Here is a 144,179-nt window from a genome sequence, read left to right on the forward strand (position 1 = left end):
CCGGCTTCTAATTTAGACCATTGGTTAGTTTTTTTCCCATTGTTTTACGGTTACCCCCCCCCCCGGCCCCACCCCCTCCCCACCTCCTCTCAGAGAATCACTGGCGTACCTATGGGGGGGCAGGGGGGCAGAGTGCCCCCCCCCCCTGACGGGCTCCAGGGGAAAAAAGAAAAAGGGGAAAGAAAAGAAAAGAAAGGAAAGGAAAGAAAAAGAAAAAAAGGAAAAGGGAAGAAAAAAAGGAAAGAAAGAGAAAAAAGGAAAAAAAAGGAAAAGGAAAGAAAAAAGGAGGAAGAAGAGAAAAGGAAGAAAAAGGAAAGAAAAAAAATGGGGAAATTTAAAAAAAAAAAGACCGTACGCACCAGGGGAGGGGGGCAGTTGACCCCAGATATTTTGAAAACGTACAGTTTTTTTCCTGAAAATGTAGTGTAGGCCTATACCAAATCCTTCAATTCTACTTTTGAAAATGCAAAAGTATCATGACCAGTTCGGTCGCTCGAACTCCCTTCACTCCTTTTGCTTTTGAGATTCTTCGAAAAAATTTAACGCATCTTTCCCCCTCCCCCACCAAATAAATATTCCGCATACGGCCCTGAAAAATTAAGACAAATGAAAATAGGAAAATATAAGTGATATAACAAATTCGAAACTCTTCGCTGGCGCGAACTGCTTGCTAGCCTATTTTGTATTAAATGTTTTCACTTGTTCGTCCCCCTGAAAAAAGAAAAGGATTAGCATTGCCTAGAATACAATTGTGCCTGCCCCGACGGGCCCCGACCTGCAACCATGGCAACAATAACACACAATGTATGTACCAAATGTTACTAAAAGAGACTAATTCATTTTTCTCGCTCGCGAATAAAATGAATAGACATTGCTTTGGAAACAATTGTGCCCACCCTTGACCTGCAACAATATCATTACAAATGGAAGAGTTTTTTCGCCCTCTCGCCAAAAAGGAATTGAATCGCGTTAAACGCGATTGCGTCCATCCTGACCTGCACCAATAAAAACAAGTTTATTTATTAATTTCTATTAAAAGAGAATTTTTTTTGCTTGCTTGCTCGCTATGCTCGCTCGCAAAAATGGAATTGACACCGCTAACGTGCCCGCCCCAACCTGCAACAACCAGTTAATAATTATGTACCAAACGTTATTCAAAGAAGTTTTGGTGTGCTCGTGCTCGCCAAAACGGAAGTAACATCACCTTAGACATCATAGGCGCCGGAAGTGGGGGGGGGGGCAGGGGGGGCAGTTCCCCCCCCCCCAATCAAAAAAGTGGGGGGGGGGCAAAACGCATTTTTGCCCCCCCCCCCCCCCCCCAAAAAAAAAAAAAAAAAAAAACGCCCCCCCCCCCCCTCCAAAAAAAAAGGCCCCCCCCCCTCCAAAAACAAAAACAGTAAAGGAGTAAACATGGTTTGTATTTTTAACCCAAAAGAACATAACAATAATAAAAACCTGAATTCAATCATATATACAATTCCATTCAAAGAAATGGAAAGTTCACAGGAATTAAATTTCATAAACATTGCGCGTGCCACCTATACGGTATTTATCAATGGAGGTCTTTATAATAGCGATACGCGCATATCGTGGACATATTGTGCGAGAATGGGAAAGCGTGTATGTTTTTTGTTATAGGGGTGAGAAGACATGAGCCCCTGAACGCTGGCGTACTGATGGGGGGGGGGTGTATTTGTTATTCGATACCAGTGATTTACAAATGTTGCTGTTATGACATGATTTTCCGGTATTTTTTCTCCATTTTTTTGTAAGTCATACCTTTTTATGCGTTTGTTGGAAAATAAGAAATTCCCAAATTACAGTCGGGCGAAAAATACGCTTATTTAGAAGGCCGCCCCTCACTTTTTGAAAAAGTATGTTAGGGAGAAAAAGAAAGAAAGACGGAGAGAAAAAAAAAAGTGACCTGCCAATGTTACAAATATGGTATACAAAAATGCTCATCTGACTGTAATTAAATGCCTAAAACCCCAAAGCTAACGGGGGTTCCGCCCCCGAGCCCCAACAAGGGCCCTAAGGCAGTCCCCTGGATACTCATCTGACCGTAATTAGTCCCTAAAACCCCTGAGCTTCCGGGGGCTCTGCCCCCTGGACCCCACCAAGGGCCCTATCGCGGACCCCTGGATGCTCATCTGACCGTAATAAATTACCCAAAACCCTGAGCTTCCGGGGGCTCTGCCCCCTGGAGCCCACCAAGGGCCCTAAGGCGGGCCCCTAGATGCTCATCTGACCTTAATTAAATACCTAAAACCCCTGAGCTTCCGGGGGCTTTGCCCCCTGGACCCCACCAAGGGCCCTAACGGCGGCCCCTGGATGCTCATCTGACCGTAGTTAGATATTGAAACCTCTGAGCTTCTGGGGGCTCCCCCCTGAAACACGTCAATTGCCTTAAAGAGGGTCCCTGGATGCTCATCTCACCGTACTTAAATACCTAAAACCCCAGAGCTTCCGGGGGCTCAGCTAGTTGAACCCCTGCCGAGGCTCATGCCCTGGACCCCACGCCAATATAAGCTCTACCTGATCGTTAATACTCCACTTTGAAAAACGTTCCGCGGGACCTGCATGTAACGTGTAAGACTGGTGGTGATGCAGATTTTTCGTCTGCCCCCCCCCCCCTTCCGAACGTTTTTTCTCATTACGTCACTGCCCCTGGAAGGTGAGCCCCCTGGAATGATTGCCACTCCAATCCCAAACTGCTTCCGGCGCGCCTGTTAGACATGATTGTGTGAGCCCTGACCTGCAACAAAAAAATCTGAAATTTGTGAACCAATTATCATCACAAAAATTTTGCTCGCTCGCTACGCTCGCTCGCCAAAATAGAAATAACACCGCTTTTAATAATCACGTCCCTGACATGGAACAATGAACGCAAGTTTTATGTACCATATTTTCCCTATAAAAGAGAAGTGATTTTTTTTTTGCTCGCTCGCTACGCTCGCTCGCCAAAATAGAAATAACACCGCTTTTAATAATCACGTCCCTGACATGGAACAATGAACCCAAGTTTTATGTACCATATTTTCCCTATAAAAGAGAAGTGATTTTTTTCGCTCGCTAGCTCGTGGAATTATGTGCCCACCACTAACCTGCTACAATATCATTAAAAAGATAAATGTAGGAGGTTGCCTGCCCGCCTAAATGGGATTGACATTGCCTTAAACACGATTGTGCCCGCCCCCGACCTGCAACAATGAAACAAATTTTATATAGCAATTCATCGAGAGAGATTTTTTTTCGCTCGCTAGCTAAGATGGGTATAAAATCACCCTAAACAAAATATTGTTCCCGCGCCCTGCATGGGACAATTGAACCAAGTTTAAGTGGCAATTATTAAAAAAGAAGTGATTTTTTTTTTCTTGCTCGCTACGCTCGTTTGCAAAAAAATGAAATTAACGTCGCTAACAAGTGAATGTTCCCACCCCAACTTGCAACAATACCAGTTTATATACCAAACGTTACTTAAAGATTTTTTTTGCTCGCTCGCTCGCCAGAAGTGAAAATTAGCATCGCCTTTTTTGTTTGTTTCGGTCGCTTGCCCCCCCCCCCCCCCCCTGACGGAGTACCCCAGGTACGCCACTGCAGAGAATCATGCATGATTCTCTGAGAGGAGAATCATGGATCCGCTACTGGGTGGGACAGATATCGATCATACACGTCATAATAACAAGCTAGGGCCAGCCGTTTTCTCTTTTTATTCGGTTGTTCCGCACACCGATATTCTATTTCGATATGAGGAAATTGAAATCTATATTACAAAATCGGATCAAGTGAGAATTAAACACCACCAGTCCAGTGGGACTCAAGACCACAGTCAGTATTATAGTACGGGGGAGGAGGAGGCAATTCATCCGTTCGACTGAAACCGTGTTCTCGCCGCCTTTCCATCCCGTTATAAGTAAATAAACTGTGGTTTTTCATGTTATTATGTCCTTATTTTTCTTCTCATGAGAGCTATTGTCATGATTGGTAGACGGAGTACAGTTAAATATTGATTCGAGTGAATCATATAATAATATCACATGTCTGGCATACCATCGACATCGAGTCATACCTTTCATACGTCATCAATATCTTTTCAACTGGATTCTGCATGAATAAAAAAACAACAGGAAATTGGAAAGAGGAACACGCTGCCAAGTTGGCGGTCAATTAACTTTTGTGTAATTAAAATATGCCTCTCTCTATTTAGCCCATTTCCACCAATCAAATACGCTGTTAGAACTTCAACGGAGGAAAACATATCAAGTGAACCGCAACCTGCGAAAGCCGCTGTCAGAAAGCCTTGAGATAATCTGAGTAATAACGTTTCTTATCTTTTTGAAGTGACATTGTATTTTTTTTTAAAGTTATGTTATATAAGTATATATATATATATATATATATATATATATATATATATAAGTATAAGGAAAATTGAAGAAAAATAGTTAACCATGCATGTCGCCTTACAATTATTGTTTAGTTGTATGCCATAACAACATCGGTAATTTAAATTGAATGTTATTCACAGAAGGGCTATCACACACTGTACGTACCATTTTTCTTCAAATTTCATTTATAACTAAAACTCAACAAATTGAATGTTTACATTTGAACCACAACAATAAATCAACACAATATAGATACGAATGAGAAGAAGAAAAGGGAAGTACAGAGAAATAAAACATCACACAATCCCCCCCCCCCCCCCCCCCCCCCATTGATCGTCTGGGACTTTTTACCAGTTATGAATTGTTAACGGTTTCAATATTCGTCAATACGTTTTTAACTCTATAATGATAAATCTCAATGTCATTTGAAACCAAACGCGATTAAAATCTGCACCACACCCATTCATGAAATATTTATGACCACATGGCAATTTAAAATTAACATAAGGCACGTTCACATGTACGCGAGAAAGTGAGGTCTGGACCGAGATCCAAACCTTTATTTTTCTCAACGTGTGCATAACCCCACCTATTGCCTTTAGATACGTTTGGAACCGAGCCAATATCCTGGTTAGGAATAATCAAACGCGGGGTGAACCGGTAACATTGTTGGAGGTTGATGACAAAAAAAAATGCAAATATTTTGCATGAAAGGTTAATCGATATGACATGAAAGATATGATTTCTTTGAAGGCGTCAAGGTGTAACTCCCCCTAACAATGTATTCTCCCAACCAATTTTTGAATTATCCCAACCGTTTTTCTATGAAATAATACATAAAACAGGCTTTAAAAAAATATCTTTCAACACCTAAATGTAGGAATGGTATATAGACATACAGCCAATTCATTGCTTTGTGATGATTTACATTTTCACTCAAAATTTCAGATTATCTTTGATTGCACATCTAGCATTGAAGTCACTACGTTAGCATCATTTTCTCTCATCTGCCAAGTCCCTTTAAACTAATAATACTAGTCAATAAGATGTGTTAAGTCTAGCAGAGTCTAGCATATAGTCGACATGTCCATAAAAGTCTATTGCAAATAATCATGTTTGTGGTATATTGCTATAAAATGTTCGTTAAAGGAAACATCACTCCAAAGAATAAGTGTAGGCATTATAAAAATTGAAATGTATTCCTGCCCTTTGATGTACAAAATTCCTTACAAAAATGTACAGGAGATAATATAAAAATGAAGATATTCTTGGCATGATTTTATGCATTTTTAGCATGACATGGCCGCAGCCATTTGCTTGAAAACGTGACGTACCAGTTGAATTTGTAAATGTATCATGCACCAAGCTTTAGTTGGAAAGACTTTTTAAATTAATAACTTTTCAAAAGAGGAAAATCATAGCTGAGAAGATATAAATTATATTTGGTGAAAAATAGATAGCAGGGGAACAATATTGTAACTAATTTATATAGAAATACTAACATATAGCAGTTAACAGATCTATTTCATTTATGAGAAACCTCCACCACAGAAGAGCACCAACTTATTAATGCAATTTTCGTTCTGGCAATTGTAGTACAAAGGATAATAGCAGGTGAATGAAATGCTTCATCACAACACACACCTGGGAAGGAAGCATCCATAAATTTGAATGCATTTATAATTTTTGAATGCAAGAAAATAGATGCCCATGTCGTGCTGAGAAACTGTACATTGTTCTTGCTTTATGCCTCTTTTATACACTTTGGTGGGGAATCTTGTAGATTGATGGCAAGAATGTAATAAATCTCTCAGAATAAATAAAGTTATCTATTGGGGTGAGGTTTCCTGTAAGGTGCTGGGAAAGGGGTTAATAAGGGCCATAAAGTTATTGGGAAGAGACATCCTCACCCCACCCCCTTCTTAGAACTCGAAATTATTACATCAGATTTATAATTTCAAACGTGTTTTCCTTTTCCCTAATTCATGATAATGATTATAATATAGTGATACATACGAAGCATATACTCACAGAAACGTCTTCAGTGTGTTGAATTTAAGTTAGCAATAATGAAAGGCTGATCGACTCGAAAATAAATGACCTATCCCAAATAATGATGATATAGATACGAGTTATCCAAAATTAAATCCGTTGCTTTCCGTTGATGGTGTCACTTTATGACATGTATATATAGGCCTTCAATGTTTATCTAAACATCCGTATATAATATGTGCGGTATGTTTATGTGAATGTTGCATTGCGTATGTGTGGGTGTAGACAGTTGCGGTGTTAGTGTGGGTGTGTGTTTGATGCGGAATATAAGCCTTTCCTTCCCACTTCACGCACATGCCATGGCTGCATAAACTTCTTGCACTATCGTGGCACTAGGAGGGTTAATCTACTTCGATTAATGTTATAACTTCGGTAGAAATGTGCGTGTAGTAACTCGATGCTGGAAGACGTATCTTACTTGTTCAAACCCTATATTAGAATTTATAAATTTACGGAAGGACGTCTTTTGTACATGGTTCCCTGATTCCTCTTTTGGGAGCTACTGTGGCGTTGGCGGGGGTAATTGTGGCGGTAAAACCCCATGATTAAGGTGGATTACACAACAAAGGATATTAATACTAGTTAAGGTTCAAACGTGGGCACACGAAGGATGCATGTGGCCGCGCCTCAAACTTGTAATTAATGTGTTGATATGGAAAACATACAGTTGATGACCGGCCGTACGTGTAGTAGCGATGACGACACAATGACAATGACTAAAGCCTCTCAGTGTAAACATGACGACACAATTAATAATTGAACAAAATATCCATTGTATAATGTTTTGTGCCCCCCCCCCCCCCGTCTTGTATTCGTTCCTCTCTTTCTCTCTCTCTGACCTTTTTTTTCCTTCTTCTTCTCAGGCTTCTCTCTCTCTCTCTCTCCCTCTCTCTCTCCCCCTCTCTCTCTAGCTAACTCGATCTCTCTTCCCCTCACTCTCTCTCTCTCTCTCTCTCTTTAACTATAGCTCTCTCTTTCTCTCACTCTCTCTCTCTCTTTCTCTCACATACACACAATGATGCACGCGTACAGTTTCCCTCTCTTCGTATTTTCTTTTTCTTTGTATGATCACAATAATTTACTATGCTTTATTGAAAATGAAAATATAAAGAAAATGCATGTACGTGTAATCATTGTGTATTCTACCTGATGACTAACTTAGAAGAAATTCAAGAAAAAATATACAATATAAGTATAAAGAAAAAAGGCCCCCCCCCCCCCCCGAAAAGTAAATAAACATTGCATGAGCTAGGATAAATGATTAATAGATAAATAAGTTAAACAAATTAACAACACACACGACTTAATAATTTAAGATTAGAAGTGGAAAGATGATTTAGTAATTTACCAATCAGAACATAATTGTGGGTAGCCTAAGCCTATACGATAATGAGTTATAAATAGGGGGAACTTATCGAGTGAAAAGACCCCCAAATGGAATGGGAGAGAGAGAGAGAGAGAGAGATAGAGAGAGAGAGAGAGAGAAAGAGAGAGATGGGGGGAGAGGGGGTCGAGAGAGAGAGAGAGAGAGAGAGAGAGAGAAAGAGAGAGAAAGAGAGAGATGGGGGAGGGGGTCGAGAGAGAGAGAGAGAGAGAGAGAGGGGGGGGGGGGGGGACAGACATGCATAATAGAGCCAATTTGCATGTACATGTACGTATTTGTGTTCTGAAAAAGGACGACTTTTTTAGAGGTTCATGTGTGGCATTCCTTAAATATGGTTAACAAACATGATTAGGGATTTGTCCCAAGCTCAAGGAAGCCTAGAAAAAAACATAATAATAATCATAGCCATAAAATTGGTGTTAGCCCACTGTTAGGGTTAGGGTTCGGCTAGATAACACTATTCGGGGGGGGGGGGGAGCAGTTTATAAAATGCATAGACTACATAAAAATAAGCTCCACATTTCGCGTTTCATAATCGTTTATACGCACGCAGGATACGTGGATTCTGAAAGAAGCTGCCGGTAAAAAGAGGTTTGCCATCCTGTAGGTCTACCACCAGCATTTACTGATATTGGACCTAGAAAGTCGACAACTAGGAGGAGCAGCTTATTTCAGAAGATCTGGCAATTCGAGGTTAGTATTCAAATCCTCGGCTTTTAAAGCTTCCATCAATTGTGTGATGTACCCGCGGTAGAGCTAGAGTGGGCGTGACGTGGCCTGGGTGCATTTGACCCTCGGACCCGGCCCCGGCCCGACGGCTCGATCCGCTGCTGATGGCTGACGGATGCCTGAGCTGAGTCGACGCACTCCACCCCAGCTCAGCTCAGCTCAGCTCGGCCTAGGGTTATATTTTAGCGCTTTACTATAAAGTAAAGGAGTGACGTTGGGCCAATCACGCTTCAAGATCAGGCAAAGCGCTATTGTCTTATAAGAAAGAAAGAAAGAAAGAAAGGTGAAGTTGGTAGTGAAATAAAATTCCTAACAAAACTCTTTGGATTCATTGATTGTGTCTTTTTTTACCCCCTCCTATAGCGAATGGACGAGTGGGTTGAACTGGATTCCCCCCTGTCTGACCTTGTGTAGTGTTCTGGATATCTTCTTGTCACTCGTCCTCATTTGTCAGTTTGGGAACAAATATATTGGGGGCTGTAGCTTTCTTTCATAATGGAGCTGGGCCTAAGGCTAAATAAAAGAAAGCTACAATGCCAATTTCATTATTAGGACATAACTAATGTATACTTTTGTTCCACCCCCCCCCCCCCCCTTTTTCTTTATCTCTGTCGCTCCATCTCTCTGTCTCTGTCTTTTTGTTAAATTTATGAACACTTTTTCTTCTTTAAATCTGATTCAGGTCTGCATAAAAGGAGCAATTATCTTCTAACCAGAAAACCCAGCTTCACCCAAGGCTGAATGGAACTGGACGGTTGGTGTACTAAGCCTACAGCAATGACTGGTATCAAGAGTCAACAGATCTATGCCGGAAAACCGGGTTGCTGCAGTAGAGGTTCTGTAACCACCAATGGAGGATTCTGATGATCCTGATCTTTGAACATACTTGTTTTTGTGAAGATTTATTACTCGTATTAGGGTTATGTTCCATTCATGCACAACATTTGATTTGGTGTCTGAACAGTTGGATACCATAAAATGGGGAGGTTATCCACTTGCAAGTGTTTTTGCAAGCCGTTCATTTTCTGTGGAACAAAGTCTGCTTCTCTCTGTCGCAGTCAAAAGTGGAGGAAATTTCTCGTTGCCGTGTTTGCCGTCTACTTCCTGACGTTCTGCATTGTCCTGCCAATCCTATGCCGTGACTTGCCGTTGACAAAGTACTACAGCCTCGGGCGGGATACTTCTAAACAACACAGACTATTAAAAGCCATAGATATCAACGGCATCAATGCTGACAATGCCGAGAAACGGTTAGCCAGGATGTCAAAGGTTGCGACGAAGCAGCTGTATGAGGAGTCAATGAGAAAGGGTAAGCTCAGGTTTGTGATCGTTGTTCAAACTATCCCAAGGCTTGCACGGCCGTCTCCTCGTTATCTTACCCAGCTGATGGTTGCCCTACATGATATCCTGCAGGACTCTGGAGGCGTGGAAGAAACGGCTCTGTTCATATGTAACACCAAGAGACCCTCTACCAGTGTACACAAGGAAGCCGTAGCTTTGGCCGAATACTTCCCAATGGTGCAGACGTCGCTCGGTCAAGAGCTTAATCCCTACGAGCGAGAGAAGGAGGACTACCTTTTCTGTCTACGCGAGGCACAGAAACTTTCTTCAGAATACGTCATCCTTCTCCAAGACGATGCTCTTCCTCACACAGATTTCTACACAGTCTTGGATCATGTTCTGAAGCATCGAGTTGAAACGCAGATCCATCAAGGCGAGCTGCATTCAGACCGAGATGAATGGGTGTGGCTTAAACTTAACTTTCCAAACTCCCTTGCCAAGTATGAACGCAACTACTACTTTGCCTTAGAATGGGTTGCCGTTGGCCTTATAGGAGCATCATTTTTTGTATTCATCATGTCATTTATGCTGTCCTTTTGTTGTGTAATGAATACTGACAAACAAAAAATAGAGGTCCTACCGCAGTTCCTTGTGGGATTTGCATACTGCATGTTGTTTACATGGCTTCTAGGTAGACCTTACGTTACCCTTCCACTGACTCTCTCTAAGTCCTTCTACAAGCTTGGCCCAGGGACATCCTGCTGCTTGCCGGCAGTCCTGTACCCGCAAACACAATTGCAAGGCATCATCAGTTTCCTTGAAGCGGTCAAACTAGACAGTAAAAATCCGTTGGACTTTGCTTTGGACGATTATCGGGCCCAAAGCAAACTTCGTCAGTTCTTGATTACTCCAAACCTATTTTCTCATATCGGGGTGGTTTCAGCTCTCCATGGTAGACCCAATTATCGGGTGGCTGAGAATTATTTGTTCATTGTTAAAAACATGAAAACTCCTTTTTCAAATTGGTTCACACAAGACTAAATAGTTTAATTCAACTAAGCTCTTTAACAATTGCTACTTTAGAGGAATAATTCCCATTTTTCTGCCTCTAGCCTGATGTTATGAACCTATGGGGTATTGGATAGCTAATACACTCCATTATACAACTCACTCCCAGATCCTAATCAAATGATTGGTCATGCGCGGTCACGTGTGTGCGTAAATGGGTATAGAGGTAAGTGTTCCTGCTATATTTATGTGTGCGCTAAATTAAGCCTTAAACTTGAGATTTATTTGTCAGCACAATCTTGAATGAATTCCTTTTACAATAACAAGGACTTTGGAGTTTTGATGTATAAAACAAAGAATGCATGTTTTCATTCGTTCATTATACGAACTATCCGTCCTCGTTGATGCTGTGTGTATCTATTGCACTCAGCCTAACTGCTTTGTGCAATAGATACACACAGCCTCAACTCGAGTGTGGATAGATCGTATAATGAACTCATGCGCATGCATCATTTGTATATTGATGTTTTAAAAGGGTAATGTGCAATGTTGTACGTTATAACCCTTACAGCACACATGGGACCTTTGCTGTGCACGGCTTCTGTTTTCACTCCAACTTCCCATTTATTTAGCACATTCATAAAAAAGGGGCACAATTACTACAACAGGGGAATGTTTCACAAAGACTAAGATCAACTTAAAGTTTGACTAAAATAGGGCATGCCACTGGTTGCTCTCACCATTGGTCTCTCAATCTTTAGATAATGCTTTGAACTTCAATAATGAACTATCAGAAAAGGTAAATTCTGTAGATTTGTGACCAAATAGTGGCATGAATGGCCTGCCATACGTAGTTAAGTCCAACTTAAATTTGATCCTAGTCTTTGTGAAACAACCCCCACCCCCTCCCCAGATGTGAACAAGCCATGAGTTTATATCGACATGTACATGTATCATTAGTTCCATCACTCGTATAAACCATGGACTTACAAACATTATTCCTATTTAACCTATTGCAATTCAGAGTTTCTTCTCTTTTAATTTGATCAGTTTTCCCTCATCAAATTGGCAGCATTTAATCTCATAGTGGTTTTGTATTTTATACTGCAACTTAGAGACTAAATAATTAGTTACATTTAAATCACTCTTATTCGAGAATGGAGCAACATCTTGCATTGATTTTTATCTCTTTCTGCTCATATGTAGAAAACATGTAATTCTTAGCACTGAATTCTTGGTCAAATGATGATGCAAAAACGTCACCAAAAGGAGACAATACTGCTATCTTGGGTTAAATATAACATGTACAGTATATGTAGTATTAGGTGTACTATTAGTTTGTTTATACCTCTCTTTAGAAATCTAGCCAACTGATTGGTCGAAATTGGAGTCGTGATTTTAGCCATTCCCGTAAAGACACAATGCCAGCAATGGTTAATAGTTCATGAGTGAGATTCCCTAAAGATTCCGGGTACCGTGAAAATAGTAACACTTTGATGAGATCCCCATTGGTTTACATGTTAAAACTTAGTTTGTGTGAGCGCGAATGCCATAAGTGCTTTTTGTTGGCGATTCCCGAAGGATCGTAACATTCAGTCATCTTTCCAGCGAAGATGAACAGTCAGTTTCTCAGATTTTTTGTGATGTTTTAACCAATCTTTACTCAAGAAAAGGATAAGGTAAGAATTCTTGGTAGATTTTTGTGTCAATTCTGTATATAAAAGATATAGACTGCTTTGATATATGAGGCATATTTGTTTTTACCGGCTCTCGGGGACGTTACATCCTGCTATCACCCCGAGGCGTAACTATTCCTTTCATATCAGTCATTATATCTATATTATGTTAGCTTTGTATTTATAATTTTTTGTTAAATGGGGGAAGGTTCACAACTCGTCACTTTGATTGACCAAAAATTATTGCCATTAACAGGTGCTTATTTTTTTTAAAGGGAGAGAGGAGTAAATAACTTTTTTTACATAGATATAAGGTATTTTGAAATAATTTCCCTCACAACTCTTGTGCATGTCTGTAAAAAATGATTAAATTTAAATTATTCCAATAAAATGTTGAATATTATAATTTACAGTTGTATCGTTATTCTTTGTTAGTAATTTCTTGTAAATCTTGCTCCCTTACACCCATCTTTCAAGTTTTCTCACTTCCTCAGTTTATCTTGTCTACTCTGTTTTTTACAGTTTTCTCTCCTTGTTTTTAATTTCCAGTAAATTTCTTCCTTTTCCTATTGTTCTTGTTATTTTACCCTTCTCTCTTCCTTTTGATTTACTTGGACCTGACCACACACACCAATGTCTACATGTACGTGATAGAATGGATGTGAGAGAGAAAGTGAGAAGGGGGATGATGGAGAGAGAGGGAGTGAGAGATAGAGGAAGGAAAGGAGAGAGAGAGAGAGAGAGAGAGAGGAAGAGAGAGAGAGAGAGAGAGAGAGGGCCCAGGGGGGGGGGGGGGACTAGATGTAACAGGAAAGAAAGGGACTAGGTACAAATGAGAAAAAAGAGGAATAAATGTGAAATGAAGAAAAGCCATTATTAGACCTTGAAAGATTTAAGAAATGTATAACAAGAAAAAAAATAATGTCCATATTTTAACTTTTAATTCTCTCCCTATCTCTGTTCCCATTCTCACTTCTCTCTCCTATCCCTCGCTCATCATCTTTTTTCTTTCTTGCCCTTCTATCTTTTCTTGTTATTTTGGCTCTTCCTTTCTCTCATTTTCTTTCTCTCCTTACCTCTTTGTACCTTTCTTTCTTTTCTATCCTGTCTCCTCTCTTCCAGTAGTTTCCCCATTTCCTTCTCTTCTTTCCCCTCTCTTTCTTTCTCTCATTTATCATCCTCTTTCCCATCTCTTCCTCCCTTTCCTTCTCTCATTCTGGAGAAGGTAGACAAAACGATACTCTTAATTACTGTTCTACATTAATGTCAACTCGCATAAAAACACCCAAATGCATATTTTTGTTATACCAAAAAGTATTTACTACATTTCATACCAATTTGGATGCAACTTGGAAATGGATCATGTAAAACAAACAAAATCAAGCAGTCTTAACACACAATAATTAACTAAAATTAATGTTTGTGGACATGTGAGCTACAACAATAATCATGGGGGGGGGGGGATTATTGGGAGGGATGGGATAAGATCCTCCCCCCTCCCCCATTTAAAAAAACAAACAAAAGAAAATTCAACCTTAACTTACAGTAAATTGCTCTGGAAGAAAGCGGAAAAAAGTAAAAACATAGAAGTCAATTGGTGAAAGTTAGAATAAAATCAAACAAATGGTAAGAAAGTAATGATTTTTTTTGTTTAGTTGTATTTGCAACCAATCTACGAACATGTTACAGAATTTTAAATTGGCTGAATCTCCAATGTCACTGGGATGTAGTGGCGGACAACTCTACCACATGTTCCTACACAAAAATGTAGTAAAATAGCAATTTTTATTAGGTTTTAGAGTTCCCCAAGGTAGTAGGGAGAAGGCCCTTAGGAGAAAACAAAAATTCATGTTTTTGTACACAACATAGGGAGTGTTATCCACGATTACGTCACACAGTCCACCAACCTACATGGTGTACTTGCCAATTTCCGATTCACCTCTAAATTTATTAATTAAATATTTCAAACATTCATAAATCTCTTATCATTTCAAACATTCACAATTCTTTTGATGAAATAAAACCTGAAGCCATCATTGCTGGAAAAAACATTACAAATAAAAGAAAAAGCAATAAAAGAGTATACATTTTGTTAATCCAAACTATGCTTGCATTTACAGGGAATGGTACATTTAAAATAACAAAAAAGGTTAGAAAAAAAAAAAAAATGAAACAACTACAAATCAGAAATTGTAATAAATATAAGAGACTGAATTGATAAGACTGCTCAAAATATACCAGGTCGCTGAATGTAACAGAGACTATGGTCAGGTATCATTTCAAAATAATAAACCACCAACATCTTACTTTACAAAAGGTTATGACTAGTTACGAAGATGCAGTACATAACAATGATACCTGGAGGGGTAATGGTTTATCCGGTATCTCAGAATAAAACATACTTCCGGACTGTTCACACAGCTCTTTTAAAATTAGTGTTGAATACCGGTAAGGGTGATTTAGTCACAATGGTAATAAAGTAGTTCTTTTTGTTTACCACTTTACCAGCGCTCTTTTATCAATGTATCAGAGCTCTTTTCGAGCTTACCAGAGTTAAATCGCTAACTGCTCGTATGGTCCTTTTTGTTTTGCTGCTGTATCTGCTTCTGTGTCCAAACAAGCGTTTTCTATACCTACATGTACTACATTCCATCTGGAGAAAAAAAATGTTGGTTGATTGCTTATGAAGACATGGAACTTGACGATGTGGGAGCGTGTTGCCATTGTTCATTACAAAACAACTGTTTTTGAAACGTTTACCATCAACAGACGAAAAATTGCTGGTTGACTGTTCACACAGCTGCAGCATGAATCAATAGCGATATTTGGTGGAGTAGTCTTTGGGCGAAACCACCAAACCCCGCCCTTTCCTTGCGCCCCTGTAAACCGTCTCCACAATATCAATCACCTCCTGTTCATCGTCTATCGGCCAGTTGATCTTATTGTTGTTACCCGTACCGAGATCAATCATTATATGCTTGTTCCTGAAGAAGTACATCATCGTGCACGGGTCGTACAGCTCATACATCTTATTGAAGTCAGGCACCTCCGTGATGTCCACCAGGTACACCACGGCGTAGTTCTTCACCTTGTCGCAGATCCTGTACAGCGTCTCGTCCATCTTCATGCAGGTCGGGTCCCAGTCGTGACCGAAGCGGATGACGACGACGCGATCCTCCTCACCGAGAATGGCCTGGTCGACCTGCCAGCCGTTGTGGAGATGGCTCAGCATATAAGACATCTTGATTTAGTCGTTGAGTCTTCTGTGATTCTCGGGAATAGAAAGGGAAAGTCGACCCCCTTTGACGCTTTAGTCACCAACACCAAGTGGTCGCTATGTAGATAATTACTACCACTAACGCTTTCTTTTTTTCTCTTGGTACTAATCCTAACTTATGATGAAACTGAGCATTTCCTAAGCATTTATTCCAGATCTCATAGCACACTATCCTTTTAATTTCCTTGTAAGTTGTAGGTCCTGACCTGGAAGTATAAAGAAGAGAGAGCATAAAATGGGTAGTTATTCAAAGAAATGTTGTATTTTTACACTGCAAATAATCTTAGTTTGTAATGAAATGTAATGTAATGTAAGCAACCAAAAGATAAGTAGGGTAGAGTGCCCAGTATTCGGTCACTTAAGGGGAAATCAGTAATATTTTGAATTCTTACCTCTTTTATTTGGCAATCTACCCATCAAAAGAAAAGAAATTTATTCCTCTAACAGGATTTTATAGTCACTTAAAATATAGAATAACGATAAGCAAAATACTTCCGAAAGAAGACGGAGCATTTTTCTGCCCAGAATTCGGTCGCGCCGATAAGAATTCGGTCACGCGATTTGTGCGTGGTATCTCCGTTGCCAAAGAGCGAAGCGTATTTGCGCACTATTTTCACACAATTGCGCGATAAAGCACTGAATGTCAATGCGTTGACCGAATACTGGCCGAGCGATACCGCATGGCAAGGGTATCGTATAAATACCTCTCGCACATCGGCAAATGAGTCATTTGCAAATTCACTGCGATGGAGTGAACACGGAAGTGATTCTCTTCACACACATACTAAATTCATTGCGACAGCACACGCAGTTGTTTCGCAATAGACTTCTACATATGGCTATGCACGTTAGCGCATGTGCTAAGAGAACGCAGAAGTGCAGAAAGTCTTGCGACACCGACCAATTTTGAGCTAAGTTGGAGATCTTTCCGGGGCCCTAAATCTCATTTAATTTTGAGAGTTAAGAAAAGTTGTTCAGCTGCTTGATTTGTGCAAGTTTCGTGGCTCGAAAATTATTTTTAAAATTGTTACAGATGTCGAAACGGCCGTCTGACCCAATACTGGGAATTGACCGAATACTGGGCGCGCTACCCTAGGCATCACTTGATCAATATGGAATGGAAGTCATGGAAGAATACTTTTTCTGAGGCTTTCTTAAACATGTAGGCCTAGCCTTATTTATTGGGCTAAATTAAGCCTTATTTAGCGTTGCCACTCGAGTATTTCTAGTTCTAGGTCTATCTAGACTCTATTTTCCCCATCTAATATTCATCTGTCACCAACTAAATTACAAAATGAAGGCGAGTAAAGGCAAGATTACCAGACGAGGGATGGCCGATGGTAAGGTTATGCCCTCGCTCTGATCGAGCTACGACCGTGCCATATGCCAGCGCAAAAAGACCTCGAATCGAGTCTGTATTATGTCTGTGGCGATTTTGACTATCTACGACTACATGATCATGATGATGTGGGGATGTACACAAGTCACAACACTTCCTTCTTTTCCTTTGCAGACTATTATTGATACGTGGATTTAATGAACGATATCTTAATAATAATCATTCAAACTAGTCATTCATATGCATCACTTCACGTACCGGTATTTACTTACAGTCTCCGTTTCCTGAGAACACTGCAAAATAATAAATTCTGGAAGATTCTGATCCGAAAATCCGTGTGTTTTTTCAGCAATCGAATCTGAAACGTTAGGACGTTGAAATTTGAGATGGCGCTCTTGTTCAGTCTAATGTTTGTTAGGGTGAGATTTGTTTGGTATTGAGTAGCCTATCAATATTATCTATTTTAAATAAAACCTAACCGCAATTCATATAATTGTGCAAATAATTTCCATTTTGGATTCCAGTAAACGTCTCCTCGGTTCCCTTTGTTATTCCTTCTCCCCTTTCAGAAATCCATTAATTGGCATATTGTGCTTCATAACTCTCAGTAGACCCCTTTTCCTATATGAGCAACAGTAATTGTGGTGTATGTAACTGGCTGTATCAAAGAAAAAAACTTATTAATTTGTATATGTTGGGCTTCCCCGCCAAACTATTAGAATAAACTTCAATATGTGGATCTAGTTCTCATCATACCTGAATTTATTTGATTTATGGGGCATATATATTGGATACTCTTCGTTCATTTGTCTCTCCATCTATATCTCTGACTCTATCAAGCCCTCACTGCATTTTGTATTTTCTGTTTACTTCTTAATGCTGTAGCCATGTTAAATTATTTATATTTAATAATAATAATAATAATATTGGATTCTTCTTAATGCACATATAGCCATGTTAAATTATTTATATTTAATAATAATAATATATATAGCGCACGTATCGACCATGCAAAGGTCCTCAAGGCGCTCCGACATTACCCGGCTATAGGTAATTTGTTATTCTCATTTGTGATTCTATCTACACATTTATTTGACACCTTTTATTTTGATGGAAACAACCAACGAATGGTTTTTCATACAAATTGTACTTGTTATGTTTGTGCTTGACAAATAAAGTAAACTGAAACTATAACCAGGTATTTTAATAACTATATGCTACAATGTGGAATTTTAGATATATTTTTAATAAGAAACAAATATTTAAACCATGAAACAACACTGAGATGCAGAGCTAGCAGAAAGAAAGAAAAAGAAAAAAAAAGGAAAAAGGAAGGAGCTAGATCAGAAAAAAACATAAACTGATTTAAATAAATGAAGGAGTGAAAAAAAAGGAGAAAGAGAAAGAATAAAAGAAAGAAAGGGAGAGGCATAAACAACACCAAGTACATGTTTTATGATATTCATCAAATGATTTTTTATTAGTCATTTCTACAGAATTGGTTTTCAGACTGGCATTTATACAATTGGGCACTGTTTCACGAAATAATCACAAGTGTAAGTTCGCCGACACCCTTCAAACACATTTAATGAAATGAAAAGGGAGAAAAAATGCCCTGCATGACTTAAGAACAACAAAATTCAGTTGATGATACAACAGTCTGATAGAAATATGGAAAATTTATAGACAATATCAAGGTGTTTTTAAATTAGAAATCACTCAAAAATGCTGTAGTCCCATATGAATACCGTTCTATTTTTTCATTGCATCTGCCAATATTTTATATATTACAATTCAGCTTACACGTTTTCATCATATTACTATGTTTCAACCGTTATACACATATATCACTATCAAAATTTGAGATTTATGTAAATACAAAATATACAGATTGAAAAAAGAAATACACAGTATATAGCAAATTTTCATCACTTTGTATGCATTGAATACATTTTCATCATTTTTACTACAGATTGGAATAAGAAATACACAGTATCTAGCAAATTTACATCACTTTCATTTTTATCAGCACTAGAATAAAGAGTTCATTGATAAAACAGACCATGAGGAAAACAACTTCAACTATTTCACTACCCACACAGAATCACCTTCACTGAGAAATGATTGATAATATTAAATATTCATTGAGGGGGCGCGATGGCTCAGTGGTTCAGCAGTGGTCTTGTAACAGGAAGGTCCCATGTTCAAAACCATGTCAAAGCGCTCATGCTATTTGATATGGCTTTAATCCTCATTACCAAGTCCCTCTGAGAGGACTTAATGCCTCCGGTCCCCTGATCATTTACTTACAAGCATATATATGCTTTCCTAGCAGTCAGGTCAAATAATCATTGATTATCGAGCATCAAAATTTGGGGTCATCATTGAAAGATGTATATACAGATATAATTGACAAATAAAATGTAAAATTAAATGCCTTTATTCAAAATCATGGGCAAAACTCATGGTCTATTTCTTCACATGCAGGTATAATACATTCTAGTATGCCTAATCTACATATAAAGTACCTCAGTCGCCCCGCCCCTCACCCCCCCCCCCCAAAAAAAAAAAAAATGGAAGAAGAAGAAATGTGTCTGCATGCCTCCCCTCATCCTTTTCTTTCCTGCTTTTCATCACCATATGTTATGCACTGTATAAGTATGGCATATTATTATAATCATCAGTGCTATTGTAATTATTAAAGAAATTACATGCAAGATGATCAAACGTCATCTTTTCTTCTGATGCAGTATGACACATATGAAGCTGTATAAAGGGCGTTTCCGAATATCAGAATGCTACACTCGTACTTTCATAATAACTATTCAATTTGTATCCTCACGTACTGCCCTTTAATGGCAGTTGCTCATATCTAATCAATGAATGTTTGTTTCAAACATTGTCTGTACAATCTATTTAAAAATGCCACTACAATTACCTATTGCAATCCATATATATACATATCATGCATCTTTGCAGTTTTAATATTTTATACAAGATAACGTTTATTACACATTCATCTCATGAAGCTCATATGATACGAAAATACATTGCACAACACTCCTTTCTCATTAAACATTAAGAGCAGTATACAGTCAAACTAGCTGCTTTAGTGACCACCTGTATAGAAAGACCACCTGCCTATAAACACCAACATTTTTTATCTCCCTTGAGCAGAGTTTTTAATTGAAACCTGTTTTAAAAGAACCTGCACATAAAGACCACCTGCACATAAAGACTGCTTTTCTTGTCTTCCTCTAGTGGTCTTTTTAACAGTTTTTACTGTATTTGAAAATTAATTTGGGTGAAGAAATTTGAACCGATAAAAGGGAAGCAAAAAGATGTCTTCTTTAACGCTTCATATGCCACATAAATAATCTTCCTTTGCCACACTGTATTAATCATTGGACACATGTAGGTTATACAATTTTATAAATATCTATAGCATACCTTATCTTAATTTGAACTTCGTATACTATGAAATGTACTGTATCGCCTTTTTATTGCATGTCCGAATTATCTCTCATATTATAATGTGCATTTATTGTTGTTTTGATTGACATTATTATTGAACCATGTATGTTGTAAAGGGCCCTGATGAAAACCAGCTCATGCTGATCGGGCTACCCTTTTTAAAGATGTGAAATAAATAAATAAATAAATAAAATACCAAAGGCTTCAAGATTATTTGACTACTTCCAGTTTATCAGGGTTATCATGGAGCTAATCCAGACCAGACATGGGTAATGTTGCAAAGCCACTGTGTTGCACAAAGCAATCCTTCAGTCGATTGATGCCTATTTTTTGTGTGCAATATGGCCAGAGATTGTGCAGAGAGGTGAGAAAAGCATAAAAACTACTAATACGGCCGTCAAATTTATTGAACTGTTTCTAAATATACATGTATTTATAATAATTCTTCATATTTTACTCAAACTCTAACAAAACTGGGTGGATTCATATTCCTGAAGTAATTGTCTGGAAGCAATAGAGAAAGGCTGTAATAGTACATAGGAATTGAGGTATGCTGTAAAGTTGCATTGTATGTATCACATGACCTCAAATGGTAGTTTGTAATGTTCACAGTAGCGTTTCTAAGGAGCTGAAACAATGAATTTGCCCAGAAAAATCCACTTCTGGAGAAGGACCCCGAATTCCATTACCGCTATCGGTATATATGCAGATTATGGTGGTTCTGGAGAATTGCAAGTGATTTCTTAGACCCAGAAAATAACAATTTAAACAAAAAATCCTGTAGAAACACATTGAAATATAAGTCCATTCCACAGTTTATTGTCGTTTGGTCTACAACAAATTTGTCTATTACCCAATTGGTGTATTCCCATATGGTCTACACCCAGCCTGTGTACTATCCACATGGTTTAGCAATCATTTTGTCTACTTCTCATTCGGTCTAATGACTATTTAGGCTCACCGGTATATTCTTTTGGTCTAATCTCCAATAAGTCTTACTACCTATTTAGTCTACTGCTCATTTAGTGTCATTTCCAGTTTGTCTAATGCCCATTTTGTCTACTATTCATATGGTCTAATAATCATTAAATCATATTTAATAATAATAATAATCTTGCACTAGATGTATCTCTCTGATTCACTTGTCTCCTGGTGCAGGCAGGGCAAGGGCAGGGGGTCCAAACGGGTCCACCTAATCAGGAGAAAAACAATCCAAAAAACACACCATGTTTAATAGATAGTAATACAAATTTCTAAGGCTCACTTTTCTGATACAGTCAAACCTGCTTCAGTGACCACCTGCCTACAAGACCACGGCAAAACTTTTCTTTTGTAGAATCTGTGTGTAGTTTAGAAGGTTGTTTAAAAAGAATATTTAACCATAATTCACAATCACTTCACAACTTTTTATCTTGACACTAAAAACTAAGTGAGTATGTTTAGGACCTTTGTTGTGTGCAACTATTCTTTTTTCCATCCCTAATTACCAATCATTTAGTACACACAAAGAAAACTGTGTGGAAAACGGCCATTGTGGTATATATATATGTGAACAAAATTTCATCATTCATTTTCAATTTTTTTCAATTTTTTTTTTTCAATTTCAATTTCAATTTATATATGTTTCCAAGAAAACGTTACAAATCAATTATAAACATTTACAACAAATTTAGAAATACTTATCGGAAACAGATGGGTCCACTTAAAAAAAGCAATGCTTGCAAGTGTGAACACCTCAAATCCTTACCTCAATGCTGGGATGTGTGTTAGCCGTTATCATGATATCAGTAGCTGACTCTCCATCCCTCTTACGAGCTCTTGACCAATTAGCCTTCACCTCTACTTGATTTCTGCTTCCTGAAAGACAAGAAAAATAGTACAAAGAATAATGAAAACTGAACAATTGTCAAAATTGTACAAATTAATATGATAATATCGAACTATAAATTCAGAATGTTAAGAGTAATGTTAAATTTTACTGACACCGCAGTCCAACCTTGACATATAAACTCACTTGATAGACACCCCTTACATATTCTTGACCTGGTCCAATAATTAGATTGTAATTGTACAGAGGACATTCTCCACACCCTTGGGAAGCATTCCAGCCATTCACCTGTTTCCAAGTACACAAATCAATACTAATGCACTCTTAATCACATTCTAGTGAGTACCCATCTGTCTCCTGGACGGAGAGAGGCAATGTAGATAAAAATACCTTGCTCAAGCCAGGACACCTACCTTTAGCGCCTTTGAAGGATTCCTTGTAGGACACACACAACACCTCGTCCCTCGTCACATCATCCAGGGATGCAACGGTGCCCCCAGTGTTAGTGTAGAGCTGAGTGGCTGTCTTATGTAGGCCTAGTTTAAGGGTAGCCTCTTTGAGGATCTCTTCTACTGACGAACCCCATACATACTGGGCTTTGTCCTCGCTAGTCCCGTTCTTGTACACCATCACTCGTTTCTAGGAGAGCAAGATGAATCATCGCCTATTAGCATCTATAGGCGGTGTCACACAGAGGCCAAAAATTCGAATTTTAGTTATCCGGTTTTTAATTATCCTCTTTTTGGCTGTCTGACATCAATTATCCCTTCAAAAATCCCTTCAAAAAACCTCATATGAAGCAAGATAATTCTCTCTTGAAAGGATTTTTCAAGGGTTTTTTCAAGGGATTTTTCTGTCTGACACCAATGTTGAAATAATCCCCTTTAAGGTCAGTGTAAAGTCAACATGCTATCAATGACCCGCGCATAATTATATTAGCGCGCATTTAATGAGACGTGTTACTTTGTGATGTCACAATGCTTATCTACCTAAACGGCCCGTGCGCAATGGCCCATCAAGAATCCGGATTTTAGTTATCCGGATTATTCGTAGCCTGTCTGTCACCAGTCTGTCACCGACGTAAATGAAAAAACTAGATTTCTCAAATCTGGTTAATTCGAGAAGGGTCAGGATTTTTCTGTGTGACACCGCCTAATATGTACATGTAGAAGGGTTACGTGTATGGTACAGTAGATAAATCACTGCGGCTGTGCATTTATCTAATAATCAAATTTCTTAATTGTGACTGATGCTAGCTCTCTCTGGTATAATGGGGTTTCTACTTTGACAAAGGAAATTTAGCCTGGATTAAACCCAAATTATACATTCTCAACTGCATACTTTTTCTCATTTCCCAAATCTGTCTGCCTGTCTGTATGTCTGTCTGTCTGACTCTCTCTCTGTGTGACTCTCTTTGTAATCATGAATTCATCTTACCTTGGTAGGTTGGCTGTAGAGTTTGCGACTGGAATCGATGATAGGTTTGGTTGACGTGTTAGGATCCCGGGATTTCTGATGGGCTTTCACTTCAGAAAGATGATTCTAAAGAAGAGAAAAATGAAGTGAAAATTACAAAGAGCTCCTGAACGAAACAATACAAAATAATCTGTACTGACTACATCAAAATTATTGTATTCTTAAACTTGCACTGTTAAAGATTTCATCAAACCAATTCACATTTCTTTGTTCCCAAAAAGTTAACAAATTCTACATTTAGAGCACAAGGTTACCGATCCATGTGGATGTACTTTAGTGCCGGGCTGGGATTTGAACCATTAACCCTTCAATTGAGAGTCAAGTCAATGATGCACTACACCACAGCACCTCCAAAAAATTACTGAACCAAAATGTTCAACACAGAAAACTCAGATCTTCCCAAAAATCTCTCCTCACCATTCCACAAATTAATACTAAATTCTACGGGTGTCGCTCTTTTCAGGTTGCATCGGCTGAACTTTGGAATAAACTACTGGAAAATCTAAAAATTGTGGTATTGTTGACAACTTAAAGACGCGTCTTAAAACATTTCTTTTCAAAAATACTTTCCAATGTTTAACGAGAGGAAGTATGTTGAGCATATCTCACTCTTCTTATGTTACTCTATCCACTTTTCCTTCTTACTCTTTCATACAGCGCATAGAGACATACATGTATTGTGATATGCGCTATATAAAAACAGTATATAATTATTATTATCATTGTACTCAGGAAAATGTCTTCCATAAAATATCATTGTTATTATTATCTTTCTTACCTCAAGTTGGTTGACCTGTATGCTCTTTCTGACCTCTGTCATGCTGGGTTTGGTCCAACCTCCTTCAACTAAGACAGGTTCATCTGGGCTCAGGGTCGGTACATACTCAGGTCCACTCTGTTCTGCAGTTCTTCTCCCTATGAAGCAAAACAAATTAACAAACATATAGATTATGACCAACTTTACTTCTCATGATTCCCTAGATTAAAAACATAGATGAATTAAATCACTGATTCAAACATTTCCAATCTATGCGCCTAAGCGCTTTACAGATATATTATTACCCCGGTCATGGGATTCAGGCTTACCCACACAGTGTATGTAAATTCTCCACTCCCTGGGGAGAACTCCAGCCAGTTGCCATTTTACAAGCGCACACTTGCTAATCCAACCACATGAACTTTCGCATCCTACCGGGTACCCATTTAACATCTGGGTGGAGAGTAGCAAGTGCAGGTAAATATCTTGCCAAAGGATATTAGTGCCGTGTCAGGATTCAAACCCTCGACCTTCACATCTCCAGTCAAGCGCCTTAAACCACTCAACCCCGACACTCCTGATCAGATGAGATATTGTTACAAACGAAAATGGATGATAATTTCCCACACCTACATGAACTACAAATACAGCCATTTAAGAAAATTTACCTTGCATCTGCCTGAGAACATGTTTCTCTTTCTCCAGCTCTAGCATGACCTTTGACCTTTCTTCTCTTAGTTCTGCTTTGAGAGCACGTGCGTAGTCTACCTCTGTAGAAGAAATGAGAGAAGAAAGTATTCAAGAATAGTACGTATACAATAATTTACATATAGAAGAAGAGAAACTATTGGTTGGTAAAAGGGGTCAGATAATAGCACAGCCTAACCCCTTAAACAGCTAAACAAAGTATTTTCCCATACATATCATTATTTCTGCAACATACAATTACATTCCAATAGCTTTCCATTTTTTGTAATCCTCCCTTAGGAGGCATGATGGCTCAGTGGTAGAGCAGTGGTTTCATAACAGGGAGATCCAAGGGTTCAAAACCAAGTTGATAGGGCCCTTTAGTAAGGCATCAATTCTCATTACCAAGTCCCTCTGAGAGGACTTAAAGCCGTCTGTTGTCTGATTGCTCATTTACCTGCACACACATGCTTAATCCCCAATCACATGTGCTCACAATCCGTTGCTCTATCCCTTCTTAGAATGATGTTTCTCTCTCTCTCTTTTACTATTCTCTCTGCGTTAAACTAAGTCTTCCACCCCTCCCCTTCCCTTCTCTAGATCCCCTCCCCCAACTTCCCTTCCACCCCTCTCTCTCTATCACTCTCTCTCAATCTCTCTCTCTTGCTCTCTCGCATTCTATTGTCCCATCTGTCTGTCTGTCTGTATCTCTCTCACTCTCTCTCTCTCTCTCTCTCTCTCATACTTACGTTCTGGTGGTTTCAATGGTTCTCCGTTGTCTGTTAACAACTCTCTCAATCTCTCTCTCTCTATCTCTCTCTCTCTCTCTCATACTTACGTTCTGGTGGTTTGAATGGTTCTCCCTGAGACACCCAGACCTCGACCGGTTGTCTGTTGAAGAGCTCATGACGGAGACTCTCGGTGATGGCTCGTTTCATCTTCACCTCATCCTTTGCATCTGTGGTACAAAGACACAAAAGTGATGAGATCTTCATAATATCCCTTATAGCATATTCATTATAGTTTGGTTGTTTGTCCATCTAACTGAAGGGATCCGGTATCTTTGTCTCAGATTCTAAACAAAATCCTGGATTTAGCTCATGCTGCAATCATAATTATAAACCTTTAGATCAGTCAGGAATCCCATGACGTTTTCAAGCTGATCGCCCGTCTAATTATCAAGATATTTATGATTTGAATTCAAAATTTCAAAAACTGCTTTCACAAAGGTTTTTTTTATAACATTACATTCTTTATGTTGGAAAATGAGTAAGGTAAAATTGGTCACTCAAAGATTTTTACTTTTTGAGGCACTTCATGATCATTTTGAAGCCCAATTTTTTAGGGCTTCAATATTACACCATATCACAGACACTGGCAGCACAGTAGGGCCGTGCATCTCAGATTTTGTAATACTTGTTAAACGATGCCTTTAAAGATTTTTTTTTAATTGTAGCTGAGCTATATGAATTAATGTTATTATCATCATTACTATGATGGGGAAATTTAGACTGATCCAAGATCTAAGGAATGAATAGGCCAGAATAAATGAATTAGACTAACCTGCGTCTGGTCCAAGATTCAGGTTTTGCATGCCATAGCTCGTCATCTTCCATGTATGGAGGTCTACTAGCGTGAGGATAGCTGTGCTGTCCTGGGTGTATAGACGTCTCCCTGCCGTGGGCAGCTGTAAGGCATAGGTGCACTGGTCAAGTAGCTTAAGAGAGAGAGGAAGAGTAGAGAGACTTGAGTATAATGTTTCTTTCATAGACACAGAGTAAGTGTCCAGGGCCCATATTCAATTCAATACTTAAGTACAACATTTAAGCTTTTTACTTACGGTAGTATTTGGCTTTGATTAAATACTTAGCCAATTTGGGTATTGTGACGCGCCTGCGTGCGCTTGGAACCAAGACTACTTAATAAAGTGTTCGTTATCGTAGACATCTTGACACATAGACATTGGCCTCCTGACTGATATGTTCTGGGAGTTATTGTGGCGGTTTGGGGATGTGTAATGCTTGTCTTTGGTGGCGATTCAGATTGTCGTGGTTTAGTGTTGCCCATGATCCATGACAGTATTCAATTCAAACTTTTGGCTAAGTATTTTACCGTAAATTTAAGACAGCTCCCTACCAGACTTAAGCCAATTATTTAGAGGCCTTCATTGGAAGGCATAATGGTTTTCTTACGCAGTATCATAACCTGGGCACAATTATATTAGTGCGTATTTATTGCGACACGTTAATTGCGCATTACTTTTGATTGACCGTGTGATGTCACAATGCTTATCAGTAAGTATTTTACTTAGATTTTGTCTCAGGTAAGTAAAAGTCTAAAATATGATTTGAATAAGAGATAAGTAGACTTCTTAGCTTAGCCATTTACTTAGTAAATTCCTTACTTAGTCAAGTGTTGAATTGAATACCGGCCAAGGTGCCTATGTGTACAGAAAAATGTACATGTACGAGTCAAGAAAACTTGGACATTAAATAAGAAAGATATGATTATATAGAGATTAAGATCACTAGTGGTATGGCCCAGCTCCTTTTAGAACCACGATATATTTGATGTCATACATGTACTTTGAGAAGATCCATATTTGTTTAGTTCCTAAATTACTCAAAATATGCATTTTCTTTCCAATAATTTATCATTTTTCACTTTAAAGCCCCACTGCATTACTTATAGCTACTTGCACCCTCTATATAGCAAACAATGCCTAATCGGTGACCATTGGTCCACCCATGATCCTCATTTTCTTATGTTTATTGAGAGCTTATTTGATGTGTCAGTGACCTTGAGGGAGGTCTAATCCCTCCTGGCTACACTAGTGCAGTGGGGCTTTAAAAAATATGTCCAAAGTAATATCTACAGCTAGAAATGTCTGTGATATACCCATCTTAGAGTAGAGCGGCAAACAACGACTCAAAATATGCATATTCTTTCCAATAATTTATCCTTTTTTTCCCTTATACTCTCACTTTAAAAACTATGTCCGAAGTAATATCTACAACTAGAAACGTAGGTGACATTTCAAAACGACAATTTTCACATACCCCTCGGAGCGTAGAGCCGCACACAACGACCCCGGGTTGGTTCCGGCCCTCGCCGTTCTTGTAGGCTACGATACGGACGGTCTGAACAGTCTGGTACGCTGAGATCTCTCTGGCGATCACCCGAGCACTCGTCATCTGCCTCAACCTCTTGAGCTCACCTTCATAGTGGGCCACGGTGGTGGCGGCTTCAAAGGCAGACAGGTCAACCTGAGAATGAACAACAATCCACACATTGATTGACTTTCGTTATGGTAGGTTCAAGTCCCGCCGCAGCACTAATGTCCTTTGGCAAGACATTGATCTGCATTTGCCACTCTCCACCCAGGTGTTAAATGGGTACCCGATAAGATGCCAAAGTTAATGGGGTTAGATGAACTAGTGTGCGCTCGTAAAAATGACGCCTGACAGGAATGCTCCCCAGGGAGTGGAGAAAGTGCATACATCCGATGACCAGGGTAATAATATATATCTGTAAAACGCTCTGAGAGGGCCTGCGGTCCTGAAAGGCGCTATATTAGAACAAAATATTATTATTATTATTATCATGGTTTGACCGACTCTTTTTTCGCTCTGCCTCTAAATCTCTTTCCCATGCTCAGTCTTTCTTATCTGAGCCCTGTCTTATAAAAAGTTGTGATTGATCCGAATCAATGGCAAGTCTTCTAATTCAAGTCGATTCAATTCAATTCTTTTTATTCATCCAAATTCCAAAGAATACATGGAATTTGTTTTGATCACACATTGTACAAATACGTAATATATATATATATGAGAAACTATATCGTTGTGTTTATAATCATAGAAGAACCATCAAAATAAAAGATAGACAAGATAGAAATATTCTTATATTCTAGTATTACACAACAATCTGAAGTATGCAGTACCCTCTCTTTTATGTACATTGTTGTGATTGATATCAAACAAAATGGGATTAACATCAACTCTTTATGCGACGGGGCCCTGATCTAATTATGTTAATTTGATCTCATGTTTGTTTATCTTAATCTTAAAGATAAAATGCACAATCCTTACTGCCAACTGCATGCTCTGAAAAGCATAATCACAAATTGATGTACTAGAGAACATCATTTTAACTGGGTTTGACATGATTTTAATCCCTTAATTTCTGATTGAAAACCTGGGGAATGAATATCTTTTTTCTCCCACAATCCCATTTATTTGCAGTTTATTCCCCATCTTAAGCCCTTCCTGCTTACCTTGCCCCCTAAGAATTGCAGGCATCCCTTGATCTTCTGCCCTTCCTTCTGAGCCACTCCCACGGAGCAGCTGAACGACGTCGGCTGGCTCAGTTTATCTAGCTTGTACTGCGCCCTCAATGTTCGTGAACAGGCCAGGCAGACCGTCATGGATGCCTCGTCGTCTTTGTTATTGCTTTTCATTGTATAACCCTGAGGAGGAAACAAACGGAGAACATGAACATTTTTTAAATATAAAAAAAAAAAAACCTTTTTTTTGAGGCCGTCATCGTAGTCGAGCATCGCTTATGATTGCCGTACGTTTCCTGCACTTATTCAACAGATAGTTTGGATAATACTTTAAATTCATAATAATATGTTATAGAAATATTAAGTTTTGTTATTTAATGTACATATGTAAAAAAAAACATTTTGACATGAAGTTATTATTGTTTGTATATTTTGTATGATACCTTACGTTTATATGTTCTTTGTGGTTCAGTTATTAAATTTGGAAAAATGCAGAAATCAAATCAAATCAACATGAAAAACACAAGCTAAATGCTTCACTCGATGGAGCATGATTTATAACCAAAACTAGATGGATCACAAGTAGAATTCAATTCAATTCGCATTTATTTCATTCTTTAAAAATTACATTGATACAAAAGATACAAACTAATTCATGAACAAATTTAGATAACGAAAAAGGGGACCACATATAAAGCCCTTAGGCCTTGTACAAGCGTAGTTCCCAATTGAAAGCTTTCATAGCATAATGTAAAGTAAAGATAAAAAATATTTAAAAAGTTTTAATAAAAAAGAAACAAAAAACATATAACACAAATATAAACAAAAGATATGGGGTTCGCATGACATTCAAGGTTCCACCGGAGATTGTAATATAGAATGATATTTGAAATATATCTGTAGGTTTATTTATAATCATGCTTATTCTACATGAATATATTGACATAAAGAACCTTTCATACCACTTGCATTCTGCTTTCATTTATTGAGAAATTGTAAAGGAACCTACAAAAGAACAAACAGGTATAATAATAAGTGGTATTTTGCCGCTTTTGTATTATTTAACATTGCTCCACGTACTCCTATGGAATATCAATTTCTAAAGGATAGTAGAAAGTTAGTAGACAACATTCAATCATCGCAAATATTTATCAAAATGTTTTTCTCTTACCGGCTGCTCTATTGCTTCTGAGTCTGCAATTGCAAATGTACAGACATTGGCTCTATTGGCTGCTGTGATTTCTGTAAAGGAAAAGAGACAAAATGAAATCAGTAAAAGACATCGATGAGAGTGAATGTGCAAACAGAGAAAAGGACCCTGTTGCATAAAACTTACCATTGATGGTAACTTTGCCATCAATGGTAACTACCATGGTAACAGGGCTCAACAGCCAATCAAAATCAAGCTTTCCATGGTAGTTACCATTGACGGCAAACTTACCACCAATGGTAAGTTTTGTGCAACGAGGCCAAGATCTAAAATCAATTATTTCTGGTGTGCAGCAATATAGACTGCGGCCACATTTGCCACCCACATCCAAAAATTATGTAATTAACAAGACCAAATCATCAGTTTTGATAGGATGAAGTATCTACCTGTATAAGGATGAGGCATGTACTACAAAGCATTGATTTGAAGACAAAGACAAATAAATCATCAAAGTTTGTAAACTTGCTAGGGAGAAGAAGGATCTTTTTTTTTGTTTGGGGGGGGGGGGGGGTGTTTCACAAAGATCCTAAGTCGAATTTATCTCTAAATTGGACTAAACAATAATGGAAAGCCGTTAACATCTATGAAAATATTTTGTTAAAAGTTATTTTAAAAGGCATAAAATGCTGATACAAATCATTCATATTTTCTGTTATCAAGGAGATTTCATTTTTTTTATGTCAAATTTATAAAAAGTCTAAAATACTTGAATTTTCGTTTTTTGAATATATTTTATTTTAAGGCTACAAATGGCTCTCCATAATTTTTAAGTCCAACTTATGAGTTAAGTTTAACTTAGCATCTTTGTGAAACACCCCCCAGGCAAATGCCACAAAGTTTCTTACCCCTGTCTCTGAACTCTGCTGCCAAGCCAAATATGAATCCTGTCTCCTTCTCCGCGGCCCAGATCTGATTAGCCCGACCATTCTTCTCCGGCTTGACCGGTTGGAGGACCACCGATTGACCCAAGAGGTCAGGTGGGGGTGACCCATCACCGGGAGTTGCGTTAGGAAGCGTGCAGGTCAAGACAAGGTCATCAGCGGCCTTGCATCGGATTAGGCTGTGCCAGAGAACAATGACATGATGATAAAAGATGATCATGGCTACTGACACAAAATCTATTCAAGTGTTAAAAGGTCTGGTTCTATTTGACCAATAATGATAAGGTATATATAGTAAGGTATATCACACAAATACTTAAATGATGATCAACATTTTCTGATCGATTCCACAACGTTTCTTTCACAATACAATCGCATGACCAGAACCCAACTTTATCTTTACATGAAATTAAACAAATTTTGAAGAAATACCTATTCATGGACCTTAAAATAACAGAGGAAAACTATGGATAACTTTTTTGTCAAACTGGTAACATTATCCATTAGTTTCCCATCCATCAAACTCTAAAACAGCAGAGTATACATAAAATAGTATTTTTCTTCTTCTTTTCTTTACAAACCCAATCTTTGTATATTTGAAGACTTGTCTTTTAACCAGACCACTATTTTATCTGTCATGGTTTCATTATATGATTGTGTGGATATGTTTTGTGTATGGATATTTTTTTTCTATTTATATGTATCCTCTATACTTGTAAACATATGCATTTCAGCTTTTGAGCTGCAGCATGTGCATCATTGTATTGCTTCTGAGTCTGCAATTGAAAATGTACAGACATTGGCTCTATTGGCTGCTGTTATTTCTGTTTAAAAAAAAAGACAAAAGGAAACCAATAAAACACAGGGATGAGGAAAACTATGGATAGCATTTAGCTGCAGCATGTACATCATTGTATTCTATGTTTTTCAAAATAAACCTTGAATAAATATATTTTAAACAAAAAGAAAGAAGATTGCAGTCTCACCCATCCTCCCCGATGGTCCACCTCTGATAGGCGTTGTCCACATCTTTCTTGCAGAGTACGATTGGAGAGCTGTCCGTACTGGGATCCAGAGGGCCCAGGACCAGGTAAGGCGTGGTCTTACATGCGATGTAACCATCCAGGTAGATGAACCTCTGGTGGGACTGACGAGAGTTAGAGCCAGGGCGGGGCGACTTTGCTTTGGGTCTGTCATGGACAAACAAAGATTGATTGATTGAAAAGGTTTTATTATAATTGTGGAGAACAGGAGAGAGTTTGAAAGTGGATCAACGATGATTACAGCAATACTGTAATACATTTTAAACAATGTGTTTACATAATAAAAGAGAATCTATGGGTTGAAAAAAAAGAAAGATAATTATGGAGAAAAGGAGAGAGTTTGAAAGTGGATCAATTGACTTGCAAACAATCAAACACTGTGAATAATGACTCACTTGAGTTTATGATAGAGATCTGGGTTGGTGTATCCATCGGCCTCGCCTCCTGATTGGTTGTTTGCATCTGAGACTTCGTCCAGACCGATGTTCAGCACCTTCTCCCACGGCCACTTCAGACCCTCCTGCTTCTGATCTGCTATCATGTGTGCTTTCTGGTGGGCACTGCATGTCAAAGAACACAACACAACACTCAATTCATGGGACATCTTCGTACGTAAAAGACTACATATGCATATAACAGATCTGCTATCATTTGTGCTTTCTGGTGGGCACTGCATGCATGTGAAAGAACACAAAACACCATTCAATACATGGGACATCTTCGTACGTAAAAAGATTACATATACAGTAGACTTGTGGTTGCACCATGTGGGAGAGGGGGGAGGATTGGGGAGACCAGAATATATTTTATTTAAAGGCTCTCCATAAGTTTTAAGTTCAACTTAGGATCTTTGTGAAACACCCCCCAGGACATGCCGGCTGGCCAGCTATACTCACCTCATGTTCTCATAGGGATCACCCGGTGCCGGCGGTTCATCCTGGGGCTGGTCTGGGGTAGGTCCTCGAGCTAACTTCTCTCTATCCTCATCGCTAAGGCAACATGAATTGACGATGAGAGGACTTCCAGCACCCAGGGCTCCAGATACCTCCAGGCAGAGGGCTGGTTGAATGAGAGGCAAGGAGATCAAAAGACAGAGGTAATTGCATGTGGAAACACACCTCAATAGATTGATGAGCTACCTGACCCTAAGAGTCTCCTAAAGACTCCTATGGGGCATTGCAAGACAGTTGCAATCAGTTGCAAATCCCCAAAATCAAGCGTAAGTCTTGCAATTAATTGCAAATTTGCAATCGAGACAGAAAGAGGGGAGAATAAAAGCTAGATCCAGTAAACTTAATTTAATTGTGAAAACTTTAATCCTAACAAAATTTTCTGAAATTCAGGAGACTAGTGGGGCGTCGCAAAAAGTTGAGTTGCAATCGATTGCAAATATCAGTTGCAAATTTTGCAACTTGCAATCAATAGCAACTTACAAAAATTTCTTGCAAGAGTGCATCTTGATTGCCTCAATGTTCACACATTGACTGCTGATGTCTATCAATGCCATAGGCTTTCATACAGAATGTCATCATTAAACACGTAACCAAACCAAGTGTGAACTCACGACCAGGGTCTCTCAGTGCACAGTACATCTTGATTGCATCTATGTCCCCAGCCAGAGAGGCCAGAAGCATCCGTCTCTGCTGCTGCTGAGTGGTAAGCTTGGGGTTAAGCCATGCCTCGCCGCTGCTCACATACACCAGCTGATCTCTGTCTACGTCCTCCAGTGTGTGCAGCTCCTTGCCGTTCTCATTGAAGAGACGTCGCGCTGCGAATGGCAGATTGAGCTGAGGAGTGCACTTGTCCAAGAACTGTGGGGAGATGCAGCAAGTATGATTAATTTTTGTAACAATTATGCATGGAGGTTGACTTATTGTACTATAAATTGTATGGTAACATTGTCATCGTTATTTTATTTATTTATTTATTTATTTCGTTTTATTTCAACATGGGTAGCCCCATCAGTAGATATGATTATTGTTATTGTTATGATTGTTGTTATCATTATCAACATCATAATAATAACCTCCAACATCATCATCATCATTAATTCAGCATCATTATCGTCATTACTATTAAAATTACTATTAAAATTAAAATTAAATTAAAATCATCATCATCATCATCATCATCATCATCATCATCAACATCATCAACATTTTCATCAACATCATCCAGGGATGCCAGTTAGAATTGATCAGAGGGCCTAAAAATCACCTAGAATGAGCTATTTTGTACACAGAAAAAGCCTTAACTATAATCCCTGATCATCCTTATCATCATCAACATTATCCTCAATTCTCCATCATCATTATAAATTAAGCATCATTATCATTATCATCATCATCCTCCTCATTATTATCTTATGTGTCAATCCTACTGACCAGTTGAAACTCTAGTTGTTTGAGATTCACTTTCTTGGACTTCAGCTTGGCCGCCATATCCTCCTTGTTCAGAGACCCTGACCGACGATGCCTGTGAGGGCGCTTTCCATTCTGAGCTGTTCGATTTAAATCCTTCATCATCTGGAGACAATGTAAATGATATGAAAGTCAGAGCACTGAGGAATTACTCACTTGTAATTCACTTGATCCAGGATTATTCAGTCTTTAGACTGTTGTTCCTATCTATGGTTTCCTTTGGTTGGGGTTGTCATCATATTTATCTGGGGCATCTTTCCACCACTTCTCAAGTCCAGATTTGAAGCGATTCATAGTGGTACTCTCCACAACATCGCCTGGAAGACCATTCCACACATTGATTATTCTCTGGCTGAATGAGTTTTTCCTTAGTGTCTTCCAGCATTTTAGCTAAGACACCCACGTAGTTCTGTATTGCCCAAATTTTTCACAGTGTAGCTCTGTCTTGAAGTCCTGTGCAATGAATGAGTTTTTCCTTAGTGTCTTCCAGCATTTTAGCTAAGACACCCACGTAGTTCTTACTGACAAAGGACTAACTAATACTTTGCCATGGAATTAGTTATTCATAAGTCATGACAATGATTCTTATTGCTCGTAATACTTAAGTAATGTCGAAAATTCAGATTCCAAACAGATTCCAAAGTGGCCAATCTTTTAGCTATTTGTCATAATATAATGTAAATATAATGTAAATATCTGTTTGGTGTGCTTTTGGTCTGTCGTCGGTTTTACTTGCGTAGAAGGCAAAGGTTCCAATTAATTGCATTTCTTTTATTCATCATTCAATAAAAATAAAGACTAGAAAGCCACGAATAATAGCTTCCTCCGAAGGGTAGTTGGAGGAATAAATAATTCTGTGTCTCCAAAACCAAAGGCTACTTACATTGGTAAGATCAGGACCCACCACATGGGCCATCCTGTTGAGATCTTTCTCTCCATTCTTCATCACTCTCAGTCTCAAGGGAACAGCTGCAGAGAAAACAACCAGAACAGAAATTGGAGAAGGGTGAATTCTGGTAAAGGTGAAAACTAATTTCATTTTTGTTTGTCGTGATATAGAAGAATATTGAAAAAAGATTTCTCACAAAATTAGCTTAATATTTCAAATGACTAGAAATAGTTTTTGACTGTAAATCAAATTAAAAAGACCCATTTCTGTATGTGAAGCTTTTCTCTAGTAGCGATTTTAAAGGGATTGGGTAACTTTGTGTCAGATTCTGAAACAAAATCCTGGATTTAGCTCATGCTGCAATGATAATTATAAACCTTTAGGTCAGTCAGGAATCCCATGACTTTTTCGTTTTCCTAACGGTTTTTATTACACTACAGTCTATTGGGAAAAATAAGTATGGTAAAACCAGTCATTTAAAAACTTTTTTGAGGCACTTCATGATCATTTTGAAGCGCAATTTTTTTAGGGCTTCAATATTACACCATATCACAGACACTGATGACACGTAGGGCCATGCATCTCAGATTTAACATTTTTAAACGATGCCTTTAAAATGATGCACCTGAGATACTCACTTCTATATTCCTCATTAGTATCCTCGAGCGCTCCTACAGAGCTTTTACTCCTGATGGGCGGGGCATAGGCGATGAAGTAACCCTCCATCGGCCAATCAAAGCTCTTATTGATGTCCCCTCTCCAATCCACCGGCCAGGAGTAGGCCAGCTTGCTCCATGTAGGATTCGTTGACATCAGGTCGTTGTGACGCCATTCTCTCGGCCGATCCAGGTTCTCCTGCTTCAGGGCCCATCTGAAAAAAGCAATGATAGATTTATGTTAATTAATTTCCCATACCTGTATATGTCTCATCTTTTTTCTTCTTCTTCCATTTTGAGTCAGACCTCTTTACAGAGTATAATCGTTCTATACTGGGGTGTGTGCAGGTGGACCACTACACCAGGGTTTCCCCCTACTCTTATACGAATAGTGCAGTGGGTTCTTAACGTGCAAAGGTAGTGACTCTTCTCTACACAGGGCCTCTATTTAACGTCCTGTCCGAGGGACGGAGTGTTTTCCACTTAAAGGGAAAGTCCACCCCCAAAATAAGTTTGTTTCGATAGAGGCAGAATAATAAGAAAATCAGGTGAGTGAAAGTTTGAGCAAATTCTGAATGAAAATAAGAAAGTTATGAATTATTGAAGTTGTGATCAATCAAATACAAATTGGCAACTCTGTGACTTATTATACGAGCTCTCCTTCATTTGCTTTGTGCATAATATTCCATAAAATCATTTTTTCTTCGTTATTGATGACGGAATATATATTTGTTCCTTGCAGGGGGAGTATAGAAACATATTTGCAATTATTATATTTAGGGTGCATGTATGGTTTAAATTTTTCTTGAGGGAAAATGAAAATTTTAGATTTTTTTAGTACTGAGCAAATGGAAGTTGAGCTCGCATGATACGTCATAGAGTTGCCAATTTGTGTTTGATTGATCACAACTTCAAAAATTCATAACTTTCTTATTTTCATTCAGAATTTGCTCAAACTTTCACTCACCTGATTTTCTTATTATTCTGCCTCTATCGAAACAAACTTATTTTGGGGGTGGACTTTCCCTTTAACAAAGCCTGCGTCTATGAACAAAGGGAGGGGCACGTTAACACACAACGCAGGCTTCAGTCATTCGTCTGGGTCGTAAGAACATGAATAAAGAAGTATATATATATAAAAACTCAGTCCACAATACAGTGTATTAAAGAAGAGGAGTGTGTCATTATCAGGTGCACAAGACAAATAGAGGAAACACATTCCATGGAGATTTAATGGGATTTTGTATCTATGTCTCAAATTCTGGATTTAGCTCATGCTGCATTTGGTAAATTACTCACTGAAATCAATTTGATGAAAACAGATAAATTACCTCTGTGACTTGGCCCATCTGTGTTTGTCTGCTAGCTTCTCCATACCCATCAGCACGAACTTGTGACCTTTGAACCCTGGCTTGGGCGGGCCTTCCTCCCCTTGCTCCTCCCCATAACTGTCTTCTAATTGGTTGGCTTGGCTGTTATCTCCAAGCCAATCACCAGGTGAGACTCCTCCGCTGCCTCCTCCCCCTCCTCCAGCCAGCGTCAACTCTGTGTCCTGCTGGTCGTCACTAGAGGGCGCTTCTACGAAGGTGAGAAGCAGGTCTTGGTTGGCCTGAGGGGAAGAAAAGTAGCAGAACAAAATGAAGTATACTCTTGGGTTATGCAATATCATCCAGACCACTCTGTCATTGAAATAATAAATAAACATGTCATAAACGGGTAGCTTTTAGACTTTCAAAGTACACTAAAAATATGCTAAAAGGTATGTACATGTATAGTGAAAATTATGACCAAATCTAGAAGAAAACCCTAGAATTGGCTGCCATTTTAGTATGTCATTTTGGGGACCTTACTAAAATGCATTGCAGTGAAAATTATTTTATTGTAATTTGTTTGACCTCAAAACACAATATTCCTAGCCTATTACGAAGAGGTAGCTATATGACAGCTTTGACAGAACTAAATACATCTGGAAAGGTAAGAATTTTTTTTTTTTTTTTTTTGAAATGTATACTTCTATTTTAAAACATTGGATGTAGTTTATTCATAACAAAAATAAATCTTTGAAACAAAAAAAACAACAGAAATGTGATCATACAATTCATGTTACGACTGAGCTTGAAAAGACAATGTTAGACTAGATATTTACCCAATTGGCTATTCTTCCATCATTCAAGAAAACCCATTGTTGACCATTCATGCCATCCTCTCTGTAGGAGAAAAACATAATATATCACAAAGATGACACAAAATAAAAGGTTACAAAATAATAATTTAGAGCTTTTCATTCAGTGTTTAAAAGAAAAGACAGCAAAAACCTTGAACGTTTATTATACTCTCTAAACAGAGTTTCAGGGAAGTTTCTTCTTATCTATTTAAACAAATTACCTGGAGCAATTAGGATGCATATTGGTCGGAACCCCAAAAAGTCAAATTACAAGTAATAACTAAATTAATAATGATAACATTTAAAAAGCGCTGAACATTATATGTTTCTAAGCGCAAAATTAAAATGTAACTACTATCCATACATTTGTTATAACACAATTGTGGAATAAAACCAAACTACTAATATCACAACGTATCATTGCTTTGATAATGGCGACTAAACAGAGCACTTGTGATACTTCACATCATCTGTTTGGAGCCAGAAGGGCATTAACCTATGTTGTATATGCTTTAACACAGCTTTAACACAGATTATAAAATGATGAAGCGGATCCTAATCAAATGATTGGTTGAGAGCGTACACATGACCATGCAGGCATTTATTTTGACTAACACGTAATTTGACTAATGACTGGTCTTTAGTAAAATCTTGTTATAAAACATAATTTTATAAATCAAATAAAACGTCATCTTATAAAACAAATAATACACATCCTTTGTTCAGACATGAGTAAACTTACCCACACATTCAATACCTTCAAAACAGTTGAAACAACCTCGCCTCGGGCCTGTTAGAATGGTCCAAAGGTACCATGTGGGGGTAATTCTTACTAATGCCCTCACTGCTGTGTATTATTTGTATACTAATGCCCTTCTAGCATATAAGTATTGGTGTGTACTGCAAAATGATAAGAAATTGTTGCAGTCTTGGTAAAGTAACAAGCACTGTACACAAAAAGATGTATATGGGGCTACACGAACATGTGGCATAAAAATCTGTCCCGATTTTTATGTTGATAAGACAGCTTGGTAGAAGTAGTTGCTTACCTCTCCAGTAGAGAGACAGGTATCCCGTAGGTTTCACTGGAGCTCCCTGGTAGCTTGACATTCACTTCCCACTCAGGACCCCGGTTTAACATCAGGGTTAGCGCCAGCTTTGGGTGTGATTTAGAGTAGATTGCACCATCCTAGGATCGAAGATAGGATAAAGATGCACAAGTTAGGAACCCAAGAATTAGAATCAGGAAGAATCAAAAATGGTTGGGAGAATTTACTGTTGATCACATAGTGACGCCTTCAAAGAAAACCACAAATATCTTCGTGGTTTGAGAATTTTTTCAGGATTTTTTGCCCTTTAAAGGGTTAGTACAGTAGAAGGAATATATATGTAATAAGTAACATTTCATACAAAAATCATGCAGTTTTTTCATCAACATTCAACAATGTTACCGAGTCACTGTAATGACGACCACTTACTTTATTGATACACCATGACTGTGCTCTGAGAGGCCAGACTTTAGATGATTTCTGTTTCTCCGCTACCGAGATCTCAGGATATAACATCAGACTCTCATCATCCTAAAAGAAAGAAAGAAAAGAAAAGTTTAGAAATATTTAGAGATGAATCTAAATTCAAGTACATCTTCCCAATTTAAAGAATACCCATCTCTGGAGTATGTGCTAATACTGATTAAAGTTCACCTTAAATAAATAAAGAGAAAGCAATAGATTTTTCACGTTTGTGTTCTTGATCAAAGAGGAAAATGGTTTCCCCAATTTACTCATCCTTATAGGCCCATCATTTACATACACTTCAAATATATGCGACTATCTAACCAGGTTATAAAAGAGTGAATTCGAGAATACCAAGTCAGTATCAGAGATACATTATACCACATTTTAGATTTTTTAGATGCAACCTATATTTTGAAGGCAAAAACTTGGCTAAAAAAAGTCTAGTGGATATCAATGAACCTTAAAATGACACAAATCCTGTATTAATCTCATATGTATGTGCATGGCTAAAACACTGCCAGATGTTCTAGGCAGTACTTAGGGATCAGGGACCTGTTTCACAAAGCCTTTTTACAATGACAAATGACAAAAATCAGTGTCAAATCTGTTGACAACCAATCAGAAGCAAGGATTTCAGTAGCTTCAGGGTGCTACAAGAATTTTTTTCACCACTTGCCCTGTCGGGCAAGTGGGTTTTCAATTTACTTGCCCAAACAATATTTCCACTTGCCCAAAACTTTAAAGCGAAAAAGGACTCGAGGTTAAAGCATTTATTATCTCGTAATGATAAGTTAGTGTTTTAGATAGCAAATTAATGCACATACATGTACAGTGTAACTGTACTGAATAATAACCTAATATGTCAAAGAAAATGGTCAACAAAGGATGGTTGAAGGTTTAAAAAACGCATTTTATTGATTCTCCATAAATAATCAGATTCACATTCATCTGATTTATATGAGCAGCGAGTTTTAAATAATATGTTCACAATCATTAACAGTCATTATGAATAAATATCAAACATTTGACTTTTTGTACTTACTAGAAAATCCCTGTTGTTTATTCCATTCCGATTCGCACGTGTTCATTTCCCTAGAATAATGACGTCATATTTGGCGTGATTCAACCAATCGGCAATCAGAGAATAGCAAAGGCCTGTCGGTGCGGCCTGCAGAGCTAGAGAGAGAGAGCGCGAATAAGCTCGCAGCTGGTACGATCGCGCTAGCTGTCTCTAGCTAGCTCACGGCCGGCCGTGCGTGGAGGCGGAGCGGCATTCATGGCTTGAAGTGTCACTGTTGCATGCGCGCTGAGCTAGCTGAGCTGGCTAGCTGTCTGTGAAGTTTTTTCGAAATCGGAACGATCGCTTTTTTGCTTCTGGATTTTGACGACGGGTAAGAAGTTGACGGGTGAATGGTAGAGTTCTTGGACACTAGGAAATTACTGTAAAAGTATCACTTGCCCGAATCGGGCAAGTGATAATTTGATTTACTTGCCCGACGGCTCAATTTGGTTGCCCCGGGACGTCGGGCAAGCGGGTTTGTCGCGCCCTGAGCTTATAACAAAAACTGTCATTTGTCACTGAAGACATGTTTTGTGACCCCCTCCCCCTCATTGTTGTTGTCCTTAAGACATGGGTTCTAGAAGCCTTACCTCATGTTGTAAGTAGTGTGTGTCTGAGTGAAGGTCATGAGCTTTCATGTCCTCTTTGACCTTCTCTCTGACCTCTAGGGGCGTGTCTTCGTTAATCTCCTGGTAAGCCTCCTCCGGGAAAAGGTCACGCATCATCCATGATGTATGCCTGCATGGGTCAAAGGTCAAAGGTCAAGTACAATTTATTAGAGTCTTCGTCTTCTTTGATATACTCCTCAACGTCCCCGTAGGAACCAAACAAGGAGGATGAGGGGATGCGCACTGTTGCTTATTTAGTTCTTATTGCTCGAGTCTTGGTTGTGGAAAAAGTTGGTTGCTTGGAGTTTGAAGGTGTCAATTTGTTTGCAGTCCTTTGGATGTTGGGGTAGTGTGGAGCCATTTGAAGAGGAGTAATCATGAATAACCATTCCTGGCATTGGTTTCTCACAGAACGTACAAAATGTGGTCACAAATCTACAGAATCCACCTTTTTTGATAGTTCATTATTGAAGGAAAAAATATTATTTAAAGATCATAATTGAGAGACCAATAGTGAGAGCAACCAGTGGCATGAGTGGCCTGTCATAGTTAAGTCCAACATAAAGTAGATCTTAGTCTTTGTGAAAAAACCCTGGATTATGTACCTTTCTCCCCCTTCAGGTAGTTGATCAGCAAGTAGAGCTTCTCTGATGACAACCCTCTGTGCCTCTCCATACGCCTGGGAGTAATCCTTGTAACCTACCGCTTTATCCAACGTCAGCTGAAGGCAGTAGACTGACAAGAGAAAAAAGATAGCTCATCAATAGATTTTGACACTCGAGAATATACGACACATGTTTGGTGACAATTGCTACGTGGTCAATTCAGAACACTATCCATAGTCCATGGAATCAACACTAAATATACAACTAACCCTAACACTGAACTGAACATAAACTCAAATGCTTACCATATCCTAACCTCAACCCTCTCTCGCTGACAAACTGAAGCCTGAAGAGATTAAATCAAGCCGTTTATACATGTAAACCAAGTTCACTGTGGAAAGTTTGTTCATATCTGCCTGACATAAAAAAGAATAGTTTATCCCGGCTACTATATTCCACAGTTTTTCTAGGTATAGACCTCTCAAGAAATTAAATAGAAGCTCTTATTACCAATCATGTGAAAGAACATGTTTTGACTAATACGTGATGATACAAATTTTGCCGGGAAACCGCCTAGTAATTGATATATTTGGTAAATTATTATATCTATCCGAACCAGATAGATATCGTGCACGTGCCTTGTAGTCCCTTATACATCTTTCTGTGTACAGTGCTTGTAACTTTACCAAGACTGATGGGCCAAATTTCTTATCATTTTGATGATTCCAGAACCTTGCAGTACACACCAATACTTATATGCTAGATGATCAACCTTTTCTGATCGATTTCACCATCGATTCTGAACGTTACTTTCACAATGCAACCGCATGACCAGAATTGGTCTTTACCTTTAACATGAATAAAAATCAATTGAATATTAGGAACACATTTGTCTTACCATGAGGATCTCTGTAAGGTTCACCGAATGAAAGCCAGACCTTCTGGTCATTCTTGAGATCATAAACATTGGTGATCTCCTTGCCCTTGTGATTGAAGACCTTGGTGACGATGGTGCTGAGGGCTGTGGTGTTCTGCTCCGGCCTCACCCAGCGGGTTATGGTATCCAGCAGCTGTTAGAAAGAGCAGTACAAATAATGAATAAGTAATAATAATAATAACTATTTCTTATATGGCGCTTTTTCAGGAGGGCCCTATCAAAGCGCCTTACAGTTATAATACTATTACGCCGGTCGTCGGATTCATAGCTTATTTAAAGGGTATTTAGGCCCATTGCATAACAAATTACCACTAATCGTAACTTTGCCATCAATATTAACTACCATGGGAACATCACTCAACAGCAAATCAAATGGAAATTACCAGTAGTTAGTTTTATGTAATGGGACCCTTGGTAGGAAGGAGTTCTTTGAATGCTGTGAGCATTAAAATCTTCAACTTAGCTAGAGCTGGGGAATTATTGGAGTGGCCTGAGCACCCTTCTACGATTTAAACATATATGGCTAAATATTATTATTATTATTTATTCCAAATAAGCAATAACTACATGGATCTTAAAAACAGCTCTTATCCCATTAAAAGCAATCTTGCTGAGATAAAGGAACATAAAAGGTGCCTTGAGAAATACAGCTATTACAAGATATTCTTGAGATTGACCTCACCCTTTGCATAAGTAAGTTTTGATCTCCCTGGACTCCTTTAGATGCCTCCTTCATATTGAAGAACACCGTCTCCTCTCCATCATTCCGTCCATTCTCATACACCTGTGTAAAAACAACATCAAAGATAAGATTTAAAAAGTTCTTAGAGTGGTACACATAAGATTCTAAGGTACAGTGCACTGTGTCCTCTCTATCAGGTAGCTTACACATATGCATAATTTCTTAGCAGTTAGGTTAAACAAACAAGCAAATTATACATACAATGTAAATATAGATGAAGGGACTTAGGAAAGCCTCAAACAGCGGATACATGTAACTACATTGACTGCATTATCTTATTTCTTGAGAAGAAATCAGCCAAGAGATGCTGTTTGGATGAGAGCCTGTCAGCTAAGAGGCTTAATGTTTGTAGAAAACTTGGCAGTTACTTTTGGATTTAACCATCACTGAAACACCCACAGCTTTGAATTCACACTGTTGTTGTTGTTGTTGTTTTAGTTTTAAGGGCGTGTGTCATTCAATTGTGAATATTTACGCCGTTTCACTCAATAGAAGTATATTAGACTTGTATCCAGTTGATTTTGTAATAACTGTACACATGCTTACCTTGAGTTTGAGTCCTTGTTGTCCTACCAGCCTGTGAGAGGAGTCTAGTTCTTTCATGTGCTTGGATTTAAATGTGTGACCCTCCTCCTGCAAAGTAAGTGAGCAAAACAAACTTATTTTATTTCATTTCCTAGATGATGATGACGATGAAGATTATCTTGTTTCACTGATTTTATCCCCACCCACTTCTATTATGGCACTCATATTGAAGTCCTAGAGAACTTATGGTTTGCAGGGATGTAGCATGTAAGAGCTTGTAAAAAACAAATGAAATCTCCTATCATTACTATTATAATCATTATCATATCATACCATGAGTGCCAGTAGTGACTACATAGCTACAATACTGTACTTTCAATGTTCCCTTTTGGGGCGCAATGACTTACCCATTTCAGAAGATCAATTAGAATACAAGTCTAAGGATACACTATACATACATGCAGGTTTGCAATAACAGGTATTGCACTTATGAAAGGCAAAATGTTATACTGTAACAGTCCTGCATCTGACTGGTCCTATATAGCTAAGCTTAATGGGATATTACAGATGTATACTTTAAAAACAAGAAAAATGGTTGAAAAAAGGGGAAAATGGATTCCAAATCAGTATCCTACTCACCATCTCCATGGCAGCCTTATCGCTGATTGAATCCAGGATGTCATCTGTTTTACCTCGGGCTTCATGGAAATCTTCTATCAGGGTCTCAACCTATTGAAAAATCAATGATAAGCTTATTATACCTTGGAAGTAGGCATAATGTTATACAAAACTTATTTGCCCCTCTGTGTTCGCTAGTGGGTTACTCTTGAAATTGAACTGTGCAGTTATGGATGAACATGGACAGTTGAATAATTCATCAGGATTAAACTTGTCAGACCTTCTTCAGTGACCAGTACTTGTCAAGATTTGATTTGAAAGAATTGAGTGATGGACTTTTTTGCTACATATGATGGGAGACCATTCCACTTATATAAGTGTTTTTTTTTTTAGGGATATTTTTTAGCACTACATTTGTTTGTGTTTTGCAGATGCAAGTGCGCCACACTAAGACCCGTATTACTAATTAAACACTGTAAAATCCCCCCCCCCCCAAAAAAAAAAGAAGAATATTGGCTGAACATGATTGTTTATGTAACTTTATACGTACATATATAACTACATTCCTCACATTTAGATCCAACTAAATACTGGTTTAAGATGCAAATTATCACCTGTGTAATCTCTTTATCCATGACAGCCACCTCGCCTGCATTGCCCCTGTCCTCCGCTGCCTGTCTGCCCTGCCTGAGCTCTCCCAGACGTGCCTTACTCATCTTAGTCTGCTGCTTACAGATCTTCACTATCTCAGTCAGGAAAGCTGGATGAATAAACAAAGATTAAAAAGGATAGTGATAAAGAACGTAGCAATTCATTAAATCGATACAGTACAACTCAAGTCTTAAGTTGTATTGTCTGATGAAATATGGTAATTTCACTTCTACAGTTGATGCAATATTCATGCAATTGATACAAATAATTATGAGACACATTTCACATAAATGTAAAAAATGAATTCTAAGTCACACAATATATCATGCTTGTGGTGTCCTATTACCAAAGAACTGAATAATTAATATGTATTATGAGCAAATATGGTAATTAAGTTTATTCATATATTCTATCACACAATCATTCACTTCCTCTTTGTTCATATTCTTCATTCATTCATATATCCATCTATCCATCAATCCACCACTTCATTCATTGACTACTCACTTTTAGCTCCTAAAGCACTGAATCTTTCTCCCTTTGAGACCCAGACAGGCCCAAAGATTGGCGTGGTACTACTCTGGAGACAGCCATCTAATCTGGGTACTGCAATGCAATGGAGGGGAAAAGATACAAATAATAAAACTATGAAAATTGCTTATTTACGTTGTGTCCCCTGTTATAGCATATTGCAGTATCTTCTTGCTGTTCTTTCCAGACGGTAAATGGCTATAACGCATATATGAGTGATAACTGATAATTGATTAATATGAATAAAAATCAATTAAATATCAGGAACACATTCGTCTTACCATGAGGATCTCTGTATGGTTCACCGAATGATAGACCTTCAATAGATGCACCAGTGGTATGAAGTTGTTGATCTTAAGCTAAGTTTTTTAAGAAGTTATTGAGAACATAGTCCTTTTCATGGAAAGGTCATCACTATTTGATCTCAATAAAAGTTGGTCCCTCATTCAAACTTGCCAACCTTGCAAAGCTGATATCTTTTTTTTCAAAAACAAAAATAAAAAAGAGTGTACTTTGTTGTGTACTGCTCATTAGTTTGAAGGCAAAATGAAACTAATAAAGAACTAACAAAAAAGAAATGAATAATTCCTTGACAAGAGGAACGGTTAGTAAAGCTCTACTCTACATGTACAAGCAGGCTTTCTTATTATAATAATAATATTTTTGCTTGTATAACACTTAATACGGCGCTTTACATTATTACCCCAGTCATCGGATTCCGCACACAATGTATGCAATTTCTCCACTCCCTGGGGAGCATTCCAACAAGAGCTACTAGGCTGAAATTGCTAAGCATACCACATTGGCTTTCACATCCTACCGGCCGGTCGGTACCCATTCACCACCTGGGTGGAGATTGGCAAATGTAGATCAATGTCTTGCCAAAGGACATTAGTGCCGTGGCGGGACTCGAACCTTGTGATCCACAGCCCGGTGACATATCCACTCGTCCACGACATCCTCATGATACTTACACTCATTGAGATCCTCTAGTTTCTGTCCATCCCATGTGTAGATGTACCTGGCAGGACAGTTCAGGTTCAGCTTTGAAGTGCAGGAGTCCAGGAACTGGGTAGAAGATTGAAAGAAAAACAAGATTGCTGGTATATTCTACCAAAACAATAATACATTTAAACATCAACAACACCATTTACCCGTTATGGATATAATTAAAGTTCCCTAAGGCAAATAATAGATCAGTGATTTTCTAAAACCAATCTTTTCTGGCATTGTGTAACTACACATTTCTTTTTTCTTTCTTTTTGTTTTTAAAACCAGGTTCAACATAATGAAAAGATATTTAAATGGACAGTAAAGTAACTTTCTAGCCCATGTGAAAACTGCTCCCGAGGACAATTAATCCTAGCACATCTTCACCCCCAGCTAGGACAATTACCCGCAGGAATACCCTCCCTAATAACAAGAACAACACATATTTAACAACAGAAACCTAAATACATGTAAGGGATTATGTGGTTGTTGAGGGGGTGACCAAGATATATGTTTCTCACCTGATTGAACTGGTCTAGATTGGCCACTACCTCATGAGACTCGGAGGCATCACCATTGAGAAACACCATCACACGACGCATGCCTGATGATAGCATATTCCTGGATAAAGAAGATGCATAATATAGTAATCAATAAGATAAGAAGTGACTATTTCATCTTCTACAAATCCGTAACCTCAACTTTTATTGGCCACTTCTTTATGAAACATTGATGATGGAAAGTATCACACAACCTATACCTGATGAGTGAGAAGACATGGAATTAGACTATTGTGTATGCACCATCATTAAATCAATCATAGCTTCATGTACATGTAGTACAGAACTAACAGGGACAGCACAAAGAAAAGTATGATTTGTCCCGAAGAGTGGATGCACAACCAGCAGATGTACATTTCTAGAAACGTTTATTGATTTATTCATCTATTTTCTATTAATTTCATTTTATTCATATAACGTGCATTAGTTTGACTGTTACCTATCTACATGCCACGTTTGAGTCTGTATGTCATTTAATGTGTATGCACTGGTAGGTTTAATATAGCTTCTCTTTCTCCATATTTTTTCATCCTTTCATTATAAAAACAAAGCATTTGACCACAATTTATGTTGGTTCTTTCTGCTGGACACAAAACAGTTTTCAGGGTATGCTAGCTACAAGTGGAAGATTTTACACATGGAGGAAAGTCACTCACCTCATTCTCTTTGACAATATAGATCTTGTTTTCTTCTTGTTGCTTGGTAGAACAACGCCCTCTAGAGTCCATGCTGCTTGCATGTTCTTCTTCACAATACCTACACACAAAAGAGATTTTGTTACATTGTCATTCTCCCAGATTAAAAGTGGATTTGTATCTATTACACAACCTGCCATTTGTATCCATAAAGTTCTTCTGTGCAAGAACAATAACACAATCTGAACATATTTTAAGAAAGGTATTGTGGTCAATTAATATCAGTACATTCAAATATGTTTTGTCCTTCTTCTCTCTTATCCTAAATACTCTAAAAATGCAATTTTCTTCATCAGCATCATCGTTTTTCATTAACATTATCATCATTATCATTATCATTATCTTCAGCATTATAATTATCATCATTATCATTATCACCATTAACATCATTATTATCACCACCATCATCATTATCATCACCACCATCATCATCATTATCCTTATCTTCAATTTTCTTCATCAGCATCATCGTTTTCCATTAACATTATCATCATCATCATTATCCTTATCTTCAGTATCATAATTATCATCATCTTCATCACCATCATAAATAATAATAATAATAATATTGGCATTTATATAGCGCTCTTACAGACATACATGTGTATCACAGCGCTTTACAACATATTATTATTACCCCGGTCAATGTATATTCAGCATTGTCATTATCATCATCATTATCTTCAATATTTTCATCATCACCATCACCGTCACCATCATCGCATATAGGACAGGTGTGAAAGGGTTCTTGAAGGGTTCTCCTCCTGAGATGTAGACCTCCCCATCCCTGGGTATCTCCTCCGCACTCTTCACCTCCTCATCACCACCACCATCACCACCACCACCACCACCACCACCACCACCACCACCACCACCACCATCATCATCATCACCATCACCATCACCATCACCACATACCTAGAACAGTTGTGAAAGGGTTCTTGAAGGGTTCTCCTCTTGAGATGTAGACCTCCCCATCCCTGGGTATCTCCTCCGCACTCTTCACCTCCTCATCACCACCACCCACCACCACCACCACCACCACCACCACCACCACCACCACCACCACCACCACCACCACCACCACCACCACCACCACCACCACCACCACCACCACCACCACCACCACCACCACCACCACCACCACCACCACCACCACCACCACCACCACCACCACCACCACCACCACCACCACCACCACCACCACCACCACCACCACCACCATCATCACCATCACCATCACCACATACCTAGAACAGTTGTGAAAGGGTTCTTGAAGGGTTCTCCTCTTGAGATGTAGACCTCCCCATCCCTGGGTATCTCCTCCGCACTCTTCACCTCCTCATCACCACCACCATCATCACCACCAACACCACCACCACCACCACCACCACCACCACCATCATCATCATTACATACCTAGGACAGGTGTGAAAGGGTTCTTGAAGGGTTCCCCTCCTGAGATGTACACCTCCCCATCCCTGGGTATCTCCTCCGCACTCTTCACCTCCGTCCCGTCTTCAAGGAAGATCCTCCGTGCCGCAAACTCAAAGTCCAGCTTCAGGGTGCAATACTCCAGGAACTATCACAAAGAAGTAGTAAAAATAATAATAATAGCTCACATTTATAATGTGCCTAATACATGTACTTTGTTTCTAGGCGCAGCACATATATTATTACCCCATAAGATTCAGGCTTACCCACAACACAATGTCTGCACATTTTCCACTCCCTGGGCCGCATTCTAATATAGACTTTCACTTCTTTTAATAAATCTTTCCTGGATTGGATTTTACTTCACTTTAAATCGATAAACATGAAATATCAGTAGACAATTTTATTATACAATGCAAATAATTCAATACGGCACAATCTAGCATGCAACAATGTTGATTATCATCCTTTAGCTATAACCATGAAACCGCATGTAATTCCATTTTGTTTAATTTCACAAGTAAGTTACCAAATTCACAGAAAGTGTGACTCACAATTTTCATGGTAGGAGCTGTTATCTTGACACTCTTCTCTCTGCTCCCATTCCTGTAGCACATGGTTCTGATCACATGAGGCTGTAACCTGTTCTGAAATTTGCCCTTTGAACTCTGCGAGTACGTTGAGACTGACGATGCTGCAGATCGTCCACTCCATGGTCTGTAGAAAGAAAAAAAAGAGTAATTTGTCACTACGACACAAACTAAAACACTTTGTACTATTTCAACTCACCCTCTTTGACACTTAGTCACCCTAGCAGACTGGTTTAAAAGACAAACTGACAAGTCACCTGTTACAATTGAAAATGTTTAGATTCTGTTTGCTCTTTTTGTAATTCATTTTTTTAAAACCATGAGAACATAGATTTTGTTTTCTTGTAGGGGGGGGGGGGGGGGTGGGGAAAGGGTGGTCAAAGAAACATTGAATGGTTACCACCATATTGGAAATATTCAGCTAAATACTGATTCAAAGAGGTGGAGATGGAAGTGCAATTACTTGTGGCCATCGAGAATGCTGAATAATAGTAAAATATTCCTGCTTTAAATAGTTCAGGGATGGCTATAAACCTGACTGATGACAAGATCAAGAATCATGTACCTGTATGTGCTTGGATGGCACCATCTTTGGTAGACAAAGCACGGAAACCCAATCGATCTATAATCTAATGTTTTTTATACTAACACTGGACATGTCTTTTTTAAACATTTGAATTAATTCCTAAATATACACATAACTTGATTTTTTTTCGATTAAAAAAAAAATATATATTGATCATTCATAATCACATTTTTACAAACAGTCATTGGAGTAATACAGTTAAAACTAAATACTAACAATAACAAACAAAAAACAAACAAAAACACATCATACCATACAATGTAAAGCTAATGTTATAATTGCACCGCGGGGGGCTCGAGGAAACAGGCTCCTGAAATTCCAGCATAAACAACCCGATAACACACACAAAAAAAAACGACCAGCGGGTGACCACATGAATAAAAACCGCTCTCTCTGAATACCCTGTGGCACATTCTTTGAGCAAGAGATGGCAACGAATAGTCAGAAACTGTTATGAATCTACATCAAAACTTCAAAGTTCAAACAAGGATAAAAAAGATCCAATGTACATTCTATAAACATACAATTTGTGTTATGTACATTACATTCAACATAAGAAAAAGATTAAACATCGAGTTACGTACCTTGACTTATAAACGGGGGCGCTAGCTGGCCTGTGTTTTCCCTTCTTCTTCTCCTCTCCTTCCTCCTCACCGACCCCATTCTGCTTGGGCGCATCCACCACAAACCTGGTATTGATGCGCTTTCGTTCCCTCTCTGAACGAGAAGACGTCTGGGCGGCCGAGAAGGGGCGTCGACCAGACTGCGGGCGTGGCCGTCCCCTTGTGTCACCCGAGGCGGTACCGATGAGTTCTGTGTGGGCCAGGCGCTGGAGGTACGGGGAAGGGTTCTTGGGAGATCTAACCAACCTATTGGATAAGAAAAGATTAGAAGTTTATGTATGAAAAAAATATATACAATGTACAGTGTGCTGTACATGTTTAGGGAATTGGTCACCTACAATAAAGGAAATAGAAAGTGGCACCAGAATTAGTGAGCCTCAAATTTTTGGTGGGACAAATTATCTCACAAGGTAAATTATAGATAATTGTTCAAATATTGTACAATCTCCATAGAAAGCCTATATATACAAAGTGGCCCTTCAATGCTACATTTATTTCTACTGAAAGTATTTGTAACTGGTCAATATTCTTCTCCATTTTGTTGTCAGTAAATGTTTTAAATGCAAGAAAAGATTACTTTTATAAAGGCTCAATATAGCTGTCAGGGCGTAAATATTCATAAATACACGCCAAAAAAAACTAAAACAACAACAACAGCACCATTTCCCTCAGATTACATCAGCATTAATCCAAGATTTGTGAAATATCTTTCTGCTCATTAAGCAACAGATTAATGCTGGAGACTAGGTGGTATTTTGGATGGAAGGTGGAAAATATCTAGAGAATCACCTCTTCCTTTGGCCCGCCGATCTCTCCTTCTTCAAGCCCTCCAGATACTGGGCGACCAGCAGATCTTCATAGCTGATAGCGTCCATCCCTGCAGGGGTAGAGTGCCTGGCTGAACCCGGTGGTGAGCGCTTACCAACATGCACCGGTGGCATCAGAACTGAAAAAATAGAAAAGTATTATCATGATGGAAACGTTTATAGACAAGATAAGATTATTTGTCTTTCTTTCAAGTGTCACAAAGAGCATACATATCATTAGATCATTACACATTTACAAAGAGAAACAAATTATGGCAATGATGAAAACAAAGTGAAATAAAAGGACGCGGAGACCCTGGTAAACGCAGAGTTTTAGGGTCTCCTCTGGACCAAATAATTGGTTGGTACATAAATAAGCAACAAGATAAACATGATGGGAGTATATATTTGTACCTAAAATATATAAGAAACAAGAAGTGTACACAAAAATTGGGAGAGTGGACTAGACAAGACAGGAGAAAAGAGATAGAATATGAGAAATAAACAAAACATATTGCTCTCAACCTTAGCCCAATAGGTCCTTCCTGCTTTTAGAAATAAAGCACACACTATGTGTACTTTCATTCAATTCAATTCAATAATGGTTTTATTAAAAAACAATGCCTCGCAGCCAAAATGCTGAATTGTGCATGTTTACATGTACATGAGCTTCATTACATAACATTATATTTCATTTGTTACAATCATTCATTCAAACAGTATTGGTAACATTTAACAGTATTCATGTGTAGCATTTAAAATCAATCACTATATATTATTTACATTCTTAAAATCTATTAAACTTCACAATAGTAATAACAATAATTGATCAAAAGCAATACAATACATAACATACAAATAAGTAAAAATCTAATACTGAAATTATTGCAACTGTGTCTTTAACAATTCATATTCATTGAAAATTAAAAGTCATCAAAATGTTGCTCTATGTTGCCTGTTCATCAACGGTAAGTACATAATTATAAATTGATGTCTCTGTAAAAAGATAAACATATTCCAGAGTGGGTTGTAAAACATGGTTTCCTACGTTAAAACTAAATCATAGTTGGGTACGTATTAAAACATTAGATAATGATAAACATATTTATCAAATATTGTTAATATATACATTGTGTAAAAATATATTTCAATTATTCATTATTTTAGAAGATATATAAGGTATGGTATTGCACTCTTTCTAAATCTGTTAGTTTTGCACTTGTACTGGGTGTACTTTGTTGTTCTCCTCAAGCAGTAGCGACTTTCCTGTTTTTTAACTAGCCAATTCAATGAAAAGGGATTTTCTTCCAGATTATGAGCAAACGTAAGACATAATTGTTTTCTTCTTTCCTCAAGAGTCACTAAGTTACACGTTTCTAATGCAACATTGTATGAAGTATAACTACTACCCAGAATGATTCTACATGCTCTCTTTTGAATTGATTCAAGTGCATATATGTGCTGTTTTGTAAGAGCAGGAGCAGAGCTAACACTACGGTATGGAAGTAAGGTGTATGATCACGCACCCAATGTTGTGTCCTAAAATCCTTCCCACAGAGATTGCACGCACCCCTACGCAGTCTACATGTATGTGCATTGCGCGATCATGCAAAATTGGTCAAAGTTTTTATGAACATATCGAGATTCAATACCGGTACTCTATTTGTTGTGATCCTAAAGGTGATACTCAATAAATGAGGTGTCATATGAAAGGGCAGATTAATCTCCATATTTCCAAAGGGGTGTCATCTCGAAAGTATCCTGGTCAAAACAGCAATTTAAATGTTGTTAGCATCCTAGCTCAGAAATTTGCCACTTTTTAGAAATGACGCCCCGATCGATTAGTCCCAGTCGGAAGGAATCGATATATGCGCTCGTTTTTTGCTAGCCCCAACGGATCACAAGTTATTACAGTTTGAAAATGCTGTTCCCCCCAATTTTCGGATCAGATAAGTAGGGAGGCACGAGCACAGCTCAGCCCAAACCCATGGCGGCGGCGCGTAGAATCTGCACATGAATATGCAATACGAACTGCGTGTGACCCATGGGTGTGTTTGTGTATTGGTTGCGATCGCACTCAAGTAGCGCATGCAGCTAACCAACATGCATAAGCTTGCATATTTCGCAATGCCGTTGTTTTGCTAAATTAAGCAAAACAAAATAACTCTGCGTGTTTGTCTTTTTCGTTGATTCTGGCAAAAATTGGATGAATATTGAGGGGCTGTGTCTTTTGATAAAAACGTCGGTGAGTCTTGAAATTTGAAATTTATTATTTTGATTAAATATTTTTTTCAATTATCCAACCATAATGGTGAAAAACGATACAAAAGTGAAAATTGAAAAAGTTCAGACACCCTTATGATGGAAGTGTGATCATATTTTGGGTGCTGATCGATGTTCTTTCTTCTTCTTCAACATTCAAGTGAACCCATTGACATTGCAAATCTGATTGCACAATCACAGACTCACACTCACAAACCATTGCAAACAGGCTGACCAACTGACTCTGTCGTCTTTAGTTTGACTTCACTTCCAACAAACTTTTTCACTGATTCAGCTCAGTTCAATCGCACTCACATCACAGTCTATGAAGTCATGTACACTTCTTCAGTGGTGAGCTGAGCTGGAGCGGTCACTGGAGCTGAGCCTGAGCCCTGGCTGAGGACAACATTTCAAAATTCAATACAAAATACAATTCACAGTAGCCTAGACCTACACACAACCAGGGGGAGTCATAGTACGTCATGCAGCAAGTACCTTCTCAAGGCAACTCCCAGTCTCTCTGAGTTTGACTAGACTAGGTCTAGACCTATATACTTGAGCATTGGACCTTGGGCTTGCGGTTTGCTTCGATAAGCCTCCGATCGCGCTCCCTAGAGTTAGGAGCATGAGCATTGACATCACCACTCGGGCTCGGTGGGGCTCAGGACAGGGCCACCGGCCATCCACCAACCAAACAGCTAACGAAAACGAAAAATAACCCACTCAGTTCAGACTTTTTTACACATAATTAAACCATTTTCACAGCAATTTACCTATCAAATATAAATGTAAATGTTATTCACACTTACCGATTTGTCAGGATTCTTCTTCAGTTGTAAAATAACGGTTAATTTTCCATAAACATAGACGTCAAGGAGATAAAGTTACCAACCGATCGCAGGTATTCGCTGTGGATTGTCATGGTGACGTCAGGTTAATGGGCAGCGAACGTTTTCTTCACTCTGAGACCGTAGAGGGCAGTAAACAACTGAAGAAAGGGGTAAGTATTTTGTGAAGAAAATTGCTAAATAATGATATTTTTAAGTTTACATTTATTTCTCTGCTTATCATATCTTCTATTTAATGGTACATTTCATGAGATGTTTCATCAATGGTGCAATTTATTATAGTTATTTGCATGGAACAGACCACATACGTAGCACGAAAAGGTCAATATTTGTTACTACAGTCCCATATAATATAGATCTAGTTCTGTGTGTGCGTGTGGAATATGTCTTTAAGACTTTAGGGGTGGGGCAGACAGGTGAGTTCTAAGTGTGTGCGTTTTTGTCTGTGGGTATGTTGGTGATTACTCCCAAAAGTCAATAAGAATTAAGATACTCTAAGTCTATGTCTCTCTGCATATTATTTAAGACCTGCCATGCTCCTAGGCTAAGTAAGAATTTTTACTAAGATAAGCAATGAATGAGGATCATCCGCATAATTGAGGATCGATCGTCTTCGTATTAAACACGTCCGCAAAAATAAGGAATGCCCGCCTTTCCGATACGCGCGTTGGCGATGTGAAAAGCAGATTCTGCGAAGATTTTCTTGATGTATTTTACATTGACTTTGTACAGAGACTTTCACGTTATGAGCGATAAATCCTTGGGAAGACGGACAACCCATAAAAGTTGACGATGAGTTGGGGTTATTTTTTTAAGCGGAATCTCTTTTTCGCATCGCCATCTCGCGGTTCAAGAACCCAAAACCCACAGAGCGCTGATGAAAAGAACGTCTGCGAAAATGAGGACGATCCTTATTTATTAGGACGCAATTTGTCCGCGTTTACGAGCATCCTCGTTTATGCGGACGATCATCATTCTCGGCCCAGTGCCCCTACTGTTTACTTTTGGAAACCACTCATTCGTCAGCACGCACATGCTCGCGTCTTTCGGATGGCGACGTTAAAGGTAGCTCGGTCCCCAGACGTAAATTTGGGGGATCCACAAACTACAAGCACTGCAAGACCCACAAGATCCACAAACTACAAGCACTGCTTTTTAGTGGATCCCCCCCCCCCCCCCATTTCCTCAGAAATTAAGAAATTCTTGTAATGATTTTATTATGTGAAAAATTTATTTGTATAGTTTCTTGAAAAAATGAATTATATATGAAATCAAATGTAATATCTTTGTTTACCTTTCTGTTGGAAATGAAATAAATATGAATATGAATAATATGAATAAATATGAATAAATAAATGATTTTTAAAAAATTAACCAATTCCACACACACACATTGTGTGGAGTCTATGCTGTGGGGTGGGAAAAAGGAGACCAATTTGTTTGCCGCAATGAAGCGCCACTGTCCGGAGCCAATGGGGGTTTCGTATATAACGATAATGCCATATAGAAAATGATTTACTTACAGCCATGTACAGTATATGACATGAGGTCAAGAAGTACATGTACATATGTACATGTAAGTTAGACTTTTTATATTTTTTTAAAAATTTACAGTTTCTAGCTTGTCTAGATCTAGTATAGTGCTGTTGATCTTAGATTATTTTCATTCCGTATTCAAACCATGAAGTAGATCTGTAAACTAAAGTAGTCTTTAGTTCTACTCTTTTTTGTAAATCCTAAAAAACAATTATGAGTTGCCATGGCAGTTTCATTTTCAATTTCCCTATTTTTCCAAATAAACATATTAAAGATAAACTTTAGTACTGGTAATACGATTGCATTGTGAAAGAAAAGGTGTGGAAAGGATCAGAATCAGTTGATCATGTAGCATGTACAGGTATTGGTGGGCACTGCAAGGTTCTGGAGTCATCAAAATCATAATAAATTTGACCGAGTCTTGGTAAAGTAACAAGCACTGTACACAGAAAGCAATATATGGGACAACACACATGGTGTCGGGGCTAGTACTACCTTGATTTCCTTGTCTTTCTATGCTCATTACTCAGCCAATATACATTTTCTTCCAAAATTGTATGGCACATGTCATTTATTTGTAATCTTGAACATTCAGTGTAAGTTTCGTTTGATTTTTCTGTGAGAATTAATTTTCTTTTTTTTTACCAGAACTGGAGTTTATCTTTAAAGTGACTTGGTAACATCGTTAGAGGTTGATGGAAAATCTGCTTAATTTTTGTTTGAAATGTACTAACCCTCTAACTTGCAAACAGTCCTGAAAAAATTCTCAAACCACAAAGATATTTATTGTTGTCTTTGAAGGCGTCACTGTGCAAGACTCTCTAACAAAAATTCCCCCAACCATTTTTGAACTTTCCCAACAGTTTTTTCCATGATAAAAAGACAAGAGACAGGCTTTTAAAAATCCTTCAACACTTAAATGTCTGGAATGGTTTATAGAGCCATTTCATTGCTTTGTGACAATTTACATTCACCTAAATGTAATTAAATTGTAATAATATAGTTGGGAGAATAAGGAATCGATCAGTTCAGTGTTTCCCAATTTTATCATTAAAGGCCAAGTCCACTCCAAAAATAACTTACTTATAACAGAAGGATAAAAATCAGACAAACCAATCAAAAAAAAGTTTAAGCAAAATCGGATAACTAGTAAGAAAGTTATAATATTTTAATGACAAGAACAACTCTGAAAATCACAAGATAAATTTGCAACTCACTCATGAGACTGTGACGTCATTGCCTAAGTATCCACTAATTATTGTCATTATATTGATAATGTAAATTTCCCAATTTCCCCCTAAGAATCTTATTTCCTCACACCAGCATCCAAGTTATATTGATAGTACTATTTTTCGTGTGGATGCACTATTTTTTTTAGTTAAATCATGAAAAACATTAATTTCGATAAACTATATAAGATTCAATAATTATGAATACAATATTCAGAAAATAGTATCAAATCTTCAAAGTTCATTAAAGATTTTGTGAAACGTCATGCACGCAATATGATACAAATCATATTACTTGGGCAAAGGCATGGGGAAATTAAGTTTTGGGGGATAAAAATGGAAATTAATGGATAAAAATGTATAAAGCAATTGATAAAAAAGAAGACCTTACTTGGGTTACAGTTATTAAGTTAATCTTTCTCTTGTCCCGGCATCCATGTGACTCTTTTCCATATGTACTCTTGTTATGTATTGAATGATTTTCTTTGTTTTTGCTGAATAAATAATAAAAATAATAATAAATAGTGAGGCAGTGATGTCACAAACTGATAACCAAAATGACAATTTGTGTAGTGATTTCCGTTGTTCCATACTTTTTCATACTTTTTCAAAAATTCATAACTTTCTTATTAGTTATCCAATGTTACTCAATGATTTTCACAATTTATTTTGAGCAAGTGTTGGATACTGAACGTCAGTACATGTATCTTTACTTGGTATATATCTCATAATATTTCTTTCAGGTGTTTAATAAAGGGCTCATTTAGTTTGCATTCAACAAATGCATGATTTATATACTCTTTTATTTTACATTTTGGGCATACATCATCATTTCATTAGACATTCCCCATTTGACAAGATTGTTAGTTTTTACTGGCAAAAGATTATACAGCAATTTCAAGTTAAACTCTCACAATTTGTTTTCTCTAATGTGCGCAAGATTATGCTTGAATACCGTAGACCAATCAATATCTGCATTAGAAGAAATATACATACATGCATGTGTAATTATGAGGATAATTAGACTTGATCTATAGGGATAGGGTTTGAGCTTTCTGATCATTCACATGAGAGAGAGGACCATCTGTGACCTGTGGCATGTGTACATAAGAGAAAGAACAATGATTTAATAAAGCTGTGTAAACACAACCCAATGCTTATCAAGCTACTGTAGTCGCATGGTGTTCAGACTAGCTATATTTTGTGTTCACACCCGAAAGTACATATAGCTTGGTGCATTCATTGAATGTGAACAATCAAGCTACATGTAATATGCTACTCTAGTCTGATTGTGTTTAGACTATACAAAATGCAGCGATCCACTCTTTATTTTTAAATCAATTGTGCTCACACTTGCAAGTAGGATGATTTTTCTTGTAGAATGGGTAAACACAAGCTGATGCCACGATAGTCACTAGTGACTAGTCAGGTTGTGTTTGAAATAGAGTTATCCATTCTTTACAAAACTTGATTTGTTTTTACTTCAAAGTTCAAAGGAACGTTTCAGCATGTAACCACAAGACGCTGTATTGTCTTATTCAGAGAAGTGTGTTCATGGTTTTAAAAAGACGTTACTATTGATCCAAATTTAAAATATTCAAAAGATTCAGACAATGACCTTCTGCTTCTAGTTGATTGTTTGGCCTTAGATTATAGTTCTCTTTTGTTATTAGCTTTGTTTTATCTCATTTAGGTCATTTTGAATATATATTTTTAACTCAAGAATTAATCCTTGTATCTGAATTAGACATTTTCTACATTTTAAAGAAGAATTTGCAGAATATACATTTTTTTACAATAGATTTAACTTTATCTGTGTTGTTCTACCGTAGTTAACAGGCATGAAACCTTGTTAGTGTTTTTCAGTGTCTGCAATGCAAGACTATGCTGACTACACAGACTACTGTACACCATTGGCTCTGAAATTAAGCTGCTCCTGACACAACCAGAGATTACTTACAGAGCTAGGCTCTGCTGAAGACTTGAGGTACAGTGTTAAATTAGAGTCTGTGCCTGCAGAGGAACCTGGGCTTACCTGTTTACGTTCATGTATGTCTGTAATGAATGTTAATTGTCAGACGCATGAAGATCTACAGTACTACTCAGAAGAAGATGTTGATATTGATTTCACCTTCTTATTGATTCTGACTCATACTGTCCTATCTTGATATAATTTGACCTTCTAGAGTGACATGGTATTGGTTTTGTTCATTGATTGTTGTCACAGTTCTTTTACCTTTGCTTATTATTGGCTTCTCATTGTCTGTTTTCATTGATTAGTTTCCTCATTTGTGACTTTAAAGAGATTTGTTCATGGATTGAAGACAGAAGCCGTTACCCAGTGGCCCGATTGCTTGTCCTCATACATACACTTTATGATATCAGTGGCGCTGCATGAGCCAACCGATTGAGGGGGCACTTTAACAATGGGGGGGGGGGCACCGGTAATACTCTGAAAATTTACCCGGCTACTGATTAGGAGGATTGTGCCAATTTAAGGGTGGTCCAGGCTTCTTCTTTCTCATCTTTTCCGCTTCCTTCTTTCCCTTTTCTTTTTTCTCATTTTTCTTTCTTGTTATTTTTTACATTACTGGAAGCGGGGGTGGGGGAAGTCCCCATGCTGCGCCTGTGCTGTGCAATCCGCCCTATACCGTACACTCTAATAAACAACGTCTCCTGTTCATCCAAGCGTGAACACAAACCACACACAAATGATACCAAATTATTTGGGATAAAAACACTCTTTCAATTTTATAAGATGTATGATAGTTTATAGTTCATAGATGATTTTTGAAATAATTAGCAATTTTCTAGGTGTAAACTTTTTTTCGACTCACACTGTACATACATGTACATTGTAGCTACTGCTTGATTTGATTGCAATAGGAATCCCTAATTGCACAAATCTGTTCATTCTGAATGTCTGGCTGACATACACAAGTGCAGTTGTTGATTAAGGGGCACAGACGGCTCATGCCCCCCTCCCCTCTCGCTTTAAAGCCCAATTGCAATACCCTACCTACATAACAAGAAGTGCCCCTTTAATTGTGTTCTGCTTTCCCCCTTTCATTTTTTAACCCCCCCCCCCTAAATGATATTAAGGGAAGTGATCTGCCACTGCACACGTCCATGTAGATGCTATTCCCTTCGCGTGAACAAATAAGAAACAAAATCATTTGATATATCCCTGATTTACAATGGTAGAGCTGCTTTCATTGTTGGAGTTGTCGTCTTGTAACTGGGAGGTCCCGGGTTCAATACCAATTTGATGCACTAGTGCCCTTTGGTAAAGCATTAATCCTCATAACCAAGTCCCTTGGAGAGGACCTAAAGCCATTGGTCTCCTGGTTGCTTAATACTTACAAGCATAGTGCATACACATTCTTTCTTAGCAGTCATCTAAAACAAACAAACAAACAAATATTCATATGTATCTACATCTTCATAAGATACAAAACATTGAAATACATTTATGATGATGATGCAGGAACAAAAATACACGGGGCTCGGACAAATTAGCCCTCAAAATACCCAAAAGAGCCCCCCCCCCCCCAAAAAAAAAAAAATTAGCATAGAGTTCAATGCAAAACAAATTAAAGAGTGTTATTTTCATGCACTCTACATGTCACCTCAGCTGTGAGCTGTCTAAACATACATGTACATGTAGTCTTGCTATAGACATCATCTATGACACCCCAGAACCCAGCTGTCTGAAAAGATGGTCCCTTATATTGTAGTTATTACATCATCTCAATCATGCATGATCTCAATCACCTCAAATGAGCCGTCTGAACAAAATGTCCCTCAGCACCTTTAATGATCATCACCTACATTATCCCATGTGTGAGCTGTGTAAACCCAATATGTTAACCATCACCTTCATCACCCCCGGATTGCACTGTCTGAACACACATTCCCTTGTAAGATAATCGCCACCTACACCATGCACCTCATAAATTATGTACCTTATATCTTAAAGGGGTCCGGTAACTTTGTCTCAGATTCTGAAACAAAATCCTGGATTTAGCTCATGCGGCAATGATAATTATAAACCTTTATGTCAGTCAGGAACCCCATGACTTTTACATGCCGATCACCTGTCTGATTATCAAGATATTTATGATTGGAATTACAAATTTTGAAAACCGTTTGCCAAACGGTTTTCATAACATCACAGTCTATTGGGGAAAATGAGTATGGTAAAACCAGTCACTCAAAGATTTTAAATTTTTGAGGCACTTCTTATCATTTTGAAGCACGATTTTTTAAGGGCTTCAACATTACACCATATCACAGACACTGATAACACGTACATGTAGGGCCGGGCATTTCAGATTTAACATTGTTAAACGATGCCTTTAAAGGTAATATAAGTTTTGGGAAAGTTTGAAATTGGATGGATAGGGATACTTTACAATTTTGATATATTTGGATGCCACTGTGGATGTATTATAAGCACTAGAAAATTTAGCCCCTAAAACACTTTTGCTTTCGAGAAAAATTTAATATAAAAATTTACAGATAATTTTGATAAATTTTCAAATAGCGCCTACGGCTGTACAATGGTAGCTGCGTTCATTTGTTCATTTGAACAAAATTCATAAACCCATACAAAAACTTTGTATACCTTTAATCATCACCTGTATCACCCATTTGTAAGCTGTCTATAAACACACCTTCCCTTGTATGTTAATCATCACCTACATCACCCCATATGTAAGCTGTCTGAACACAATATGTTAATTATCACCTTCAACACCTCATGTGTTAGCTGTCTAAACAGACTGTCCTCGGGAGGGTTTGCTAGCGGCTGTGCACACATTAGCATCAGCCCACCTCCTGTCTGAGATATAGACCAGCAGTTATGAGGGAGGTAAAGGGTTTCTTGCTACATCTACGAATCGCTGACCATGTTTAGATGCGGTCAAAATTATGGGATGTTTGTGCAATATGGTCAGAGATGGACAGTGAGAAAGGTCAGTTGAATAATTAAAATATTCTTGCAAGATTTCATCTTATTGTGTTTTTTTCATTCTTTCATTACTACTTGAAGAGAACTCTCATGGCAATGGATTTAATTTCATTATTCCTCTCTGCTTCATCTTGCCATACTTGTGGGATGTTTGCATCTGTTGATTTTGCAGGATTACATGATCATCTCTCTTGGGTCATTTTTGTCTTGTTTCTTTTTCCTGCTTGAAGTGAGCTCTTGTTATAGCCAATTGATATTTTGTATCTCGATTTTATACACTCTTTGTCCTCCCATATTGTTCAACATTAATGTCTCGCTTGTGTCTACAGGGCAAACACATGTTTAATAGATGTGTGTGTTTTTATTGTGAATTATTAATTAATTTGATCATAACCTTTAGAGTTTACTGAATTATGGATTAATTGGCTGACTCACACAGAGGCATGATAACATTCAACATGTGTGCATGTTTACACACTGTTCATGATGCATGGACTTTCTGTCTGGAATATCTGGCATTGTTGATTGATTACCGGCCTATATATCCATACTGTGTAAATGTCCTGTAGGCATAACTACATGGCTCGTTAAAAGAGCCATTAGCATTCATCATTTTCAAAACATATCTTACTGTACATACGTGTACAGTGTACATGGCTTAGAGGTGTCTTGGTCTAGCTAGTGGATACGTCACCCGATTTGTGGATCACATACATCGTCCCTATTTTCACGAAGTGACGGTAGTGAATGGAAATCGCATACAATTTTCGTGCGTATTTTCCTCACTACCGTCACTTCATGAAAACAGGAACGACATGTGCATATATGCATACATGTACTTGTAGATCATTTGTATATTTTACAAAAGGATGTAGTAATGTAATGGTTAGTAAGTAAGTAGTATTGGTTTACTGGCAAAATAAATGAAATAGCGGCCAATTGGTCGATTTGCAGAATTTTGTACATAGTAAAGATAGGAAGAGCACAGAAAATTATAATGTTAATATATTCACTGAACAGTAATGATAGTACCTCATAACAAAGGCTTAATAATAACATTGAATAAATTAATGCATGTACCTGTAGGTTCAGATAAAGTGAATTGCATAATCTGTGGCAAATACATATAAGGGACGATTAATATGATAATGGAATTACATTGTTCTTCAGACATATTCATGACATAATCATAATCATAACTATTGAAAGTACAGTCTAAAAACCCTTCATTTGTAATGCAGCTTCTATGTGTACTAGAGAAGAGGGTTAATTAGCAATTAACATCCAACATTGTTGATTTTTTTTTTTTGGTATCAATACTCTGTGTATTTTCTAAATGTACTTCACTGAAATCTAGCCTTCACAAATACCTCTGTAGGCATTATGTGGCAAATTTAAAGTAATTATAAAATAATCTTAATGAGACCTTATCATATTCAACTGCTAATGAAACAGGGTCAAACTCAAAGACAAATGATTAAAACAAATTAAAACAAATTAAATTAAGATAATTCACCCCCCCCCCCCCTCCAAAAAAAAAGAAGAAGAAAGAGAGATTGCAAGAATAAAGAGAATTAGAGTGTACATACATACATGTACAGTATATGCCTTAATTCAATACAGCGAATACAGTTTTAACAAACAAGCAACTATATATACTGTCTTATTCATATTTTGTGAAAGATAATAACTTCAACTAAACCTGACATTTCAAATTCAGAAATCTATGATTCTGAAATGTATAAAAATGAACCTTGCTGTTTGTTTTTTTTAAGTTCAGGATAATTTTATTCAATGTAGGAAGTACATAATCTACTGTATGTGCTGCCTTTTGAAACCATTAACACAATAGCACCCACTTGAAATGTTATAACGAGACTACTTGTACTTGTCCAATTGATATGTATGAAATCCACCTTTGCTTCATGCATGTATACAAGAATATAGAGATGTTCATTTCGAGGGTTTATTGACACAAAGAAGTAACTCCATATTTTGCCAAAATGAGTATTTGATATCAAAATGTTCAGAAAAATGTGGGCTTTCCAGGAAACACAAATACTTAACTCCACCCAATACCCCATTGAGGCCAATGGCTACTGAAACATATAGACTTAACTCCTTAAGGCCCAAGTGCTCAGTGACACATACACCACTTTTTCTCAAAATGGAGTTACGTCTTTGCGTCATGCACTGAACCCTCGACTTGTACTTGTCCAATTGATATGTAAGAAATTCACCTTTGCTTCATACATATGTATACAAGAATCTAGAGATGTTCATTTGTAGTATACCTTACCTTGTATAGATCATGTTTCCATTCATGTGTGGGTGTTAGTCATCCATCCGAGGTAACAATGATCCCCCCCCCCCCTCCCTCATCCATTTCACCCCTGTCTGTCTGCCCCCAGGAAACGAGAAATTAACCAACCTTTCTAGTCGCAGATCCTCACTAGGAAACACCAGTAGACACTCACTGCGTTCATGCACGCAGCCCCTGAAAGTCTTTGTTTTAAACATTCATACGCGCAACTCCTGGCACTTGTTGTTTTAAGCGTACAGCGGTCTTCTTTCAGTTTTGAAGAGCTTGTTTTCAAAGGTGCCATATTTTTCTTGGATTTGAAATTAATGTCTTTGTTGATGAATCCTCTGCCAAGTGTGGGGGCACTGTAGAATTGCTGCCTAGTTCTTCCTGTTTCTAATCTAAAGGCTGTTTGATTCATATTGGACAAGTTAGTCTGGGAAGATCTGCAGATTGGAACTGCTTTTACTTGTCTGAAGAATATTGAATGAACTTCGAAGAGCATTTTAAAACTTAATTTATGACAATGGAGCCTTCATTTAGTGAGTATCTGTGGTTATTATGACTTGCGTTGTTTACATGTTGTTGAAGTACATTTAGATACAGTGCATGTAAGGTTTCTCAGTGAATGCATTAAGCATAACTTGCCGCTGTGCACTATGTTATTGAATTTCACTTCAGAAAGAGGTCGTATTTATACAGCACGATGCTTATTTTATTCATCTGCCATCTTTAGAAACACATTGTTAAACACATTGTTGTTCTCTCAAGGGTTACATGTACATGTTGTAAGAGCTAAAGTTGAATCATGATTGCTGTTACAAGAGGTTCGAAGAAAATCATTTCAAGACTGTACTCTTACCCAAATACGATGAATTTTGTGTTAAAAATCATTTTACATGATTTTTTAAGGTTGATTATCAGACTGATTATGTAACCAAATATTTTGCAGGCTAAGTTGATTCATATATTTTACCTATAAGTACATACATGTATTAAAACTGTTAAACAGGTTTTCCCAAAATTTTCTGAAGTGTTAATTGCACAAACAATGTGTATGGTAAAGATTACACTAATTTTCAGTTACTCTCACAATTTATGTCTATATGTACATGTGTATCTCTCTATTCTCCCCCTTCTCACTCTATCTATCTTTCTTTCTCTCCCTTTCTTTAACTCTCTCATTATCTCACTCTATGGAACTATTTTCTTCCTCTCTTTTCCAATGTTTTTCTTCTTTTTTTTTCTCTCTCTCTTTCTCTCTCCCCTTTTCTCTTTCTCTCCCCTCTCCCTTTCCTTCTCTTGTTCTCTCTCCCCTTCTCTCTTTCTCTCCCCCTCTCTCTGTCTCTCTCCCCTTCTCTCTCAGTCTCTCTCCCCCTCTCTCTCTCTCCTCTCTCTCTCTCTCTCTCTCCCTCTCTTTCTTCCCCTCTCTCCCCCTTCTCTCTTTCTCTCACCTCCCCTTCTCTCTTTCTCTCCCCTCCCTCTCTCTTTCTCCCTCTTGCATGTTTTCAAAAACAAGTCAACTACCGTACACACATTTTTGTATAGGTTACTGAATCAACATGTATTTCATATCTATATTTGCCTTTTTCCTTCAGAGTTTCACACCATGGAGTTTGTAGACTTCATCCGCATCCCCAAGGTAGATGACGTTGTCCTTCATCGTCATGGTTACCAACCAGTCTCGGGTACACTCTGTCTCACGGGTCATCACATGATACTCTCATCTCGGCAAACCAACTCAGAAGAATTATGGGTAAATTATTATTAGTGTACTACTTTTTTGGGGTTGAAATGTCAAAATATTATATGCATGCACTATGAACCTGCTGAATGATTCCATTGTGACATACAGCACAAACTTTATGCCATATGTTTACATAATAATAATGATAATAATAAATTACATTTATAAAGCGCTTAATACAATATTTCTAAGCACTTAACTAAAGAAGGTACTGTACAATGTAAAGTAAACATACAGCAATAATGATACATAATTTTAATAATAACAATTACAGATAATTAGCAACCTACTTTAAACAAAACTTTCCTTGAACGACTCTATGAATGGGGAATGACGGATACTAATTACATGTGACTAAGTTTTGTTTATAATTAGTCAAAAGGAAAAAATATTTTAAATTTTTGCACTGCAGTGACAGATTCACTGACTAATCATCATGGTTATACAAAAAAATGTATTCATGTGCAAACTTCTTCATACCTGTTATGTTGTCTGCACATTTGTAATAGAACAACTTACAATATTTATACTTGTATGCATTTTTTTTGTTCATCATCTGTGCAGTAAAGCCCTCAAATAATCCTTGTAGTTTGTATTGCCTGTTTTCTCATTTTCTATACTAGAGATGTATGGTACTTAACAAGATGAGGTTTCTATTGAAGAGGATTTCTCTTTAGTTCTTTTAATTTATGATTTATTCTCTCTCTCTCTCTCTCTCTCTCTCTCTCTCCCTCTCTCTCTCTATGTATATATATATATATATATACCTCTCTCTTTTTCCCTCTCTCTTCTCCCTCTCTCTCTCTTGCTCTCCTTCTCTTTATCTCTTTTTTTCTCTCTCTCTCTCTTTCTCTTTCTCTCTCTTTCTCTCTCTCTCTCTCTCTCTCTTTCCATTAAGTTGTATATATTATATATCATATCTTCTCTTTTGTCCTTTGTTATTTATTCTATTAATTAAATTTTGCAAGAAAATGAGAACCAATAGCTTTTATCAGACTTTACTCTGACTTCCATCACACTGTATCATTTAATTTTGTTGTTGTTGCTGTATTGAGAATATAATGAAGACAGCGTTGTCTTCTCTTTTAACTCTTTCATGTGTTTGGTTGACTAATGTAACAAACACTGCACTGCTCTGTTTCACTTTTAGCACACAAACACAATGAACTTTGTTACTCTGACAGTCAGGGGTTTTGACCCTTGTCAAAATTAGTCTAAAATTAGTTGTAAAATAGTGAAAGTTCAGCATAGAAAATATTTTAATACTATTTTCATCTCTGAATATATTTTTCATTATTTCCATAAGAAAGTTTTAAAAAAAAGAAGTCTAGTTTTCTATGAAATATGATAAAAATATAAAGAAATAGCTAGATGATATATTTTTGCATGTGACAAACGACCAGGGAAGCGTTCTGAATGAAAACGAAAATTTACAGTACATGCAAATCATTGTGTTTAAATCCTGTGCATATTTTATCAATTGCAGCTCCAACACAACAATGTAGACAGCTTAGAGAAGAAGTTTGTGGGGAGCACCGGTCAGCTGACGGTCAAGTGCAAGGACTTTCGTATCATCAGACTGGACATCCATGGAATGGATGAATGTATTAAGGTCGCTGAGACCATTGAGTCTCTCTCTAGCTTAGGTGAGTGTTTCCTCCTTTAGTATCAGTAATAATAAATTTGTTGCCATTATGCATGTACATGTAGTTCCTTCAATTTAGTCAAATTCAAAGGGGCGTTCCATGAAACAATTAGTCGGGCGTTTTCACCGACTAATATCATTTTCACCGACAATTCTATTGTCACCGACTATTTTCCAGGCCTCTGATTGGTCAAATGTAGTCAGTGCTGACTAAAGTGTCGGTGAAAATGATATTAGTCGGTGAAGACCACCGACTTATTGTTTCATGAAACGCCCCCCCCCCCAATCTACCTGTAAAAATAGATCTTCCTTTGGTAATATAATAAGGTAGTTACATATTTCCTTTTCCCGCTTAATACTACGTTTCTAAGCATATTCCATTGTAATTATTATAACCTCGGTCATTGGATTCGATTTCTCGTCCGCACAAACATAAATAGTGCACATACTCCACTCCTTGGGGACTATTCTGGCCAAGCATGATTTTACTAGCATAACATCTGGGTAGAGGGTGGAAAATGTAGGTACACTGTAAATGTCTTGCCAAATGAAACTAGTAGTGATCATTGGATAGATATATCAAAAGCTTCAAGATTATCTTGTATGCACCAATCTGTTTGCATATTTATGCTCGTTAGGGGGCCGACAGCTTAAAGTCCTCTCTGAGCGACTCAGTAATAAGGATTAATGCCTTCCTTAAGGTCATTAGCACGTTGTCTTTGTTACGAACATGAAACCTCAGTGTTACAAGACCACTACTCCAACGCTGATTCCTTCTGACTTCCTGTAAATTCATCCAATAATCTTTGTTTGTTGTCTGTTTCTCCTTCACAGAACCAGTGACACTGACCTACCCATTCTTCTACAGAAGTACCTTTGATGAACTCGAGGATGGGTGGCATGCATTCTTACCAGAGAATGAGTTTGCAAGGCTCGCTAGTGATGACTGGAGAATCAGCTACGTTAACAAAAACTTCCAGGTATAGTGCTTTGATCTTTCTGTTTGTCTGTCTGTCTGTCTCTATGTCTGCCTCTGTCTTTGTCTCTTTCTTTGTCTCTGTCTGTCAGTCTCTCTTTCTTTCTTGTCTCTTTCTCTCTACTTTGAGTTTTTCTCTTTCTCTCTCCATTTTCTATCTCTTTCCTCCTGTGTGTGTGTGTGTCTCTCTCTGTTTCTCATTCTCTTTGTCTTTACTTTCTGTCTTTCTTCATGTATCTCTATAATTTATATTTTCTTATCTCTGTCTATCTCTCGTCCCCCTCAATCTTTTTCTCCTTTACAAAAAATGGTAATTTTACATGCACATACAAGTCAATGTACCTGTGCCTGTAATTTCGTCTTTTTGTCTGACTTATGTCCCTCAGGTTTGTCCAAGCTACCCTCCAGCAGTGATAGTGCCAAAGTCCATAGATGATGATACACTGGTTCAGTCCGCTGCATTCCGCTATGGAGGGAGGTTCCCTATACTCAGCTATATGCACACTGCACAAAAGGTAATAATGATATATCTTGTTTTCCCATGACATTGTAGCCTCATGAGTATTGATAGTGTTCTGCCTGAGGACCTTGCAATCATATTACCCTGGCTTTATTCAATTCAACTCAGAGTTTATTCAACACTCTTCATAAAAACATTGAAAATATACAAATACAGAATGGGATGATAAAAAAAAGAATAAGATAGTGATAAAAATTAGGATTGCAATTTATGAGACCATTTGGGATAGGCAGAAAGGAGGGATTCCTTATATGAAAGCCTATCCCTGAACACACACATACAAGGAAAAAGAAGAAGAAAAAGAAAGAAGAATATAAAAAAGGAGTAAAAAACACTTACAAGATAGTGTAACAAATTTTCTTTACAAAATTGTCAAAGTTGCCCATGCTACTGTGAGAAGATTGGTCTCCAAGTGTTCTTTATGAGCTTCCATAGAAAAGCAGGACATTAAGGACCATTCACAAATGGTTTTTATGTCTTCACTGCTATTGGCGATGGTTTCCTCTACTCTGCTATATCCTCACTGCACAACAGGTTGTGTCAATAAAGTGTTCTGTGTTTGCTGTGATGGGAACGGAATCATTCACAGATGACTTTGGCTGTTTAAGTAATTCTATGTCAGAAGTGAAAAATTAAATGAATTAATTACATATCAACAGAAAGCTTATAAGCCATAGATTACAACGATATCAATTATATGTTATTTTAGTGCCAGAGGAGTAACAGCTTTCTAAAACTCACAAAATCTAAACCTTTGAAAATCTGAAGTTGTCAATGTAACAGAAACTGATACAATCAGTAATAACTGACCTTCTTCCCGAGTCTTGTTACACATTTAAATTACCAAAAAAAAAATTGCATCTTTATCTTGCTCTAAATGTACACAAATGAAACAAACTTTATGTAAAATAATCTTGCTACCCTAAAATATCCTTCCTTTTTCTTATTTTGTGTGTGTAAGTGTGTGTGTGTGTGTGTTTGTGTTTTAAATGAACATCATGTACCTGCTCAGAGTACATATCTACAAAATACTTGTTACACAACATTACTCTAAATGCCCAAGTTGATTATTTTTGTATTTAACAGATAGCATCTCAGTCAAGTAAAAGTTGCAAGGTAATAAAATTCCTTTCACACTGTACTCCATAGAGTGCGAACTTTACAATTTCACATTGTAATACCAGGGGGGTGTTTCACAAAGACTAAGGTCGACTTAACTATGGCAGGCCATTCCTCCCACTGTTTGCTTTCACCTTTGGTCTCTCAAGGAACGTCACAAATCTACAGAAGTTACATCTTTTTAATAGTTCATTGTTGAAGAAAAAAGTTACTCACATTGTAAACTTAAGTTATATTTAAGACTTTGACTTATACTACAGTTTGTGGTTCATGTCCTTAAAAAGTCTTAAACCAGATGTAAAATTAGAGGGAAAAAACCTCAGAGAGTATATGATCTTTAGAATATTTTTTCTTCAATAATGAACGATCAAATTTTTCTAATTCTGTAGATTATGACCATGATTTGTATGTCCCTTGAGAAACCAATACCAGGAAAGGTTACGGGAACTAGTGGCATAAACGGCCTGCCATAGTACAAGTCCAACTTAAAGATGAAGTTGAGTTATGGTCATGCGATTGCATTGTGAAAGAAACGGTGTGGAATCGACCAAAAACGGTTGATCATCTAGCATATAAGAATTTGTGTGTATTGCAAGGTTCTGGAATCATCAAAATGATAAGAAATTTGGCCAAGTCTTGGTAAAGTTACAAACACTGTACACAGAAAGATGTATATGGGACTACACGACCACGTGGCGTAAAAAGCCTACCCCCGAGTTTTACGATGTTACACGACATATTTAGAATATGAAGGCATTTGAAGAGCCATGCTTTTTAGGGAACATGTCTTATCTGATGTTCTTCCACACTTGCATAATAGGAATGATAACGCTCACAAATTATTTTTCACCTCTTCCCAGAACTCAAACTTCTCTTTAAGTCGATCGTAGTCTTTGTGCAACATTTCCCAGCATACATAGAAACCAAAACTGAAAATGAACTCAAGAAATGATAATTAGAAATTCACATCTGTTTGTAAGTACTGTCCAAAGTAACACCTCATTGTGTCATATCTGAATTATTTGTGTGTTTTATTCATAGTCACTGACTCCTTAAGAAATGCTTGTTTATGAGTCAGCGCTATTAATAGATTGTTTATGTTCAAATTTTCCTAATCAGTCACAACTTCATTACTGTTTATCGTTTGAAGTCAGTTGTCAACATCATAAAGCATCAGTATACTCATCACTCATCTGTTTTGTATACATGAACATATTTGATGGACATACCCAATCCATTTTGTCCTCATAATCTGAAATCCTAGAATATTGTAATATGTATTAGTTGTATAAATGTGATATTTGATGTCGATTTATATTGGTCAATTATTCATATGTTAATGACCACATGTAGAGGTGTCGTGGTCAAGTGGATACGTCGCCGGACTGTCGATCACAAGGTTCGCAGTTCTAATCCCGCCGCAGCACTAATGTCCTTTGGCAAGACATTGATCTACATTTGCCACACTTCACCCAGGTGAAGTAAATGGGGACCGGTAGGAAGGAATTCCTTGAATGCTGTGAGCACCGACATCGGTAGCCTAGCAGAGCCGGGGTAATATTGGAGCGCTTTGAGCACCTTGCAGGGTGGATATGTGCGCTATATAAACATCCAATGTTATTATTATTAATTTATCTGATTTTATTCAACTTAGATTGTGCATGTATTCATATATTACTGACTATACATCTAAAATGTTAGTGTAAATGTATGTGATTATTACCCTACCAGAGTTTAGATCAGACAAAATATAAGTAAAATGTGACATTTGATGTCCATTTATGTTGTTTATTTGTTTAATTTACATTGTTCATTTCTACATCTAAATTCTTTGTTATTCTGATTATTGCATTATTGACGAACACTACCAGAGAGTAGGTCAGACAAAAAATATAAGTGAATGTGAGATGTCCATTGTTCACTTGTTCAGTATATTGTGTCAGAGATGTATTTCACACTTCACGGTTTATTTTAATTCATACCACATAGAAACAAAACTGAAAATGTACTCCTAGCATGAAAGCAATAATCACCATAGAAATACATATATTCTGTTTGTAATTAGTATCTGAAGTAACTTCCATGATGTCATATATATCTATTTAAGTTCTACATATCTTTCATTAATGGCAACTAACTTCTTGAGAAATAACAAAAAGTATATGTACAGTGTTACATTAATAGCAAATTTGAAACGATTTCTGTGAAGATCTATTGAAATACATGCAAGAAAATCTCTGTGGATGAATGATGACTAAAACCAAGCAAATAATTTTGTTAAAGGGAGAGAGATAAGAGTGACTACAAATCATTTGCAGGTTCATACATGAGTATTTTACGACGTTCTTTGAAATTGTGCACATATTCATTTCCATTTTCCAAAGCAAAAACAAAAAATATTATCACAAAATCCTTTTAGATCCCTTCTTGATACATTCATTGACTTCCTAATTCCTAGCAATCAAGTTGAATTAGTCTCCTTATCAAAAAAAATATGGGCATGTATCACATTTTTGTTCATAAAACACATTTTGAGTTGAATGGTGCAATGTTAAATCACTATCATTCTTATTATACAGTTAAACCTACTCTAGCGACCACCTGTATAGAAACATTACCTGTCTACAGAGACCACATTTTTTGTTTCCCTTGAAAAAGGTTTCTCATTGAAACATGTATTATAAAAGGAACCTGTACATAAAGAATACCTGCCTGCAAAGACCACTTTTCTTGTCTTGGGCGGTCTTTATAAACAGGTTTCAATGTAGTTGTATACAAATAATGCACATCAGTGAGGGCATTAGTAAGAATTACCCGCACTAGGTACCTTTGGAACAGTCTAACTCGTCCGAGGTGACAGCCAAGCGTGTTTGGACTGTTTTGAAGGTACCAAGTGTGGGTAATTTTACTAATGCCCTAACAAAATGATGTGTATTATTTGTTTTATAAGATTATGTTTCATTTGTTTTATATAATGATGTTTTATAACATGGTTTTAATAATGACCGGTCATTACCATTGGATAATGGCCGGTCATTATCCAAATTACGCGTTAGGCAAAACAAATGCCTGGTCACGTGTACGCTTTCAACCAATCATTTTATTAGGATCCACGTCATCATCTTATAATCATTGTTAACCTTGATTTTTTTTTTAAAGTTACTAAAATCTCTAATCATCATTATCATTTTCATCCTATTATCCTTACATGATTCTTCCCTCATCATTATTATTCATTTTGTTGATATTTTGTTGGCAGACTGTTATTCTCCGTAGCAGTCAGCCGCTGACAGGTACCAATACCAAACGGTGTAAGGATGATGAAAGATTATTGAATGCTGCCCTCAGTGTTGGTAAGAGGGGATACATCATCGACACAAGGTCAATGAATGGAGCTATGGCAGCGAGAACCAAAGGTATGTAAGATGGGAATTAAGGACGTAACACAGTAATGTTTGTGCGTACCTTAGCTGCACAAAGGGCTAGCTTGTTATATGTACATGTATTCACCGTGCACAGTGCCTAGAGTTCCTGGGGGGTGTTTCACAAAGATTCTAAGTCAAACTTAACTCTAAGCTGGACTTAAATATTATGGAGAGCCATTTGTAGCCTTGTAATGAAATATATTCAAAGGCAAAAATTCAAGTATTTTAGACTTTCCATAGATTCCACATCAAGAACATGAAATTTCCCATGATAATAGAAAATATGAATGATTTGAATCAACATTTTATGCCTTCTAAATAACTTTTACTAAATATTTCCAATGATGCTAACGGCTTTCCATAGAGATAAGTTCAACTTAGGATCTTTGTGAAACACCCCCGGCCCCCAGGTATTGTACATAGTAAATACATGATCATCTGGCCTTTTGCAGCTAAAGTGTGCATGAATATTAATGCAGAACATCCTAAAATCTAGTAGATTCCGCATTCTGTTCTTGTTTCTCTTTGTTTTCATTAAAATATTTCTTTTATCCTTTTGACCTTCTCTACTACCTTTTTCTGCTTCTTCTTCTCATTTCCCGGTTTTCTTTCTATATACTTGTTTAGTGTTTACCGGTACGTAAAACCTGTGGAAAAGTCTACATGTACGTATTCTCTTTTGCCTTTAGTAAACTTTGTATGTGAATATAGAATATGGGATTTATTCCTTGAATGTGCTGTACATTGATAACAGATGCTGGAGCTACATGTAAAGCCAGGAGAATAATTGCCCAAGCCATTTGGAAGCGCATGCAGCATCTAGTAATGTATTTCATTATCTGATATAGGCTATGCAAGAACGGATAACTATTCTTAATGTTTTTGTGTGTGAACAATTTAATTTTTTATGTTTTTCGTTTTCGTTCAGGTGGTGGTTTTGAGACGGAAGTCAACTACCCCCAGTGGAGGCGAGTCAACAAACCTCTTGATAAACCAAGCATCTTACAGGAATCTCTATGTAAACTACTAGAAGGTAAGAATTCTTTGGAATCTACATGGTATATGTAGAGTGATGTTCTCTTGAGCAGTTGTTCTGGGCTTTAGAGTGTAAAAGATGGAAAGTTAAAGATAAACTTGAGTTCTGGTAAAAAAAAGAAAAGGAATTCTCACAAAATCAAACAAAACTTACACTGAATGTTCAAGATTACAAATAAATGTCATGTGCCAAACAATTTTGGAAGAAAATGTATACTGGCTGAGTAATGAGCATAGAAAGATAAGGAAATCAAGGTGTGGTAGCCCCGACACCATCTGTGCAGTCCCATATACATCTTTCTGTGTACAGTGCTTGTTAATTTACCAAGACTGGGCCAAATTTATTATGATTTTGATGACTCCAGAACCTTGCAGTACACACCAATACTTACATGCTACATGATCCACTTTTTCTGATCCATTCCACACCTTTTCTTTCACAATGCAATCGCATTACCAGAACTCACCTTTATCTTTAAGGTTAATTTTTGTTTGTTTTGGGGTTTAGGTAATTAAGATGATGAATAATTTGATGATTTGTTTTACCCAACTGCTAAGAATTAGAAAGCATTGTATGCTTGTTAGTGAGCAACCAGGGGACTGACGGCTTTAAGTCATTTTCGAGGGACTTGTTAATGAGGAATATCAAATGGCACTAGTACATTGACTTGGTTTCAAACCCGGGACCTCCCGGTAATGAGAACTCTGCTTTACCACTGAGCCATCGAGTCTCCTTCAATTAAAGTACCAATAATAATTGTGTTTGTCAGTTCAATTCTCTTCCTGTTAGAAGATTATTTGATTAAAACTTGTAGTAGTAGTCTTAGTAATAGTAGTAGTGGTAGAAGTAGAAGAAGTAGTAGTAGTAGTAATAGTAGTAGGAGGAGTGGTAGTAGTAGAAGAAGAAGAAGTAGTGGTGGTGGTGGTGAGTGTAGAGGTGGTGGTAGTGGTACTAGTGGTAGTAGCATATGTTGTTGGATAATTGTGTAGCACAAGGCCTATCTGTCACAAGGCATCTTATGAAGATGGTTCAGCCGATTTCAGTAATAGGATCTACTACAGTGTTGTTGTATGAAATCTCTATGAACGTCTATAGCCTAATACATGTACGTTGTATTTTTCTTCTTCCTCCTAGCCTGCATGGATACTGGATGCTCAGCAGACAAGTGGATCAGTCGTCTAACAAACTGTGGCTGGTTACACCATGTGAAGGAGACTCTCACTACAGCATGCCTGGTGGCTCAGTGTGTCGATAGAGAAAGTGAGTATAATTAAAGTCATACTCTACTAGAAGCGCTATCGCAAAATCCCCTCTAGCGCCATCTCAGGTCAACTGTAGCAGTATGGTCCTGTAACTCGCTGCTTCTCTACCTGCGCTGTCAGTTCTTGTATCGATTCCTCTGTCTGTGTAGTGTAAATTGGGTATTGGGTTACACACTGTTGGTAAGTTGACCATGAGATGGCGCTGTGCAATAAACATTATCAGTGCCATTCATTAGGAGAGTTTGGCCAACTTGGTTTCACTGGGTCACAACATGGCGTATAATATTTAATTTTGTGCTTGCCCAACAAAGCAGTAGTCGCCATATTGTGTCCAACTCGAACCGGGTTGGCCAAACTCTCCTAATCAATGGCACTGCACAGCATGTACACTGTACATGTACTTCTCAACGTCCCATCAGAAACCATGCAGCAATGGTTATGGAGTGCACACAGTTACCAGGGATGCCAGTTTTCAGGCTTTGGTCTAATTTCAGGCTCTGTCCCCTGTTGTAGACCTCTTCAATCTTGTTACTGTACACAATATAAGGGGATCCTACATTCCTGGACATGTTCAGGCTATACAAGTAAAAACTAGTGTCCCTGATATATATTTTACCTTCTGTATGCCACACAAATCATCCGCATTGTACTTGTCATGGGATAGATATACTGAAGACTTCAAGATTAATAATTGTTTCCAAGAATAATTAGTACCAGTGATAAAAGGGTTGTTGTCATGGAGACTAAAAATTAGTAATTTTGCAAAGCTATTGTATTGCACAAAGTAATCCTTCCGTCATTTGATGTCTCCTGGGTTTTTGGGGTGCAAAAATTGCATGTGTGGCAAATGAACAACCATGCAGAGATAAGCAAAAGGCAACCAAAAACTAGGTTAATTAGCCCTTTAATATCGCTTGTCATTTCATCTGCCACAGATTCTGCCGTTCTTGTTCATGGTTCAGAGGGTCTGGATGCAAGCCTACAGGTGACCTCCTTGGCTCAGGTCATTCTAGATGCAGACTGCAGAACAGTGAGGGGGTAAGCATGCACACACACAAATGATAATCATGAATGAAGGTTAATAATAACAATGCGGGTGTGATGATGATTTTGATGATGATGACGTCGACGATGACGACCCCGACGACCACGACAACCATGACGACGAAGACGACGACGATGACGACGATGATGATGATGATGATAACAAAAACTATTGATGGTGATGTTGATCATGATTACGGTGGTGGTAATGCTAATGTTGAATTGTTGATAGTGAAGATGATGATGATTTTGTTGGTGATGATGTTGGGTGCTACTGACGATGAAGAAAATGATGATACTAATATAATTCTGATAATAAATTATTTCTTCTCTACATGTAGCTTTGAAGCCCTGATAGAGCGAGAATGGATCCAGGCTGGTCATCCTTTCCTCAGTAGATGCTCTAAATCAGTCTTCTCTCAGAACAAGAACAAATACGCTGGTCCAGTGTACCTTCTCTTCTTAGACTGTGTCTGGCAGGTAGACTATCGTTTCATTCATATTCAGGGTCTGTCTGAAAGATGGTCTTTATAATAATTGTATTGGATATTTGTATGACACTCATATTCACCATGCAAGGTGCTCAAGGGATTTCAGGTTTTTTGTGTGAATTTGATTATCTTGGCATCCAGATTTGTAAGTTGTTTTGATCAAAGACTCTTCCTCATTCAAATCTTAGACTTCCCATCCCCAAAACAGATGCTAATGTCCTGTTCATCATGTATGAGATAACAGTATCTCAGTATCTCAGTTTTTCTTTTTTTCCCCTTTTTTTTCAACAGATTTTCCAACAATTTCCCTGTTCTTTCGAGTTCAGTGAGAAATTCCTCATCATGCTGTTTGAGAATGCATACGCAAGCCGATTTGGTAAATATACATTCCTCCTGTGACTTTTCATGTGACAAACTGATACTCTGTGGGTACATGTAGTTGTGCTTTGTTAACTGATATTTTGGAATGACTGTAGATGCCTCTATTAGGTCTTGATGCAATAATAATAATGGTGGCTTCTTATATAGCGCACATGTCCGTCACATCGTGACGCTCCTTGCGCTGCCCCGATTATTACCCTGGCTTTAGCAAGTCGGCCATCACGGCGCTCAAGTATTTCAAGCATTTAATTCCTGCCAGGTACCCATTTACATAACCTGGGTTGAGTGTGGAAAATGTAGATCAATGTCTTGCCAAGGGACATTAGTGCTGTGGCGGGACTCGAACCCGGACCTTGTGATCGAAAGTCCGGTGACACGTCCACTCAATATCATTGTGGTCACAAGTTCTTTGTGATTATTATCAATGGGTATTATTATTGTTACCATTGTTATTTCTGTCCTCCTTGCAGGTACCTTTTTGTGCAATAATGAGAACGAGAGGAAGATGGCGAGGGTCTCTGAGAAAACTGTCTCTCTCTGGTAAGTTTTACTCTACATGTAATTCATTTAGCACCATGTATTTAGTTATTTTGACTCAGTGACATTTGTGTGTTTAGAGAAATCACCTGTCATGTGGCAAATTTGTTATGCTCTTTAAATTTACAAGTCAGAATGCAAGCTGTGAACAAAATGTACGCAATCGCATTATCTCCCCATACACAAGCGGAGTTTGGAAGTCAGTGTGATACGTGAAGTTATGTATAGCGAGTATTTCATCAGTCTAAGTCGAACTTAACTCTAAGTTGGACTCAAAAATTATGGAGAGCCATTTGTAGCCAGAAAATAAAATATATTGAAAAGCAAAAATTCAAACATTTTAGACTTTTCATAAATCCCACATCAAGAACATGAAATCTCCTTGTTTATAGAAAATATGAATGATTTGAATCAACATTTTATGCCTTTTAAAATAACTTTTACAACATATTCTTAAAGATGCTAACGGCTTTCCATAATTGTCAAGTCCAACTAAGAGATAAGCTCAATTTAGGATCTTTGTGGAACACCCCCCCCCCCCCGCAGGTTTATAATTGAAGAACAATTCATCTCATTCTCTTTTTTTCTTTCAGGACCTACGTCAATCGTCCTCAGATTCTGCAGACGTTCTTCAACCCGCTCTACCAGCCAAACCAGCAGGTCATCTGGCCATCGGTCGCCCCACAGAGCCTGGTAAGCTTTTAGACTCTCCTCCTAGCTATCGTTCTATCTATCTATCTATCTATCCACCCATCCATCTATATATCTGTCTATCTACATGTATCTATCTATCTAACCAGCAGGTCATCTGGCCATCGGTTGCCCCTCAGAGTCTGGTAAGCTTTGGGACTCTCCTCCTAGCTATCATTCTATCTATCTATCTATCTATATTTCTATCTGTATTTCTATCTGTATATCTCTCTATCTATCTATCTATCTATTTATCTATATATCTATCTATCTATCCATCCATCCATCCATCCATCCATCCATCCATCCATCCATCAATTCATCCATCTTTCTTTCTATCTATCTATATATCTATCTATCTTTCTATATATCTATCTATCTTTCTATATATCTATCTATCTTTCTATATATCTATCTATCTTTCTATATATCTAACTATCTTTCTATATATCTATCTACGGTATCTATCGTTCCATCTATATATTTAAATAATATTGGATGGCTTTGAGTGTGATACAAGAATATATTGCTCTAGCTATCACAATTTTGGACGAGTCAAAGACGAGTCTAATATTGTCTTAGTGAGAGCAATATATTATTGTGTCACATGAAAACAAAGCCATACAATATTATTATTATTATCTATATCAGGCTGACTAGCGAAATAAGAACATTTGACTTATCTCTGTAAATATGCTTTATTTTGTGCGATATCGGTATCAATAGTTGAAGTTTCTGGATGACTGAGCAATACGAAAACAATATTGGCCAGTCATCAGGGTACTGCGCTAAAGATATTGAATACACTAATTTATTGTACCACTTGGAAGCCTTATATAGATAATAAATAAATATATATCCGTCTATACTTATATCTATATATCTATTTACCTTTCTATCTATCTGTCTATCTATTGATCTACTGTTATCTATCTTTCTATCCATCTATCTTTTCATGTCACATTTCCATTTCCACAGTATTATCTAGTATATGTACATGACTGTATGTATCTATCTACACTCAGACATATATGTTCATGTAATTTGTGTACAAGCGTCCAATTTTATATATTGATTTGATGTGGTAGTAGTAATTGTAGGAGTTGTAGTAGTAGTAGTAAGTTATCATCATTATTATTGTATATATATATATTGATTTGATGTACTAGGCGTTATGGTCAAGCCTCTACATGAGATGGACGATGAGTGACACGGCGACTAGCATACCCACACAGGTCATCACAGACATCAAACAGAGCGACAAGGAACTGAGGTTAAAGGTCAACGAACTGAGAAGGTATGTACATGTAACAAAGAGGCTCATCTAGTTGGTAGTGTTGATTGTAAGCTGATTACACAATGACATTTATTTACCTTGCGAGACTTTCATTTACAAACAACTGTTAGACTTAAATGTCCTTTTCAGAGATTTGGGGCATAAAGGGGGCTGACAGGATTCCAAAAATTGTATTTCCAGAAATTATTGCTGCTACCTCCCCTCCTTGTTCTCTTTCTCTCTAGTAAAAATAATCCTGTGACTAAAGGCTCCATTTCTTCCAGTCATGTTCTGGGAAGGATTAGATACATGTATAAGAGATATTTTAGACCATTCTCGATATCCAATCGAGTTTAGTGATCATAGACAAGTTCTGCAGTTTCTGGTTAAGAATTTAAGCAAAGTTATAAGGGATATACCTGTACTATCTGCCCCTCTTTGTAATGTCTCTTTATTCTGTCCTACTCTCTGTCTCTGTCTCTGCCTCTCTCTGTTTGTCTCTCTCTCTGTCTGTCTCTATCTGTCTCTCTTACTCTCTGTCTCTCTCTGTCTCTCTCTCTCTATCTCTTTCTGTCTGTCTCTCTATCTCTCTCTCTCCAGGCAATTGGGTGACCTCCAGAAAGAAGCACTAGAGAAAGGACTGATCAGCGATTGATGGCAAGCGAAGTGTTACGATCGTATCTCTTGCTTTACATGCAGACATTAGTTGCACCCTCTCTATTGTGATGTCACAAAGAGTCGAGGCATCAATTTGAATCTGTGCTAATGGGCAAGGATGAAAGTCACCTTCATCTGAAGGTGCCAGTTGAAAAATGATGGACAAATTAGGTTTATGACTTATCCTATAGATGAAGGCACTGCTATAAAGAGCATTAGTTTGACGTACAAGTAGCTCACACTGTACATGTATACATGTACGAAAATACAATGTAGTCAACATTCTCTTCTAAATCTCAAGTTAGATTTGAGACTTGAGTTGCTTTTATGCCAAGAACAAATAGTAAAGTTGTTATGGTCAACATTATTGAATATGGTGATGGCTACTTACATGTAGATGTATGACAAAAGTAGTTTCTATGTAGCCATTTTTCCTCAGGTTATGCAGTACGCACCAGCCAAATACCAACTTTATTGCCGCAATTCCCACAAACATAGTCTTCAACTTGTTTCCTTCTCGAAAATTGCAATGACAATAGTCATACTAAAGTTTTTTGGTCTTGTCCTCATGATTTTTCTGTTATATTTATTAAAAGCTTCCAATTTCTTGTATCTGATTTATCACTGCATTATTTAGTGTGCTAGAAATCATACTTTTTCCATACTGTGTTGCTCTCATGTCGGTCATGTCTCTCTGTTGAACGTCATGTTAGAATTGATGTGTACTTTTAGAGTCTACATCATAAACACAGTAAGTGTAGTTTCAGGAATATAAAAGCTAGCTATACATGCCAAATGCATGCATTTTATGAAGTACGATTCTAGCTTCTTACATGTCAAGTGAATACACATGACACATGCACAGGTACTTGTAAAAAAAGGTAGTTATTTCACAGAATTGGTAGCACTTGGTAACACTGTTGGAAACTTTGGGGAAAATCATGTCTGAAATTATAATGAACTTGAATATTGTGCCCTAGCTTGGACCTTTTAGAGGCTGTTTAAAGGACAATAGTTTGTTCACCTTCCCCAAAACTTGTTTAGTTTGAGTATATGGAGGCCTTTAAAGTTTAAAGGTTTATTTATTTCCATTTTGATTCATTCCAAAGAGAGGAGGCTTAAAGGTTGTATTTTATAATGATTTTACCATATTTGACATATTCCTAATATCAAAGATGTGTATGGTGCAAAATGAGGTTTGGAATATCTCCTTTTTTTCCAAGGGCAATAATGAACCAAGACTATTCATAAGAAGAAAAGATTTAAAACAATTTAATATATAAAGTAAAGTGAAGAGTACTTCTTCATTTGTCTATCCTGGGGGGTGTTTCACAAAGATTCTAATTTGGACTTAACAACTATGGAAAGCCGTTAGCATCTATGAAAATATTTTGTAAAAGTTATTTTAAAAGGCATAAAATATTGTTTCAAGTAATTCATATTTTGTAAAAGTAAACATTTGTAAAAAGTCTAAAGCACTTGAATTTTTGCTTTTGAATAAATTAAATTAAAGGCTACGAAGGGCTCTCCATAATTTTTAAGTTCAACTTTAGATCTTTGTGAAACACCCCCCAAAAGGATCACAATTTTATTTCAGGTTGATGAAAACTAGTTAATAAGTTGGCATTTCATAACTTTGGAAGTTGGTGATTTTAACTTTGCGATTTCTTGAACACTTTTTGAGCAGTTTGGATTTGCAATTCTTTAAGAGATAGAGCCCAGATGTTTCCCTACTTAATAACAATCTTGCCACATTCCAATTTGTGTATGTTTAAAGTAAATTATAAATTTGAATCATTATAGTACATGTAGGTAATTATGTTACGTAAACTATGAATTTCAATTCAGTGCAGATTTATGAGATCATTTTTTTTCTATTCCACCTGGGGGGTGTTTCACAAAGATTCTTAGTTGAACTTATCTCTAAGTTGGACTTAAAAATTATGGAAAGCCATTAGCATCTTTGAAAATATTTTGTAAAAGTTATTTTGAAAGGCATAAAATGTTGATTCAAATCATTCATATTTTCTATCATCAAGGAGAGTTCATGTTCTGGATGTGGAATTTATAAAAAGTCTAAAATACTTGAATTTCTGCTTTTGAATATATTTCGTTTTAAGGCTCCATGCAATGGCTGTCCATAACTTTTAAGTCCAACTTAGTGTTAAGTTCTACTTAGGATCTTTGTGAAACACCCCCCAGGTTGCTACATGTATTTGTTGTGATGATTTTCTCTTTGTATGTCCTATATGTAGATCTAATATCCCCTAAAAATTTATGAAAACTGATGTGCAGATAAATAGACCATCTTTGTTGTTAGGTAGGAGAAGCCAAAATGTTTGTTTTGCCTCGCAACTATTAATGTATGTAATTGGCATTATGAATATTGAAATAATTTGTAATGAGGCACTTAAAAAAGAAGGTCGAGTTCTTGGGAGAGGTGACAAATAATTTATGAGCGTTTTCATCATTATTTCAATGTGAAACCATCTTCATGTTCTAAATATGACATGTAGGAGCTTTAAAATATGTACAGTGCTTGTCACTTTTACCAAGACTGTGCCAAAGTTTTCTGATCGATTCTACACCGCTTCTTTCACAATGCGATTGCTTGACCAAGTCAATTTAATTTGAATTAACAAAGTTGTATATGCATTAAATTTGATTACATTACGAAAATGGTCTATAAATAAGTAGGTGTTCTGTGCCGGTTTCCTTTATACAGAGGTAATGGTAGTGGCCAGTATAGACAGGTGGTCTTTCCATCAGGTTCAACTGCATTCAGCTATCCGCAACGTCTTGCATTTTCTTGTCTATTTTTTCTGGTGTCTGTGTATGTTTTTAACTCATGAATTTGTAGGTCGTAATCAATGTTGTAAATGATATTAAATGTATTGAGATATATTTTAGCAATTTTAATGTGCAAGAAAGTGCAAAAGTACTGATATATGTTATACTGTTTAACAATGATGTTTATTGTAAATAGAAAATGCAAATTTATGCTAAATGTATCTATTATTAAATATTAAGATGAACCAATTATTAATTGTCGTTCTGTCTACACCGTTTGTTATTATCTATACATTTAAAATTAATTCCTCACTCCTTTTCCTGTCTCAGTAGTCCCCTTTCGGCATTCACCTTTCTCTCTGTCTGCTCTTCTCTATCACTCTGTGTGTGTCTCTCTCTGCCCCTCTCTATCGCCGTCTGTCTCTATCTGCCCCTCTCTCTCTATCTCTATCACCGTCTCTCCCTCTCTCTGACTCTGTCTTTTTCTGGTAATCTTCAAAGGGCTATAGAGCCGTTCATGAGAGTTCCCCCTCTCTCTTTCTTTTCCATGTACAGTGTAACTGTCATTTTTCGTCATCAAAACATGTAAAATCTGGAATCAAACTTATACAGCATGCATTAACCATACACTGACAGAAGACATGGAGAGGCAAGAGAGAACAAGAAAGATGAGAGAGGGAGAGAGTGGAAGTGGGATAGACAGAGAATGAGAAAGAGAGACAGCGATAGATTCAATGTAGAGGGGCAGAGAGAGAAAGAGATACAATTATAGAGATAGAGAGGGGCAGAGAGAGACGGACAGACAGAGAAACGGAAAGAGAAAGAGATACACAGACAGACAGAGAAACAGAGAGAGAAAAGAGATACGATGATAGAGATAGACAGAGAAACGGAGAGAGAAAGAGATACGATAGAGAGAGAGACAGACAGAGAAACGGAGAGAGAAAGAGATACAATGATAGAGATAGAGAGGGGCAGAGACAGTTAGAGAAAAGGAAAGAGAAAGAGATACGATAGAGATAGAGATAGAGAGGGGCAGAGAGAGACAGACAGACAGAGGAACGGAGAGAGAAAAGAGATACAATAGAGATAGAGGGGGGCAGAGAGAGACGAGAAACGGAGAGAGAAAAGAGATACGATGATAGAGATACAGACAGACAGAAAAAGACAAAGAGATGGAGAGATAACGAGAGAGAATGAAGATGATATACTTCGGACGAAAAACAGTTAAAAGGCATATGTAAGAAGCACATAATGAATGGTGACATAAACGCAAGAACTGATTGCTTGGGTTTTTTCTATTTTTATGAATTTACTGGCAAAATTGTTCACATTTATGACACGAGATTTCACATTGCATTAAAAAACTGATGATTTCCATTTTAACAAATATTCAGAGTAGAAATACAATTATAAAGTTACAAACCTATTTAAATACATGTAGTCAACATACCACCAAAGATCACATAATCAAAAGTGACAATTCAACGGAAATAGGTCCACAATAACTTACAGGAATAACCAAAGAGATAAACAATTAAATTATACCTAAGACAGAAATACAGACTAGATACAGAAGCGCTACTTGGACAAAAAAATTGGGCTGCACACACCTGTGAGTTAGAAATATACAATGTGTTTAATGGGCATTGAGTGATTAAAACGTCTGGTATGATAGCCGGTAAGTGTTTGAATATTAAAAAAAAGAAGAGAATTGCCAACTTTGACCTCCGTCTTTATAGTGGATTTTCATACTCGGTTATTCATTACCAATCAGAATAAATAAAGCTAATTTGATAAACGAATAAGCAGCAAAATGAACATTAAATCAAACAGACCAGGGCCTATATTCATACAACCTTACGAAGCTACTGTACATGTAGTTTTCAACAGATTACAGACATGTAGATTTTAGTACAGAAATAGTTGACAACTACAGCTTCATTATAGGCTTGATAAGGTTAAATGATTATGGGATTATTTTCAAATATTTTGAGATTTCATTCATACAACTAGAACTACAGTTTCTCTTGGCAACCCAAGACATTGCCAGAAGACTACCTGAGGATAACTTGGTATAGCAACAACCAATGTATTTAAGATAGATACATGAAGATGAACACTATCCATACAAATGCTATCACACATAACAGATGAATAGATGGTTCTTTCAAGTTATCATGGGAAAAACCTTTAACAATAACTTAGAAGATAGAGGTGAAATGTAAATTTTATAAAGTAAGATCCATAAATATGAATCTGTGAATAAAGGGCATATTTTCACAAAACCACCATAAGTACAAGTTCACCGACAACCCAATGAAACGTGACAACCCAATTTAACATGCTTTTCAATCGGATACCTTTGAACTTGTACTTATGATGGTTTCGTGAAAGGGTGCCAAGGCTGATTAAATCCATTTATGAATCACTAACATTTGAAATTACAGAAATAAAGTGCAAACATAACAATAAATCTTGACGTCCTCGAGCACCTTCGATGTAATACCAACTTTCTTTTGATGTCCTCAGCAGGCCGCTGATGGGCAGGGATTTTGACCAATCACATATGAGTTCAATGAGAGTTCAAAGGTCACAATCAGCCATGTTGATTTTCTTCAGCCCGGTGTAAGACTTGACCTCGATGTGAGAAACAGTAGAATGATGGTCTGTTGCATAGAGTATCCATTGATCTGTACACAGGAAATGGTGAAATAATACAGAAGCATCATGAGTGAGTTATAGGAACAAGACTGAGGCCAGATCGCAAGTACGCTAAAAAAAGAGTCTTCATATGATCATAATGAATGGCCAAAAATGTTTGGTTTGGAATAGGTTTGGAGCTGCATTGGCAATGTGAAAGCACAAAACAGCTCAGAAAGAAAAAAAGGATTACAATTGTCAAAAATCTACAGAATTTATACTTTTTAAAAATTCCTTATAATAATAAAATATAATATTATCTAAAGGTCATAATGGTGAGAGCAAACAGTGGCATGAACGAGCTGCCATATTTAAGTCCAACTTAAATTTGATCTTAGTCTTTGTGAAACACTCCCAGGTTGTGTCAGATGTCATACGCTCTTGATGCTGCTCTGCCCAAAAGACTACAATGTATTCACAACTTTGAGGATAATAACAGAGCATCACCAATAGAGAAAACAATACAGAGCAATTAGAACCAAAAAAAAAGCAATCATGAGAATGAGGGGGGTGAACAAAAAAGAGCAAATAGCCCTATACAGTCATACAAGGGAAACACAAAAAGTGGTCTTTGTAGACAGGTGGTCTTTGTAGACAGGTTCCTTTGGTACATGTTTCAATGAGAAACCATTTTCAAGGGAAACAAAAAATGTGGTATTTGTAGACAGGTCGTCACTAAAGCAGGTTTGACTGTAGTACATTGACCCCAAAATTAACACTACATACATGTGTACATTATTATAACAAACAAACAGACAAACATATAAATATAGGAAACAAACATGCACTATACTATTTCACATTATGAATACAAACTTACATGTATATTAGATAGCTTAGACAGATACCGAGATGTGATTGGTCCAGAGCTCGTCACGTGATATCAATTGTGAGGATCCAAATTGTTATATTTTCCTGGCCGGTCACTTTTCGGTGTTATATTAACCAGCTGGTGAAATGAATATATTTTTCATCAATGCATGTCGCCCTCTTGAGGACTGTCTGTCACCAATTACACACATTACACCACTATTTCACATTATGAATACAAACGTATATTACTTACCTAGCTTCTAACTCCACTGTTGCTCGTATTTCTCTGAACTTCCCTGCAACGTTTATCACTCCGTAGCATGTCAGTAGCAGACTAATTATGCACTGAACAAAGATCTGCCATTGAATAGGAAAAGATAAATTGAGTTTTATGAGAAATATATTGGTACATCGATTATTGAACGTTTATCACACCAGCCTTTTCAAACTTTTTTCAGTTACTGCACCCTTTTTAGAAGATTTCTTTTTTGTGTCACCCTGATCCCAAAATCATCACAGAATTATTGTGCATCACTCTGGAACTTGCCAAATGCACAACGTTATTTGTTTCTCATTTTTAAGAGCGAGCAATAAAAATTGATGTCTTTAGTATGTTTTAAAAACATTTTGTAATCAACACACTAGATAAGATATGAAATAAAGGAGGTGGGTGTCCCACTGCCAAATGTACAGGTACATGAATATGAGGATATGAGGGCATCTTGTTGCCCAAAATTATCGTTTCTAAATGTTTCGAGCGAGCAAACCAAGCAAACCTAGTAAAAATGTCATTTCGATATCGAAGATATGAAATATATAGGGGCACCTCGCTGTCAAATAGAATCGATATTCGGGCACTTCTTTGTCAAAATGTCAAGGTATTCTTTCACAATGCTGCCTGAAATCCTACTGTTTGAACTAAAAAATGCAACCCTGAAATACAAACTCATGAACTTTCTCTTCCTATTTGCGTGAATTTTTGTATTTTCAATTATCATAAAATACTTACATCTGTTGGTAATCTTGTGAACTCTTGCTCTGTTAATCTTAGGTACGATCGATCTGAGAAAGTTAGAGGAAACAAAATCACAAAAATTAATTTGAAGATCCTACTGACATAAATTATGTGTACGTACCTCAATCATGAATGCATGCACAGTAATTTCCAATGCTTCAAGTCATCTAAAACTCTGAAGAATAGTTACTTCTCATTTAGCTTCTTTACAAATTATTCTTCTGCTTTTTTTTTCCCTTGATTTCAAAGTACTGTACATGATGACGACGACGACGATGACGTCGACGACGAAAATGATGATGATGATGACGATGATGAAGATGATGATAATGATGACGATGATGATGATGATGATGATGATGAAGATGATGATGATGATGATGATGATGATGATGATGATGATGATGATTATGATGATGATGATGATGAAGATAATATTAATAATTGGGAGAAAATTTCATGCACAAGGTTTTGATTTTCTCAAAGAACAGGAGAAAAAAGGAATAGGGTAAAAGAATTTTGTCTTTGTATTCTCTTTGTTATTCTCCTCCTCCCTCTTCTTCTTCTTCCTTTCTTCTTCTCTTTCATATTATTCTTCTTAAATCTTTGTCTTCTCCCTTTTAGTTTTATTCTTCTTTTCTTTCAGACTGTTCTTCCTTTTCTTCTTTCTTTTTCAGCTTTCAGAGTAATGGCCTGGAACTTACATTTCACAGAAATTCAGCTCATTGACAGACAATGGCCCAGTGCAACACCAATAAAATAGCAACACTTTGTCAAAGACAAAACACCTGCATGAACACAGTCAAAGTCAAAGATAAATAAATTCCTTGACCCTGCATTTACCCCTGGCAATTAGAGTACTGCCTTTGCATTGTGAAGGTCAATGCCGACAAATATCAGTTTCCTAACATAATTCCCTATTCAATACGGTTATTTCTGCCTAAAGCTAACTTGGGTCTGCATTGTGAGCGCGATGAGCTATGACTGAGCATGATGAGCTGAGAACAGCTACATTTAGCTGCAGCAGCTAGAGCTTACATACGCCGGGAGCAGCGGGGGAGCAAATACTGAGACTGACCCTCCCACTGTCACCCAGCAGTCGTCTAGTCGCATCAGACACACTCAAATACACATTACTGTTGAAAATTAACAATATTATAAGCATTTAGGCCTATACAGAGTATTGAATTCCATATATGTCTATAATTCTTCTTACGTTGTGCTGCTGAATAAGCTGAATGAGCAAGTCCGATGATTCCAAATAACACGCACAAATGACTGGAACCCGCCATGTTTGCGGACAATAGATGAACGGAAGTGAAATTACTGGAAGGGAGTACATTCGCATTAGTAACTTAACTACTGGTAAAGAAAAAAAGAAACACTCGTGTGCTACTCGCAGCTGCCGTCCGTTACAATTAGACGGACCAAGCGTTGAATTTAGTTTCAGTTACAAATCTTTTGAAGAAACCAAACTCATGATCTTCTTCTTCTCCTTCTTGACTTATGCCGTCCACGCCGGTGTGACCGCGCCGTTTGTCCGATCCTACCAGTTTCGTTTGTCCGTCGGACATAATATGCGGGTTTTCTGCTCGCACGGATCGTCCGTGACTCGCACGGATCGTCGGATCCGAGGGACGACCCGTGCGGTTTGCTATCCGCACATTTTGTCCCCCCATTGTTTTACGTGTATATTTGATAAAAGGAAGCAACTCGGCAAATCAATGTATTTAGACTCATTGTAAATCATGTGGTTGACATTTTTTCTAGAGATTACATAATAATAACTCTACAATTTTTTTTAAGCAAATGGGCCAGTCCTTTTGAAAGTAGAAGTGAATATTTTCTTTAAAACCTTTATTTTATGAAGGCATACTCGTAATATCGGCCCCCAAAACTGTTGTAATCGATTATACTTTTGTACGTGGCTTCGTACATCAACCAACTCACTACTAGTATATACTCGTGATACAGGCACCGCTCCAAGTATTTGGGGGCGTTTCGAGGTTTAATGAAGGAGTTAAATGTGAAATAAAAGTGATTAAAAATGGGGTTATAAGTGAGTGGGGGAGGCTAGAGTATTTAAGATAAGGTAGAGCGTAGCACAAATTGGCGGATGCTCAGGGGGTAGGGGCATTTAATTACGGTCAGATGAGCATATTTTAATACCTTATTCATGACACTGGCAGGTCACTAATTGGCGTATGGTCCAAGGGGCGGAGTCCCCGGAAGCGCAGGGGTTTTAGGCATTAAAATTAAGGTCAGATTAGCATCCAGGGGCCAGGCTTAGGTCCCAAGGTGGGGTCCAGGGGGCAGAGCCCCGGAAGCGCAGGGGTATTGGCATTTAATTACGGTCACATGAGCATACTTTCTTTTCTATTTCTTTCTACTTAATTCTCTTTAATATACTTTTTCAAAAGTGTGTGTGGGGGGGGGGGGGGCTTGAGCCCTCAAGCCCGCCGTTGTAGGCCTCTAAATAGTAAATAAGCACATTTCTTGCCTGACTGTAAATTTTGATATTTGTCATTCTCCCACAAACGCATAAAGGGTATAATTTACTAAAAAGTGTGGAAAAATCCCGGAAAATTAGGCCGTTTCAGCAGCATCTGTCAATCACTGGTATCAAATGAGAACAAAAAATTCACTTTTAAAGTTTATTTTGGTGGGGGGGGGGGGGGGGGGTAGCAACTGGCTGATTACTTAGAGCTATGGTGTCGAGGGCTCTTTCTTTATTTTTGTTCGGTAATAAATAAGGTTAGTTTATGTGGGTGTCACTCAGTCGCGGACATACGGGGGGCGACGGACCCGTCCCCCCCCCCCCCCCCCCTCTTTGAAAAAAAAAGAAAGGAAAGGGAAGAAAAAGAAAGGAAAGGAAGAAGGGCTAAAAACACGAGTTAGAAGTAGACCAATCAAGGCGCTCACTTATCCGTATCAGGGGAAAAATACACGGGGGCTCGGGGTGAATCAGCCCCCGAAATACCAAAAGAGCCCCAGAAAGTCATAAAAGTAGCCCCCGAAGTATTTTGTTCCCTGATCCGTATATAGGACAAGGCCCTGGGGCAGCTAGCCATACTCCGATATTTGGGTCGTTTTCCGATCAGAACTAGCCCTAACTATCATTCCAGGATTTTGTTTCAGAACCTGAGACAAAGTCACCCAATCCCTTTAAGTTTCAAAAAGTATATTGGGGGGCTCAGATATCATTGAGCCCCCCCCCCCCCCCCCAAAAAAAAAAAAAAAATATATTTCGGCCGGCTCGGTTATCATGAGCCCCCCCCCCCCCCCCCCCCCCTGCCCAATATTTTGTTCGTGCTGATGAGTTGAGGGAAGTGTATGCCGGAGATATTGGCTTTGTAGCATTAACTCGGCAGCTAACAAACCTCCAAGACGTGTATGACGATGAGAGGAAACCTATCAAATACATTAAAACAATCTGTGAGATTTTCAACAACAGTCCAATCTATAAGAGATCATTCTCAGAGGTACACATTCTTCTTCTCATTTACCTTACCATCCCGGTTACAACGGCAACTTGCGAGAGAACATTCTCTGTCTTGAAAGGGATCAAAACTTATCTGATATTATAAGTACAATGACCCAAAGAAAGCTCAACCAAAGCTTAATATTGCTCATATATAAATCTCGTACAGATAAACTGGACTTGAAAAATATTGCCCAAAACTTTGTTTCCAGGAACACAAGAAGACAAAACTTCTTTGGCACATTTGTCTGAGGCTGCATGTGCACCTCAAAAGAAGAAAAGTCTGAAATTTTTCGCCGCGATGACATAGACGAGGAACAAGAATTTATTTCCAGGTGCAAATTAAAGACAAAGGAGGATCTCAGAATTATATTTTTTGGGTGGTGCCACATTTCAGTTTTTAAATATGTCCGTTTATATAGGCATTACAATAAAAGTTTTGTTTTTCACGTTCCTGGGGTATTATTTTTTCCAAAGGTGTTAAATATGTGTTATTTTAACACCTAGTACTTTGTCTTACTTAATAAAAATAAACTGAATGTCTTACAATTTAACGATTTCTTCAAGTAGGCCTACTTTTATTAATTTCTTCAACTGCTTAAAATTAAGGCTACAAATGCTTTGTTACTGTAGAGCTGTAGTGTGAACAGGAATAGTAATTCACATTTATAGATTGGTGCACATCATTATGCTTGATCATCCTCTTCTATCTGTTTGTTGTCATTCCTCTGTTAGTCATCCTTTATTTGCTACCTATGATATTTGAATATTCATTATTTCTTTTTATTATATAAATGAACATGTAAATACCTATATATGCAAAATAAACCCTGGAGGTTTAAAGTTGTAAAGCCCAGGGCAGTTCAACACACGCAATCATGAAATAAGGGTGTCTTTATCGAAGTGTCTCTGTAAGTTTAGAACCACGCCCTGTGCCTACCCGCTCAGGCCACCCTACATTCAGGGGCGTCGCTAGGGGGGGGGGGGGGGTGTGAGGTTGAAGCCGGTAGGATTTTTTTTATGTCGGTCGGCCAGCAATTTTTTCCCCTTCGAACTGTGACTTTTTATCGGACAAAGAAACATTTTTGAAATTCAGACAATGATTTAGAGTCGGTACAATGAATCGTCTTCTTTTTATAATAATTTAATGAAACGTCGAAGCTCCCGCGCTTCGCGCGAGAGGGGGAAAACTGAATTCAGACAATTAGGGTTAAGAGTAGAGAACGGTACAACAAATCGTCTTCTTTTCCTAATAATTTAAACGTCTAAGCTACCGCGCTTCTCGCGGGAGGCCTTTCACCCACCCCCTACCCCACCTATATCGGGAGCGCTTTGCGTGCTCTTTAAGTGATTCGCTTGCTCAATACCGCCCCTCCCTTAAATAAGATCCTACCTACGCGCCTGTATTAAAATATATAGCTATGATGCTTACTATGTTGACGAATATATTTATATTTATGTATTTATTTATTTATTATTATATTTATGTCGTCGACGAAAATGACCATTTGCGCATAACAATTTAGCCTTTGGCCTCGGGTTTATAGGTTACATTTGTAGATATTGGGACATTTAATTTGGTCGTTTTGTCGGTAATCGTTGGCCTCTATACCCCCCCCCCCCCCCCCCCCCCCCCCAGGCGCGGATCCACGGGCCTAATTCTTCCGGCCCGGCTATGGCAAGCCCTTTGTGTAAAAACTAGATAAACTCTGTTTTTCTCAGATAAACTCTGTTTTTCTCAGATAAACACTGTTTTTCTCAGAAAAACTCAGTTTATCAACAGATAAACACAGTTTATCAGAAAAACTCAGTTTATCAGTTGATAAACCCAGTTTATCATAAAAAACTCAGTTTATCAACAGATAAACAGAGTTTATCAGATAAACAGAGTTTATCAGTTGATAAACTCAGTTTATCAGAACAACTCAGTTCATCAGTTGATAAACTGAGTTTATCATTGATAAACACAGTTTTTCTGATAAACTGAGTTTATCTAGTTTTTACACAAAGGGGTTGCCATAGCCGGGCCGGAAGAATTAGGCCCGTGGATCCGCGCCTGCCCCCCCCCCCCCCCCCCCCCCCCACTGAAAAAGGTCTAGCGACGCCCCTGACGACACATCAGGCCTATACTTGCATTTTGTGAGAGGCTCAAGTATCCGGGCCAGCTATTTATAGTTGAGTAATTTTTGAAGAAAAACAAAACGAGTACTCGCTCTCCAATCGTATTGGTTATTTAGGAATTTCGAATGTCATCAAATATGTTTTTTTCTTCCTTTTAACACAATGATTGTTTTGCGACTCAATTCAGGCCTGACTAAATATAATTTTTTCGTAAGGCAACAGACAAGTAATTTAGTCATATACCTGATTAACATTTGAAGATTTCCTACACTAATGCCTGGCCGTGCGTAACCCATATTTGAACATATAAGTTGCACCTGAAATTGCAACATGTGCATTATAAGCTCAAAATGCTTTCTTTCATACAAATACACCCAAAAAAATCCCAAAAGCTTGAATGCATACTATTTCACAAGATGTAATTAAAAAATATGAATGATATTAATGATACACTACATGTACATGCAAATGCATGATCATTTTTGCGCTTCTTGCTCCCAGCAAGATAGTTTCCTTCTACATTTAAGTTTGTTGCTGTTGTGAGTTTATATTCATATTTTTGTTATCAAACAGGAATAAATAAATGAATATATAAATACATTTGTACAATGATAGTTGTACAACGATGATAGAAGAACCAATGAAAATCGCAACTGATCTTCCTTAATTCCTTTTCTTTTCTTCCTCTTTGTTTTCTGTCCCTTTCTCTCCTCTTTCCCTTTCACTTCCCTTCTCCGTCTCTCTCTCTCTCTCTCTCTCTCTCTCTCTCTCTCTCTCTCTCTCTCTTTGCTGAGGGGGGGGGGGGGGGGTAGGGGTACAAATCGGGACAAATTGCAACTGATCTCCCCTACCTTTCTTCTTCCTCTTCTTCCCCCTTTCCCCTTTTTGGTCGGGGAGGGGGGGGGGGGGGGGGGGGGGGAGGCAAGGCCTTTCTCCGCGATCCACATCTTGTTTGCAGGAAAATTGCAACTGATATCCCTTCTTTTCTTTTCTTCTTTTGTTTCTTTCCCTTTCCTTCCTTCTCTCTTGTTTTGCGGGGGGGGGGGGGGGGGGAGGCAACAGCATGGGCGGCAAGGCCCTGTCGGACCCCTTTTTCTTTTCTTCTTCCTTTCCTCTTCTCTCTTCTTTCCCTTTCCCTTTCCCTTCTTTTCCTTCCTTCTCTCTCTCTCTCTTTTGTTTGCTGAGGGGCCAGGGGAGGGCAGGCGAAGGCCTTTCGCCCCCGATCCACACCGCGTTGGTTGAAAAATCACAATTGATCTCCCGTACCTTTCTTTACTTTCCCTTCCCCTTCTCTTCTTTTCTCTCTCTTTTAAGTTTGCTGTAGAGGGGGAGAGGGGGGGGGGGGGGAGAGAAGGGCCATTTGCCCCCCATAGATCCCCAATTTGTTGGCGGGAAAACTGCAACTGATATCCCCCTTCTTTTCTTTTCTTCCCTTTATCTCGTCTTTTCTCTTTTTTCTTTCCCTTCTCTTCCTTCTCCCTTTCTTTTTGCCGGGGGGGGGGGGGGGGGGCAACAGCCTGGGAGGCAAAGCCCTTTCGCCTTTCGCCCCCCCCCCCCGATCTTCTTCTTTCCCCTTTTTCTTCTTCTTCTTCCTTTCCCTTTGTCTCTTCTTTCCCTTTCCCTTATTTTCCTTCCTTCTCTCTCTCTCTCTCTCTCTCTCTCTCTCTCTCTTTTGCTGAGGGGGGGGGGGGGTGGCGAAGGCCTTTCGTCCCCGATCTCCTTTGTTCCCCTTTTCTTTTCTTCTTCCTCTTCTTCCTTTCCCTTACTCTCCGCTTTACCTTCTCTCTCTCTCTCTCTTCATGTTTTGTTGGCGGTTGGGGGTCAAGGCCCTCCCCCCCCCTTGATCCGCGCCGGGAAGACCTGTAGTGTCATCCCTGGCTAGCTGGCAAAGCTGAATATGGGTTATCCAGTCGTCCAGTCGTCCATGGATATGGTGGTGATTAATGCGTGTTTATCACAAATCCCTGGTTATATTCGTCCTCTCTGTATAGGATACGCTGAAGAGCCACCATGATACATCAATCGATAAAAGAACTACTCAACTCAGTACAGTAGGTGGGCGAACTCACCACTTTCTGTTTTTTATTCACCTTTAAAAATAGGCCTACTGCCACCCCCTCCCCACATACACACTTTCTCTCACCCCCCCCCTCTCTCTCTCTCTCTCTCTCTCTCTCTCTCTTTCTCACTCTTGCACACTCAGCTAAAACCCCTCCTTCCATTTCTATATTGTCGCTAAATTTCAGCTTTCATCTCTGCATTTTAGATACTCCTCTCCTTTTCTATATTTCTCTCTCAGTCTTTCTCTTTCTCTTCCCCCACCCAGCCCCCCCCCCTCTCTCTCTCTCTCTCTCTCTCTCTCTCTCCCATTAACGTTATGCTAGTCACTATCATGAATATGTCGGCTATGATTTCATCTCTGGTCATCACTTTCTTTGCATTCTGCAGTGGTGTCAACTATTAAATAGCCTACGATACAATCTTCTTCTAATTATAGCATGCGTCATTTTCTATTCCCAAGCATCATTACCAGTTAGCTCTCATTTCGTTCATGTTCCGATTGTCAGTTTGTCACGGTTCTGCTCCCCCCCCCCCCCGCTTCTCTCACTCTCTCCCCTCCCCTTCTCTCTCTCTCTCTCCCTCTCCCCTCTCTCTTTCTGTATCTCTTTCTCTCACCCACTTTCCCCCTCCCAGGCGCAGATCCAGAGGGACCTTGCCCCCCCCCCGCCAAAAAATAACTTGAGAGAGAAAGAGAAAGAAAAGGAAGAAGAAAAGAAAAGGGGGAGGTGCCGAAAGGGCCTTGCCTCCCAGGCTGTTGACTCAGCCCCCCCCCCCCTCCCCCAAGCGAGAAAAAAAGGAAGGGAAGGGGGAGAAAAGAAAGAGGAAGAAGAAAAGAAAAGAAGGGGATATCCCTTGCGATTTTCCCGCCAAACAACGTGTGGTTCTTGCCTCCCCCCCCCCCCAGCAAACTTAAATTCAAATTCAAATTCAAATTTTATTATTTTCAATCCTAACCAATAGGATTTTTCTCATCTTTTTTATACATTGGATAACGAATTTCAAAATTATAGTGTAACATAGATAATTTAGTGTCAGAGTAAAGATAACGATAACCAGGAAACTCTCTTCTAAGATATAATACAGGGATGAAAATAAATTAGAGAGAAGGAAGGGAAGGGAAAGGGAAAGAGGAGTGAAAGATAACAAAGGAGGAATAAGAAGGGTAGGGGAGATCAGTTGCGATTTTTCCCGCCAACAAAGTGTTGATGAGGGGGGGGGGGGCCGAAAGGCCCTTGTCCCCCCCCCCCCCAGCAAACAACGAGAGAGAGATAGAAGGAAGGGAATGGGAAGGGAATGGGAAGGGAAAAGGAGAGAAAGTAAAGGAAATAAAGAGGAAGAATAAAAGAAGGGAAGATCAGCTGCGATTTGTATCTTCTATCATCATTGTACAAATGCATTTATTCATTTATTATGTTATTTCTGTTTGATAACATTGATATGAATATAAAGTCACAACAGCAACAAAACTAAATACAGAAGAAAAATATTTTGCAGGCAGAAAGAAACGCAAAATGAATGATCATACATTTGCATTAAAATGGCATCGTTAGAATTATTCATATTGTCTTGTGAAATTGAATTGAATTTGAATTAAATTTATTTATTCACGGTAAAACTCACATCAGCCTAAAAAGACTGCTTTTCAGCAAGTCCGTGTAAAAAAACATAAAACAGATCATAAATACGTATACATTAATAAATATATAGGAAAAACTACTTAAATATGACATACATGTACTAAATAACAAGCTAGCGCATCAATTAAAAATAACAAGCATAAATATATATGATATAAAACGTTTCATATGCATCAATTAGGAAGAACAAAATTAAGTAAGAAGCTAATAAATGAATAAAACGGACATAGATAATCTTATAAAAAGTGTGATTTTAAGCAATAGGCATAGGCAGTAGCGTTTTTTTGTTTGTTTTTTTTTAAATGGGGGGGGGGGGGGTCATCAAAAATCACACACATAAAGAAATTGAGGGGGGGTTCAACTGATACAGTAAACAACCAGTCTTTTTCATTCTGGTTCTTAATGGTATAATACACAACTTGTAATCATATTATAGTTATCATATTACAGGTCAATAAAGTCTACTTTGAGAAACTTAATACCGAGCTCGACATCTTTATTGTATCACGTACGACACTGTTTTCACACAAAAATATTGAGGCTGATCCTATTGAGAAATGTTTATTGATTGTATTAACAAATAAAAAATGGTTATTGATTTACAGTATCTGGCCATCTCAGATACATAACGGTCTATTTGATATGATCGCTGAGGAATAATATATGAACTCTTACGGCTCCTGCAAGAGCCGACGCATCGGGCCGACGTATGTTATTAAAAGTGATAAGGATTCACAAAACTCAGTGTTTAGGGCGGGTTTCGAGGGAGTGACACCTACAGAAACTTAACCTAATTCATTACCGAACAAAACATGAATCTAGAAAATTTAGCCATAATAATTCTATGTACGGACTTAAAAATTTCAGAAAGTTTTTCGGGCGGGATCGAGTGAAGGCCTGGTGAAAGTCCTCCTCTTCCCACGTTCTATACAAAATGTGGGTGTTATGTTTCGATATAATGATAAGCGTGGGAAATGCTTTTGCGCACTCTTACCCCCCCCCCCCCCAAACGAGACCAAGCGCCATATACGCCACTGGTCACCAGTATCGTACTGATGGCTGGGGGGGGGGGGTGCTTGCCCCCGAATACAATTCAAACGTGGTTTATTTTTAATTCGATACCAGTGAAATTACATAATTTTTCGGGATTTATCCTCACTTCTTTAGTAAATTAATCATTTGTATGCGTTTGTTGGAATATGACAAATTCCCAAATCTATACAGTCTAGGCAAAAAAAAATACTTATTTCGATGGCTTTGAAAGTCTATGTATGCGCACGATGTTCACACTGTAGCAGAAACGTGGTGCACATTTGAAAGGTTGTCAAAGTGGAGCAAGGAGTTCAATTTAGCTCACCACCGAGATCTGCGCGAATAATTGGTTGGTGATCTATAATACTAATATCAGTTTTCGGCAATCAGAGAACAGATCGATCCACGCCCCTTAATTGTTAGCCTTGATCAAAATCCTAATTTAGAGCGCATACTGTGTGTTTTATCTCTAAAGTTAAAAAAAAAAAAAGGGGGGGGGGAAGAGACATGCCCTATTGTGTCCCCCATCCTTAATATATTATTATTATTATTATTATTATTATTATTATTATTATTATTATTATTATTATTATTATTATTATTATTATTATTATTATTATTATTATTATTATTATTTATTTATTTATTTATTTATTTATTTTTTTTTGGGGGGGGGGGGGGGCTTGTCCACCTGACCACCCCCGGATTGACGCCTATGCTTGTTGCTACATGCATATCGGGCAAGCCTCGGGCAAGCTTTCAGATTGTCAAGAATAACCTTTTATTGGAAACGTACGCATACGCATGGATTTTAATGTGTAAACCGGTCTATTTAATTGTTGCTTGTTTTGTATAATAGCTATTTTCGTAGCCTCTATAATGTAATACATCAAACTAAATGCATACGAAGGTCTTTCATAGGCCTTTTTCGTAATGTAACCAAATTTAATGCATAGGCCTACGTCTTTGTCCAGGGTCTTTGTGAAGTGCCTCAATACAATTTATTTCATTCACCTGATAAGAATAATAGTATTTCAATTCGAACTGCATACATTAGTTGCTGCCAGGTAGCACAACATTATGGCTTGACCTACCTAGCAACAATTAATATATGCAGTTTGCATTCTGACTATTGAAATACTATTATTCTGATCAGGTGAATGAAATAATTTGTATTGAGGCACTTCACAAAGTCTTATGCATTAAATTTATTAACATTACGAAAATGGCCTATTATGAAGCGCCTCGTTACGAATTATTTCATTCATCTGTTCCCGGCACCTGTTACGAATAATTTTATTTCAAAAGTCAGAATGCGAATTGCAAACGTGTTTTTCGGTACTTGGCAAGCCCTAATGTAAGTTGTCCTACCTAGCAACAATTAATGTAGGCACTTCACAAAGACGTATGTATGCATTAGATTTGGTTACATTACGAAAATGGTCGATTGCAGTAAAATGTCAAAGTAGAATCTATGCCTTCAGACTATGGATAGGTTATATTAATTATTAAAGCCCTTATAACTCGATTCTGAGTTTCCCGTCGCCCTCCCGCGTAATGATTTGCCGCCCGTACTCAATCTGAAAATAGTTTTCTTTTTTTTAGACTTAAAAAAAAAAAAAAACTTTTGTTGGAGCGACTTGTGTATTACCGTTGTGAATTGCCAATTTTTATTGTTACAAATAGACTTGTTTTTTTGGGGGAAAATTCCATGAAGCATTGTTTTTTTAATACTCATGTACCTTTACAGCTCAGTTTATGTAAAAGTATGTTGTTACTAAAGGGGAAAAAAGTCAGTCAGTCACTCAATAGTGCCTGACTGTGAAGTCTAGAAAGTAAACGGGTTTCCTTGCATAAATTGGATAATAAGACACTGCTAACGGTTAAATTTCACAGATAGGATATACATCATATGGCATATTCATAATTCCTGCAATGTTCTACAGAATTTGATGTTGGCTGCAAATGGGAGTATGGGACATAGTACTGTTCTATTTGGATTTATAGCATGTATATGTGTGGTTTATTTTTACAATATTGATGTTTGTATTAATAAAAATAAACAAGATGTGCTAACAATGTGTATAATGCGATGTTCATACATGCATTAATTAAGTTAACAAACTGGAAATACACAGGTTTAACCAACAAAGGTGAATTAAGTGTTCGTAAAAAGGAAATAATGAATAATGAATAATTAAACAGTTGCCCCACTATGAGCTGAAATGTGACGGGAAACTCGCAATCAAGTTTCATTGGCCAAATGGGTGGGAGATAAGGTGTGGCCTTGCGGCTGCTGGAGTAAGTTTGTTCGAGGGTACGTAGGGAGGAGTCGTAGCACAGTGATGACCAGTCTGAATAGTCTCCCGATGGCCTATGGTACCAAACCGGCCAGATATCCTGATTCATTGTCATCCAATATTAGTAATGGGGTACAACATCTCAACGTGAACGTTAAAGACGATTCCAAAGTGGATTCAGGTTATGACTGGGATGCTGACATGATGAGAGGAATTACATCATTTACAAGCATTGTTGGATGACGGTAACAATCAATAATTTCAATATAGTCGATTGTGAAAAGTGATGTACTCGTGTTTGATCTTGAGTGTGTGCGATACTAGCATGCGATTGTTTGTGCAGGAGGCCGGAGGGTGATGGTGATGGTGGCATGGCCGTGCAGCTTTTGGCTCCAGTACATGAAGACACGTTTAAATCGAATGCCGGATAGGAACCAAAAGTTTTGTTAAAGCCACACTATACTTGTAGCTACTTGCTCCCTCTATAGTATATAGAAAACTTCCCCAATCGGTGCCTGTTGGTCCACCATGATCCTCTTTTTCTTATGTTATTGATTGAGAGCTGAATTTTTAATGAGCTATGTAGCCACCTGTCAGTGTCAGTGACCTTGCTGGGTGGTCTAATCCCTTCTGGCTGAACTAGTACAGCCAGCCTTTAAAAACAAGTAGGGGCCTACTAACGGCTCATTTTGCCATTGGTTGGTTTGAAACTTTGAAAGAATTAAAAAACATGATTTGTTCATTTTTATTTATTTATATTAGTTATTATTTATTGATGAATATTAATTAAATATTTCATCTTCAGGGTTTCGCATATATTTCATGCCACGTTTGTTGCACAGAGGGTGGGATCCTGGATTAGCAACCCAAAGTTTTAGTGACAAATACTAACAAACCAAGTCCAAAAATAATTTGTTCATTTTTTAAATATTTATATTTTATTTTGATAGTGATTAATATTTACATTTCCTTGCATCAAGCATGGGCGTAAATCCTTACGTAATACCTATTGTTCAGGGGGGGGGGGATGAATGAATAGATCATCCCCCCCCCCTGAACAATAGGTATCAATTGCAGATTTACGCCCATGGCATCAAGAGTAGGCCTAGATCCTCAATGCGGCCCTAATTTAATATTTGATAGAAGGACTTGGCATGGTTATTTGCCCCCCCCCCCAGCAAAATCCCTGCCATTCTGTCATACCTACATGTAACATACATATATATACACAAACAGAGCACTCTGATAAGTGCCCATTTTCATCTCTGATAAGTGCCCCTTCACCTCTGATAATTGCCTTATTCAAATCTGAGAGGTATCTTTTTTATTTTGACAAATGCCCCTTTTCCTTCGTAGAAAGTGCCCCTTCCACTTTTAATAACTACTCCCTTTTTAACTCGGATAAGCAAACCTTATATTTTCACATGAGCCCCTTTTCCTTTCTAATAAGTGCCCCTTTTCCTGATAAATGCCCCCATTAAAAAAAGAGCCCCTTTCCCATCTCATAAAAGCCCCTTTTCATTTCTGGTAAATGACTTTTTTCAGGTACAAGAAGTTACTCCAGAGTCCATTTCACTTTGATTAAGTGCCCCCTTTACCTTTGATAAATCCCCGTAATAAAATCTAATTGGTGCCCCTTTTCTTTCAACTAATGCACATTTTCCTTTATTATGCCCCTTTTTTATTCTCATAAGGGCCCCTTTTCATATCTGGTCATTTCCTCTTTCAGGTGCGATAAGTGCCCCTTTTCACCTCTCATAATTTCCCTTTTAACAATGGTACATGCCCCTTTTCCTTTCTAAAAAGGGACCTATCCCCTTTTCATAAATGCCCCTTTTCACCTCTTATAAATGCCCCTATCAATATCTGATGGGTGCCCCTTTTCTGTTGGCAAATGCCCATTTCCTAATCTTGGTGCCTTTTTTCATCCCTAGTGAGCGCCGCATTTTAAAGGTGTAAGAAGTGCCCCATTTTCACCCCTGATAATTACTCTTTGTACTTTGACACATGCTTCTTTTTTCTGATAAGTGTCATCGTTTCCTCTCACCATCAAATGCACCCCTAATTTCAAGTGTACTACCGTATTTGCCGGCGTAAAGGCCGCAGTATTTTTGGAAGAGAAAATATCAAAAAGTTGGGGTGCGGCCTTTACGACGAAAGAGTAAAAAAAAAAAAAAGTCAAAACCAGCACGAATTTGCACGTATGGGACTAGATCTACTAACGGTACAATAACTAGATTGTACAGGACATTTAAACACATCTTACCGACAGTTTTATCTTGCATTGTTGACATGAATACGAAAATAAATTGCTAAACCAACATTTACCGATAGATCTTGATCTAAGTTCGTGAAGGAAGGGACCATTTAACGAAGCTGCCGCGAAGCATCCATTCGAAGTCGCCATTTTGTTTTTCCATTTCATGCAGTTTCGCATTACACCGTACATTGTGGTAGGGGTATTGGACACCAAATCTGCCCGCGATCACTTTTTGAGCTAAACTTCCGGTAAATTATAAGAATATTGATGAATTTGGTATCAGTTTGTAAAAAAAAAATAGTGTTTTACAAGAAAATTACGATTATTTTGTTTTGTCCGTTGGGTTTTTTTTTTTTTTTTTTTTTTTTTTCCTCTTTGAAATGTCCAAGTTGGGGGTGCGGCCTATGCGGCGGTGCGGCCTTATCGCCGGCAAATACGGTAATTACCCTTTTGCTTCATCAGACAACTTGGATCAAGAAAAATCACCTAGAAAGTAACATGTAGAAATGTGATGACCTTTTTATTTGCTTGTCAAAGGTTTTATAAGCTTCACACTTGTCTCCTGAAAGAGAATCGTTGATTTGTTTGTGTGTATAGTCGCCCGATTAGAATCTGAGAATAATTGTTTTAATTTTAACACCTAGCCTAGAAGTAATCAGTAAGTTGATAATAATGATACTAGTGATCAGTGGCATACGCAGGATTTTTCAAGGGGGGTGTTTAGAAATTGGATGGCATCATTAATGTGACCCCGCAAGGTAGCGAAGGAACTGAACAGGAGAGGGTGTTGGAGGGGGTTATTCACGTCTCGAATTTCGATATCCTAGCTTTAAAAAACCTCAGGTTTTCCTGCATGTTTTGTTCTTCAAGATTTAACAATCACCTCTCACCATGGACGAGAGCCTGGCAGAGCGACTTTAAAAGTGGGGGGGGGGGGGGAAGGGCACCAACAAAAAAGGGCACTTTCTGGAAAAAAAAGGGGGGGGGCACGCACAAAGGGAAACCTCAAAGCAAAAATATACAATTTATAGACATTTTTAGGCCATATGATACCCCTACATTGTGATTAGATTATCAGGGATGATTTCATTGTTTGTTTTTCTCTGCACATGGTCCAAGATACTGCTTAACCCTCACTGTCTCGACATTTTCGGAGATTGCGCCGCAACCGCTTGGAATTTTGAATTGTCGTTTCATGACTTTTTTCCCTCAAGTCTTACGCACATTTTGATACCATTTTCGTTGAAATTGGATATACCTGTAAGGTGTTACATAACAATTAGTATGCGCATGTCATTAAAAAGTGCTATAATTGCATATATATTCATACATGTACAAGCAGAAATGTGAATACAGGTTTAGATTAGGACGATGTATTTCTTCCTAAGTGGGAGATATGAATTGATATCAAATTGCTTTTATATGTTTCTCAAAGTAACTTGATGTATTCACGAACAAAATAATACATTAGAAATAAAACAACAATAAAATACATAAGAAAATAAAATGATGAATTTCGAACTTTTTTCTTCAGAAAAACATTTTGAGATGAAGGAAACATTTATTCAATACATTTTCAAGATTATTCACAAGTCTACAGACAAATATGTTTTCTGTAAAATGCATAAAATTAGCATTTTGCATAAGTAATTAGGCTATGACGACAAAAATTTGCTTAGTAGGAAAAAACTAATTATACCATCTTGTTCCTGACGTAAATATCTACAAACATGCACATTTTTGTGACCTTCGGACATTCAATGGCCGAGATCATAGTGGGGGGGGGGGGGGAGGGGGGGGGGGGCCTCCTTGCCCCCCCCCCCAGTCAGTGAGGTGCTCAAAATAGCTCAGTACAGTAAGGGTTAAGCATCATACTTTGCAGTTGAGTCTGATGGTCTGAATATTTAATTTAAGATTTCAATTTTTTACTTTGTGAAGTCGCAAAGCGAAAAATTACATCTTATAAAGAGGGAGGAAAAATCCTAATCATGAAAGACTTAAAAGATCTTTATATAAGAAACAAAATCATAATAACTTAAAATGCAAGCGTAGTGAGCGAGCTTTGGGTGAAATGAAAGAAAAAGATGCTCTTAGTCGCTTTAAATTAAGAGTACATTTTAGGGTGAGAAGAAAAGGGGGCCCATATCCAAAGGGAAAAGGACACTTAAAGAATTTACAAAATAAGCCATAACAAGTTTTGGGGAAGGATATTCGTGTGCATGTTGATAACGTCGGTCGATAACAGCACAGGAATCAACAACCCTCCCCTCACTATACCAACCTCAATTAGCTCATTGATTTATGAATTGATGTGAATATAGAGGGTGAATGTTGATGATGATGATGATGATGATGATGGTGACGACAAAAATGTTGAAGTTAATCATGATGAGGAAAGTTATGATAATAATCTTGATCAAATTAATATTATGATGATGCTGGTAACAAAGATAGAATGGGATGATTAATGATGATAATGAAGACATTTGATTGAGATTATGAAATGAGGACATTTTATTTGTAATAGGAAGACTAGTTTGTAGGGATTTATTTTGAACTCTTAAACTCCCCTTCATATCCATGATTCATCCCTTTCATTATCCCTCATTCACATTCACCCTTTTCATCCACTTTCCTTTCATATATCTATCTCTCTCTCTCTCTCTCTCTATCTGATTGGTTCAATGTTCACCTGATGCAGTTAAGCTTAAAGTATAATTTACATATACTATGAATATTTTGTTTTGTTTCCTACATCACAGCTTGCGTTATAAGGATGAAAACTTCCTAAGTTGATGAAGTAATTACAGTTTCATGAAAATCTTTTTGAATATTTACTTTAAAAAAATTAGTTATTCATATGTTTTTGTTTTATCATACCGAAGGTGGCTTAGTCACTGTTATCCTTTAGGGCCCTGTGCATATAAATATGAAATTCAACACAATACATGAATGAGAAAATGAAACAACAACAAAATGTAACATTTCCATAAAAAAAACATTACAAAAGTATAATATAAGAGCAAGTAATACGGACCAACAACGTTTGCAAAGTTTGTCATATAAATGTATCAATAAAAGTATGGGAAGGAGAAATTTAAGTTGACTTAATAATTTTGTACTTTTGAATGAGAGCGGTGTCAAATGATGTCATATGATCAACAGCACAAGGTGGAAGTTTATTATATAGCTCCCTCTCAAGGTCATGATATTAATTAAGCTATAAAACAATGTTTCTTGACTAAATCAATTGATTAGCTGTTTCCGTTTGGAAATTTTATCACAACTACATATTCTGAGATTTTCATGGTCTTAGCTATTGTACGGCCGTAGGCGCTATTTGAAATTTATCAAAATCTACCGGGAGCACCGGTAAATTTTTATATTTAATTTTTCTTGAAAGCGGAAATGTTTTAGGGGTTAAATTTTATAGTGCTTATAATACATCCACAGAGGCATCCAAATATATCAAAATTGTAAAGAATCACTATCCACCCATGTTTCTTATCAAGAGAGTTTTTCAGCTTATACATGTATTTTGAAATATTTTGAAATCTGAATGATCAGTTTAATAATTTCACAGACATATTGGCTGCAAATACACTTTCACCTCATTTGGTCTCTTTTATGTACATCATTTAGATTTTAGGAACAGAGTGTCAATTATTTCTTGATGCATAAGTCAAGAGATCACAGGAATATGAATTACCAATGCAGTGATTACAAAATGAACATATACCAAACAACCATTTAGCAAACTAATTAGAAATTGTTCAAAGAATTATTAAAGAGCAATTCCATATATTACATTTACTAGAAAGATATGATATGATTTTTGTATAGGCACACTTTGATAATAATATATATTCCATAACTTATTTTTGTATTTCAATATTTCATGTTATCATTGTGAACAGATTACTGAAATATAACTGAAATACTTTAATCATTCATTTGTCTTGATCATTCGATTAAGTATATTAAGTGTATTAACTATATCTTACATGTATTTTCATCATACTAGGATTATACAGATGATAAATCGCCGACGCCCACGCTGCCAGGCTATGACCCTTAAAGGGCTACAGTGCTCAAGAGATTCAACAAGGCAGTTTGTTCTGCATTATTGCACACAGCATTGTAAGTATATTGCATAAAATGGAAGTAGAATCATTGCCAATAAGAAAGTTTGTATTTTGCACAACTTCAGTATATTCTGATGATCTAATTATTGACAACATACAATGGTATGCACTTCTTGACATTTCAAGTTTCAAGTTTTATTGGTCCACATTTTACAGAAAATATAGACATACATATGAAATACAAAATTATACAATACAACTATAGTATAAATAACCACATCTCAATGATTCTCAATTCATAGAATGTGAGGAACCTATTGAAGCATAGCTGAGGAATGGAAAGAGTCCCTCAGGAATAGCAGGAGGGCTAGGAGAGAAAGTACATCGTTATCGAAGGTAAGTGCTTATTTGAGAAGAGTAAGGACAAACATAATGAAAAATCATGAAAAGTGGTAGTAAATGACATATCTATATCAGTGCATCAAAAATTGATTAGTTTTAGATTGATTGAGAGCTCGTCATGTGACCAGAAATATTTTAACCATTTTAAGGTTGCTCTGAAAAGGTACTAATTGGAAAATACTATTAGGGAGTTGAAATTTTTTGTTGTTGGTAATTTTTTAATTTTTAGTTTAAACATTTCATCAAAATGTTTACATTTCTAAACTTGTATAAATTTGTTTAAATAAAAAAAGAAGTTAAAATGTTAGAAATTATAATTTTAACAATTTTTCTTTTCTTCTTAAATACATTTTGTTGCTGTTTATACAGGATTTAAAAAACAAAAATTATATACCCTAGCTGTCTTCTTCTCAAGGTACTGGTTAAAACTATGGGCCTCAGTGACTATTTTCTTTGGCCATAGTTTTAACCAGAACTTATCAGAACAGTGTATATTTGTATTATATCTATAATAGTGTCTATCTATCCAGGGACGTGATAGAGAAGGACCTGAATCAAGCCGTTTTCCTTTGACCCCATGCTCCAAGCCGCCGGAAAGTTATGCGCTAATCTGCAGCTGTTGACCAGGTGGTGAGATAAAAGAGCGCATGAAATTTTAGGATTTAGAATTCCTACATCAGAAAATGGTATCACAGCAACTGTTCGCTGTCCCTTCCAATGATTTCTCATCCATTGTTGAATGTGTAAAGAGTAGAACAAGCGAACACAAACTTGTGTAATTTCATTCTTTTTTAAACTTGAAAAATACAAAAAACACGCGAAAACACGCATTAGCAAACTTAATGTTATTGAAGATTGTAAATCATGGATCAAATAACGGGACATTAAAGCATGCACAAATTAGCGCATCATCCTAAAATATTGAGTTTTTGACAGGATGTAATTTTTCTTTTACCAACTCTGGCACACAATTTAAAGGTAGGACAGAGTTCTAAATTTGAAAAATTGTTTGATGCACTATTCCCAATAAAATTCCCATATAAAGTTTTTAATTTACACTGTAATTTTGCCGGTAATTTAATATTTTGTAATAAATGTAAAACTGGTGCCGGGCTTCCGAAATTCCCCGCAGTGGAAGCGCGGTTCGGAGCATGGAACTTCAAAGCCAAGTGGAATGTTACACATCCCATTGTTACGCTTTAGAACTCAAGAATGCGTTTGAATAAATTACAAGAGTTTCGCCTCCTGTTCTTTCACCTCCCTGATCTATCTATCTAGCATTGCACAGTAATTCATCAAATATACATAAATCATATCTTGAGCATTGAGTAGTAACAGTAATTAAGTAAATTTACACATTTTATATTCTAATAAGTTAAAAGAATGAAAGGACATTGTTGAAGCATACCAAAATCCTTACTCTATGGTTAAATTATCATAATAAAGTTATAGCCATGTTCAGACAGGGGCTTCCTAGTCTGCGTAAGTTAATCCCTGCAGCAGTAAATATCCCATAAATATTTGACTTACACCATTAGTTGACCATATCCTCTTACTCGGACCAGCTTGCCTCGATTAAGGTAATACGACCTTCCACTGACCCAGTCTTACTCAGCGTATCTTCTAGAAGTCAGGGGCGGATCCAGGAAGTTCCAAAGGGGGGGGGGGGGGTTCCATGCAAATTTTTCTCCGTCAGGGGAAGAAAAAAAATCTTTGTCAAATGGCAAGAGTGTCCTTCTAGAGCCAAAATTGCCCAATGTGGTAATATACAGTGCCCTGTCATGGTCAAAAAATTATTCTTCAATTCCAGCAAAGTGCCCCTCTGAAGCCAATATTGTGTTTTTTCAAGTTGCCTCGTTAGGGGTGAAATATGCATAATCAAGGGGGCAAAAGGGCCCTTTTAGAGCCAAAATTGCTCTTTTTGATTACTAAAAGGGAGGGTTGAGTTCTGGGAAGGGTAAGAAAGTTCTAATAATCTAATTGAGAAATTTGATTAAAGTATTATAACATAATAAAACTTAGGATGAATTGTTTTGAAGGGGTCTATCAAATAGTGTAATTTTTAGCCACATAATACGCTTTCAAGGTGGTCCCTTATCATTACCCATTATACTATTATCTTTTTTATTTTTTATTGTGATAAAACACAGCAGTAAATCACAAATTTTCCAAAAATTTATATTGATTAATCTTGTGTAATTACAAATAGGTTGGAAGATAAAATGGACAATTTCCTGACCCTTTCTAGAACTCAATACCTCCCCCCTAAAGGAAAGTAAATAAATGATTTTGATGAACAAGGCTCAAGCAAAGACCAAGGTCTTTGAACCCACATCGGTATGTGCAGACGCAGAATAACTTTGCGTCATGAAATAATTTATTTTAATTTTCTTTTTTTAATACGAATAAACACGCTAACTGGTTTATTCAGGTATCCTTTGGAACTTCTTATCCAATCAATGCTAATTCTTTAAAAAATGTGATTTTTTTGTTTTGTTTGCATTTTAATTTGTTCAGCGGGAATTCCAGGTATCTCTCTCTCTCTCTGTTAGGGGGCATTTATCCCCCAAACCCCCCCCCCCTGTACGTGCATGCTTGCTAGCTTGGCTGGTGGATGTACCAAAATAAATACCTACAAAGTCACACAATCATTGTAGGCTGTCATTCATCTCCCTATTACCCATCTCTCTCTCTCCCTCTCTCTGTTTGTCTATCTCTCTATCTTTATCTCTCTCTCTCATTCTCTCTACCTTGCTTCATCTTTCTCCTACTGCCTCCACATCTCTTTCATCAATGGGTACCCACCAATTTTCTTTGAAGATGTCTATTCATCTACCTGGACATCTACCTTGCAGATAACCTCCTCCTCCTTACTGAGCAGTTCATCTCACAACATTCAAGAGAAGCCCGCCAGCCAAACAGACTCATCATCCCCATTCAGCTCATCTCACAAGCAAACGACATTCAAGAGAAGCCCGCCAGCCAAATGGACCCATCATCCCCGTTCAGCTCATCTCACAAGCAAACAACATTCAAGAGTAGCCCGCCAGCCAAACAGACTCATCATCCCTCTTCAGTTCATCTCACAAGCAAACAACATTCAAGAGAAGCCCGCCAGCCAAACAGACTCATCATCCCTGTTCAGTTCATCTCACAAGCAAACAACATTCAAGAGAAGTCCGCCAGCCAAACAGACTCCTCATCCCTGTTCAGCTCATCTCACAAGCAAACGACATTCAAGAGAAGCCTGCCAGCCAAACAGACTCATCATCCCTGTTCAGCTCATGTCACAAGCAAAGGACATTAAAGAGAAGCCCGCCAGCCAAACAGACTCATCATCCCCGTTCAGTTCATCTCACAAGCAAACGACATTCAAGAGAAGCCTGCCAGCCAAACAAACTCATCATCCCCGTTCAGTTCATCTCACAAGCAAACAACATTCAAGAGTAGCCTGCCAGCCAAACAGACTCATCATCCCTGTTCAGTTCATCTCACAAGCAAACAACATTCAAGAGAAGCCCGCCAGCCAAACAGACTCATCATCCCTGTTCAGTTCATGTCACAAGGAAACGACATTCAAGAGAAGCCCGCCAGCCAAACAGACTCATTATCCCCGTTCAGCTCATCTCACAAGCAAACATCTGACAATGTAAGGACTGCAAGCTAGCTCCACTAAGTGGTTCAAGAAAAGCACATTTACCAAGGACATGACAGAGAGAAAAGCAGAGGAGAAGAAGGTAAGAACATCACACCAAATTTGAAATAAGGAAACAATTTAAGCAACAAAACAAAACACAAAACAAAACAAAGCAATGAAGACACTTATTTTGTAATCAGTCTTCACTGCAATTTATTTTCTCATATGGACATGTAGCACTTTGTGATTACAATTAAGATTGCTGTCTTAATAATAATAATAATAATAATAGGCATTTCTATAGCGCCATCTATCTAGACAATTCTATTCCGAGGCACAGAACTGTTACATTATTATTTTCACTTAGATATAAAGCTAATCTATCAGTTTTTCAAACATAAAAAGTGTCGTGGCATGGCCGACATTTAAATCTGGACCATCATCGTCAGCATATGACCTCAGAGAGAATTTTGTTAGGCTGACAGACTTTTGATGTAATGTTACTTTGAACTCAAATAAGTATAATTATAAGTACATTATTTCTTGTCTGCATCAGGAAATCTGATTTCCACTGGTTGGTATGTACAAGTAATGCAATATAAACATACACGTAAAGAGACAAAATACATACATAACATACCAAAATAACTGAAAAATACTGATGTTACAAGTACATGTAAATGCCTTTCATGATCGATACTGGCATATATGAAGTTAAACAGTTAATCCACATGTTCCAACAATAACTTTGCTATGTCTATGAGCCTGGGAAATGATAACAAAGACTATATAGATTATAATTTTTAAATCATGCTGATGTTTATGAGCGGGAAGGTTCATGGCACCAGAGCATCAATCAGTCTAAGGCTTGCACAGTCTATATGGTGATTCTTTTTCTCAATTTGTTTAGAATGATGTTATAATTCCAACTCTTTAATGGCTTCTTGTATATGGCTCATGTCTGCTATGGAGTGGTCCTCCAATATCATTTTGGTTTTAATTAGGTTACAATTATAACCTAATTGCATAGTTTAGGGCTGGAACAGCCTTGTTTGAAGATAAACCATTGTAGTCTCTAGTATCTATGCTATTAGCCTTTTATCTGCTATGTCAGTGATGCCTGTAGTCAGTCTGTAATGACTCATTTCTGCTATGTAGTGGTGCTTATATCCACAACATAGGCTGACCCATTGTCAGCTATACTTTCATCAGCCTTGTAGTTGTGCATGTATCTGCTAGGTAACGGTACATATATCCGCCACATAGTGGTACCCTTTTTGCTACGGAGTGGTACATATATCCGCCACGTAGTGGGGCCCATTTCTCCTGTGCACTGGTGCTGACATCTGCCATGCAGTTTAGACTATTTTCCCAATAAAGTGGTGCCGACATCAGCCATATTGTGAAACCATTTATTTCTGCCAAACTGTGGTGCCTAAATTATATGCCAAGTAGTAATTAGGTCCATATCTTGGCCCTTTTTAGATTCTGTTATGCATATATATCATATAGACTGTACAGCTCAGACATTGATGCTATTTATCTTTCATTGTAAGACTTATGTACCACAATTCACGAAGTTTGAACACTGATAACGGGCAGTCCATTTTCTCAACAATAAACTTAAGTAAATGGCCTACCATATAGCACCCCTCACCCAAACTCCTTAGGCTCATAGTACACAGGCTCATACACTGCCTTAGAACATAGGGTTAATGTAACAGGCTCACTTTGAATCATTGGGTCATTGTGGCAGCGTTACCAGACCTTTTGTGAAAACATGCCCCTTTATTCACGAAATGTCGGGAGTAATATGATTACAAAATAAACCCCTCTCATCTTCAAATAGTCTGGTCCAATTTGCCAGACACTTTGTGAAAACCGTAAGGCAAATCTACGAAAGGTTGGATGATCTTCCGTTTTAGTTTCGTGTAAAGGTCGTGTAAAGCGACCACCCAACCGGACTTGATGATTTGAAGTAAGCTGATGTAACATGTATACCTCAGTCACACTCATGATAGACCAATGACAGACGAATTTGCCAATAATTGTTTCGTTTTTAGTCAGTTTTTTGAAATGACAGAGGTATAGCATTTAATAAAAGCTTTTGTGTAGCAATTTCATTTGCCTAAGGATCATACAGTTTTACTTGAGGTAGAGACAGTGGTGTAGCATTGGCCCAGCTGTTTAGGGGGCACTGTTATTATGGAGGAGGGCGGAACCTGTACTAATAGGTGAATTGAATGTGAATTTGTAAGATCTCAGATTTAGGGGATGATATTAATTAAGGGATTAATATCATTTTTGTTTTAACCTCCCTTTTCCATCTCCCTTTACTTATGTCTTTTTTCCTCTTCCATTTTGTCTTGTTTTCCATCATTTGATTGGGAGACGTACATTGTGTCCCTTTGTAGCTATGCCACTGCTCAGGGAATGTAGAATACAGGTATACAGGGTGGAGCTCACCAAGAGCAAAACATAGAAACACGTATTAAAGTACTAGACCATCATATGTGAACATTTACCTCAGGTCATTTAATGCTTTTAAACTGAAATATAGATTTCAGTTGATAACCAAGTGACAACGGAAGACAGAAACTGAAAATGAATGAGCAACTCCAGTTTCTCATTGCTTTTTATGGTAGACCAGACCATAGCTACAGCACACTTCAAATTTCCTAATCAGTGCTGGAAAAAAAAATGGAGAGCACTTAGTGAAATTTAATTGTACCATGACTGAAGTCTAGACCAGTTAATCAATCAACATTTTTGGATAATCAAGAGTACCAATATATGTACACATTTGATACAAGTCACATTGCATGCTTTAAATTGAATACATTTCAATAAGTTGTCAGCGAACTTGTACTTAAGATGGCTTTGTGAAACGCTACCCATACATGTATACAGTATGAAGTTTGACTTAAATGTATAAAGCAGTTCACAAATGCAGACCCCTTTCCTATCAAAGGCCTGATAGTCACAAATAATTGCATCCACCTGCTTTAGGAATTTAATTACAAAAGTCTGAACCTGTTTACATATTGCTGCTTTGTGAGCCATGTTACTGACAAGTTTGAAGTCTGTCACTCAGAATATTACAGAATTACAACTTACAAAGTTTGAACACTGATAATGGGCAGTCCATTTTCTCAACAATAGAAGTCAAGTAAATGGCCTAACATAGCACCCTTGACTCAAACTTGTTTTCTGTATAAGAGCAAGCCTGGTTACATTTTAACACTCCAGTCTTTGGCTATATATCATCTCCTTAGACTCATGCAATGGTGGTGCATAATACCCAAGTCACACTGATGAAATCAATGACAGACAGACAAATTTGCCAAGAATCGTTTCATTTTGAGTCAGTTTGGTGAAATGACAGAGTTATCATGTAATCTTTTGTACCATTTTCATTTGCCTAAGGATCATATAGTTTGACTTGAGGTAGAGACAGTGGTGTAGCATTGGCCCAGCTGTTTTCAGGGGGCACTGGTATTATGGGGGAGGGTGGCACTTGTTTTAATAGGTGGATTGAATATGAATTCACAAGATGTGATTAGGGGGGTGATGTTAAATGAATAATCATATTTTTTCTCACCTCCCTTTCCCCTCTCCCTTTCGTTTTGTCTTTTTACCACCATTTGCTTGGGAGACACTGTGTCCCCATGTCGCTACACCGCTGCTCAGGGAGATATAGTATACACGTATTATACAGAGAGTGGAGCTCACCAAAAGCACAAAATGGAAATACCAAGGTACTGAACCCTCATATGTGTACATTTACCTCGGGTCAATTAATGTTTTTATACAGAAACATAGATTTTAGTCGATAACCAAATGGTAATGGAGGACAGAAACTGAAAATAAAGGAGCGTCTCCAGTTTCTCAGTTCTCTTTATGGTAGCTAGACCAGACCCTACAACACACTGAGCAATTCCTACTCGGTGCTGAACACAAATTAAATGTTGTAATACCAGCAGGGGAAGCCGCAGGTGCTTTAGCCACTCCCTCAACCACCCCCCCCCCAATCTGCCTTTGAAATGCAGATGAAGTGACATGAACTTTCTTATAGATCTTTGGTTTCATTTAGGGTACGTTTATGCTCAATTTTGATGGCAGAATGAGCGATTGAAACGCTCATCGTAATCGCAGTTCCACGGTGTACTGTTTATGCTCACTTCTCTGGCTCCTCCAGGCATGATTCTGGCTCTGCAGCTGGATTCGCTTCCCCATAAACCGTCTCTTTGCAGAATCACCGATCCAAAACGCACCTTTTTGTGAGTTTATGATAGCCGTTTTTCGGTGATTCTACAAAAATGAGAAAGGACGCAACCGTATTTTGAACTAAACGCGTAAGAAATGCATTATTCTGGCCAGAAAAAGTTGAGCATAAACATACCCTTAAATAAGCAAATATACATGTACAAAAATAGGCACATATCATGTGATCATAATGAACTGATACAAATCAGGCTTATACATATTTGAGCGAGGTTTGCGGTTATATAACCATGTATTCTTTCAACGGGGTTTATATAGTATACAGATATAAGCACGTCATATGAAAATAAATGCATAGCAATAAACTCTCCATGATAGGATGGTACATGTCTAAAGGGACTTCAGCTGCCCTGCAGTACTGTATAATATAACAATAATAACACTCGATCACAAATCATATCCATTAATGAGCATAGAAGGCTTTTCTAAGTTCGTCATGTGAGATATAAATGTATACAAAATAAACTCTCTTACATGGTAGAGGTGCATGTTTTCAGCTACCCTACATTATACATACAAGGTATCCCTGGTAGGAAATAATACATGGGCCTAGCTAGATCTTCATCTGACCAATATAACCTGAGAACAAACATTATGTAAATGTATAAAAATAACTCTCTTTTGCTGTATGTAATATTTTCCTTTGTAACGTACCGGAAGTGATCAAGCGCGCCAAATTGAAAATTGCTGTTGTACACATATCCTGAAATTAACACAGAAAATGGGAATGAGATTCCAACATAAGCGCCTGAACGCTTGGAAAAAAAAAAAACTGGCAAGGTATGCATTGTCATTGAAGCAGGTACGGTACAGTTCACTTCCAAAAACGCTTGAACACATCCCCAGAAAATACAGGGTTTCCAGCTACCCTACATTATACATACAAGGTATCCCTTGTGGAAAATAACACATGGGCATAGATCTTCATCTGACCAATATGACCCAAGAACATCACTAATATGAATAACTCTCTTTTCTTTACATCGTAAAGGTGTACATACAAGGTTTCATTTTATGGGAAATAAATAACACACAGGCACAGCTCATTCAACCCTCTGAATGAGGAAAGTATACAAATGAGGCAGATCAAGCGCCACATATAAAATGTAAAGTGGCATATCCAAAATTAAGGTACAGATCGAGAGCTGTAAAATCTATTGATATGAGTACCATGCACGAAAGAAATGAAGATTTCAGCCTCCCCTAAATATTTCACACAAGGAGCGAAACAGTACAAAAATGATAATCGCAAATAGTACTGCTCAAGTATGAAACAAAGATAAATGTTATACAAAAAAATGATACCCATCCCTATACTGATATACATTTTCAAAGTTGTTCAGTACAACAAAAAGTATGTAAAATACAAAAAACCAGGAGCCGAAGCTACTTGATCCTAGGGCTCACAGCCCCTACGGAAACAAGCTAGGGTGTCATCCCTGACGGGAGCCTGGCCGGCTAAAAATCTTCACTTCCGCGCATGCCCCACCACACAGGGTTTTCAGCTGCCCTGCTGTAAATATACATATCATCATGTGTAGACACAATTACATCAAAAAATAAATATTTGTTTACATAATGAATAGATGAGATACAAAAGATGTCAGTAGACATATAGTTGTACACAAATAATCTCACAGCTGCCTTGCTGTACATATACATATCATCATATGTAGACACAATTACATCAAAAATAAATATTTGTTTACATAATGAATAGATGAGATACAAAAGATGTCCGTAGACATATAGTTGTACACAAATAATCTCACAGCTGCCCTGCTGTACATGTACATATCATCGTGCGTAGACACAATTACATCAAAAATATATATTTGTTTACATAATGAATAGATGAGATACTGGAGATGTACTTGGGCCAAATAAAAATCCTTTCTCATGTTCACTTGGACATTCACTTTTTTTGTGAAAAAAATCCCCACAAAAAATAGATAAATACAAAAAATGTATGAAAAAAGTAATAAATATAAATGCAGGTAAATGGCCTGCCGTTCCCTTTATTGTAAAAACACCTTTCTTTTTTTTACTTTTTCTTTATTTTGAATTTTTTTTGTATTTTTTTGTCCGTTATTTCACGTGAGATAAATCAGGATTGAGAATAAAGTCTTTGTCAGTATTGCACATAAATATAGTTGTACACAAATAATCTCACACAGGGTTTCCAGCTGCCCTGCTGTACATATACATATCATCGTGCGTAGACACAAATACATCAAAAATATATATTTGTTTACATCATGAATAGATGAGAAACAAAAGATGTCCGTAGACATATAATTTATTGTACACAAATAATCTCACAGCTGCCTTGCTGTACATATACATATCATCATGTGTAGACACAATTACATCAAAAATATATATTTGTTTACATAATGAATAGATGAGAAACAAAAGATGTCCGTAGACATAGTTGTACACAAATAATCTCACAGCTGCCTTGCTGTACATATACATATCATCGTGCGTAGACACAATTACATCAAAAATATATATTTGTTTACATAATGAATAGATGAGAAACAAAAGATGTCCGTAGACATAGTTGTACACAAATAATCTCACAGCTGCCCTGCTGTACATATACATATCATCGTGCGTAGACACAATTACATCAAAAATAAACATTTGTTTACATAATGAATAGATGAGATACACAAGATATCCGTAGACATATAGTTGTACACAAATAATCTCACAGCTGCCTTGCTGTACATATACATATCATCGTGCGTAGACACAATTACATCAAAAATATATATTTGTTTACATAATGAATACATGAGATACAAAAGATGTCCGTAGACATATAGTTGTACACAAATAATCTCACAGCTGCCTTGCTGTACATATACATATCATCGTGCGTAGACACAATTACATCAAAAATATATATTTGTTTACATAATGAATAGATGATAAACAAAAGATGTCCGTAGACACAAGTACTATACTGGAAGAAGAGGAAGAAGAAGAAGAAGAAGAAGGAGAAGGAGAAGGAGAAGGAGAAGGAGAAGGAGAAGGAGAAGGAGAAGGAGAAGGAGAAGGAGAAGGAGAAGGAGAAGGAGAAGGAGAAGGAGAAGGAGAAGGAGAAGGAGAAGGAGAAGGAGAAGGAGAAGGAGAAGGAGAAGGAGAAGAAGGAGAAGGAGAAGGAGAAGAAATAATAATCTCACAGCTGCCTTGCTGTACATATACATATCATCGTGCGTAGACACAATTACATCAAAAATATATATTTGTTTACATAATGAATAGATGAGAAACAAAAGATGTCCGTAGACATAGTTGTACACAAATAATCTCACAGCTGCCCTGCTGTACATATACATATCATCGTGCGTAGACACAATTACATCAAAAATAAACATTTGTTTACATAATGAATAGATGAGATACACAAGATATCCGTAGACATATAGTTGTACACAAATAATCTCACAGCTGCCTTGCTGTACATATACATATCATCGTGCGTAGACACAATTACATCAAAAATATATATTTGTTTACATAATGAATACATGAGATACAAAAGATGTCCGTAGACATATAGTTGTACACAAATAATCTCACAGCTGCCTTGCTGTACATATACATATCATCGTGCGTAGACACAATTACATCAAAAATATATATTTGTTTACATAATGAATAGATGATAAACAAAAGATGTCCGTAGACACAAGTACTATACTGGAAGAAGAGGAAGAAGAAGAAGAAGAAGAAGGAGAAGGAGAAGGAGAAGGAGAAGGAGAAGGAGAAGGAGAAGGAGAAGGAGAAGGAGAAGGAGAAGGAGAAGGAGAAGGAGAAGGAGAAGGAGAAGGAGAAGGAGAAGGAGAAGGAGAAGGAGAAGGAGAAGGAGAAGAAGGAGAAGGAGAAGGAGAAGAAATAATAATCTCACAGCTGCCTTGCTGTGCATATACATATCATCGTGCGTAGACACATTTACATCAAAAATATATGTTTATTTACATAATGAATAGATGAGATACTGGAGATGTACTTAGGCCAAATAAAAAGGAAGAGAAGAGCTACCAATCCTTTCTCACGTTCACTTGGACACTCACTTTTTTGTGAAAAAAACCCCACAAAAAATAGATAAATACAAAAAATGTATGAAAAAAGTAATAAATATAAATGCAGGTAAATGGCCTGCTGTTCCCTTTATTGTAAAAACACCTTTCTTTTTTTTACTTTTTCTTTATTTTGAATTTTGTTTGTATTTTTTTTGTCCGTTATTTCATGTGAGATAGCTTAAGATATAAGTCTTCGTCAATATTGCACATATATATAGTTTTACACAAATAATCTGACACAGGGTTTTCAGCTGCCGTGCTGTACATATATACATATACATATCATCGTGTGTAGACACAATTACATCATTTGTATTTATTAGTCATATGCATATTAACGCCAGGGAGCTCCGCCGCCGAAGGCGTTGAAGCTCCCGATCCCGAACTGGGAAATGGTTTCAACAGCGGGTTTTGTCCTATTTTTTTGGAAATCTAAAAAAGTAGTTACCGGTATTTAAATGTAGGCTTACAATGTTTTTTTATTCCTTAGGGCATCCGGTCAACCAGGAGTCGAAAAACATTGTAAGTCTAAATTTTAATTACAACTTTTTTAGATTTCACCCCTAAAAGGACCAAATCCGCTGTTTGAATCTTTTCCCGGTTTAGGATCTGGAGCTCCGACACCTTCGGCGGCGGAGGTCCCTGGAGTTAATGCATCATGAGATATAAATAACTGGAATGTATTCTTTGTAAATACATGTATATATAAATTCATATTTAAGATAAATAATTATCTTTTCTTCCTTTTTATTTGGCCTATACCCATGGCAAGAGGTTCATTGTGTTGACAAAATGTTAAAGACATACTACCAGTTAGTAAACTGGTTTGCAAACTGGGCCCGTAATGGGTCGGTGACAACGAGTTCATAAACAAAATGAAAACGAAAGAAGCTCGGATATACAGTTGAAGTCCACTTTATTATCTTTATAAAGTGAGCCGAAGCTCCAGTAGTTCAAACAAAGATTATTTATTTAAGGACATTTTTAAATAGCTTATCCTCTCAGAGGATGGGCGGCCCTATAGATTGAACAGAATGAAATAAACTGAGCTACAAAATCCCTCACATGGCATTTACATACTCAGGCACCCGAGAAGGCTTAAAAATCACATGATCTTATTAGCCAATCAGGAGAACCCTTATGTAGACAACCAGTCACAAGATGGGATATATAAAATTACCCTGAGGTCACCCGACCTCTAGACCAGTTCAATCTACCAATTAAGAAAGGAGTTATACATTTAATTAAATATAACCAATGACAAAGCACAATAGATAGAGTGATTTGAACTAGGTACCGAAGAAAATGAGAGGAGCCTACAGCACCGCGAGAATGTCAGGTCCCCGAAAAAAAAGTCTATTGTCTAACGTATTTATCGGAAATGAACACCTGTAGATCTAATGCAGGAATTCAAGTCCTGGGGTTGTTTACCCGTTCCTGGCATACTATCGGGAGCAAAATTAATGCTGTTCAACAAATCTAAACTAACCTACAGCCTAAAACCTAAATTGCAATTGAAAGCCATGTCTTAATCCCATATCTCTGACGGAAAAAAGGAATTGAGCAAATGTCGCTTGGGCAGAAATTAAACATGACATAAATATATGTCATAAAAAAAGCCAGGAGCCGAAGCCACTTGATCCTAGGGCTGGAACAGGGTTTCCCCCTTCACAGCCCATACGGATTCAAGCTAGGGTTGCATCCCAGAGGGAGCCTAGCCGGCTAAAATTGAGTATTTTAGCCTCCCCTGAGTTTAACATCAACAAAAGATGTATGAATTAGAAAAAAAAGGAACCTAAGACATTTGAAATGGCTTCGGGCAAGCCAAGTCAAGCTCTGTTAAGGTGACCCACAAGACAAGGCAGTGTGACCCATTTTCTATCTATCTTTTTTAATCATGTGATATATTTAATTTGACCCTGCCTATTAAACCCTTTTTGTCTCTTCTCTTCAGATTTTCACTGCCTACCCCCACCTCCCGGAGATGTTTAAATCAGAAAACGAGGAAATCTCAAACACCTGACACAGCACAGGGCAAGCCAAGCCTACAGGACAAGGTAGATATAATGGGCAAGTGAAGCATTTAGATATAGGCAAGGCAAGATCTGTTAGGGTGACCCACAAGTCAAGTCAGTGTGACCCATTTTCTATCTATCATTTCTATCTATCATTTCTATGATGTGATTTTTAAAACTGACCCTGCCCAACCCATTTTGTCTCTCCTGCCTTGAGGCATTTTTGTTGGGGGTGGTTTGAAGAGTTGTAATATTATCCTCCCGTGAGTTTAATACAAACAAATGATGTATAAATTAACAAATGAGGAATCTATGAAAGACACTTGACACAGCACAGAGCAAGCCACGCCTACAGGACAAAACAGATACTATGGTCAAGTGCAGACTTTAGCCTCTCCTCAGTTGATAACAAAGGTAGAAACTAGTAGAAGTCTCTTTGTGATTCTACTTTTTAGGCTTGTAGAAGGCTTGCTTTATAATCTTGAATGAGATCAGGAAATATATAGGGTAAATAAAGTATTCATGTTTCTTCTATACAATTTTCAAATGCAACAATTCTGATTCCATTATTTTTTTTAAAAGGTAATGAGTTTTGAGTTTTGAAAATCTTTTGAAGGCCTACATTTTTTCTCATATCATATGAAGCATGTTTCCCACTCATATTATGTGAAGCAAGTATTAGATTATTCTTATCCCATTCAAAAATATTTTGTTGCTTTGGGAGAACAATGGTGATTTCATGCATATATAGGTATGCTTTGTTAAACCACCTCGTGTATACCTGGCATGAAAACTATTCATTCTGAAGTGCATGAGATTTGCACAGAGTGCATAATGAATTAAAAATGGGAGCTCCCTATTCAAAAAAATTATGTCCTATCAATCATTATTTTTGAAGCACTTCAAAATGGGAAGTTTAAATGCCTTTTATTTTTCTCTCTTTCACAGATAATTGATGAATCAGCGATGTATTTGTTGCTGTCTATCAATGTAATATACCACAAAGCTAGCATTTTAATTCTCTAACACCTGCTTCTGAAACATGAAGTTACCTAGACATAGGTTAAAGTAAAATATATTTATTTATCAATTAAGTGTGTTTTCCCCAAATTTATATGGATCTTGCGCAGAGTTTGATAGAGGTTATTGAATGTAAGTCACTCCCTCAAATTAATTATGAGTAAAGAAGGAACCTTTCTATTGTTTTTTTGTGATGCAAAAAGTGTTCAGTGACATCTAATTTTACAATCTGTGAACCCAATTTTGAATTTCATGAAGGAAGACAAACTTTTCGTTATTCAAAAATATTAGATACAAACTTAAAACAGTGTAAACCACCCACAGTTCTTTAAGGTTTAAGATTCATTAAGTAAATATACTAAATTTAATATTATCTACCAATTAAACTTTATATTAAAAACTAATCTAACTAAATTACTAATCTAAATTATTTTACCTTTAATTAGATCAAATTACTTACTCAAAACATTTAAACTACATCAAAATATACTAAACTACATTAAATTATATTAAACTATGTTAACATACTCAGAACTGTAGGTGGTTTATAGCACCACAAATTCTAATACTTTTGGACAAGGAAAAACTAATCTTACTTCCTGAATTCAAAGGGGTTCATGAAATGTGAAATTAAACATGCGTGGAACACTATTAACATCACAATGAAAAGTGGAAAATAAGAAGAATCTGATTAAAATATTTGATGATGAAGTGCAGTCTCTAATATGCTTTGTAAATGTGATGCCAAAGCATGATGTAAACTATGTAATCCAAACCGAAGAAAATCAGTTGTTGAATAGAAAGAATTTAAATTCAAGTTTTACAAAATTGTTTCCAAGATTCATTAGGTATTCATTGTCCTAGGAAGTGTAATTCGCATCACATTATTACTTTATCATGAAGCAAGCAAACATACTCATGTACAGTCAAGTGTGTAAAATGCAAATCTAGAAGATTTTCTGTAGAGATTTGGTCAATTATGTGTATGCTATATTGAGTCATAGAAAATGTGATGAATTATCTGATTGACCCAATGGATTATTATGAGTACACTATCACTATCAATCTTTTCTATCATCTGATTTTTTTAATTGACCCTGCCCAACACTTTTTATCTCTTCTCTTTGAGCAAATTTTATCTGGGTGTTATGAAGTGTTGTGATTTTCGTCCCTCCCCCCACCCCCCGAGTTTAACACCAAACAAAGATGTTCAAGTTAAAAAACAAGAAACCTGAGGCACGTAAAACAGCACATGACAAGCTATGCCTACACGGAAAGGCATATATATTATGGGCAAATAAAGCATTTACATATAGGCAAAGCAAGCTCTGTTAAGGGGACCCACAAGGCAAGGCTTGTGACACATTTTCTTTCTATCTTTTCTAACTTGTGATTGTTAAAACTGACCCTGCCCAACCCTTTTCGTATGAATTAGAAGAAATGAAACCTAACACATTGCAATTGTTTATCGAGGCAATGTATGACCAGGAGCCGAAGCCACTTGATCCTAGGGCCGAAACAGGGTTTCCTCCTTCACAGCCCATACAGATTCAAGCTAGGGTTGCATCCCAGAGGGAGCCTGGCCGGCTAAAATTGAAGATTTAGCCTCCCCTGAGTTTTACATCAACAAAAGATGTATGACTTAGAAAAAAAGGAACCTAAGATAGGTTTGAAAGGGCTTAGGGCAAGCCAAGTCAAGCTCTGTTAAGGTGACCCACAAAGAAAGGCAGTGTGGCCGATTTTCTATCCATCTTTTCTATCTTGTGATTGTTAAAACTGACCCTGCCCAACCCTTTTAGTCTCTTCTCTTTGAGGGAATTTTATCTGGGTGGTTTGAAGAGTTGCAGTTGTATAGCCCCTGCCATGAGTTTTACCTCAACAAAATATGAATGAAAAAAATAAACTAAACCAAAGACACTTGACACATCACAGGGCAATGCATAATGGCCAAGTGAAGCATTTATATATCAGCTGGGCAATATAAAAAAAAAAAGGTAAGGCATGGCAATGTTCATGGAAACAATCTAGAGCCGAAGCCACTTGATATCAGGGTTTCCTCCTTCACAGCCCATACAGATGCAAGCTAGGGTTGCATCCAGGAGAGAGACTAGCCGGCTAAAATTAAAAGATTTTAGCTTCCCCTAAGGTTTACATCAACAAAATATGTATGAATTAGAAATAAAGGAACCTAAGACAATTGAAACGACTAAGGGCAAGCCAGATCAGGCTCTGTTAAGGTGACCCACAATGCATGGCAATTGTTCATGGAAGCAATGTATGACCAGGAGCCGAAGCCACTTGATCCTCGGGCCGAAACAGGGTTTCCCCCTTCACGGCCCATACGGATGCAAGCTAGGGTTGCATCCCGGAGGGAGCCTGGCCGGCTAAAATTGAAGATTTTAGCCTCCCCTGAGTTTAACATCAACAAAAGAAGATGTATTAATTAGAAAAAAAAGGAACCTAATATAGATTTGAAAGGGCTTAGGGCAAGCCCAGTCAAGCTCTGTTACGGTGACCCACAAATAAAGACAGTGTGACCCATTTTCTATCCATCTTTTCTATCTTGTGATTGTTAAAACTGACCCTGCCCAACCCTTTTCGTCTCTTCTCTTTGAGGGAATTTTATCTGGGTGGTTTGAAGAGTTGCAGTTGTATAGCCCCTGCCACGAGTTTAACCTCAACAAAATATGCATGAAAAAAATAAAATAAACCAAAGGACACTTGACTCATCACAGGGCAATGCATAATGGGCAAGTGACGCATTTATATATCAGCTGGACAATATCTAAAAAAAAGGTAAGGCATGGCAAGGTTCATGGAAGCAATCTAGAGCCGAAGCCACTTGATATCAGGGTTTCCTCCTTCACAGCCCATACGGATGCAAGCTAGGGTTGCATCCCGGAGGGAGCCTGGCCGGCTAAAATTGAGGATTTTAGCTTCCCCTGAATTTTCGACAACAAAATATGTATGAATTAGAAAAAAAGGAACCTAAGATAGATTTGAAAGGGCTTAGGGCAAGCCAAGTCAAGCTCTGTAAAGCTGCCCTCCAAAGCAAGGCAGTGTGGCCCATTTTTTATCCATATTTTCAAACTTGTGATTGTTTAAACTGACCCTGCCCAACCCTTTTTGTCTCTTCTCTTTAAGGGAATTTTATCTGGGTGGTTTGAAGAGTTGCAGTTGTATAGCCCCTGCTCCACATGAGTTTAACCCCTACAAAAGATGCATAAAAAAACAAATCTAAACCAAAGACACTTGACACATTACAGGGCAATGTATAATGGGCAAGTGACGCATTTATATATCAGCTGGGCAATATCTAAAAAAAAGGTAAGGCATGGCAATGTTCATGGAAGCAATGTATGTGCTGATCATGAGCCGAAGGCACTTGATATCAGGGCCGAAACAGGGTTTCCCCCTTTACGCCCCATATAGATGCAAGCTAGGGTTGCATCCCGAAGGGAGCCTGGCCGGCTAAAATTGAGGATTTTAGCCTCCCCTGAGTTTAACATCAACAAAAGATGTATGAATTAGAAAAAAAGGAACCTACGATAGATTTGAAAGGGCTTAGGGCAAGCCAAGTCTAGCCCTGTTAAGGTGACCCACAAAAAAGGCAGTGTGACACATTTTCTATCCATGTTTTCTATTTTTCTCTTAAGATGGCCAACAAAGCAAGGCAATGTGACCCATTTTCTATCCATCTTTTCTATCTTGTGAATGTTAAAACTGACCCTGCCCAACCCTTTTTTGTCTCTTCTCTTTGAGGTAATTTTATCTGGGAGGTTTGAAGAATTGCAGTTGTATAGCCCCTGCCCCCCATGAGTTAAAACTCTACAAAAGATGCATGAAAAAACTGAACTAAACCAAAGACACTTGACACATCACAGGGCAATGCATAATGGTCAAGTGACACATTTACAGATCAGCTGGGCAATATCTAAAAAAAGGTAAAGGATGGTTATGTTCATGGAAGCATTAATGTATGTGCTGATCATGAGCCGAAGCCACTTGATAACAGCGTTTCCCCCTTCACACCCCATACGGATGCAATCTAGGGTTACATCCCAGAGAGAGCCAGCTAAAATTGAGGATTTTAGCTTCCCCTGAGTTTTACATCAACAAAATATGTATGAATTAGAAATAAAGAAACCTAAGACAATATTGAAACGACTAAGGGCTAGCCAGATCAAGCTCTGTTAAGGTGACCCACAAGGCATGGCAATGTTCATGGAAGCAATGTATGTGCTGATCATGAGCCGAAGCCACTAGATATCAGGGCCGAAACAGGGTTTCCCCCTTCACGGCCCATATAGATGCAAGCTAGGGTTGCATTCTGAAGGGAGCCTGGCCGGCTAAAATTGAAGATTTTAGCCTCCCCTGAGTTTAACATCAACAAAAGATGTATGAATTAGAAAAAAAGGAACCTAAGATAGATTTGAAAGGGCTTAGGGCAAGCCAAGTCTAGCTCTGTTAAGGTGACCCACAAAAAAGGCAGTGTGACACATTTTCTATCCATCTTTTCTATCTTGTGATTGTTTAAACTGACCCTGCCCAACCCCTTTTGTCTCTTCTCTTTGAGGGAATTTTATCTGGGTGGTTTTGAGAGTTGCATGAAAAAACTAAACTAAACCAAAGACACTTGACACATCGCAGGGCAATGCATAATGGTCAAGTGACACATTTACAGATCAGTTGGGCAATATCTAAAAAAAGGTAAAGGATGGTAATGTTCATGGAAGCAATGCATGTGCTGATCATGAGCCGAAGCCACTTGATAACAGGGTTTCCCCCTTCACAACCCAAACGGACGCAAGCCAGGGTTGTATTCCGGAGGGAGCCTGGCCGGATAAAACTAAGGGTTTTAGCCTCCCCTGAGTTCAACATCTAAAAAAGATGTATGAATTCGAAAACAAGGAACCTAAGATATATTTGAAAGGGCTTTGGGCAAGCCAAGTCAAGCTCTGTTAAGGTGACCCACAAAGGAAGGCAGTGTGACCCATTTTCTATCTTGTGATTGTTAAAACTGACCCTCCCTAACCCTTTTTGTCTCTTGGAGGGAATTTTATGTGGGTGGTTTAAAGAGTTGCAGTTGTATAGCCCCTGCCCCCATGAGTTTAACTCCTAGAAAAGCTGCATGAAAAAAATAAACTAAACCAAAGACACTTGACACATCAAAGGGCAATGCATAATGGGCAATTGACGCATTTACATATCAGCTGGGCAATATCTTTAAAATAAGGTAAGGCATGGCAATGTTCATGGAAGCAATGCATGCGTTGATCATGAGCCGGAGCCACTTGATACCAGGGTTCCCCCCTTCACAGCCCAAACGGATGCAAGCTAGGGTTGTATCCCGGAAGGAGCCTGGCCGGATAAAACTAAGGGTTTTAGCCTCCCCTGAGTTCAACATCTACAAAAGATGTATGAATTAGAAAAAAAGGAACCCCAGACATTTGAAAGGGCTTTAGGCAAGCCAAGTCGAGCTCTGTTAAGATGGCCAACAAAGCAAGGCAATGTGACCCATTTTTTATCCATCTTTTCTATCTTGTGATTGTTAAAACTGATCCTGCCCAAACCTTTTTGTCTCTTCTCTTTGAGTTTTTTTTTTATCTGGATGGTTTGAAGAGTTGCAGTTGTATAACCCCTGCCCTTCATGAGTTTAACCCCAACAAAAGATGCATGAAAAAACTAAACTAAACCAAAGACACTTGACACATCACAGGGCAATGCATAATGGGCAAGTGACGCTTTAACATATCAGCTGGGCAATATTTAAAAAAAAGGTAAGGCATGGCAATGTTCATGGAAGCAATGTATCGCTGATCATGAGCTGAAGCCACTTGATATCAGGGTTTCCCCCTTCACAACCCATACGGATGCAAGCTAGGGTTGCATCCCAAAGGGAGCCTAGCTAGTCGGCTAAAATTGAAGATTTTAGCTTCCTCTGAGTTTTACATCAACAAAATATGTATGAATTAGAAAAAAAGGAACCTAAGATAGATTTGAAAGGGCTTTGGGCAAGCCAAGTCGTGCTCTGTTAAGATGGCCCACAAAGAAAGGCAGTGTGACCTATTTTCTATCCATCTTTTCTATCTTGTGATTGTTAAAACTGACCCTGCCCAACCCTTTTCGTCTCTTCTCTTTGAGGGAATTTTATCTGGGTGGTTTGAAGAGTTGCAATTGTATAGCCCCTACCCCCCATGAGTTTAACCTCTATAAAAGATGCATGAAAACACAAAACTAAACCAAAGACACTTGACTCATCACAGGGCAATAATGGGCAAGTGACGTATTTACATATCAGCTGGGCAATATCTAAAAAAAAGGTAAGGCATGGCTATGTTCATGTAAGCAATGTATGTGCTGATCATGAGCCAAAGCCACTTGATATCAGGGTTTCCCCCTTCACAGGCAATACGGATGCAATCTAGGGTTGCAACCCAGAGGGAGCCTAGCCGGCTAAAATTGAAGATTTTAGCTTCCCCTGAGTTTTACATCACCAAAATATGTATGAATTAGAAAAAAAAGGAACCTAAGACAATTGAAACAATTAAGGGCAAGCCAGATCAAGCTCTGTTAAGGTGACCAACAAAGCATGGCAATTATTCATTGAAGCAATGTATGACCAGGAGCCGAAGCTACTTGATCCTAGGGCCGAAACAGGGTTTCCCCCTTCACAGCCCATATGGATGCAAGCTAGGGTTACATCCCGGAGGGAGCCTGGCCGGCTAAAATTGAAGATTTTAGCCTCCCCTGAGTTTAACATCAACAAAAGATGTATGAATTAGAAAAAAAGGAACCTAAGATAGATTTGAAAGGGCTTTGGGCAAGCCAAGTCGTGCTCTGTTAAGATGGCCCACAAAGAAAGGCAGTGTGACCCATTTTCTATCCATCTTTTCTATCTTGTGATTGTTAAAACTGACCCTGCCCAACCTTTTTTGTCTCTTCTCTTTGAGGGAATTTTATCTGGGTGTTTTGAAGAGTTGCAGTTGTATAGCCCTTGCCTCCATGAGTTTAACCCCAACAAAAGATGCATGAAAAAACAAAATTACCGGTAAACCAAAGACACTTGACACATCACAGGGCGATGCATAATGGCAAGTGACGCATTTACATATCAGCTGGGCAATATCTAAAAAAAAGGTAAGGCATAGCTATGTTCATGAAAGGAATGTATGCGCTCATCATGAGCCAAAACCTCTCAGGGTTTCCCCCTTCATAACCCATACGGATGCAATCTAGGGTTGCATCCCGGAGGGAGCCTGGCCGGCTAAACTTGAAGATTTTAGCTTCCCCTGAGTTTTACATCAACAAAATATGTATGAATTAGAAATAAAGGAACGTAAGACAATTGAAACGACTAAAGGCAAGCCAGATCAAGCTCTGTTAAGATGACCCACAATGCATCGCAATGTTCATGGAAGCAATGCATGCGCTGATCATGAGCCGAAGCCACTTGATATCAGGGTTTCCCCCTTCACAGCCCATACGTATGCAAGCTAGGGTTGCATGCCAAAGGGAGCCTAGCTAGTCGGCTAAAATTGAAGATTTTAGCCATCCCTGAGTTTTACATCAACAAAATATGTATGAATTAGAAAAAAAGGAACCTAAGATAGATTTGAAAGGGCTTTGGGCAAGCCAAGTCGTGCTCTGTTAAGATGGCCCACAAAGAAAGGCAGCGTGACCTATTTTCTATCCATCTTTTCTATCTTGTGATTGTTAAAACTGACCCTGCCCAACCCTTTTCGTCTCTTCTCTTTGAGGGAATTTTATCTGGGTGGTTTGAAGAGTTGCAATTGTATAGCCCCTACCCCCCATGAGTTTAACCTCTATAAAAGATGCGTGAAAACACAAAACTAAACCAAAGACACTTGACTCATCACAGGGCAATAATGGGCAAGTGACGTATTTACATATCAGCTGGGCAAGTTCTAAAAAAAAGGTAAGGCATGGCTATGTTCATGTAAGCAATGTATGTGCTGATCATGAGCCAAAGCCACTTGATATCAGGGTTTCCCCCTTCACAGGCAATATGGATGCAATCTAGGGTTGCAACCCAGAGGGAGCCTAGCCGGCTAAAATTGAAGATTTTAGCTTCCCCTGAGTTTTACATCACCAAAATATGTATGAATTAGAAAAAAAAGGAACCTAAGACAATTGAAACGATTAAGGGCAAGCCAGATCAAGCTCTGTTAAGGTGACCAACAAAGCATGGCAATTATTCATTGAAGCAATGTATGACCAGGAGCCGAAGCCACTTGATCCTAGGGCCGAAACAGGGTTTCCCCCTTCACGGCCCATATAGATGCAAGCTAGGGTTGCATCCCGAAGGGAGCCTGGCCGGCTAAAATTGAAGATTTTAGCCTCCCCTGAGTTTAACATCAACAAAAGATATATGAATTAGAAAAAAAGGAACCTAAGATAGATTTGAAAGGGCTTAGGGCAAGCCAAGTCGTGCTCTGTTAAGATGGCCCACAAAGAAAGGCAGTGTGACCCATTTTCTATCCATCTTTTCTATCTTGTGATTGTTAAAACTGACCCTGCCCAACCTTTTTTGTCTCTTCTCTTTGAGGGAATTTTATCTGGGTGTTTTGAGAGTTGCATGAAAAAACTAAACTAAACCAAAGACACTTGACACATCGCAGGGCAATGCGTAATGGTCAAGTGACACATTTACAGATCAGTTGGGCAATATCTAAAAAAAGGTAAAGGATGGTAATGTTCATGGAAGCAATGCATGTGCTGATCATGAGCCGAAGCCACTTGATAACAGGGTTTCCCCCTTCACAACCCAAACGGACGCAAGCTAGGGTTGTATTCCGGAGGGAGCCTGGCTGGATAAAACTAAGGGTTTTAGCCTCTCCTGAGTTCAACATCTACAAAAGATGTATGAATTAGAAAAAAAGGAACCCCAGACATTTGAAAGGGCTTTGGGCAAGCCAAGTCAAGCTCTGTTAAGGTGACCCGCAAAGGAAGGCAGTATGACCCATTTTCTATCTTGTGATTGTTAAAACTGACCCTCCCTAACCCTTTTTGTCTCTTGGAGGGAATTTTATGTGGGTGGTTTAAAGAGTTGCAGTTGTATAGCCCCTGCCCCCATGAGTTTAACCCCTAGAAAAGCTGCATGAAAAAAATAAACTAAACCAAAGACACTTGACACATCAAAGGGCAATGCATAATGGGCATATGACGCATTTACATATCAGCTGGGCAATATCTTTAAAATAAGGTAAGGCATGGCAATGTTCATGGAAGCAATGCATGCGTTGATCATGAGCCGGAGCCACTTGATAACAGGGTTTCCCCCTTCACAGCCCAAACGGATGCAAGCTAGGGTTGTATCCCGGAAGGAGCCTGGCCGGATAAAACTAAGGGTTTTAGCCTCCCCTGAGTTCAACATCTACAAAAGATGTATGAATTAGAAAAAAAGGAACCCCAGACATTTGAAAGGGCTTTAGGCAAGCCAAGTCGAGCTCTGTTAAGATGGCCAACAGAGCAAGGCAATGTGACCCATTTTTTATCCATCTTTTCTATCTTGTGATTGTTAAAACTGATCCTGCCCAACCCTTTTTGTCTCTTCTCTTTGAGTTTTTTTTTTTATCTGGATGGTTTGAAGAGTTGCAGTTGTATAACCCCTGCCCCCCATGAGTTTAACCCCAACAAAAGATGCATGAAAAAACTAAACTAAACCAAAGACACTTGACACATCACAGGGCAATGCATAATGGGCAAGTGATGCTTTAACATATCAGCTGGGCAATATTTAAAAAAAAGGTAAGGCATGGCAATGTTCATGGAAGCAATGTATGCGCTGATCATGAGCTGAAGCCACTTGATATCAGGGTTTCCCCCTTCACAACCCATACGAATGCAAGCTAGGGTTGCATCCCAAAGGGAGCCTAGCTAGTCGGCTAAAATTGAAGATTTTAGCTTCCCCTGAGTTTTACATCACCAAAATATGTATGAATTAGAAAAAAAGGAACCTAAGATAGATTTGAAAGGGCTTTGGGCACGCCAAGTCGTGCTCTGTTAAGATGGCCCACAAAGAAAGGCAGTGTGACCTATTTTCTATCCATCTTTTCTATCTTGTGATTGTTAAAACTGACCCTGCCCAACCCTTTTCGTTTCTTCTCTTTGAGGGAATTTTATCTGGGTGGTCTGAAGAGTTGCAATTGTATAGCCCCTACCCCCCATGAGTTTAACCTCTATAAAAGATGCATGAAAACACAAAACTAAACCAAAGACACTTGACTCATCACAGGGCAACAATGGGCAAGTGACGTATTTACATATCAGCTGGGCAATATCTAAAAAAAAGGTAAGGCATGGCTATGTTCATGTAAGCAATGTATGTGCTGATCATGAGCCAAAGCCACTGATATCAGGGTTTCCCCCTTCACAGGCAATACGGATGCAATCTAGGGTTGCAACCCAGAGGGAGCCTAGCCGGCTAAAATTGAAGATTTTAGCTTCCCCTGAGTTTTACATCACCAAAATATGTATGAATTAGAAAAAAAGGAACCTAAGACAATTGAAACAATTAAGGGCAAGCCAGATCAAGCTCTGTTAAGGTGACCAACAAAGCATGGCAATTATTCATTGAAGCAATGTATGACCAGGAGCCGAAGCTACTTGATCCTAGGCCCGAAACAGGGTTTCCCCCTTCACGGCCCATATGGATGCAAGCTAGGGTTACATCCCGGAGGGAGCCTGGCCGGCTAAAATTGAAGATTTTAGCCTCCCCTGCGTTTAACATCAACAAAAGATGTATGAATTAGAAAAAAAGGAACCTAAGATAGATTTGAAAGGGCTTTGGGCAAGCCAAGTCGTGCTCTGTTAAGATGGCCCACAAAGAAAGGCAGTGTGACCCATTTTCTATCCATCTTTTCTATCTTGTGATTGTTAAAACTGACCCTGCCCAACCTTTTTTGTCTCTTCTCTTTGAGGGAATTTTATCTGGGTGTTTTGAAGAGTTGCAGTTGTATAGCCCTTGCCTCCATGAGTTTAACCCCAACAAAAGATGCATGAAAAAACAAAATTACCGGTAAACCAAAGACACTTGACACATCACAGGGCGATGCATAATGGCAAGTGACGCATTTACATATCAGCTGGGCAATATCTAAAAAAAAGGTAAGGCATAGCTATGTTCATGAAAGGAATGTATGCGCTCATCATGAGCCAAAACCTCTCAGGGTTTCCCCCTTCGACGGATGCAATCTAGGGTTGCATCCCGGAGGGAGCCTGGCCGGCTAAACTTGAAGATTTTAGCTTCCCCTGAGTTTTACATCAACAAAATATGTATGAATTAGAAATAAAGGAACGTAAGACAATTGAAACAACTAAAGGCAAGCCAGATCAAGCTCTGTTAAGATGACCCACAATGCATCGCAATGTTCATGGAAGCAATGCATGCGCTGATCATGAGCCGAAGCCACTTGATATCAGGGTTTCCCCCTTCACAGCCCATACGTATGCAAGCTAGGGTTGCATGCCAAAGGGAGCCTAGCTAGTCGGCTAAAATTGAAGATTTTAGCCATCCCTGAGTTTTACATCAACAAAATATGTATGAATTAGAAAAAAAGGAACCTAAGATAGATTTGAAAGGGCTTTGGGCAAGCCAAGTCGTGCTCTGTTAAGATGGCCCACAAAGAAAGGCAGCGTGACCTATTTTCTATCCATCTTTTCTATCTTGTGATTGTTAAAACTGACCCTGCCCAACCCTTTTCGTCTCTTCTCTTTGAGGGAATTTTATCTGGGTGGTTTGAAGAGTTGCAATTGTATAGCCCCTACCCCCCATGAGTTTAACCTCTATAAAAGATGCGTGAAAACACAAAACTAAACCAAAGACACTTGACTCATCACAGGGCAATAATGGGCAAGTGACGTATTTACATATCAGCTGGGCAAGTTCTAAAAAAAAGGTAAGGCATGGCTATGTTCATGTAAGCAATGTATGTGCTGATCATGAGCCAAAGCCACTTGATATCAGGGTTTCCCCCTTCACAGGCAATACAGATGCAATCTAGGGTTGCAACCCAGAGGGAGCCTAGCCGGCTAAAATTGAAGATTTTAGCTTCCCCTGAGTTTTACATCACCAAAATATGTTTGAATTAGAAAAAAAAGGAACCTAAGACAATTGAAACGACTAAGGGCAAGCCAGATCAAGCTCTGTTAAGGTGACCAACAAAGCATGGTAATTATTCATTGAAGCAATGTATGACCAGGAGCCGAAGCCACTTGATCCTAGGGCCGAAACAGGGTTTCCCCCTTCACGGCCCATATAGATGCAAGCTAGGGTTGCATCCCGAAGGGAGCCTGGCCGGCTAAAATTGAAGATTTTAGCCTCCCCTGAGTTTAACATCAACAAAAGATGTATGAATTAGAAAAAAAGGAACCTAAGATAGATTTGAAAGGGCTTTGGGCAAGCCAAGTCGTGCTCTGTTAAGATGGCCCACAAAGAAAGGCAGTGTGACCCATTTTCTATCCATCTTTTCTATCTTGTGATTGTTAAAACTGACCCTGCCCAACCCTTTTTGTCTCTTCTCTTTGAGGGAATTTTATCTGGGTGTTTTGAAGAGTTGCAGTTGTATAGCCCCTGCCTCCATGAGTTTAACCCCAACAAAAGATGCATGAAAAAACTAAACTAAACCAAAGACACTTGACACATCACAGGGCAATGCATAATGGTGAAGTGACACATTTACAGATCAGCTGGGCAATATCTAAAAAAAGGTAAAGGATGGTTATGTTCATGGAAGCATTAATGTATGTGCTGATCATGAGCCGAAGCCACTTGATAACAGGGTTTCCCCCTTCACACCCCATACGGATGCAATCTAGGGTTACATCCCAGAGAGAGCCAGCTAAAATTGAGGATTTTAGCTTCCCCTGAGTTTTACATCAACAAAATATGTATGAATTAGAAATAAAGAAACCTAAGACAATATTGAAACGACTAAGGGCTAGCCAGATCAAGCTCTGTTAAGGTGACCCACAAGGCATGGCAATGTTCACGGAAGCAATGTATGTGCTGATCATGAGCCGAAGCCACTAGATATCAGGGCCGAAACAGGGTTTCCCCCTTCACAGCCCATATAGATGCAAGCTAGGGTTGCATCCCGAAGGGAGCCTGGCCGGCTAAAATTGAAGATTTTAGCCTCCCCTGAGTTTAACATCAACAAAGGATGTATGAATTAGAAAAAAAGGAACATAAGATAGATTTGAAAGGGCTTAGGGCAAGCCAAGTCTAGCTCTGTTAAGGTGACCCACAAATAAGGCAGTGTGACCCATTTTCTATCCATCTTTTCTATCTTGTGATTGTTTAACCTGACCCTGCCCAACCCCTTTTGTTTCTCTCCTTGAGGGAATTTTATCTGGGTGGTTTTGAGAGTTGCATGAAAAAACTAAACTAAACCAAAGACACTTGACACATCGCAGGGCAATGCGTAATGGTCAAGTGACACATTTACAGATCAGTTGGGCAATATCTAAAAAAAGGTAAAGGATGGTAATGTTCATGGAAGCAATGCATGTGCTGATCATGAGCCGAAGCCACTTGATAACAGGGTTTCCCCCTTCACAACCCAAACGGACGCAAGCTAGGGTTGTATTCCGGAGGGAGCCTGGCTGGATAAAACTAAGGGTTTTAGCCTCTCCTGAGTTTAACATCTACAAAAGATGTATGAATTCGAAAACAAGGAACCTAAGATATATTTGAAAGGGCTTTGGGCAAGCCAAGTCAAGCTCTGTTAAGGTGACCCACAAAGGAAGGCAGTATGACCCATTTTCTATCTTGTGATTGTTAAAACTGACCCTCCCTAACCCTTTTTGTCTCTTGGAGGGAATTTTATGTGGGTGGTTTAAAGAGTTGCAGTTGTATAGCCCCTGCCCCCATGAGTTTAACCCCTAGAAAAGCTGCATGAAAAAAATAAACTAAACCAAAGACACTTGACACATCAAAGGGCAATGCATAATGGGCAATTGACGCATTTACATATCAGCTGGGCAATATCTTTAAAATAAGGTAATGCATGGCAGTGTTCATGGAAGCAATGCATGCGTTGATCATGAGCTGGAGCCACTTGATAACAAGGTTTCCCCCTTCACAGCCCAAACGGATGCAAGCTAGGGTTGTATCCCGGAAGGAGCCTGGCCGGATAAAACTAAGGGTTTTAGCCTCCCCTGAGTTCAACATCTACAAAAGATGTATGAATTAGAAAAAAAGGAACCCCAGACATTTGAAAGGGCTTTAGGCAAGCCAAGTCGAGCTCTGTTAAGATGGCCAACAAAGCAATGCAATGTGACCCATTTTTTATCCATCTTTTCTATCTTGTGATTGTTAAAACTGATCCTGCCCAACCCTTTTTGTCTCTTCTCTTTGAGGTTTTTTTTTTATCTGGATTGTTTGAAGAGTTGCAGTTGTATAACCCCTGCCCCCCATGAGTTTAACCCCAACAAAAGATGCATGAAAAAACTAAACTAAACCAAAGACACTTGACACATCACAGGGCAATGCATAATGGGCAAGTGACGCTTTAACATATCAGCTGGGCAACATTTAAAAAAAAGGTAAGGCATGGCAATGTTCATGGAAGCAATGTATGCGCTGATCATGAGCTGAAGCCACTTGATATCAGATTTAAGAATTTAGCTTCCCCTGAGTTTTACATCACCAAAATATGTATGAATTAGAAAAAAAGGAACCTAAGACAATTGAAACGACTAAGGGCAAGCCAGATCAAGCTCTCTTAAGGTGACCAACAAAGCATGGCAATTATTCATTGAAGCAATGTATGACCAGGAGCCGAAGCTACTTGATCCTAGGGCCGAAACAGGGTTTCCCCCTTCACGGCCCATATGGATGCAAGCTAGAGTTGCATCCCGGAGGGAGCCTGGCCGGCTAAAATTGAAGATTTTAGCCTCCCCTGAGTTTAACATCAACAAAAGATGTATGAATTAGAAAAAAAGGAACCTAAGATAGATTTGAAAGGGCTTTGGGCAAGCCAAGTCGTGCTCTGTTAAGATGGCCCACAAAGAAAGGCAGTGTGACCCATTTTCTATCCATCTTTTCTATCTTGTGATTGTTAAAACTGACCCTGCCCAACCCTTTTCGTTTCTTCTCTTTGAGGGAATTTTATCTGGGTGTTTTGAAGAGTTGCAATTGTATAGCCCCTACCCCCCATGAGTTTAACCTCTATAAAAGATGCATGAAAACACAAAACTAAACCAAAGACACTTGACTCATCACAGGGCAACAATGGGCAAGTGACGTATTTACATATCAGCTGGGCAATATCTAAAAAAAAGGTAAGGCATGGCTATGTTCATGTAAGCAATGTATGTGCTGATCATGAGCCAAAGCCACTTGATATCAGGGTTTCCCCCTTCACAGGCAATACGGATGCAATCTAGGGTTGCAACCCAGAGGGAGCCTAGCCGGCTAAAATTGAAGATTTTAGCTTCCCCTGAGTTTTACATCACCAAAATATGTATGAATTAGAAAAAAAAAGGAACCTAAGACAATTGAGACGACTAAGGGCAAGCCAGATCAAGCTCTGTTAAGGTGACCAACAAAGCATGGCAATTATTCATTGAAGCAATGTATGACCAGGAGCCGAAGCTACTTGATCCTAGGGCCGAAACAGGGTTTCCCCCTTCACGGCCCATATGGATGCAAGCTAGGGTTGCATCCCGGAGGGAGCCTGGCCGGCTAAAATTGAAGATTTTAGCCTCCCCTGAGTTTAACATCAACAAAAGATGTATGAATTAGAAAAAAAGGAACCTAAGATAGATTTGAAAGGGCTTTGGGCAAGCCAAGTCAAGCTCTGTTAAGATGGCCCACAAAGAAAGGCAGTGTGACCCATTTTCTATCCATCTTTTCTATCTTGTGATTGTTAAAACTGTCCCTGCCCAACCCTTTTTGTCTCTTCTCTTTGAGGGAATTTTATCTGGTTGTTTGAAGAGTTGCAGTTGTATAGCCCCTGCCTCCATGAGTTTAACCCCAACAAAAGATGCATGAAAAAACTAAACTAAACCAAAGACACTTGACACATCACAGGGCAATGCATAATGGTGAAGTGACACATTTACAGATCAGCTGGGCAATATCTAAAAAAAGGTAAAGGATGGTTATGTTCATGGAAGCATTAATGTATGTGCTGATCATGAGCCGAAGCCACTTGATAACAGGGTTTCCCCCTTCACCCCATACGGATGCAATCTAGGGTTACATCCCAGAGAGAGCCAGCTAAAATTGAGGATTTTAGCTTCCCCTGAGTTTTACATCAACAAAATATGTATGAATTAGAAATAAAGAAACCTAAGACAATATTGAAACGACTAAGGGCTAGCCAGATCAAGCTCTGTTAAGGTGACCCACAAGGCATGGCAATGTTCATGGAAGCAATGTATGTGCTGATCATGAGCCGAAGCCACTAGATATCAGGGCCGAAACAGGGTTTCCCCCTTCACAGCCCATATAGATGCAAGCTAGGGTTGCATCCCAAGGGAGCCTAGCCGGCTAAAATTGAAGATTTTAGCCTCCCCTGAGTTTAACATCAACAAAAGATGTATGAATTAGAAAAAAAGGAACATAAGGTAGATTTGAAAGGGCTTAGGGCAAGCCAAGTCTAGCTCTGTTAAGGTGACCCACAAAAAAGGCAGTGTGACCCATTTTCTATCCATCTTTTCTATCTTGTGATTGTTTAAACTGACCCTGCCCAACCCCTTTTGTTTCTCTCCTTGAGGGAATTTTATCTGGGTGGTTTTGAGAGTTGCATGAAAAAACTAAACTAAACCAAAGACACTTGACACATCGCAGGGCAATGCGTAATGGTCAAGTGACACATTTACAGATCAGTTGGGCAATATCTAAAAAAAGGTAAAGGATGGTAATGTTCATGGAAGCAATGCATGTGCTGATCATGAGCCGAAGCCACTTGATAACAGGGTTTCCCCCTTCACAACCCAAACGGACGCAAGCTAGGGTTGTATTCCGGAGGGAGCCTGGCTGGATAAAACTAAGGGTTTTAGCCTCTCCTGAGTTCAACATCAACAAAAGATGTATGAATTAGAAAAAAAGGAACCTAAGATAGATTTGAAAGGGCTTTGGGCAAGCCAAGTCAAGCTCTGTTAAGGTGACCCACAAAGGAAGGCAGTATGACCCATTTTCTATCTTGTGATTGTTAAAACTGACCCTCCCAACCCTTTTTGTCTCTTCTCTTTGATGGAATTTTATCTAGGTGGTTTGAAGAGCTGCAGTTGTATAGCTGCCCCCCCCCCATGAGTTTAACCTCTACAAAAGATGCATGAAAAAACTAAACTAAACCAAAGACACTTGACACATCACAGGGCAATGCATAATGGCAAGTGACGCATTTACATATCAGCTGACCAATATCTTTAAAAAAGGTAAGGCATAGCAATGTATGCGCTGATCATGAGCTGAAGCCACTTGATATCAGGGTTTCCCTCTTCACAGGCAATACGGATGCAATCTAGGGTTGCATCCCAGAGGGAGCCTGGCCGGCTAAAATTGAGGATTTTAGCCTCCCCTGAGTTTTACATCAACAAAATATGTATGAATTAGAAATAAAGGAACCTAAGATGATTGAAACGACTAAGGGCAAGCCAGATCGGGCTCTGTTAAGGTGACTCACACTCAAGGCAAGTCATTGTGACCCATCAATTTTCCATCTATCTTTATTAATCATGTGATTGTATATTGACCCTGCCTAACCCTTTTTGTCTCTTTTCTTTAAGGGAATTTTATCTTGGCGGTTTGAAGAGTTGTAGTTGTAGCCCTCCCCCCCCCCTGAGTTTAACCCTAACAAGATATGCATGAATTTCAAAACTAAGAACCAATGACAGCACAGCGCAAGCCAAGCATACAGCATAAGGCGAAATATAATGGGCAATAGTATTTACATATAGGCAAGGCAAGTTCTTTTAAGCTGATTCACAAGGCAATTAATGGGACTCATTTTCTATCTTATCTTTAGTTTTCTTTCATTTTGATTATAATACTGACCCTGCCTCTAGTAATATGTCTTATATGCATGAGCTACTTTATATACGCATTGATGTAGCTGAGGTCATAATGTATATGCGTACAACTATATGCGCTCATATTTTATCATCGCGGTCCCGGCCCAGCCAGTTGTTTTGCCGGTGTTATTCACCCAATAAAACCATTACAACTTTATAGCATCAAATTTTGCTTGGACTTGTTAATGCTTGTTTGACATGGTGACAGCCAGATGCGGACCTGTGCCTTTACGATTTTATGATAATGGATCAAGATATCTTGAACAGATATGGAACGAGTTTTCTACTTTCGGGCTGCAGCACAGTGAGTATCGACGGTAACTTGTCGTCTACCGGTTATAAAGCTCAGCCAATTCGTTTTGAGTATGTGATCCAATTTTGAGCGATCGTACCGCCGAGAACTGACTATACGTTTTGATGACGCTGTACGTTGTCTCAATTGAGTGAGCATGGTGACTATATAGTTGGAAGTCCTGACCTGGCCCAGGAACGCTAGACCCTAGCCTAGAGGCTAATGCTGGTGATCATGCAGGATTCAGATCTAATCTTGAACAAGATTTGAACGCTATGCTGAACAGCGAATCAAGCGGATCAAGTGGGTTCGAACCCCGGCCGCGTCATACCAAAAGACGTTAAAAGATGGGAGTTGCTGCTACCTTGTTTGGTGTTCAAAAATAAAGGGATAGAGCAACATCGATCTGGCGCTGCTCAGTGGCTGCCGGGCTCACGATCAAATGGGCAAAAAGAATTTCCATTTTCGGTTTAATAAAATTTGGAGTGGACTTTAAAATATTATTATTATTATTATTATTAAAGAGAGCAAGACTTGGCATATTGAACATGAACGCTAAATTTGAACTATAAACGACTAAATTTAGACCATAACAAGTCATGATTAGTTGTTGCAGAGTAATATAACAGAATTGCTGCACGGATATTATGGACTATAATTTATAGTACAAAATAGTACTGGTATTAGTAGAAGTAGGCCTAGATCTATATGAACTTCAGTTGATGCATTTAAATTCATTCATGCATGTGTAGCCTGTAGTTATACTGTAAGTCTGTAGGCCTAAGAGTAAGACAAGTGTAAGACTAGTTTCAACAGTGTGATCTGATTCTGTGAATTCTGTCATTTTCATTTCATGCTAGATAGGATCTAGATCCTGTCAAATATTGATATTTGTATCAATGTGGTTCTACTGTTGTATGGAAGTAACTTAGCATACAGTAATTTTGTTGCATGAGCTAAATCATCATATTGAGTCGGAATGACAAAAGTTTTGTTCACACATTGGCAATTGTCTTTAACCTGTAAAGTTTGTATTTGAATATATATTATAAAAGCAATTGTTTGCACTGCTGATGTTCTCGTACTAAGGTTTCAATAATGGGTATTGCCATGGCTAGTGGAGCTATTCCAAGTCCCAGGATGGACTGGTCC

The 144,179-nt window shown here is 38.1% G+C and overlaps 5 protein-coding genes and 2 long non-coding RNA genes across 13 annotated transcripts; 3 read left to right on the forward strand and 4 right to left on the reverse strand.

Annotated features, from left to right (window-relative positions):
* Window positions 1-8,371: 8,371 nt before the first annotated feature.
* On the forward strand, window positions 8,372-12,926 carry LOC105444744 (transmembrane protein 246-like). The gene is made up of 2 exons (XM_011679401.2): window positions 8,372-8,517; window positions 9,236-12,926. Exon 2 carries the CDS (start codon window positions 9,532-9,534, stop codon window positions 10,873-10,875), a length of 1,344 nt encoding a protein of 447 aa, XP_011677703.2. The 5' UTR covers window positions 8,372-8,517; window positions 9,236-9,531; the 3' UTR covers window positions 10,876-12,926.
* Window positions 12,927-13,814: 888 nt separating this feature from the next.
* Window positions 13,815-17,528, reverse strand: LOC578262 (thioredoxin-like protein 4A). 2 transcript variants are annotated; one of them, XM_011679404.2, is made up of 2 exons: window positions 17,407-17,528; window positions 13,815-16,001 (listed from the first exon to the last, which is right to left on the reverse strand). In XM_011679404.2, the coding sequence occupies exon 2, from the start codon at window positions 15,757-15,759 to the stop codon at window positions 15,331-15,333; it is 429 nt and encodes a 142-aa protein (XP_011677706.1). In that variant the 5' UTR covers window positions 15,760-16,001; window positions 17,407-17,528; the 3' UTR covers window positions 13,815-15,330. The 2 variants fall into 2 exon arrangements, with proteins under 2 accessions (XP_011677706.1, XP_030845542.1); XM_030989682.1 differs by having other exon boundaries at window positions 17,393-17,519.
* A 3,276-nt stretch (window positions 17,529-20,804) lies between these two features.
* Window positions 20,805-56,172, reverse strand: LOC100889439 (doublecortin domain-containing protein 1). 2 transcript variants are annotated; one of them, XM_030989683.1, is made up of 39 exons: window positions 56,054-56,172; window positions 52,966-53,122; window positions 52,138-52,422; window positions 50,932-51,094; window positions 50,363-50,525; window positions 48,905-49,004; window positions 48,210-48,309; window positions 47,673-47,766; window positions 46,675-46,773; window positions 46,131-46,276; window positions 45,538-45,627; window positions 44,920-45,006; window positions 44,314-44,415; window positions 43,593-43,764; window positions 42,695-42,824; window positions 42,072-42,219; window positions 40,383-40,484; window positions 39,954-40,093; window positions 38,887-38,947; window positions 38,072-38,349; window positions 36,723-36,955; window positions 36,079-36,164; window positions 35,160-35,300; window positions 34,340-34,586; window positions 33,672-33,834; window positions 33,171-33,335; window positions 32,719-32,922; window positions 31,697-31,911; window positions 30,813-30,883; window positions 29,633-29,824; window positions 28,416-28,622; window positions 26,920-27,073; window positions 26,195-26,314; window positions 25,338-25,439; window positions 24,691-24,827; window positions 23,874-23,978; window positions 22,850-23,075; window positions 22,356-22,465; window positions 20,805-21,800 (listed from the first exon to the last, which is right to left on the reverse strand). In XM_030989683.1, exons 2-39 carry the CDS (start codon window positions 53,115-53,117, stop codon window positions 21,747-21,749), a joined length of 5,544 nt encoding a protein of 1,847 aa, XP_030845543.1. In that variant the 5' UTR covers window positions 53,118-53,122; window positions 56,054-56,172; the 3' UTR covers window positions 20,805-21,746. The 2 variants fall into 2 exon arrangements, with proteins under 2 accessions (XP_030845543.1, XP_030845544.1); XM_030989684.1 differs by lacking the exons at window positions 50,363-50,525; window positions 50,932-51,094; window positions 52,138-52,422; window positions 52,966-53,122; window positions 56,054-56,172 and adding an exon at window positions 49,674-49,785 and having other exon boundaries at window positions 48,905-49,009.
* A 14-nt stretch (window positions 56,173-56,186) lies between these two features.
* On the forward strand, window positions 56,187-84,191 carry LOC592896 (myotubularin-related protein 9). Of its 3 annotated transcripts, none has more exons than XM_030989688.1 (15): window positions 56,187-56,243; window positions 67,730-67,887; window positions 69,365-69,524; window positions 70,358-70,503; window positions 70,886-71,014; window positions 75,398-75,554; window positions 76,492-76,596; window positions 77,734-77,859; window positions 78,797-78,899; window positions 79,247-79,385; window positions 79,688-79,772; window positions 80,248-80,317; window positions 80,908-81,007; window positions 82,174-82,301; window positions 82,881-84,191. In XM_030989688.1, the coding sequence occupies exons 2-15, from the start codon at window positions 67,741-67,743 to the stop codon at window positions 82,933-82,935; spliced, it is 1,650 nt and encodes a 549-aa protein (XP_030845548.1). In that variant the 5' UTR covers window positions 56,187-56,243; window positions 67,730-67,740; the 3' UTR covers window positions 82,936-84,191. The 3 variants fall into 3 exon arrangements, with proteins under 3 accessions (XP_030845548.1, XP_030845545.1, XP_030845546.1); XM_030989685.1 differs by lacking the exon at window positions 56,187-56,243 and adding an exon at window positions 63,719-63,833; XM_030989686.1 differs by lacking the exon at window positions 56,187-56,243 and adding an exon at window positions 66,283-66,673.
* Window positions 84,192-87,008: 2,817 nt separating this feature from the next.
* LOC100891486 (membrane magnesium transporter 1) lies at window positions 87,009-91,785 on the reverse strand. Its single transcript, XM_003726257.3, has 4 exons — window positions 91,475-91,785; window positions 90,253-90,305; window positions 89,497-89,600; window positions 87,009-88,420 (listed from the first exon to the last, which is right to left on the reverse strand). The coding sequence occupies exons 1-4, from the start codon at window positions 91,548-91,550 to the stop codon at window positions 88,327-88,329; spliced, it is 327 nt and encodes a 108-aa protein (XP_003726305.1). The 5' UTR covers window positions 91,551-91,785; the 3' UTR covers window positions 87,009-88,326.
* A 17,331-nt stretch (window positions 91,786-109,116) lies between these two features.
* On the forward strand, window positions 109,117-112,626 carry LOC115925341. Of its 3 annotated transcripts, none has more exons than XR_004064641.1 (3): window positions 109,117-109,290; window positions 109,538-109,631; window positions 112,458-112,626. It is a non-coding gene; the product is annotated as an uncharacterized LOC115925341 (long non-coding RNA). The 3 variants fall into 3 exon arrangements; XR_004064642.1 differs by having other exon boundaries at window positions 112,493-112,626; XR_004064643.1 differs by lacking the exon at window positions 112,458-112,626 and adding an exon at window positions 110,168-110,198.
* Window positions 112,627-138,869: 26,243 nt separating this feature from the next.
* Window positions 138,870-140,600, reverse strand: LOC115925553. Its single transcript, XR_004064787.1, has 2 exons — window positions 139,662-140,600; window positions 138,870-139,393 (listed from the first exon to the last, which is right to left on the reverse strand). It is a non-coding gene; the product is annotated as an uncharacterized LOC115925553 (long non-coding RNA).
* Window positions 140,601-144,179: the final 3,579 nt, after the last annotated feature.

This window comes from Strongylocentrotus purpuratus, unplaced genomic scaffold, assembly GCF_000002235.5.
Source record: "Strongylocentrotus purpuratus isolate Spur 01 unplaced genomic scaffold, Spur_5.0 spur5_scaffold_18, whole genome shotgun sequence".
NCBI lineage: Eukaryota > Metazoa > Echinodermata > Echinoidea > Camarodonta > Strongylocentrotidae > Strongylocentrotus > Strongylocentrotus purpuratus.

Excerpts from the sequence above, each read along its gene's own strand:
- LOC592896 (XM_030989685.1), top strand. The coding sequence starts at position 63,776 with ATGCGGTCAAAATTATGGGATGTTTGTGCAATATGGTCAGAGATGGAC. Across the intron at positions 75,555-76,491 it reads TATGGCAGCGAGAACCAAAG|GTGGTGGTTTTGAGACGGAA; the intron begins GTATGTAAGATG and ends GTTTTCGTTCAG. Across the intron at positions 76,597-77,733 it reads TCTATGTAAACTACTAGAAG|CCTGCATGGATACTGGATGC; the intron begins GTAAGAATTCTT and ends TCTTCCTCCTAG.
- LOC100889439 (XM_030989683.1), bottom strand. The coding sequence starts at position 53,117 with ATGCCACCGGTGCATGTTGGTAAGCGCTCACCACCGGGTTCAGCCAGG. Across the intron at positions 35,301-36,078 it reads TGGGTCCTGATCTTACCAAT|ATGATGAAGGATTTAAATCG; the intron begins GTAAGTAGCCTT and ends CATTGTCTCCAG. Across the intron at positions 33,835-34,339 it reads TGCACTGAGAGACCCTGGTC|CCCTCTGCCTGGAGGTATCT; the intron begins GTGAGTTCACAC and ends TCATTCAACCAG.
- LOC100891486 (XM_003726257.3), bottom strand. The coding sequence starts at position 91,550 with ATGGCGGGTTCCAGTCATTTGTGCGTGTTATTTGGAATCATCGGACTT. Across the intron at positions 90,306-91,474 it reads AGCTTATTCAGCAGCACAAC|ATCGATCGTACCTAAGATTA; the intron begins GTAAGAAGAATT and ends TAACTTTCTCAG. Across the intron at positions 88,421-89,496 it reads ACAGTGGAGTTAGAAGCTAG|ATCAATGGATACTCTATGCA; the intron begins GTAAGTAATATA and ends TCCTGTGTACAG.
- LOC578262 (XM_011679404.2), bottom strand. The coding sequence starts at position 15,759 with ATGTCTTATATGCTGAGCCATCTCCACAACGGCTGGCAGGTCGACCAG.
- LOC105444744 (XM_011679401.2), top strand. The coding sequence starts at position 9,532 with ATGGGGAGGTTATCCACTTGCAAGTGTTTTTGCAAGCCGTTCATTTTC.